Genomic DNA, 136784 nt, shown 5'->3' on the forward strand with positions numbered 1-136784 from the left:
TACAGAAAAAAAAAAAGACTACAGCTTCACTGAAAGGGTTTTCTTAGTTCTCTTTGTGCCTTTTGTTCCGTCTTGCTGCCAAAAAAAATATCCATGTTTGGGAACGGAGACAGGTTCCCAGGCTAAGAGACAATGAAACCTGGGGGTGTGAGGAAGGCAAGGATCTCTCTCTGGCAGGGTGTTTGCTGTAATGCCGCACTGCTGGTGTGTAAATAGCCAATACTTGTCTTCTACCCTATGTTTTATCATCACCTAAGGTGTTTCATTTTCCTTATCGAGACCACTGAGCCTTCGGGGTAGGAGTGCACAGAGGATGAGGGGAGAGGAGAGGCTAGCTGCAGACAGTCCCTCTGCTTGGGCTGTTTTGTCACGTTTTCCAAATAACTCTGGAGTTGAGACAGCCTATACCAGGAGTCCCTTTGCAGCAAAGAGTGAAAAGAGAAAACATAAGCTAGTGGGAGTGGAAATTTCCTCTCTCCCTCCTTTTTGGTCTTATAAAACTCAGTATGAGGGTGAATTTTTAAAAGTTTAAGCAGATGGAGATACTTGCAACAGAACTTTCTTGAGAACTGACCCAAAAGTGTGTCTTCCAGCATAAAGTACTTGGCTTCACCCTGGCCTTTCCTAGCAAAATGTGGTGACATATGTGTGCGCTATTACAGAAAAAAAATAAATACAAAATGTCCATGCACATGCTTCTCTCCCAAAGATAGGACGGGGAAAGAAACATGTGATGCATTAGTCACATTAGCTAATATGCTATAGAGCACATGACGGTTTGTGGTGAATACTGGTCTAGAAATGCTAGTTTAGCATGACTTTCAGTCTTTACTAACTTTTTTTTTCCTACCTTTCTGCTTTCTGTCTCTGGACAGAAGCATCTCTTGCAAGCAGCAGCTCATAGGGAAAGAGTAAGACAGAGAAGTCTTGGGTGAGCGTTGGGAGTGTGCTCAAACGTGGCTCTTCCCAGTGCAGCTGGCTGCTCTGGAATTAAACAGTCCATGTTGATTTTCTCACTCTCTTTGCTTCAAACAAAAGGAAAATCACCATTCCTTATGAAGATTAAATTGTGGCACCCAGTGTGCAGCGAATAGATAACCAACATAATCCAAGATAAGATAATGAAAGAGAGGATAATAAAATCCAGAGATCTACTAACTTGATATTAACTTCAGATTTTTCTTTTTGTCCAGAGGAAAAAGGACAATAGGTGGGTCTGTTACCATCCACATTGGGCTGGGGTAGATACAGAGGTGTGGTATCCTTAACTTTGGAGGGACAGAGCTGTGGATGTAGTTTTGATGGGTGCCTAACCAGCACTTCTCTTTGTGTTGCCAAATCATTCCACTTTCAAGAGGCTGGGACCTCCTGGGAGCCTAAGGGTGCTTTATGTTTTGGGGAAAGGGAGATAAACTCTGAAGTTTTTCAGCTGCTTAAAGAAAATCCTGAAGCAGAGGAACAAACTAAGCAGCCAAGTATCTTTTCTAGCTGGTCTCTGTGAGCAATTTCCACAATAAAAACTTGTATTTCTACTTGAAGGGATTCATACATCATCTTTTTCCAAAAAATCATTTTCCAATTTTATAAGCTTGTTGTACGGAATAACCCAAACGCATAAATATTACATACTGTGTACAAGGTCAACACATACTGTGTACCAGGTTAAATGCTGTTTTTCTTCCCTAAAATGTAAAAAACCCCCAGAAAACAAATGAAAAAGAGAGACTATTTTCCTCTCACAGCATCTGAAGTGGACAGCTCTCTCTTCAGAACCGGATCAAACTAGAACATTTTCAATGACTGCTTTTATGGCTTTTTTTCTTTTACAAATACATATCAAGTGTAGAAATCAGCTGCAATCTTATTAAGACTGCAGGGTTCACTCGAGCTCACTCCTCTGGAGTTAACACACTTAGCGCGTGAGCGACCACACCATGAAATAACACGGGAGCAGCAGAGAGTGATTGTGTTGGCAGCAAACAAATTGTGCTAACTCGAACTGTAGCCTTTCCCCAACTCAAGGTAAAAGCCAGGCAGCTCAAGGATAGATCCTTGTGAGCACAAAGAACAGGAATTCAAAAGGGATGGGGACATTCAAGCTTTAATTCAAGTTAACTTTTCAGTGGAAACTAGCTTTAGGGCATGAGTTCATGTCTGTCCACAGCCCAAACTGGTGAATGCAGCGAAAAGCAAACAGAAGTGAAAAACGAAAGTGTGCATTATTGTAATTTTTTCTCGTCTGGTGCATACATTAAGTGACTTTTTTTTTTCCCCTCTGGATGAATACTAGCTTGCATAAAATTTAAATAACTCGGCTGTCTACAGATGGGGGGGGAATGTGGGAAGAGGAACAGAAGGAAGGAAATGGAACTGAGAAGATTGAATTAACCTTTCAATGTCTTGAATTTCAAGAAGGGAAGAATTAAGTCTGTTAAGTCTGCAACCATGCAATTAAAATGTGAACAAGCCTTGCAAGCCACATTTGCCCCATATTCCTAGATCTCTACTTTAAGGACAGATCTTCCAAATTCAGGATTCCGATCCAAAAAGTATTCAAAGGCAGGAAAAAACCTTATGCTGTAAATGTTTATTTTAGTCACAGAACTCTGGTAGAAAAATGAGTAAAAATGTCTGACATTTCTGTAGAACATGTGCCTTTGATATTGAATTCAGAAAAATCCTTACATATATGTCTAGTAACGGCAGACAGTCTTTGAAAAGACGAATGGTTTTCTCTGTGCTGGAGTTTCGGTTTCCATCAAATAGATTCTTTCACCTGTTTCCTTGAGTGTTGTGAAGGTTCATTTGTTAATAGAGAGCAAAGCTTTAAAAATGGACTTTGATTCTTAGGTGCCCTTTTGGACACCGTGAGTCAGAAAAACCGGATGCTCGGTGGTTCAAGAGCCGCTATGGAGAGCTACGGATATCCAACACGGCCAAGTGTCTTGTGCTGGGCATCCTGAAACAAAATGTTTGTAAGAAAATTTTATAATGCTGGAAAAGACAAACAAAGTAAAGAGTCACTCTGGGGACATGTCTCTGTTTTTGGAATAAATATGCAGGAAAGGAAGGCGTTTTGCAGAGCAAGCAGCTGGAAAGTGTTACTGTTTGCTAATTCTTCTTTGGTGTTTAAAGGACTCACCTTTGTCAATATTTTTGCAGGATATCAATAGGATCCATTTAAGACAAAAATTGAGTGCTTCCAAGTCCGGGAGAGTATATCAAATAATTTGTTTGTAGATGGACAGTTAAAACCAAAAGCAAATACTTTGCTGACACACAGATAATTCTCACCCGAGGTAAAAACTGTTGGCATATAATAGACAGGTGTTACAGCAGACAGTGTCTTTGCTATGCATCATTTCCTTCTAGTAAGATAATCACCCAGCATGAAAGGAAAGAATTGCATGTCAGGCACCTTCAAATGGCTGGATGGCATAGTAAAATTGATTCAAGTTCAGGAGTATTCTAGCTCAACTTGTACTAAGCCTGGTACAACAGCGAGCACAGTTGGGATAGAGCTGTCTTTCTTTGATTTGCTTCAATTTCTGATGAGGGGTAATGCAGGGCTGTTGCTGGAAATAGACTTAATTGGAAGCTAAAGTGTTCAGAGAATATTTGTTTTAAAGTCATACTAAGTTAAGATTGACATCGGAGACCTGTGAAAGAAATATGGCTCCAGTTCTTCTGTGACATACTGGTAATAATGACTCGTGCTCATGAATAGCTCTTCCTGAAAACAAGGGAATTACGCTAGTAATCATTTCAGATCTACTGAGTTACTTTGTGAGCACCTAGCAGCAGAATCTCTGCAAAACTTTTAGGCTGAGCAACTTAACTGGACTTGTAAGGTAACACACTGAGCTACAGAAATGGCTCACCCTTTGTGGTGTGGCTCTGGGCCTGGGTTTACTGGTGAGACAGGGATGCCATGGCACTCTGGCTCTTTCGGTCCTAAGAGCCAGACGCTGACCAGATGCATTTGCCAGGCTCCTGGATCTGTGCGGCAGCTGGGGAATGGGTCCTCCTTCTTGTGAGCAGCCCCACGCTGCGGCCTTGTCACTGTGCAAGGCAGCGTGTTGTCGTGTATGTCCTGACATGTGGGTGACAGTCCTATGTTACGCGGCGGGACTCCAGCCATGCACCTGCACAACCCCTGCTCGTGCTGGGGCTGCTCTGCGTGTGCCTGCGGCTTCGGAGAGGGTAAATGGGTCTGCGTGAGCTGCATGCTGTCTTGTCTAGACTGCTGAAGCTGGGCTGGGTGCCTGAGCTGTGCAGCAGTCTGCCTACCGTGTAAATGGGAGAATTACAAAATGCTACCGTAAAATTTGAGCTGTGCCCTGAGATAGCGGAAAATCGATGGGGACAGCTACCACCTTACTCAGTTGTAGTTTTTAGCAGTGATCTGAGACACAAATGCCTTTTGATATCTGTATTTTGAGGGTGTAACCACACAGCTGCTCATTAAGTTGCTGCCTCCCTTCCCTCTGTACTTACTATTTCAGAAAAAGTGGCTGAAGCACCAGGACTCCCAGGTTCTCCTCAGCCTTTCAGAAATAGGCAGCAAGAACACAAAGTGAGCAGAAAAGACTAAAATGGCAGCCTGGGACTGCATATGTCTGCCCCCTGCAAGGAACGTTGGAAGCATTTGAAAGGAGGTAGGATAAGCTGGCACGAAATGGCGTACTCGGAGCCAGTTCAGAGGGAAGACACTGTCTTGGACTCAAAACCAGCGAGCAGGTGCTGTGCAGCGCCTGCCTACCTGCCTGCCTCTGTTGTCTGTCTCCTCTTGCCGCGTGTGTTTTCTGTGTCAGGTTTCTTGCAGTTTTATTCCTGTCAACTGGCCAACATATCTGCTGAAGAGCCAGCTGGAGTCCGCTCTCTCCCATGTTTCATCAACAAAATTGCCAGCTTGCTCTGATTCAGTATCTTTATTGTTGTTGATGAGGCTAAATGAATCAGAAAGAACACAGCTATGTATACAAAATACAAATTCGGAAGCCTCATCCTGATGCGAGGAAATTTTATTAGCTCTTCAAGTGGAGAAATCTGCTGTGGATGCATATTGACAGCAAATATAGACCTCCAGAGAGGTCGCTTCCTCTGACCCTACATGTTTTATTGTTTTTGTAGGGCTCTTCCTAATGATACCAAGTCTTCTAGTGGGAAAATATAATTTTAGATCTGATTAAAACCACGCTAATTTTTCTGTGGGATTGTGATTCTCCCTTCTTCAGATTCTAAATGTAAAACCTCTTAATGAGTCTTATAAATCTATCTCTAGATAAAATTTAGAATCCATGTTGGAAAACCTGAGACAAAACCCTCCCAGCTATTGGCAATACAGAAGTTTCGATTAATCCCATCCAACTTCTATAGGTTTTCTTTTTTTCCTTCCATATCTTGTCAGTTTTTCAGGGGAAGAAAAGCTTCTCCTGAGAAGATTTTTACTAACAAAACCCAGATTTCCTTAAATGCTTTATTAAACCCACCACCTATGGCTGCTGGCACTGTGTGACAGAAAAAGCCGTTGTAGTTCCAGCGTGGCACGCAGGAAGCGCAGACTGTCAGGCACGGCTTTTAACACTTCTGGTGTAAGCTCGCGTCTCCTCACGAACTGATGCTAACTTGCTCTAAAGGTGCTAAATTTGGTGTTTCAAAACGCATTAGCTCTTTGTCAAAGGGCACTTTGTTACTTCTGGCGTGCTTGCACTTGGGAAATGTTTGGGAGCAAGCGCTCTTGATGCTTTAATTCAGAAAACGTACAGGAAATATTTTAATACGGTTATGAGAAATGCAAAAGGAGCAGGAGTCTCTATGGTGGCACTGACAGTCGCGCTCTGGGCACCCCGAGCCTGCCCGGGCTGTGGCGGGCGGATGGCTGAGTCACTGTCGGGTTTAGAACAAGAGAAAAGTTAATTCCCGCGTCACAGCTCGCTGTTCCCGGGTGCGGAGTGGCAGCTGGTTGAGGCTCCCTGCAGCCGGGGCCATAACGGACGGCGGGCCTCGCCAGTCCCCCGGCCGCTAGCCCCCTTTCCCGGGCGGCTTTTCCCGCCCGGGGCCTGCGCGCCTCCGCCGCGGTTCCCCGCCGCCCGCCTGACGCAGCCGTCACCAACGGCGGGAACCGTCTCCCCTCCGCCCCGCCCCGCCCCCGGCGCCACCAACCAGTGACCCCTTCCCCGCCCCGCAGCACGTGACCCCGAAGGAGGGGAAGGGAGGGGGGCGCGCGCGCTGCACCTGTCAGTCAGCGCGTCACTTCCGCCAGTTGCCGCCGCTACCGTTGGGGACCCCCCCCCCCCCCCCACCCGCTCGCCGAGGCGCGCCCGAGCGACGGAGCGGCTGTGGGGACGGGACGGCGCCCGGGTCGGGCAGCACGGCGGCGAGGGCGGCGGCGGCGGCTGAAGGAGGAGGCCCGCGAGGAGAGCGGAGCGGCCAGGAGAGGCCCGCGCCGGCCCCCGGGGTAGGAAGAGGCGGAGGAACCTGCTGCTGGTGGTGCTGAGGACGGCGGGGAGGGCGAGTCACCCGGCAACGGTGAGGGGCTGCGGGGCGCATGCGCGGCGTGCGGGGCTGCGCGGGCCGGGGGAGGGGGTCGCCCTGTACGGCGGGGGGGGGGGGCGGGGGGGGGCCTGGCCGGGTCCCCCCACCCGCTTTGGAGGCGGATGGTGGGGCGGGAAGGGCGTCGCGTCAGGCTTCGGGAACCTTCTGGGACCGGGGCTGATAAAGGGCGAGGGAACTTCCTCATCTGGGCGGCGGAGGTGGCAGAGCCGGGCGTGCCGCAGCGCTGCGCGGTGCAGGAGTTGCTGGAGCCTCTCGGAGGGAGCTGTCAAGCGGTGCCTTCGTTTCCCAGGTTGCACTTGTGTCGGTAGGACCTTCCAGGCGGCCCCGGCGGCCGGCAGGGATTTCGCGGCTCTTCCAGCGGCGTTATCTGCCCAGCCTGTTCCCTCCTCCCGCGGTGGATCAGCCTTATCCCCCGCCCTGCGACGGGACTTGGCACGCTGACAGCCTGAGCCTAGCAGCTCCCTGCCAGCAAAGTTGGTTCCAGAAGTTAAAGGAGGGTAGTCACAGAACCTTCTGTGAGTACCAGGGCGGTGCTAGCATGGAGAACACTAGCTTACGGACTTCTCGCTCCAGCCTGTGACCAGATCTGTCTTCTGAGGAGTCTGTCAGTGTGGGCTTCCGTTGTCCTTGGAAGCTCCTTAGGGATTTAAACATTTGAGTGTAAGTGCTTCATGCTACCAAAAAGTTGCTTTAACGTGAGATGCTCGAGTGTTAGGGTACTTTTCCAGTTTTGAAAAAAAAAAAAAACCCAACCAAAAAAACCCTGCAATCAAACACTGTAGCTTGAACTTTTAATACACAACCCTCTTCTGAGTTCCTTAGTCTGGCTGCAGTTTTAAATTTTTACAAAATCTGTTGCTGCTCTCAGACTCAAGGGGAGAGGAAAAAAGGTAATGAAGAAAGTAAATACTGCCTAATTATTCTTGCCTGTTTCAAAAAAAGAAATGGTATCTATCAAAACCTACACAGTTGTTGGTTTTTTTCAGGTGCACATTCCTCAGTATTCTCAGAGATGGAATAGTTAGTATGTGACCTTAGAATATGTTGTTGAACTGGATTAGCATTTAGGTTTGAGGTTTTTCTGTCTTCTGTGCAGTTTAATCTGCCAGCATAAAAAAAAAATAAAAAGCTAGTTTGTTGTCCTGTATTTTAACAAATTCAGCTGTCTTGTTAGCCCATTTGTTTTCTGTCTTGTTTTTTTTTTTTACCACTCATTACTAGTAAATTGCTTTACATGTTCTTTATTGCATAGATTTGAAGGTATTTAGAATCTCTCTTTTATCTGCTTTCTCTGTATTTTGTATATTGTGTAGCACCGTAGGGGATCCTTTCCTTGTCTTGACGAGATTACAATAAGCAATGAAATATCTCAGTGTTTTGAAAGCATCAAACTGGAAATTTACAGCATTATTTTAGAAAAATCAATCAAGTAGAGTGTTTCATGGTTACATTCACGGAAGTTGACTAGGAGGAACTCCTGATAATTTCTCATGCTTGCAGATTTTGACATGGACAACATGTCAAAACATCTGAGTTTGGCAAATGATAGTTTTCTTCTTCTCACTCTTAGTTTGGGCTCTTGCTGTATGGACTGCTTCTAACATTGGAGGACCTTCTAACAGCTCATTAAAAGACTTAATTTAACACTTGTCATGTGTGGCTCATCATACGAGACCTTTGCAAGCAGTGTTGCTTTTCTTTCTAAGGTAGATAACAGCCTGTTTGCAAAAGCAGGTGAGGTGGAAGAAATATTCCATGCATTTGGAACAGACATTGGTTAAGTTTTGTGAAACCCCCTGCGTTTTGTGTGTGAAGGCTTTTTGTGGTGGTTTTTTTTTTTTTTTTTTTTCCTTTCCAAATACTCAGCGTTTTGGTGTCTTGTCAAATGTTTATAGCTCAGCAGTGATACCCTTTTCTAGGGCTTATTAGAAAGTGAGTAAGACCTGCCAAGTCTGAGGTGATGTTTTTAGTTTGGATTTTTCTTGTTGTTCTTTTGGTTTTTCCCTCCTCCCCTAAAAAGAAGCTGCGGCTCTAAGGAAGAGGAAGTGATGCAGGTAAGAGAATACCTGTCCTTAAGTTCTGTGCGTAACACCAGATTATTTTTTGCTGCCATGTTGGCACACAAAACAAAAATCTCATAGCCATTGGGGTGAGTGTGAATTGACATCTTGCAGGACAATTCGGTATTTGGATCTGTAATGATGAAAGACTGTAAACGTTTTAACTTTTTTTTCTTATATTGCAGACCCAGTTATATATTTATTAATCATTTTAGATGTGAGGACTGTTTCTTAGGAACTGAAAAAATAACCCTTTATCCAAAACATCTGAGGACGAGATACAGAATTGAAGGAATACTAAATCCTCTATGAAGGGCTATGAGAGAGGGAGATTTGTTACTTGCCATGCAGTTTTTAAGTGACAGATATATCAGTTATTCAGCAGAGAGGCTGTATGTCTCATTTCAAAATTGTATTTAGGCAGACAATACAAGAATTTTGCGTTGCTCTCTGGGAAGTTCATAAAATTGGGCAATTCATTTTTGAGTCTCTTGCTGACTATTATTTTCTGTAAGTTACAAATTTTACCAGCAAAAACTTTGTTTGAGAATAATGGCTAGCTGTCTCAAGGCTTTAGTAAATTCAGTTTCGAGTTTGTAGTTTTGTACTGGTTTCATAGCCAGCTGTTCAGATTTGTGAAAGTTCAGTCAATTTGGATGAACTCTGTATATTCTTACAGCCTAAAAGATTATTTTTTACTGCATCTTCTACTGGGTTATTTTTTTTGGTAGGGCTGATTTGCTTTGAAGTCTTAAAAAACATAGTTTAGAAGGTGACTATGGTGCTGAAGACCTGTTATGTTTGCAACATAAGGGTGGAGTCATTCAGTACAAGAAATGGGTGATGTTTTGCAGCTGGATCTAGGACCATATTCTGATTACAGTGAAATGAATAGCTCTGTTGTGATAGTAACAAGCAATTCTGCTCTTACGGTCTCTCACCTGTGAACATCTGAAATTTTATCCTCTATATTTGTCTTAAAAGAAGAAAAATATGACGAACTTGAGCTTGAAATAAAGATACTGTATCATGTTTGTGTTCAAACAGCTTGTAACAAAGACCGTGGTTGCAGAGGCTTTTTTATATTGAGAGGTTTAGATGGTTTACTTGCTTCGCTATCTGGACATTTGTGAGGACGTTTGGGTGGGGCAGCTGCTTGATCAGAGCAGGGTGTCTGGTGGGAACCCTGCATTGATTGTCCAGGTTCCAGTCTCGCTGGCTGCTCTCTGCATACGTCTCTTCTGCTCAGTGCTCCCTGCAGTGTGTTCAGGATTAAAATTTGTGCTCAGCTGTGTAGGATAATAATGCTTGGATGAAATTGAAAAGATGAGAGCTGGAATCTTATGAATGTGGTTCATTCTTCCTTTCTACTCTTTTTTTAAAGCGTGTATATTTGAAAGGGTTTTTTTACCTTTTTGCTGAGCTTCACATTTCATTAAATCTTTTGTGGTTTTGTCACTCTTTTAATATAATCTAGTTACCTAATTTTAGTCTGCGGTGTAATTTCTAACCTTGTGATTTGTGGTGATATCTTCAAATTTGGTCATGATCAAGTTGCAACAAGAATTGGTTGTGGAGGAGACCTCATTAGCAGTCCTTTCTATTTTTTTTTTTTTTTTTTTTTTTTTTTCTCCCCCCATGCCCCTTCCCCTGCAATTCAAAGAGTCATTGCCACAGAATTGAACTCTTCATTGAAATGTCTTACTCCTTCAGCGGGGATGCTAGACTGTTCTTTATTTTGGTGGCACGTGGTCATCGTTATGACAGAGGCAGTGTTTCTGTAGCGAATGGGCTATTTATTGTATTTTGTAATGTGTTGAGTTCCAGTGTGTATTTCTGCTTACCTATTTGGGAGGGGGAGAAACAAGCTGATGATAAATGTATGTAATAGGATAACTTATGTATAATAAATTAAGTGCATTATATATTTATAGTTTGCTTTTTTTTGGTGTCTCTGAGGTAGCTTGACTTCTGTTCCAAAGTCTATCTTAACAGCAGTGACAATTAGTAAACTGCTTTGGTTTTATAACGCGAACCTCTCAAGTTGCGTAGTTTTACTGATAATTTCTTCCTGTTACCCTACAGTACTTTCATAATGCCATTGCACTTAGGTTCTGTGTGATCTGATGTAGTGGCAATTTTAAGCGTGTAGTTGGTGGAGTACAGCTTTACTTTGGGGGGAGGCATGTAGGGTGAATATAATTAGCTGTTACACAAGATACAAAAGCCTTTTTATTTATTAACTACTGTTGTTAAGAATGTGATGGGATCTGTGCGAGCAGGAAGTTTCTTTATAATTCTGCACATGTGCATTGGCAGCAGCAGCTGAGAGCAAATCTGGCAGTGTTCAGCGGTGGGTGTGAAGCAGTGAGCAAATACTTTTTCTGGTATCGCTGATGGTTTTATTTAATTCCTCTTGCTACAATATAGTTGTAGAAGGATTGCTGCAATGCTGTTAAAAAAGCCTTTGGATTTTATCTAGTAAGTGAATATAAAATATTGTCTTTGCATATCAAAACACTTGAAAATCAGCTAACATTTTGATGATCTCTCAGCTTGCTCTTTTAAAATGTAAAATTTTTTTTGAATGTTGCTTAAATCAGTTACTGTATCTGAGGCTTTACTAATGTTACTGCAGTACAATTGCTAAATGCTTAATTTGCTTCTTAAAATTTGAAATTTTATATATATATTTTTTTTCCCTTGAATTTTGCATTTAGTCTGACTAAAGCCTGTCCACTTTTCTACCTCTTGTGACGAGGCAGATAGGATGTGCCTCTCATGAAGATTTGTTTGGTGATAGGCTTTTTCAGAGAAAGTATGATCAGGTTCTGTCAGCTGAAATTGTAGACTAAACTTTAATGATTGGAAAAGAAATCCTATGGTTTCTTGGCTTGTAAATTTTAAAAATAAAATCCCAAACCATATTGATTTTAGTAATATATTTTTCAGAGGAGCTTTCATGAGTTGTTTTGTTGCTTTCGTCCATAAAGGCTTAGTTTGACTTGTTCTAATTTATAAATTAGAAGGCATTTCCAGGAAACAAAAACTGCATTGCAATTGCATTCTACTGAATCTGATTTTTTTTTTTTTTTTTAAATTTGCTTTGTCAGTATAACCAGTATTTTGTCAGTTGAGTATTTTCTAAGGATATCTCAGAAGTGCCAGTGGCAGATGATGGAGAATTTCAGCTAGTTGAGTGAGGTCTGTGTGTGAGAGTATATACATGCAAGTGAGCTTACTAATTAAAGAGCTGATCTTCATGTTTCTGCTGACTGCTTTTGTGATTGTGTGCAAGACTGCAACAAGCTTGTTTCCTTTTGATTCTTATTTAACCAGAAAGCAAAAATGTCAGTGAAGAGTTAATAACTGTACTAAGGAACTGTAATGCGAAAAGGGAGAAGGGAGCAGGAAAGTCTGCAGTAAAGCGGCATCTGCTTGAAAAGACATTTATTCTAACATGGTTTCCTTCAACACTGCAAGCTAAATTCTAGTGTTATACTTATTTTAAAACATTATGCCTTGATGAGGATAAGAAATGTATTCTTAAGAGGATCAACTTGTTAAATTTAAAATAATAAATAATTGGCAAATGATTTGCCAATCCAGACTTTTGACTGAAATGCCTTTCAAGAGCTGATTTCACTGATAGTAAAAAAGCGGAAATCTTGCTTTAGGAATCTATTTTAAGCTAGTCTTACTGGTTTTAAAACTTCTTCCTTTAAATAATTTTTGTATTGACTACTTAAGTATATTAATGACTACTTAAACAGAGCTGTTAAATGGATTATTCTTTTTACATGGAGGATATTCTCTGTCTCTTCATATTTAAGCACTTGCCCTGCTCTGCGTGCTTTTGACTGTGCTTTTGAGACAAGTGTCACTTGCCTTTTCTGTCTTCTGAGTTTGTGGTAGTGTTCTATTTGTTTGCTTAAAGCTTACGGTGGGGTTTTGTTTTGTTTTTTTTTTTCAGGTTTTTTTTTTTTTTTTAAATTTTCCTCCAAGCTGTGTCCCCTGCCCAACCAGGCCATCATTTCAGTTTTGACTGGATTAATTGAAATGAGTGAAATACTCTATTTTTACTTGTTAGCTGAGCAAAAGTTGAAAATCAGATGAGCAAGGCTCTTGTACCCCAGTCATTTGAGTATACAAAAGGCATGAAAATGATTGGTCAGTGTCAGTTATTACAATCATGACATTACATTAAAAAAAATTGCTTTTATCTCGGTAAAACTTAAGAGCAAAGAGGAGAGTGCTGGTTGCCATTTGTTTAAAATTATAGATTACATAGTGTGTGGTACAGCAGTTGCCGTAGGGCTGTATGTCCTACAGTGAGCTGGTACACAGAAGTTTCCCGGGCAAGCCTCCTTGCTCATGCTCACACCTGGCAGCTGCCTCCGGCCGATGTCCTCACCTAAGGAGAGTTTCTGTGATTCCAAGTTGGAATCTGTGTCACAAGTTTAGGCCATCATTTTGAAATTCTTAAGATCTGTTGTAACTTTGAACATTTCAAACTCAGTTAAAAAGAGAAAATCTTTATTTGGATTTGAAAATGTTTACTATATGCATCCAGAGGGACATCACAGATTTTGTCTAGTTATAAGTAAGCCATATAAGTAGCATAGTACATTCTTTTTATTTCTCAAATAAAGAAATTAAAAACTAATTTTTGAGATACCTTAATGTTGTTGTGGAATTTTATTTGTAAATAAACCTCCTTGTATTGCGGGAAACAAGCATTGATCCTCTTTGTACCAGAGGATGTGTAGGTGTTCTGTTAGGAGCCTGTGTGCAGGTGTGTGGGCGGCTCACAGGATAACAGCACTGCAGACTGAAAAAGCCAAAATCTAAATGTGAGGTGTGTTTCCTGAGAAGTAGGGACAAGCAATTTTGTTGCCCTATAACACTTATTTTTCCTCTCTAAAAAAATCTTAAGTTTTACTTTTCATATGTTAAAAAACAATCACTGATGATATCTGTTAATACCACGAAATAATATATTAAAAATAGAGCAGAATGGCAGTCACTGTTAGCTTCATTTTTGGCTTCACAGATGATATGAATTATTTGCTGGATGAAACAAGCAAATAAGAGAATTACTTAAATAGTTGAGACTTGTGGCAAGAATTCTACACAAAGAATTAATGCTTTCATTCTTATGGCATGCTTTCAGTTTGTGGCCTTTTTTGTTATTTATTTTGTTTTTAATTCTTGTTTCATTCCTTTGTTTTAAAGAATTGTGATGGAGCCCTCAGGACTTTTAATTAAAAAATTACACCCATGTATTTGTAGCTCAGCCAGTGATGTAAAAGCTGAACTAATTTAAGTCTAAACTTCATATGTATTCCTCAAATATTAAGTTAGCCATGTATTCTGTGTTTTCTGTAGTGGCATTTCATATGTGGGTGTGAATACTTCTGTAGTTGCCAAGATAAGTGAATGCTATTATGATGGCAAAATGAAACTCATGGTGCTGTTTTTCTAGCAGACTCGATGAAGTACTTGCCTTATTTAAAACAAAACAAAACACACAAACCTAAAAAAACTGAGGGTTTTTTGTTTGTTTGTTGTTTTTTTTTTAAATAACAGATGAGAGCAATGAAGTACATAATACAGAAAGAAACTCGGTGATTTACCATCATTTAAGGTGCTTGGGCTCAAGAAGTTGCATAGGACACGGTGCGGTCTTTTTCAGCCTCTTGTAAAATTGTGGTCTAATATATGGTCACAATAAGGTGTATTTGTAATTTTCTGTAGTTAAGTTTTGTAGAACATTATTGTAGCTTAGAAGATCTTTGTAAATGTTTGTGGTAACAAGGGAGGGTACATTGAAAAAGATGCAACCATAATATTTATAATAAAGCATAAACTGGCTGGGTTTTGTGGGCTTTTTTAATTATTGTGTTTCTCTTGTTAGGACTTGTGAAGCATGTAGGTTGTGAAATTGGGAGCGGGAAGCACATGTGCGCAAGGGTCAGGATAATACAAACAAAAGCAGGAGTGCTTGACTGAATAGATCGGCTCCTGTTTTCTGAGGTGTTTGGCTATGGGTAAAAAAAAAAAAAAATTAAAAACCCTACAGTATTGCTTAGAATTTGTAAAAGACTCCAGAAATGATTCTGAAGGCTATGTATCTTGTCCTAGTTTTCATAGATGTCTGCGTTGCAGTGGTGTACATCCTGGGTCAAGGGAGAGCAAGTGCGAAAGCTGTTGATCTATGTAAAAAGTGGGGATATAATATTTAATTATTAACAGTGTCTGAACCTATCCTTCAGTTTTACAATGTTGAAAATAAGAGGAAATAAAACTTGCTGGAAGTCAATAACTTTTTAAAAGTTTCTTGCTTTTTCTAGACTTGGTAAATACCAGATACATTGTATCACAGCCTATGAGGATCACACCAAAGCCTGTGCTAAAAGGAAAAGACTCAAATGCTCTGAAAAGTGGTGCATATAATGATATATTGAAATTGTGTGCATCTGAGAGGGTGAAAATTAGGCTTTCACTAATTCTTCTACATGATTGTAAGCCGTATAAAACTTTGTTTAAAAGTATAAGCTTGGGTTGTAAATCCGGTTTTGCACTAACAAGGAGACAACCAGGCTATTTCAACTTCATTGTTACACTGCCGAGCTAGTTAAAATAGAAGTCTGTCTTTTTTCTTTTTTCTATGTCTCCTGAATGAAATTAATATTCAAATAGCTTGTTTGTCTTCAGCATCTGGTAAAAATGGCTGTGCTTTTATGTCAGCTAACTAAGCGCAGAGTTATCTTTGCTAAGAAAGCTGGACCTCAAGATTGCTCATTTGGTGCTGAATTATAAAGAGGTGGTTTCTTCTAATTTGCTGTTTTTATTAGGTGATGTTTGTTTTGAAGATTTGTTTGTTTGTTTTAGCAAGACAGCCTGAAGCATTGTGGCAGATCCATCAAAGGTTTTTTCTTTTCCCAGCTGCCATGAACACCACAGTTTGCTAACGTGAGTCTTTCTGGATAGATTGACTTTGGGAGAACTTGAGAAAATAGAGCGTGCATCTTCATATTTTAAAAATGGCATGATATATTGGGATTGATTTAAATCTACTTGCATGCAGAGATTATGTTGACTATCACTTAATACATCAAAATAATAAGAAAAATGTCTGGGTAGTGTCTTCATAAATTATAGGAGAGTCATAAATTATGACTGCTTCGCTGCTGAAACCTGACAGCATCTTTAGTAACCAAGAATACACAATAACAGATTTGAACGTGTTGTTTTTTTTTTTTTTTTTCTTTTAAACCGGAGTAAAGCCTGTTGGCTGGACCATAACCCTTCATTTTCTGTTGTCAGCTCATCTGGAGTCCTGACCTCGGACCAGGATCCGCTTGTGCGAGACACATAACAGATTTACAATCTGTGTGTAATGCAAGACAATAGATAGAGACAGATGACAAAGAACAGGAAAGAATATTGGTCAGTATTGCTTACACTGATAGGTAAAGCTTTAAACACTTGTAACCCTGCAATATTTTTTCCTCTAGACCTCAGTGCAAGAAAATTTTGAGGAGGAGGATGAAGCTGTCTTGTATAGAACTTATGGCCAGCTCCCTTAAAACATGAGTGTAGTTTGGGCAGGTCTGGAAGCAGGAAAAGGTTATTTATTCGAACTGTTGGAAGGACTCTGGATTCCTGGTGTCATAGGCTAATGAGTAGACTGACATTTGGGTACTGAAATGCCTAGCAGGTTGTAAGGACTTTGAAAGTGAAGATGAAGTTGATTTGTTCTGATGCGGAGTAGAAGAAAGAGCCAATGTGGGGGAACAAAGAGAGGGAAGGTACCTTTTTCAAGTCTGTCGGCTGAATTCTCATATCTGTCTCAAATTACAAAACACAAGGTTTCAGTATGTATACTTTAAAGCCTTTTTATTGTCTGGTTTTGGTGATTTGTGTTGTATTTGTTGGTGTACATGTACATTGCAAGCTAGATTTGCCCAGGTACAGTTTCTTGAGTTTAATTAGAATGGGTAATGGGTGAGGTCAAGGGACTGCGATGACCCTTTGACTGTATCTGGACATGAAATCAGCTTTGCTGTGTCATGAAGCTGCAGTTTAAATTTTTAGTACCACAGAAAACTAAAAAGGCTGTTGCTGTGGTTTGCAGCTCTTTTGAGAGCTGAAAAATAAAAAATGTCCTGATAGTTGGGATTCTAAAAGGTGGCAAAAATGTGAGTGGTTCTAGGGAATCTGATTTGGGGGACGTTGCTTCTGGTATCGAGATCTGATGATCGCTTGGACTTTGAACTGACAATTAGGACACATAATCAAAATTTCTAGAAAAGATGATCTATGCCACTGAAAACTGTCTGTGTATGTTGTTCCTTAGTTAGGATTTTGGTTTTGTTTGTGCCATTTAAAGGTAGTGTGTTAAACCAGTGCTTGAGAGCCTTCTAAAAATTTTATAGCCATTAAATGTTTTAGTATGGTAGGTACTATAAAACACTTCTGTCTAACCTACTTAGCTCCTTGTGATTCTTTGGAAGAAGAATGAATGAGTCTGAAAATTATTTCATAATTGTTAAGGCTTAGATGTCCCGTGCTAACTTGTGCTTTAAGTTTGATTAACTCTTAAATGAAAAAGGGGATTTGCTTTTATGTGTGCTATCCTGTGAGCCATACTAGTGTGGTCTTTATGCATTCTTGTTCAGAACAAGAAACTGATGATTTGACAAGGAGAATTCCTCAAACGTGGTGTTTAGACTTGTGACTGAGTTTAACACTGTTGAAAACTTTATGGTCTAATAATATTTTTCTTGTTTTCAGATTAACTGCTGAAGTACTGATAGAGTTCTGCTATTCTTCAATGAGGAACTACAGGCTGATCTTTTGCCATAATCTTAAACAACCATAAATGACAAAAGAATGCTTGGTCAGTGAGGGCAGCTGGCGCAGAAAACGTTTTTCAAACTCGGCTGTTTAAGTACTCTGAGGTAGGCTTCTAAAACTACTTTTACTTGCGCTATTAAAAAAAAAAGAAATATGGATTTCAGTATGTCTTATTAGAATTTATCAATCCATTAGTAAACAGAGAATTAAGTTTGGTTGCAGTGCTTTAGCTAACAGTGTGTACTTCATGTTCTATGTGCTATCCTCTATGAAAGTGATTGCTTGCATTTAAGCAAGTATGTTTTCTTTTGTATTTATTTATTTTGAAAAGACAGTTATTTCTTTGCTAGAATAAATATTTTGGTTTTGACAGGATAGGAGTTTTAACTGAGTGACTTACATTGCCTTTGGTAATACCTTTGTTATCTATCTAGATCCTGTATCAAGCAAAGACTTGCAAGTAAAGCTTGAGCTTCTGCATGATAGGAAGAATAGAATCACTGAGCATCTAGAAGCTAATTTTGGGGGTTTTGTGTTCAGTAAAATTTTTAATTCAATGCAGGTGTTGAAAGCTTTATTGTGTAGACCAGAAAATGTCAAATATATTAGAAGTTTATTCCAGTGGAGTTGTGTATCACAAAATGCTTAATCATTTCATGTATCTAAAACTCGGGTTTTGGTTTGGTGTGATTCACTAGTTTCATTTCCTCTGGAGAGGCTTTTGTGTTGGATTTTCAAAGCCTGACTGATGAATACTGTCAGAAAATGCATTGAAGAATTTAGCTCTCCCAAAGTACCTTAGAACTGTAGTAACAATGTTGTAACTAGAGCGTTCTGAATTTCCTTTGCTGCTGTGATTGTTCTTATCGGTCCTCTACTGAGGACTGAACAGAACACCTCAGTAATAGTCGTTTATCTGGTTAGCTGAATTTGGAGCCATTACAGAAATTTTCATTAAATCAGTGAACTGATTAGGAGAGACTGGAGAGTATTTGCATTAGATAATTAAAGTACATTGTGTTACAGATCAATACATTCAACGGTGTACACTGAAGTATGTCTTTTGGTTTTAATTCCTCTTATTTGACAGAAAAGACAGCTTTGATTTTTGGCTGCAAAAAGATATGAGGAAGAGCTCCTCCCCTTCCTTGAGTAACTGCAACTCTGTTCTTGCTAACAAAATATTTGGAATTCCACTTGATGAGCTGCAGCAAGAAGGGCAACCAGACAATGAGGTTCCATTCATAGTCCGCCATGTTGTGGACTATATTGAGGAACATGGTATGTATTATCTTGCTATACTTTAAATAATATAAAGAATGCGTTTGCTGGAAAAAAAGAGTGCTGGCAGTCTTGCAAAACTGTTGTCCAGAAAGTTTTTCATTCAGTGTGTGAATTGTGCATATCTGAATATCCGTATTTTCTGATATATTTGTCCATACTAGATCTAAAAGTTTATTTCTGCATGATTCAGGGGGTCTGGAACAAGAAGGACTTTTTCAAGTCAATGGGAATGCTGAGACAGTGGAGTGGCTTCGGCAACGATACGATAATGGAGAAGATGTGGACCTGGTTAAAGAAGCAGATGTACCCTCAGCTATTAGCCTTCTTAGATTTTTTCTTCAAGAACTTCCAGAGCCAGTTATACCAGGCAGTCTGCATATACATTTGATGCAACTTTCTCAAGGTAATAATTACTTCTGATTCAGTGTTTTTATTTTATTATTTTAAGAGTAAAGAACAGTGCTAAACTGAGATTTGTTGTCACACTAGGGCGTCTTTGGTTTTCTGTGTAATAATGTGTATCAGGAGACATTCAAATATACCTTTTCCTAGCAGAAAATCCTAATAAATAGGTCTTTTTTAGGAAACTCAGTCTGGCTTCAAAGGCACAGTTAATCCATTATCCAGGAGAATACTGAAGCAGCCACATATCATGCCAATTTGTTCTGAATATTCCATGTTCTTTTGTATGAATACTGGGACACTGGGCAAAGCCACTGGAATCAAAGGCGTTTGACAATTTCCCACCACTGATGCTTTAGAAGTGCTAGGGAATGCTTTTTTCTGTTTTTCTCTTATTTCCTCTGAATTTCACTTACTCTACCTGTGCTTTCATGGCATTTAAAGCTTTTGTATACTAGAGAAGAGATCTCAAGCCCTATGCTCATGTCATGTTTGCTTTCCCACTGTGGATTTTTTTCAGTTTAGAATTCATTTGTAGGAGGAAAAAAAAAAAAACAAACTGTCATCAGCATATTGTTGTTGCTAAGTGTGTTTTTTTCATACACTGCAAAACCTTGTACTTTCAAACTGACACCCATATGCTGGCACGGTACTTCCTTTACCAGTTCCCAACTTGTCTATCTGTATCTACTCTTCTGAGTCTTTTGGCCTCTGCTGTGTTGAGTGGTGTTGGAGTTGATTCATAACTTGGCTAGTAAAAAAGCTTGTCTTGCAGCACTGCGTTAGCAATGTCCTTAAGGGTATGTTGATGTTGGGGTTCTGCACCTTCTGACGTAACTGATGGCTTTGCTGGTTGTCACTCTTCAGGAGTGTTGCTCATTTTCCAGTGTCAGTTTGTGCTTCTTTCCAAGTGCTGGCCTTGTTTTGCTTTGTAAGATGCACCTTTTTTTTTTTTTTTTTTTTTTTAATTTAGTTTTCTGTTGTTGAGTTTATTCCTGGTAAGAACTTGATGAAACTTGTGATAGTCCTGTTTGTTCAGAGTGGGGATTGGTTTGTAGGATAAGTGAGTACACCATAGTTTTCGTATGTTGTTGTGCTATATTTACCAGTTGCTGAACTGGAGGATCGTCTGTAGTACTATGAAGCTGCTTTGTTTTCTTCTCTTAGTAGCCCATATGTTCTGAAACTTTGAATGCGGGGTGATTATCTGCATAGCTGGTGAGCAGAGGCTGAACACTGATGTGTGAGGCAGTAAACAGTCTTGTGCTGGAAACGATTTTTGGAAGCTCCTGACGGGAGAAGCTTGTTAAGGCTGAAGTTATGTATGTTTGTTTGTTTGTCCCGTGCAGTAACGAGAAACTGAAGTGGACAGGGAATTTCGTTAGGGACATGTCTGCTATTTGGTTTGCGGTTCATTGGACCTAAGTAGCTAGTAAACCATTGTTTGGATTTTCTTTTGCTGCTGAAAAAGATGATAAATAACAAAAGGATTGTTAAGACAGTAGTTAAGGACGTTGCTGGCTGCTCAGCTAATACTGCTATGCACCTTGATTTGTTGCCATGTTATCTATTAGGACTGGAAAGGGGATTGAGTATACTCACTTGGTGTGACAGTGTAATTCACATAGGGTGAAAATTGGGGTATTTCCTTCTTTGAATAGATGACTGTGGAAGGATTTACCTATGGATTGTTTTGGGACAACAGTTGTTCTTTAGCATGTAAGTCCCTGTTTAGTTACCTTTTGTTAAATATCCAGAGAAACTTCACTTAGACTTGCAGCTTATTGTCTTTACTATCTTTTTTTTTTAAAAGAGTAAAATAAAGTGGTTTCAGAAAGATTTAGTTATCTATACTAAGGATATCAAACCACATAAACCTTTAAATGTTGTTTCCTGATACTAAAATTAGAGTTTCAATTTCCTCTAGTCAGGTTTTGACTTTTGATATTTTGACTGTCTGGTAGACATATCAGTTAGTTTCCAGAATTACAGTATCGGCTGCATTTTAGGCAGAGGAATTACTTACAGAAATGCAAAAGTGGTAGTAATTTTGAATCTATATGTTACTTCTGGTATTTTCCCTCTTTAGCAGGCCTTCTATATTGTTAGGTTAAGCTTAGTTCTCAAAACAGCTTACTTATCCAACAAGGCACGGCCTATATACATCTTTGGAGGCTTGTTCTGTGCAGGCCTATGGTGGTTCTTAAAAAGCAAGTGGCTTTAGTAATTAAAATGTGAATTTGACCCCAGTGCACTGGGCCATGTGTCCCAGAAGTGTGTATCCATGGTTTACTGCCACAGGACTTTGGTTACAGGTAAGAACATTCTCACAAACTCTCCGGCTGTTGTTTAGAACTTAAATTTTAGAACAGATTGGTTAGACAAAACATCTATATGTGCAAGGTGAACTGACTGTCACTTCTCTCTCTTGCTGGCATTTTTTTTTTTTTTTTAAGATCTGCTTTGTGAAAGTATTTTAAGTTCTATTTTGCTGTTCTGTTTCCTAAACACGTTTCTAGAGTAAAAACTAACAATAATATATTCACTTTGTTGTGTTACTGTGTTGAGAGAACTATTTTTCTATGCTTATGTTCAAATACTGTAGATGTTGACTGTGAGCAAATGAAGTCCTGCACACTTACTGTTTGGTATTGCTGTGCATACACAGCCAGGAATTTACTCACTTCTTTGGTTTGATATTAAGGACTAGGATAGCTCAGCTCTCTCATCTACAGAGGCAGAGCGACTGCTTATCATTTTCAAACATCCTTTTCCCTTTCTAACTGATCTGAGAAGAGTTTTCAAACGTCTGAGAAAGAAGGGGAGGCCTCTTACTATAAATTTTTCTCCCGTTGTACTTTACTGACATTTCCTTTATATGGCATTTCTCTATTAGGTACAAGCAATTGTAAACTCTTTGAACCTTGTTGCCTATAAGGCTAATAATGTTTGAGGAGTTAAGTTATTACAAAAAGAAGCTGAGTGTAGAGAATGGGATGCTGGTGGAGGAATAAGTGACAAAGTGGTTAGCTGATCTGAAATGCGGAGAATTTAACTAGCTTTTAAGTTAGCTCGCTATCTCTGGAGCTGTTACTGTCTCCACAGCTCTTCTGCACACTGGGGTAAAATGCGAGGATATGGAGGAGCTAGCTCTATGTAATCAGAAACCTGAGGGAGCGTTAATTGGGGGAAACATGCTGAAAACTACTGATTGAACTTGCAGGGCAGTATACGGTAGAAATAATTGGTTTAGGTTATCAATTTCTACTTCAAAGAAGAAAATAAATTTATAGTTTAATTTATCATTAGGGAAAGTAATCTGATGGTGTTGTGCTATGGAATCAAGATTGGGGAGAGTTGTTTGTGTTGTTTCCCTGCCTCTTCACCACCCCTCCAAACCTGTGAAGTCATTGAAGAAAAGTGATGGACTAGGAAATGAGTTATCAGCCTCTCTTGGAAAGATCAGAGAGGAAGAGACTAATCCAGAGACTGAAATGAGGGATGAGATGCTCGGACTGATAGATTTTTATGAAATACTACCACTATAAATGCTTTTCAGATATGTGGGCTGGACACTTCAGGTTTTGGGGCTGGAGGGGGAGGGAGGAGGATGTGTCTTTTTTTCCATGGAGAAGTTTAGTATGAAACAAATGCAAGTCAAATTCTGACACTTTAGGCTAAGTAATTGTTGTCAGAGTTAAAAAGCTGATCAATATAAAATGTGAAAAAGCAGATGTTTTACCTCTGTGATTAAAGTATTTTTATTATATTTTTTTCAGATTATAATAATGAAGATGAGTTTGGAAGAAAGTTGAGGTTCCTCTTGCAGCAGCTTCCACCTGTTAATTACAGTTTGTTAAAGTTTCTCTGTAAATTTTTAGCTAATGTAGCATCTCATCATGAAGAAATTTGGTCGGCAAGTTCCTTAGCTGCAGTCTTTGGCCCGGATGTTTTTCAGTAAGTTAGTTATAAAAACACTACATGAACTTCTAAGTGAATTTGACAGTGTACATTTGTAGTCTAAAGTCTTTCTTAGTCCATGAGTAACAGTAGCAAGGGCACAATATGTTTTGTGCAGTATCTTTCTGTTCCCCACTACTCCCTCACCCCAGTTTTCTCTTACAGTTTTTGCTCCTGTATAAAGAACAGCTTGTCTATGAGCTATGGTGTAAGAAACCACTGATTTGATTCTTGCATTACTGTAATTATACAGAGGTGCAAAATTTTTAGAGTGTGTGTAAGATTACTATTCATAGCGAGAAAGCTGTTAAAGTACAAATGTATACTGGGATTTCCTCTCTAGAGGAAAATACTTTAATTTTAAATGTTTCTCCTGAAAATCTAATTGAATCAATAGTTGTTACTTCACCACTTTTAAATATAAACTAGTATAAATCTTTATAATGCAGTAGTGTGAAGGTCCGCGTAGAGTTCTGTGTGTTCAGATTGGGTTAGGGATAATGACGTGAAGTGTAGCCCTTAGCCATAAAAGTCATTCACAGGAGTTCTTTGGGAGAAGAGTTGGATTTAGATTTTTAAACTAAACCGGTGTTGAAATCTTTAGCATTTACACAGATGTGGAGGATCTGAAAGAACAGGAAATAGTTAGCAGAATAATGGCGGGACTTCTGGAGAACTACTATGAATTCTTTGAAAATGAAGAAGAAGATTTTTCATCTACTAATGATTTAAGCTCAATAACTGAGCAGGTAAGAATATTTCAAATTGCAAAATATTATCACTTAGGTAACTTATACACATTTATGTTTATGAAAGATATGTTGAAATATAATTTTCTTTAGTATGCCATCTGGTAGTTTCTTGCAAACTGACAAAACTTGGTATTTCCTTAAATGCATTTTCTTAACATAGACGCGTTTGTGAAATTGTTGCTTTGTAGTTAGTGTAGCTATGCTGTATAAAAAAATACGTAAGAACTAGATCAACAATTAGATCCTGCCAACATAGATGCTCTTATGCTATATAAACAGTATAGCTTTTTAATTACCTTTATAGGACAGGAGAACTGTTTTTTAAGCAGATGCAGAACTGTGCTGTTGTTGGTCTTGGTCAATAATATTTCTAGGTGTGTCTTACAGAAACATGCAGGGTCTCGCACTCCACTTGATGATGTTATCAGTAGTGGTTCCTTGTGCCAAGATTTTTAAGTGGTGTTTCTGATTCTGTGACTTCAAAATACCATCTTGATATTAGTGGAGAAAAGCACTGAAATTAGAAAAACAAAGTTGAGTAAAATAGAAATACTCTGAGTGCTAGCATTCAACTGTCAGGATTGCCAGATTCACCCGTCCATGTGACTGATGGTATCCATTATCGCTCTTACACTTTTCCTCACAACAGATTTAAGTTTGTGAGGTAATATACCGTGTCATACAGGGATAAATAGAGATCGAGAGTTGCTGAGGAAATGAAAATGTGGTATTGTCACACAACCTCCTTCTGCTGGCAAATATTTTTAATTCTAACAAGTTGTGCTATAGAAGTGATAATGTATGGAAGAAGTAATTTTTCTATCATCAAAGCTAGGTTCATGGATTATTAATAAAATCTTGGATCGGACCCTCCCTCAGAAATACGGAAAGCTATAAACTGAATTTTCTCATGTTCAGTTGGCTTAACAAATGGTGTATATCTTTAAAGATGGAAAAAGGATAAGTAACCAGCAGTTGCTAAGGAAGATAACAAGAAATACTGAATTTTTAAAGCCTAACTATCCCCTAACCCCTCCTCTAACAAGACAGGTAGGACAGGTACTAGGGCAGCTGCTTGCTGCTTCTTTAGTGCAGTAGACGCCTCACCCGTTGGTCTCGTCTGCCAGGCGTGGGCAGCAAGTTCTGGATCGAGCAGCTTCTGCTCTGCCAGCTCTTCTAGGAAAGTGCTGCAGCTTTGCAATGTTTGCTGTCTCTTTAGCTCTTTGCAGGAATACGTCTAGCGCTGAGGGCTGACACAGCCCTGCTGCATGCAGGAAGCTGTTAAATAAAGCTGGACTGTAACTTTTGCAACTCAAGGCTGAGAGCTGTCAGCTTAGGTTGGGATGGCTGCTATTTAACTACAACTGCAGTCAGTTGACCTGTACTCTCTGCTTTAAAATTACTGACTCTTCTGTGGGTCATGGTATGTTTTAGCAAAAAGGTTTTCCCAAGCATAACAGTCTTTGTGGTGTGTTCTCGGGTTTTTTTTCCCTAAGTTTGGCCTGGTCGGATGTCCCTTTAATTTCGTGATGTCTCCACCAGATGTCAACAGTGCACTTCTGTTGGGTCCTGCTCCCTCCCGGCCTGGTGCGGTGGGGGTACAGAAGGGCCGCTGTCCCCACTGGCAGCTGGGGGCGTGTGGGCTGGCTCGCCCTGGGTTCATGGCACATCCTCTTGCAATTAGAGAAGAAAGTCAGGGATAAATACATTTCTTGCCTTGAATGTAGTGGCATGTAGCACATTACTTATTTTTAAAAGGGGTGTAAACACCTCCTTTCTGACTTCCATTTAATCTTAAACTTCTAAAGTTTCAGTTTTTCTTAATTCAGTGGTTTTGTTTTATACATGTGACAGATATAAAGCGTATTTTCTTGGGTCTGCTGCTGCTACCTTATTTTTTTGGGTTTGCAACTTTGGGAGATCAGTAAGCAATCGCAGAGGGGCTTTGCGAATCAAGTGATCACTTTGCTGTGTTTACCTCTTTGTTTTAGACATAGTTGCTTTTTAAAAAATGGAGGTGGCTGTATTGAGTTGTCAGTGGACTATATTGTTTTACATTTTAAATGTGCTGTATTTTACTGCTTCAGTAAAAACATCTGTATTTGGAAACGAACAAAAACAGACAAGAGGCTTCACAAGAACTTCTCAATACTTCTGCTCTTATATTTGCCTTTATAAGTATTCATTCAGTACTTTAAATTTTGGATTTTTAGACTTCTATATTGTATTCCATAGAGGGGTTTGAAAATTTTTTTTCTTACATGAATAAGGCAACCTATGGAGTAGAGGAGAATTATCTGTCTGTGTTTTATAGTAGAGGAAGAAAGGTTCTGTGCCTCTTGACTTCAGTGTGGCTGGGATTTTGTTGGTTCTGCTTGTGTTCATTTACTGCATCAAAGGTGCTTCTCTTTTTTCAGTTTTTGTCCAGTGTTTCAAAAAGGGCTATGTAGCTTTTTAATGATGTGGAATATATGGTTTTACATAAAAGCTAGTCTACTGTGCCTGTTTTTCTAAAATTGAAAGATGTTCTCCTCTTATATGTACATTGGTTTTTATACCTCTCAAGCTCTTTTAATTCTCTGGTCCTCCTAAAAGAACTTTTCAAGCCATTAACTGCAATTAAATCGTTTTTAGATCAATGATCTCTTGGAAGAGGAGGAAGATGTAAAGCTTGAGCAGTCTGAAGAACTTCCAGAAGATGGCACAGAGAAACCTGTTGAAGGGCCAGCTGTGGTGCGTCTAGATATGACAGGGAGTCTCTCGGATTCCAGGAGCGTTACGGCATCAACGAGGTAACTTGTTTCTGCCTTGGAGTTTGAATTTAGAGTTTGGAGTATAGTCTTTCTGTCTGAGAGAGAGAAGCTGTCAGGCTTTTGAAATAAGTGGTGTTGTCTATAAACTGAAGCTTTAGAAGTAAGTGCAGTTCTTATAGCAGTAAAATATGGGATAGAATAACTGTTCCCAAATCCAGCAGAAGAATGCCTGTAGAACTCAGATTGGATTAGCTATGGTGATTTATGCAGAGAAAGGGAAAAAGGATGTATTGTAGTGAAACTGTAAAGTGGTATTTAAACAATCAATTTTGTAGCAGAAATGTAAAACGAATCTGAATATTGGTAGATGCGAACCCATTCTGTACTATCTTTCCAATGCTCCCTTCCGGTGGCAAATCCTAGGACTATTTCTTGTCGCGTGCTAGTGAGCAGAGATCTGTCCTTACATGACCCTACTTCTTTTCTGAACCCGTGAGAATTTTTGTTCAGATTTTTTTTTTAATGCCCAGTTTGGTCAGGTGTTAAATGAGGAAAGTACTTTCTTATTTCACTAGAGTACAGTGGAATATATTTTGTAAAACAATTGTAATGAAGACTCTGTAGATGTGATTACATCCTGGAAATAGGCTAGAGAGAGAAAACACCAGGGGCAAAGAGGAACTGTGTATGACCTAAAGGTTAGTGGAGTGCAAGTGGAATAATATTGGCCATTAATGATTTTTAGGTTGGAACTTGGAGATTGTGGGAAGGCCTTCAGTAAGAGCATTGTGGAGGAATTTTTGAGCATTTAACGATGGCGTTAATACAAAATAATGGGAGAAAGATAATTCTGTTTTGTAGTTTAAATAGTGTTTTAATTGTTAATTATCCTTGTCAGCAATAGAGCTGTTTAGTTTTAGTTTGAGTTAAATTTAAAAAAAAGTTGCCACAATTGAAATTTCTTCAAAAGTATTCCTTCCAATTAAAGTTGAAGAGCAATTTACCTGTTCACAGGTAGGTAGTTGCTTGTGGAATGTGTAAGCGCAGCAGCAGTGACAAACTCAACATGTTTGAGAGTTTAAATTTGATAGCCTGGAGAGAAAAACATTTTTACTCAAATGTTTAGGGTTAATTAAAAATTAATAGGCATTAATTATGGTTGGCATTTTACATAATTTGTGGGGAAGTATAAGGAGGAATCCTGTAGAAGAAAGAGTTTTGACTGTAAAACCAGAACAACTGCAGGAAACATTGAAAAAAAAAAAAAAAAAAGTACAGAGAATGAGAAAGCATGCTTTATTAAACTTCTAGCCACTATAAATACTGTAAATATTTGTACAGACTTAAAGGCTTTCTTAGTATATATTTAAGGGCCTTTTTTTGATTTAGTTTCTTAATGTAAAGAAAAAAATAAAAAAAAATTAGTGCAGGTTTATTGGGATGTTTGTCTTGCCATAGGGCCTGCAGCAGCTTATAGAGGAAAGAGGAGAAGTAGATCTTAAACATGATTCTTGCAGTTCCTTAACCTGGGGTTTTGTTGCTTCTTGTCAGATTTTGGGAACCAGATACCTGTATATTTTAGTCTCTTTGTGGAGAGAAGCAAAAGAACACTGAGGTTGTATGTTCTGCATATTACAGATGGGTTAGCTTGATTCATACAACAGGGCATATGACCTTCCTTCTAGCTGTTTGGACTATAACTTGCTTGTAATTTTGTTCACTACCGTTTTTCTTTACTTGTTCTGTTTGTTCTTTCTGAAACATATGACCTTCATGCACTGCATGGTGTTAATTTGACATTGAGTTAGAGAGAGATCTGGTGAGAATGTGGATAATCAGTAATGCAGTTTGATTTAGTGACTGCTTGAAAATGGTGTTGAAAATAAACCTATTGAGTGATCTTTAAGGCTGTTACCCGGTCAGGGAGTCTGTTGCACACAAGTTCACATTGTGCATGTAAAGGAAACATCGTATTCTCGGTTATCAGAAGCCCTTTCACCATGACTCTTTTGGCAGAAAAGAATTACTGACTCGGCATTGCAGCTGACTTTTAAGACATGCTGTTAAAATCATTGCTTTAGAGTCCTTCTCTGTCATTATTCCAAATTTTCATTACTGCACCTTGCCAAGCAGTATTTGCTTTACTTTTTGCAGTTCATCTCAAATATTGTCAGTTAAAAGCCTGATATAAGAACTCTTGATAGGCTGTTTGGGCTTTTCAAAATTATATGTGTAAAAATACAGCATTTGACAAGTAGTAAGTTCTGTAAACAGTTTGCTCCGTCTATATTAAATGCAGTGACACGGGTAAGCTCCTCGCTGCTGGTGTGATATTTTTGTTAGCCCTTTTTTGTTTTAATTAGCTCTGATCAGTGAGAGAGAGGCAGTAATATTAACAACAACAAAATGAGACAAAATGTATATATAGTAAAGCTAACCAAATAAAACAACAGCCTGAATTGCTAGAAAATATATTATTGTTTTGGTTTAGTGCTTTCTTTAACATTCAAATACTTGTCCCTACTTCCATCCTAGAAAATCTGTGAACAACATGTTAGGAGAGCTTTGAAGTGTTGATTGGGCAGCTTATTGTCAGGAGTGACCTCATGTTGCAGTCTATTTCTATTTAGACTGCAGGGTTTAGTGCAGCACTCCAGAAGTACTGTCTGACACGCAGCCACCGAATCCCAGCGAGCAGTATGCACAACCAGCAGCCAACGTCACGCTTTGCTGGTTTTCAAATGAAGCATTTTTACATGAAGTGCTCATTTGGGATAGCAAAAATAATCAGAATGGCATGTAAAGTTCTGCTGCACAGGTAAATGCATGAAAGGAAGATGTTGCTTTGATATGATTGCAAATAAGACTACTTTAAACTTTAAAATTATGTGAGATTAAATGGGTTTTGGAGATATTGCGAAATGAAATAATGTCACAACTGATTTTTTTAAAATGATAAATAAGAATCTCTGTAGAGTCAGTAAATTATGAAGAACTACTTTGAAATGTTTTTTCTCTAATGTATTTTTCTATCTCAGGGTATGTTTTTATCGGGACCTTTTATGGGTAGAGAGACAGCGCAAAAGGGATTCTTGGGAGTGGGGTAGCATTATGAAACGAAGATGTTTACCTTTCTGTGTCTTGCTGTGTCATGCTGCGTTCAGGCTCTGTGTAGCAGTGTAAATTACAGCTTTAAAAAAATATCCTTGAGCTGCGGTGCAGCAGTTCGGAAGTTGTATTTTCAGCTAAGAGCGATTGACACATTTCTTTCAAAAAGTGCTTAATTGCTAAAGTGATTACTTGAAGACATAAGATATTCTTTACGTAGTAAGAGGATTCTTCAGGCTTTGCAATACTGCTGATTTATGCATATCTTTTGCTAAGCACCTCTAATACATCTAAAGGTGTTTAACAAAAGTGGTGGTGAAGGATCCTGCACTGTGGGCTGAAGGTTATACAGTCAGATGGAAAATTTTGTTGTGAACCATGTCTGAAATCTTTTGGATTCTTTGGAAATGAGTTTGATTCTCCCCACTCTTGACACAGTTCCTCATTGTCTCAAGTGGTAGAATAAAAGAATTCCAGGTCATCATAGTTTCCTATAAATAGTATTTCTGCTTGTGCCCTTGATTAAATTTGTTTTGCTGTTTTTTACAACTGGAGTGTTGCAGTGTTCTGTGCTCCCGATTGTCTCCCCCTTGCCCCCCATTTGCCCTAGGAGTGACTGTTTTAGTAGTAAATTGCTTTCAATGTATACGGTTATGTGTTAGTACATTTAGAACATAAGCATACCTTTTATGATGCAGCTTTTTTAGGACTGACTGAAAATACTGAGATTGAATACTTAAAACTATGTTTTTCATGTTTTGATCTCCTACTGTCTTTTTTTTTTCTGAGATTCTTGCTCATGCTCCTCCTCTCTCTTATCTTGTTTATAAAGCTGAACTTATTCACAGCTTCATGTCTTCATTTTTTTAATTTCAAGTATTGTCAAAACAAAATGTGTTTATCAGAAAACTTTGTACAAGTAGTAGGACTATGCTGAATTTCTGTGCGCAGAAATATCAATGAAATCTAAATATCTTAAGTTGTGAACTTCTTCATACCATTTCTTTGTTTCAAAGAAAAAAAAAAAAATGCCAGTGTGTTCAGCCTCAGTTGTTTGATCCAGCAGCTTTGAAATTAGTGGCTATGAAATCTGGCTTCCACATTGGGCGTTTTAATTTTCCCAAAGCTATGTGGCAATGTCTGTTTTGAAACAGTAGTTTACAGCTGCCTGTTCTGTCAGAGCGTTTGGAATAGATCTACTTTGGTTTTTCACCTAGGCAAACAAACACACAAATCATGAAATAACTTGATTAAAGATCAAGTTTCCATTAAAAAAAAAAAAAAGGGTCTATAAGCACCTGCTTGTTCAGTTGTTACATGGTGGTGTTTAAATACACTGCACTTCGCTATTGGCCTAGTACAAGTTGTCTAAGGCAGAAGGACATAATCATTTTTAAATAAATACTTTAACCTCTTTCCTTATCAGCTAGTGTTTAATTGAAAGTCCTTTATGACTTGTGTTTCATCTACTTAGAAGAAGAAAAAAATAGAAAGTCTGCTTGAGGTGGTCTAATTATCTTACCTCTCTGGTGGTGGAACTAATAAACCTGATACGGTCTAACCAAGATGTTCCTCGCTGTGTTAAAACTGTTCTTGTGTAAGCAGAGAGACTGTCTGCACTTTGTAGTGCAAGCAAGGCTGGTATCAGCCAAAACTATCTCGCAGAGGTGGTACCTGTTCAGTTCTCCAGTGGAGTGGCAGGCTCCCTTGTATTTCAGGATTTACTTCATGCATTCATGAAGATAATATTTAACATCGACTTTGGCTGCTGACAGTGTTGTTGCATAGTAAAGAGTAGACTAAAGTTTTATTTCTCAGCTTTCTGAGCTTGGTTACAGATAATAGGAAGAAAAGGCATTTGTTTACTTCCCTCCCTACCTCCTAGTTGAAATGAACTTAGTATGTATTTTTCCCTGAACAAGGCATGTAAGTTGCAAATCATTGCTGTTTATAGTAGCTTTCTTCTTTTATTTAATTCTTAGGATGTTTATTGTCACTTTGTATAAAATTTAAGTAGTCTGTTTATAATGACAGAATTTTGATCATATTACCAGAAAATTGAAGAGGGGGTGCATACACATGAGTTAATGAACATGAATGTACTTGTGTTAGTTACGCTGATTTCCACCCTTCCCCTTTCCCCTAGGAGCCTGACATTCTAGGCTGAAGTGGCTTGTGCTAGGAGATTTCCAAATGTTTTGCAAGTGGCTAGCTTGTGTCTCAAAACCTCTGGAAAGTACCTGCCTTGCACTTGAAATGTAGCTGTCCTTGGAGAGCGCTGCAGATCTGTTGAACGTTGCAGAAAAAAATTATGCAACAGTCTGACAGGCAGGGAAGAACCTCAGTGAATTGCAGCTGTGGAGGAAAGCAGAGTAATTTGAAATTTGCTTTAGGCAGCAAGGTTAAAATCTGCATTCTTAAGCAAGGTGTCAGGAAATCTTTGGAGACTAAGTGATTAGTATTTCCCATGGGAAAGACTGTACATCTGAGAGCTTATAGCTTCATAATGTGCTGAGTATTGGCTCTTGAGAGACAGAAATCTGCATTGCTGCTGCTACAACTTTGTCTCATTATGACATTCTTTAAGATTTCTTCATCTAAATAATAAAGGGACTGCAAATCAGTGTTTGCTACATATTTATGCTACTCTTATTCGCTGCATTACATGCAGTCTTTAAGTGTATTCTAAGTTACTTCCTGTTGATTTAAATACTTTTATTTAGTGTGATAAGTTTTTGCATTACATTAACTTTTTTCTTCTTTATTGCAGTGCTCATATCTCTCCCATAAGTATCTTGCCAGCCTCTGCAGAGTAAGTATAATGAAAATATGAAATATTTGAGTTGTGCTGTTACTAGAACATGCATTGTTATGTGTTGATTACTCTTAAAATACTATTAATAGACTTCATAATACTTGATGTAAATTTTATGAAATAAAAGATAGTGGGTTCAGTAATTTCCACTGTCTTTTTGGAAAACTTAGTCTCTTTTTGCCTTAAAGATTCCTGTTGTGTGTAAAGTTTATTATTCTGCCTTTCTGCATATTTGATCAGTGCAGAAGGAGAGTTCTTAATACAAATTTTCTGTCTTTTTGTCTTTTTAGTGTTTTAGAAAGAACAATTAGAGCAGCTGTGGAACAGCACCTTTTTGACCTGCAGAGCAGCTTAGATAACGATCTTAAACACATACAGCAGCACAGACTGGGCTGTAACCATGAAGCAAAAAGTCCCGGTGGGGATGAGGAAGGATCTAACAACCAGTAAGATTTTAAAAAAAAATCTTTAATGAATTCCATAGGATTGTATATCTTAACTCTTCCAAAACAGACTACCCCAATCCCTCACCTCAACCCAAAGCAAAATTATGAGTTTTGCTACTAACTTCAGTTTGTCATATTGTCAAGCAAATCAGCTTCCATCAGTTGCCAGTAATCAACAGCTCTTGAAGCAAATACTTTAAACTGACCTTGTAGCCAAAAATGTTGTGAAGTATAACTGCTTCACTGCTGAATTCTCTGCAAGTAGCACAAGAACTTAAATTTACCCCAGTGCTTTCATTCTTACTCGCTGGAGTTACAACATAAATTTTACCATAGGAAAGCTGTTGTAGGTGCTGTTTCAGTTTCCTTAGGCCCATCCTTCCATGTCAGCGTAGCTATTTTATTGCGCTGGCTACCAGTGTCAATGAAGCAGCTAAAGATAGATAGGATGAGCACTGTGGGTTTATTTGCCTAGGGTTTTAGCCTCATTTGATCAACTTTTATTTTTATTATAAATCTTGCCATGTTATGAGTGTAGCAGTTGCCACAGCAGTGTTGAGAAGTTGGTACATTTGGCTTTATTAAAAATAGTCACAGTTAATACCCAAACTCCAAAACTGTGTAGTTAAGTAGGACTTCAGTACCTAAATTCCTGTGTTGCTCAGAGCCTGAAATATGCAAAGTATTCAGAGACTTGAATACTGTTTTCTAAATTGTTCAATCTTTGCTGTTTTTAGAAGTCTTATCTGTGACAAGAGTTCGGAGTAAAGTTAGCAGTTGATCGTAAAAGTAATAATCACTGCTGGTAATGGGAATGAAAACTGAGCTTTAGTGCTAGAGATCGAGTGTCTTTGAATTAATAAATTAAGTAAGTGGGTAATCGCCTGAAAGACCTGTTGTTGCTGAGTTCCTTCAGTTACAGCGTAAGTGCTTTAAAGGCTGGCTGACTTCACAGCAGCAGAAGCTAAAAGTACCATCACTGCAGCCTTGAAACCAATATATTCTTCTGGCACAGTGACTGTTTCAAATGCTTCTGATCATCGTTTCACTGTGGATTAACCGTAATAGAGGATACATGATAGTGTTCTCGAAAGAGGTCGTCTGGGTCCTTCAGAGCAGTGCTGCCAGAAGACTGTGCACTCTGCAAATACACAGTTAAATGAATAACTAAAAATTGCAGTGATCCAGTCCGTATTTCTTGCAACTAACTTAAAATAATTGCTGGAATTAAGAAATGAGAGTTAAAATGTTAAATTCCAAACCATCCTGTTGAGTATCTGTATATATAATAGAGGAGGAGTATTTTTAAAAGTAGTTTGGAGTTCTTTGTGAGCAAGGAGAAGGAAGGCAAGAAAGTCAAAGGCCTGTGACCGATTACAGAATCGTGTGCTAAAAGGAGTGCTGGCATATAAATAATACGTGGACATAAATACGCCATACGTTAGTTTTACTATTACAAGCCTTAAGTTGAATTGTAGGAAGATTAAATGTTAGAGAGAATGGGATTTTTCACTGGAGGGTAAAATAGTGCTACTTAGAAACTACCTGGCTTCACTATTGAGAGGAGTGTAGCCACAGCAACTTCTTTGGGTCACAGTGGCTTCCATATGTCATTGCTTCTGGCTGTTGGCGCTTTTATTCCTTAGGTCAGCACAGGTAATGGGGGATATATGCCTGGCCTTTAATACAAGAATCAGATACATATGTTTTAATATATGTCATGTGCTGTTGCAGAAAACCTCAGAAGTACATATAAACTACATAAATAATTAAATTTGCCTACAAGTAATTGAAATTGTAGATATTTGCGCAGATAGATAATTGTAGGTAAGTGCCCAGAGGGGTGGCGGATGCCCCATCCCTGGAAACATTCAAGGCCAGGTTGGACTCTGAGCAACCTGATCTGGTTGGAGATGTCCCTGCTCCTTGCAGGGGGGTTGGACTGGACAGCCTTGAAAGGTCCCTTCCAACCCAAACCATCCTGTGACTCTGTATTACCAGTATCTTTGGTCAGAATAATTTTGTTGAAAAATAAAAAAAAAACCTCTGATGCTGTTTAAGGGGAGGGGAAAAAAAAAAAGTTCAGTTTTTTGTTTTTTGTTTTTTTTTTCCTTTTAAAGGTGGAACAACATGTTGCTAAAGTCTTTCTGTTCTCACCTGTAGGAATGATGTTATTGAAGATAATGACACTGGTAGCAGCAAGAACACAGCAGACTGCTCTGGAGTATTGGTTTGCACTGATTTAGACAGTGAAGCTATGAAACATGATACTGTAACTGAGGAAGAAGAAAGCGTTCAGGTGAGAGGAAGAGCCTTCTGTATATGAAAATCATGGATTGCTGTGACTTTAGTAGTGCTTTGGAGACCCAAGTTTTCCTAATGGCTCTGATGTAGGCTTAAGTAGCACTGTTGCTCTGTGCAGTTAATTGTCTTCTCTGCTGTGCTTGTTGTAGACATGCACAAAGAAATTTTTGTGTACTTTGGTGCAACGTGTTTTGACCCTGACTAATGATTTTCTGTTGGTCTTTCACAGGTACCAGCCCTTCCTTCCGCTCAGGTAAGTCACTGTATCAGCAAGCATAGCACTGGTTAGAACAGCATCTGTGTTAGTAAAGGCTTCCTGAGGAGCGGAAGGTCTAGAGCTGTGACTGTAGCGTAGCTCACAGTTAGTGACACCTTTTACTGCGTCAAGACAGAGTGGAAGCAGCAGTCGCCTTGAGACTGCAACCTTTTGACTACGCTTGTGCTAGGAAGGTGTGGTTTTGTAATGAGCTAATTATAGCCTGTTCTCACAGTTTCTTCTGTGGTAGGTCTCCTGTTCTTTTCAACACACCTTAATCTCCTTTCTAGTTGAAAGAGGTTCTGTCGCTTCTCCTTGGACCTCTTGGCTCAGATATTTGACTTCTGCTAGCTCATTTCCCTCCATACTGATGTGTACACTTAGAATTCTTACACTTGAGGTGTTCAGCAAAAGAAAAAGAAAAGAAAGAAAATTAGACTTGTGACCTCCAGAAGAGGTTCAACACTTAATATTGTCATCCTGAAAAGTATCAGGATTGACCATTTGTATTCCAAAGCAGAAAAATCTTTCTAGAGTGCTGCATGAGCGCGTATTAGGATGTGATGCTAACATGCTTGTAAAAATAAAATACTTAGTTGTATTTTTAAAAAACTGTTTTGCTCAGAAAATACAATGTTAATGATAGTTGAAGTTGCTGCTGAAGTTCAGAAGGCAACTGAAAATGTAAACTAGAAACCACAGGATAATCAGGTGTCAGATTTAATTTTGACTTTGCTTTTATATATTATGCTTGAATTGAACAGCCTCGTGTCACCGAAAGAAGCAAGTATTGTATACGCTTTGAATAGAAGCCTGATATTGTAGCAACTGTAAATGTTGAAATTCTTTGCCTTGTACGATAAACATTCCTCAGCTTTCCTTTGAGCTGTAAATTATTAGATCTTCACATACAATCGAATGTGAAGGTTTGTAGTAAGTATGGCCTGAATTTGTAATGATGACCTGAACTGTACCAGCACTTTTTATTAGCAAGCAGAAATCAGTCTCTCGTTCAGGATATCTTTTATGTGATCAAGCAATGCTGTAAAATATGTGCTGACAAAAATGAAATCAAGTGTAACAGTAATATGCGAGAGAATATAGTTTCTGCCACTCTGAAATAGCACAAACGCAGCTGTCAAATAAGCACTTCTAATGAAAAACTCAAATCCATAGTTCCTTACTTATTTGGTAAAACTTTTGTTGTCATAAATCTAAATGATGAATTCTGCGGGTAGAGAGATTTACTATGCATGTGTGGAGAACATTCTACAGTGGTTTTTAGCTTCTTGCCTGTGAGTCCATAAATCTTTCTGAGGGTTTCCTGTAAGATAACTAGATAAGCTAAACTTGTTATTAGTAGACTTAAATTAACTAGAATAATTTAGTGGGTCTGTGAAGTTGGAAAGATAGAGATAGAAATAGATGCCTTAGCATAGTGAAACTGTGAATCTTGTCTGGAATCTGTCTTTTTATTAAAACAAAATGTTGCCATGGTGCTTTTCAGTGTTGTGATGGATTCTTCTAGCCTTCTGTTTGCTTTCCTGGATCCCAAATGACTCTCTTGAATCACCTAACATGCCAAATTTTTCAATTGTTCCTGCTAAACTAGCCTATTGTTTTAGAATCCCATTCTGTAAACTAAAATTTCACAGAATGTATTGATTTGTCCAAATTCTTTCCTGATGCATTAGTGCCAAATCTTGTTATTAAAAAAAATTACTAGATTATTATTAATAACCCATAGTGCAAAATGGACAAACTATGGTGTTGCAGTTAGATTAGATTTTATCCAATTCAGTTGAATACTTTTGTTTGCAAGAACTCTGTGGAAAGTACAGGATAGAGTTCCACATTTCTGCCATCAGTCTTTTTCTGACTGACTATTGTAAGTCGTCTTTTATTTGTTATATTTGTTTTATGTTTTCTGTATTTTGACAATTAAAGTCTTCAAAAGCAATAGAGAGGCAGTTTGATATTAACTCCTAACACTTCACTCCTCCTGACTTCCTAGGTAAAATATATGCTGTGCTTTAGAAATCAAAACTCAGAAAATACAAATATAGGTGGAGAAACAAAAATTGCAAATTGCCGGCTTTTCAGTGCATTTTATGTAGTTTCAATGGCTTCAAAGTATGTGCACTTAGGAGTTTCAAGTACGTTACCGTGCTAAGGTAACATGATGCTTGGGAGCTCATGGCTGTGTATAGATGTGCTTTTGTTGTCATACCTGGTGTAACTCTTGGCCTCTTTTGCTTTTTGATACGTTTCTATCCATTGATACCAGTGGTAAGGTGCATTCTGGAGTGAAGTTTTGTTTTTTTCAATGTTTGTACCTTCTTGTTAATACACCACTTCAATTGTTACTGGAGAGTTGTATCTTTAGGGGAGATGTTAAAGGGAAATATACTGATTCTTCCCTATGAAAGGAGTTTGAGAGGGCCCTGGAGGCTTATAGGAAGTGAAAGATGTGCACGTGAGCTCTCCTTTGGGTTTGAAATGGAAACAGAAGCAGCTGAAATAATGTAAACGGAATAGTGGAGTTTGGTTTGATAAGGGTGAATCTTAACTCTTAGCAGTGCAAAACTGGCAACTGTTGTCTATATTTGAACTCTCCAGGTAACTCTATCTTATATTCAGACATTTTAAAGATTGCTTGTGAGAACTTCTTGAAGTCTGAAACCAGATGTAATCTGTTATTTTAAAATGAGATATTTTATATTTCAGATTACTTTTATTCCCCCAAATAAGACACTTCTAGAATAAATCAACTTTGGGGCTTTGGTGTCAATGAGTAGTCAGTTTTCCTGTGCCAACTTTTAGTGAGCAAAATGGTGACAGGTATTCATCTGAACTTGTTTTGTGAGATGGTGTCATAGAGATGCCAGCATTTCTTCATCTCCTTCCAGTTCTGTTGCTGCTTTATTTAGTAACAGGGATTAGTAGCTCCTTTTAGAAAGTCTGTCAGACTTGTTTCATTTCATTTATGCTGAGCACAAGTCTACATCCAACTGAGTTATTTTTGAGACTAGGATATACTTACTGCCATGATTTTAGTCATACCAGACTTCATGCTATGACTGACACTTTGTAGTAGAATTGTTGGTGTTAATATTTAAAAGAAAAAATTAAAAAATCGTTTGTCTGAAGATGGAAAGTAATTGTCTGTCTTCTAAAAACACCTGATTGCTGGCCTTACTTTAGATGTAAAAATATTGCATGGTTAAAAAGTAAGATTACTACCCCCACACAAAAAGCTGTGTTTTCAGTTCTTGAGGGTTTTTTGTGGTCAGTGATGATTACAGAAATGTTTTCAGCTGAGAATGATTTGGGAGTGGCTTTCTAAACATACTTTTTGCCAACAGACTGCAGACTTATTATTGAAACCATGTGATAAGGATGCAGATGTTGATGGAGAAAATAATAGTGAAAGGTATGTATTTTTCTTTTGTCACTTTGCATGGCAGAATGTCTGACTTCAGTTTTGAAAAGTGTACCAAGCTGGTAATTTCTGACAACATGGTGTAACGTAAGGGAGATGAAACTAAACATCCAACTTTTCACATGTGATACAATAAGATGGAGTTGGCTTTTTATGATGATGATATAAACAGCATGGAATTTTATGTACTTTAAAAAAAAATATGTGCTAGCCTATATGGTATATATCATGGGTTTATTTTTTTGTGAACAATCCTGTGTTCTGGGCAAGAGAAATAGAAGAGGAAAGAGTTACTTTCTTTAAAACATTTTGGCATGTTTTATTGCTCTTAATGATTGAAGAATTAATGCTGGTAATAGTGACTAGCTTGAAGACTTTAATTTGCTGATTGAGTTCAGCACTGATTGAAGTTTCAGTTTGAGTTCAGTTGACTTTTAAAATATTTACTCCTAGTTTGAGAATAGACATCTGAGCTGTTTTTATCTCCGGGTTGGTTCAAGTCCAGTTGTTTACATGCTTCAGCTTGAAATCCTGTGTGAGGAACAGAGGAGGAGGGAGGGAAGCAATGCAACATTTAATCCCCAGAATTTTAATTATCATTTTAAAGAAATACATTGCATATCTGATAAAACTGGGCTAGAGTATGTAAGAATAAAATGTAAAGGGAATGTATAGTATTTGCTGGCCATTAAGAACTTGTATTTAGAACAGTAACTATATCTATGCCTTCTTTTTAGGCAAAATAGTGTATTGCTTGGTGACAATGATAGAATATCTTCAGAGGTGTTTCTGGTAAGATTATACTTTCACTTTTATATAAGATTGTAGTTTCACTTACAGTTTCACTTTCACACAGCATCTTATGAACTTACATGAAATACAGATACAAAGAAAAACAATAAATTTAGCTTTTAAAATCTTATGTTGGTTAGCCTGCTGCAAGTTTTGAAAAACCGCTTTTAGAGATATCACCTTGCTTCAAAGAAACTTTTGACAGCAGAGCAAGCTTATACTTATGCATCTTGTGAAAGGAATGTTTTGTAACACAAAAAATTGACTGCTACTAGGGGTGCAGGGGAGGCTTGTTTGTATTTCCTTGAGTTAGGAAAGAAGAGGTTTTTTTCAGAAAACTTCCAGAAGTGCTGGACGTGGCACTGATGAGGTACTGGATTTCCAGTTGCTAAATGAGAATGAAATTGTTCTGTTCTGTTACTTAAATCCAGGATTCAAGTAGCAAGACTTGTGATCTGAATGCAAATACTGATTCAGAGGTGTTGGGGGATGGCAACGTTAATGTTTCCGAGGAAGCTCTGGGTGTCCAAGTACCACGTCTAGATCTGAAGAATGTCTCTGATGGTGACAAATGGGAAGGTAATTTTCACCCTTTAGCTCACAATGTAGTTGGCTAGTAGTGATAAAGAGAATATTTGACAAGGCAGAAGCAGCAGACAACTTATGGTAAGATCGACCAAGTCGTGACGTAGGTCCCATCTTGTTTCAAAACTATCTGCAACTTAAGTGCCTTAAAAAAAACTAAAGAAGGAAAAAAAGCCAAGCCTAAGTTTCATACTAGAAGTTCGGTGGTTTGTTTGTTTTGGTTTGGTTGTGATTTTGTTTGGTTTGGTTTTTTGTTTTTTGTGGTTTTTTGTTTTTTTTTTTTTTTTTTTTTTAGTTTTTTGAAGCGGCTTATGGTTTCCAGGACCCCGAGTCTCTCATCCAAGTCCTTAAAAATGTATTCTCTAATTATGTCGTATAGTTAATAGTCACACTGTCTTGTTTGTTTGTTTTTTTTTTTTTTATGTAAGCTACTGAAGTTCTAATACTATCTGAATTTGATTTAAAATCACTAAGCTAATAAACCAGCAATTTATATTTAATTTATTCTGAAAAATCTGTTGATTGTTTTGTTTTAAACATCAGGAATGTCAGATGTTGGCTTCCATGTTATTGGACAACTTGAAACAGCTCTGAATTTTCAGCCCCTTTTCCCTCCACTGTTTGGATTTTAGGAAAGGCAAAATGTTCACAACACAGTTTTCTCTCAGGCAGGATTCCTTATGTTTGTGACCTTACTTTCATGGCCTTCCAGGTTTAGCAAGCCCCTAAGCTTGTGACTTTACTGAACTTAGTTTCTCAAATGTCTGTTAATAACTGTTTAGACTGTTGTTTTACTTGTGTAAAAACATAACCCCTTTGTAACCAGAGCAAAACACTCTTGTCATTATCTTCTTTTCAAAATATTTATCTTTTCACATGTTCCTTATCCTGTTTCCTCTGCCTAGGGTAGATATTTTTAATCATCACAACTGTCCAAGGGATACAGTTTGCTAAAATACTGTGAACTGTCACTTACAGTACCATGACTACAGTCCACCTGTTTCCAATTTTAAAAACTTGCAAATACAACTTGTTAGATACAGTACAAATTTACTACACAGGGGTGAGGTTTTAACTTCCAACAGGCTGTTCCAGTGACAGCCTTTCTTCGACATGTCTGTAAGTGTTGTGGTCAAATGTCTTACTAACAAAGAATGACCGCACTTAACTGCTCGTTGCTGTGTTATAAATATTAAAATTAATAAAGTATACCTGCAATGTATGTAGTTTAACAGTGGAGCGTGTCAGCACATAAAGCTGAAGTTCAAATGGTGATAACTTATTGTTAATTTGTCACCATTGTTGACTGTTTTCCAAATTAATTGGATGCATAAATCCATCCTTCCCTTTTAATCCTTTTACAAATGATGAGGTTTGCAATTTGTGCTTGGCTTGCTTATACTTGTAAAATATTTGCTGGTTGGCCTTTTTGAGCCCTACTGTACGTTCGGAGTATGTCATGTCATATAAAAGTCAATTTGCAGGCATTCAAAGACACTGAGTCCAGATTTTCATTCTTGTTGCCCAAGTTAATAACTTTAGATAAAGGTTCAAAAACAAAAACAAAAAAATCCTGCTTATGTTCTCAGTGTTTTATTTACATCAATTGCTTACTTGCACATTACATTTTGTGGCATCCTCTATTTGCGTTAATCTGGTTTGATATGTATTCTCAGAAGGCTTGTGGCTTCCATTTTCATTATTTCCTTAAATCTGCTCACAAAAGTTGCTTTGGTTTTAGTTACCCAAAGAGCTTTATGACCCTTAATTTGAAAAGAAAGTAGCATATCCATATATAAATTTATATCATAAGCTTGTTGGTAGTAAAATAATGATATTTTGCAGTAGTGTTATTTCATTGCGAAGTATTTTAACTTTGGCTGTTCTTCAGTCCTGTTCGGAATGGATCTCAGCCTTCCAAGGCACCGCAAGTCCTTGTGGCATTGCATTGAAGTAGATTGGCTTTGTAAAGAAATCTGTACTGCTCCAAATCTTGTTACAAGATTTGGGTTATTAAAGCCTGTGTCATAGGAAACTTAAAGACTTGTAACCAACAGAGTTCTCGAAAATGAACATCAATGCTTGCTTGCTTGCTTACGGCAAAAATGCAGATCAGTTAATCTGTATTTCTGAGTATTTTGTCTGCATTTGTCTTGCTTTCTGGAAATCACCACCATCTCTATTATTTACAAGCTGTGAGCAAAACATATTTAGAACTTGTCTGTAGTGAATGTGAGGATGCATGAGACTCTTATTAAACTACAATAAGTCTTTACTATTCCTGTGTCAGTTCTTTGTAAACCTTTTCAGTAAAATTTCAAATTCCCGAAGGACTGAGCATCCTTACCTGCCACTGAAATTGCTTGGGAGCTGAGAGTGCTCAGGGCCTGGCTCAAAAGATGGGATGTTTTTCCCTGGTACTGTATCTTCCTGCTTTACATGTGATGTATAGTTTGTTCTGACTGTGCTGTGTGTTCACTTTAGTATTTTTGCCATTCTTTTTCATTTTATTAGCGCCATGCCCTATCACTTTTCCCCTCATTGATTTCAAAACAATGCATCTGCAGAGAGAAGGGGAGGGTAAGTATGGTTCGCCATACATTCAGTTATCTGCCTTTTGATAGTTTATGGTTTGTTTTCTAACTAACCCTTCACCTGCTGTCCCTTAGATCTTGGGAATGTTCTGATCTGCAAGTTTTTTTGTTTACTTTTTTCTAAAAGATCCCCTTCTTATATCTTGTACTGTGTAATCAGGCAAGATTATAGCTTAAAAACAAAATGAAAAAATCCCAATAATACTTAGTAAATGTACAATGGAAAGCAGGTACAAGGGTTATTTTTTAAAGACTATTTTGTGGGTTTTATTGTTGTTCTGCACACTTTGAACCCAATTTTCAAATTTCTGATTTGAACTGGAAAATAGAGGCCACTCTCTGAAAGGAAAAGGGGGGTGGGATTTTAAATGAAAGTGCTCGGAAGGCCATGTCAGCTTTTTTTTTTTTTTTTAGATAGCAAGAAAACCATGTCTGAGTATTGTAAGGGATGTTAGGAGCTAGCTTTTTATAGAGATTTAAAAAATTTTATTGTTTTGGAATCCCCTGCCTAAAAGAAATCACCTTCCATGAATTAAGAAATCTCTTTTTCTCAGTGGTATCAAGATGGATTTTAAACTTAAAAACCCAACAACACTCCTTTTAAAAAGACTTAAGCAAATGGGTCTTGTACCTAAAGAGGTATTGTCAGGATTACCTTCTTCAAAACCAAGAGGACAATCTTTCAAAGTACATGTGTAAGGTATGAAAATTAACTTCCACAGTAAAAAATTGCAATGGACAATAAATATATTCTTCTAACTTTGGATTTCAGATAAGTAAATAAGACTCTTCTACGCTGTTGAACTGTTCAGAAATGCATACTCTCAAGATACACTTTGAAAAAGGGATCCTAGTGTGCATAATTCATTTCAGTACCTTTTTCCTTTAATTGTTATATGACAGAATTTGTAGCTTTCTGATGTATTTCAGTGTTTTTATTCACTTTGTGTGTGACACCATGTCCTTTATAGCATACAAGACTAAGCATTGCTTATATATTTTTGTTTCCTTTTGACTCTTGTTTATAATTCCGTTCACAGAAAACTACCATTTTGTGTCCCTTTTTTGTCTTCTAGATCCGTTTCCTGCTTTCAAATCTTGGCAGGAGGACAGCGAATCTGGAGAAGCTCAACTTTCCCCCCAAGCTGGAAGGATGACTAATCATCCATTGGAAGAGGACTGTCATCCGATATTGTCACATCGTAGTTTGGATTTTGGGCAAAGCCAACGTTTTTTACATGATCCAGAAACGTTAGATTCTTCATCCAAAGCACTTTCTTTTGTTAGGTATGTATTTTAATGCAATTTGGTGGATGGTGGGGCAGGAGATGTTACTGCCAGCTGTTTAAGGACCTCATGGGTTTTCACAATACGAATTAATTGAAGCCCAAGGTCAAATGCAGCACTATATGGCCATTTGGCTGTTCTGCCTGCCCCGGAACTGCCATAGTGAGTCAGACCAGAGGTTCCTCTGGGATGGTATCGTGTGTCTCGATGTGGCCACTGGCAGATGCTGAGGGAAGGAGTACAAAAATAGGGCAAGCTTGCAGAGATTTCCCTGGCATTCAGTCAGGGCTTCTGACAGCCTGCTGTAATGGCACTTCCTGGGCTGAAAATAGTATTTCTGTCCTTTGTTTACCAGTCTTTACTGGACTGCTGGTCTATGATTTTCTGCAAGTTTCAGCTTTTTTTTTTTTTTTTTCCCTTTTTCTCCCCACCCCCACCCCCAGTAGCATGAATATCTATTTTCATGGTGCATAATTTTGGATTTGTTTTGCATAGCGTGTTGTCCACTCCCAGTAAAGAGAGCCAGGTTATACAAACCATTGCAACTAAAGTGTGTGGTAATGGTCTGGGCAGATTCTTCGTTTGCACAGAAATCTTTGTTGTAATAGCTATTCCCCTCATTCTGAAATGCATAAAGATCTACGCTAGTAGATTATTAGATTAGTATTTCTAAGATCTCAAACTACATAGATGTCACTTAACTGTGTTGAGGGATCTTTCAGGTACCTTGTGTAATAAGTGTACTAGCAGATTCTAATGGTCAGTCTTGAAATAAAAGGATTTTCACAAGCAGCAAATGTCAAGGAGCTGAACACGTGCAAAAGACGATTCAAAATCAGAATCACATCTTCTAGAAATATATTAGTAAGGGCAACAGATTATATGATGTAGGTGTTTTTTAGGTAAGAATCTAACAGCTTGCCTAAGACAGTTCATAGAATCATAGAATAGTTTGGATTGGAAGGGACCTTTAAAGGTTGAGCTGTCTAATTGCCAAGTGTTGTTCAGTGGTAGCTTCTAGCCAGGCTTTATTCTGTGCCCAATATTTCAAGGAGCAGTGAGTACCTAGTAACTGAGCTAAGTAGCCTTGCCACCAGAAAGTTCTGAACTGTTTTAATGGCAGTGTAATTGACAGGACGTTAGTTTGTTACACTTGAATTTCAGATGCTGTTTTTCTGTTAAGGGTATTACTGAAATTAGAGAAGAAAAAATAACACATCACACTTTAAAAGCAGCAGGTCAAAGCATTTTGAGTCCATAAGTAAATAGCTCTGACTGAAAAGAATGGATTATGAACTGGAGAAAAAAAAATTGAAATTAGTAATCTGTACTCAAGTATACAAGTTGTTTGCCCTCATTTAATTATTTAAACGACATCTAAAAATGTTTTTAATACAGAACACGAAGAGCATCCTTTAGCTCAAAAGATGACAAAAGGGAAGACAAGACACCTTATCAGCTTGTCAAGAAATTACAGAAAAAAATAAAGCAATTTGAGGAACAATTTGAAAAAGAGAAAAACAGTAAGGTAAGTTATCGCTTCTGTTTGTACTCAGGATAAATGGCTGCATGGTAGAGCTAAGTTAGGTCTTGTAGTTCATCACTGAATCACTGTGGCCTCGCCAGTGAGAACAATTTTGTCATACAGTGCTGTCTGCAAAAGTGAACTGAGCAACAGCAGTACTAGAAAATGTGCTGTAATGCCAGAGCCCTCAGAAGGGCAGGCAGTGACATTTATGCAGTGAGACTGAGGGGATATCAGATGAGATACATAGAGAGACAGAAGCATCTTGCCACTCTCTGGTTCAACTTCGATGTCTTGTATCAAGTTTATTTTCACAAGTGTTATATGTTATGTTGGCACTGAGATCTGATCTGGTACGGAGAATGGCATCTGTGTTGCATTCGCTGTCATAAATATTACCAACTGTTGAAAGAAGTATTTATAAACAAGGTTTTAGTCTGTTTGTTTTCATAAAATGTAGTTTGTTTGTATTACTTTTCAGCCCTCCTATAGTGATATTGCAGCCAATCCAAAAGTTTTAAAATGGATGACTGAACTTACCAAATTGAGAAAGCAAATAAAAGGTAAGGGATGCTACAGTTTCTGGTTTTCTACAAACACAAATTATCCACATGACTAAAATGGCTAAGTCATTCAGTAGAATTCCACAGGGCAGTAAAAATGTTTCATTTCTAGATTCTGAACTATTCAAAAGTAAAAATAAAATTATTCTTGTGGCTTTGTTTTTAGTTCACTAGAATATAAACTTTGCCTATGCAAAGGGTTATGTTCCTTTATTTGCAGTGAAACGAACGGAGAGAGTTCCTTCTTTTAAACCTTTGGACTGAGCAATTTTTCTCATTTCAGATGCAAAGCAGAGGAGCTCAGATGCAGAATTCATACCTCAAACACGTCCACGAAGCAACACCCTTCCAAAAAGCTTTGGTTCCTCTCTTGACCAAGAGGATGAAGAAAATGGAGATGAGATGCAGGTTGTGCAGAAAGAGAAGAAGCCCACCAAGGAGGCTACTCTTGAACTCATTTTGAAAAGATTAAAGGAAAAACGAGTTGAGAGATGTTTGCCAGAAGATATAAAAGTAAGCATAAGGTTATGAATAGGCTGTTTCTAAGAGAATAACAGAGGGGAATAGAGCACTGTCAGACACTTCAGATATCACTTTATCGACAAAATGATGCCTCTGTCTAGCAGCCCTTTACCAAGCCCTCGTATTTCAGACTGTGGGGAAACAATCAGGATGAACCACATTTTTGTTGCTCACTGTTTATTAAAATATTTCCAAGTATGTGCTGGCAATGTTGGACATTAAATGGGTGAGGGTGGATGTATGGCATTAACTAAGTTTGGCTAAGGCATGTGTATAGCTGGTAATGTAGAAAAACTGTTAAAGTGACTTGTGTTTGATGAGATGTGACTTCCTGTTCTGACAGAAAATGACAAAGGACCATTTGGTAGAAGAGAAAACATCTCTCCAGAAGAGCCTCCTGTATTATGAAAGTCAACATGGACGGCCGGTAATACTTGATTTACTTCATCAAACTGTATTAATGTATGCTTAGACAACAGGAGCTCTCGTGCACTAGTAATACCAGCATTTAATGCTGGTGTGCGGGTTGTTTTGTGCTTCAAAGCACAAAGTTATGTATTTGTTTCCATATTGCCATCAGAGGCAGTTATTACATTAACTTGTTAAGAAAATGTATGTATTAATAGGCCCATTTTCCACAGATCAGTAAGTTATTGGAGTTTGTGAAGTGATTGGTGTTTTTTGATGCCTTACATGTCTGTGAAACAAAGAGAAATCATAAAAATAAATGAAGCTATTGAAGTTCCTCAGAGAAGACCTGAAATATTTTTCTGAGTTTCACAAAAACAGAAATGAAAAGACACTCCCCTCCTCCCTCTCACCCCCCGAGTCTGTGGCATGTATCTTGAATAATTGGAGATAAGGAAGTTAGTAAGTGACTAGCAATTTGTGCCTGTCTTGGTCAGTGATCAGCATCACTAGTCTAATCACAACATCCTTCCAGTTACTATTCTGTCAGCCTTCTGGACTTGGCACTAGAATCAGCACTGCTGTATAAATCTGACCAAGCCTTTCAGTCTGAAAGCTGAGGAAGAATAATGGTCTTGGAGATACTGGCACTGGTTCTACAGTGCCCTTAGGAGGAAATGCCAGTAACTGCTCAGGAGAGCCTTTTAGATTCATTCTGTTAAAGAGTACACAGTCACTGAGAGTTGAGAGTAAATCAGATACCAGATAAAATCTCTTTGCAGTTTTATCTTTTTCTTTTTCCACTATCATTTCTGTAGAATCATCATCATGGCTAGGCACACAATCTTCCCCGCCCCAGTTCTTGGTCCCTTTGTTTTTTCCCTCTTTGCCGTGGATCTTTAAAGACAGAGGATTTGCTTCTACTGAAGCTCCTCTAACTTTTAGGAAGTCTTTAAAACTTCTTCCTGAAAAATATAGGCAGTTAAACTGAGAAAAGAGAGGAGGAGAAGCACCCACTTACTCCCCTTTATGTGCATAAACTCCATTTACTACACACAATTTAAACTAGTTTTATGTTCCTAATTGGAATGTACGCGACCTGGCATGCGAAGCATACCGCTTTGTGTTTGCTTGTATATTATTGAGTGACTGGTATAATTAATTCTGTGGTTTCTCTGCCTTTAGGTTACTAGAGAAGAAAGACATATTGTGAAGCCACTTTATGACAGATACAGACTTGTAAAACAAATGTTAACTAGAGCAAGCATTACTCCTATTCTTGTGAGTAAAACAAATGCTGTTTCTATTTTGTTCAGTTTTTTGAACTGCTAGGGTGCCTGTAGAAGAGCTAGTAAAGCCGTTCCATAAAAAACATCTATCTTTTGGAAGATACAAGATGTTGTTGTCATCATACTTGAGGCATTTGATTTACTGCTGAGAGCAGAAGAGTTCAAAGCTGTCTGTGACCTTGATGGCCCTTAGGAAGTTAATGGTTCCCAGTGGAAGCAAATAAGCGATTCTAACTTGCCATGGCTGAAATGTTCCCAAGTCACTGTGGTAGATATGGATCCACAGTACATATCGTACTTTTAGTCCTCCCAAGAATAGTAACACCCGTTGGAGGGAAGCTTGTTTCTCTTCTTAGGTGCAAGTTACTGTCACAAGAGACATGAGCGATAGGATGGCCGTAAGAACCATTTCATTCCTTCACGCTTCCACAGTGTGAGGTGTGTTATCAATGTCTGCAGCATCCGTACATCATCTGCACTTTCTCATTATATTTTCACTTCATTTCCTTCTAACTCGCAGTGCTTTCTTTTATTTTCTTTCCTCTCTCTGGTCTTGTAAGAGACGAGGAAGAAAAGGTTTCATACTGTGCAAGGAGATCGATATGACCTTGTTTATAGTACCTGTAAAACAGTTGTGGAATGACAACCAGCTGGCTGGCTTTGTTCTTCCTGAGCTGTGCATGCTGAGCCAGACTTGCCACAGAACGGTTTTGATATTTGCTATTTGACACTTTTAAAAGGAAGAGACTGCATAGCTGATGTGAGATAATCTTTTTGTATACAGACAGTTCTCTACTAGATTTACGTAGCTGGGCAGTGGCTTACTCAGCAGGAGCTTAACCACCTGTCTGCATTGACTGTGACTGTCTTTAACTGTCCCCTTTGAGCTGAAGTACATTGAGGTAAAGGGACCAGTTCAAGATCATTCCTTCCTTGCCCATGTGGTTTTGGGTAGTTGCTTTTACAGGAAAATGGTATTTACGTTGCAGTCGTGTTTAAGGGCAACTTGAAGATTTTGATGTCAATATCCCTTTCTGAACTCCATAAACACTGATTGCTTTTAAATGCCTAAGCATTTCTCCATTACTAGTGAGTCATAGGTTATTGGTGGTGCCCTTAATTAGTCAAGTTTTATCCCAGGTCTCCCCTTAAAATCTGACTCTTCAGCTGAGATGTTGGATGGAGCTCTGAGCAACCTGGTCTAGTTGAAGATGACCCTGCCCATTGCAGGGAGGTTAGACTGGATGGACTAGAGTAATCTTAACATATGATAAACTAGATTAGACTACTCTCTAGTCTCTAGTCTAGACTAGACTCTAGACTACTCTCTAGTCTAGACCTAGACCCTGCCCAAACTATTGTATGATTCTGTGATTATTAGTAGCCTTATGACTAGATCATAGCTGCTGTTTTTTTGGGGCTGTAATGGGTAATAGCCAACCAATGATTTAAAATTCAGAAGAGATCTTGGTAACATAATTCCTAATCTGTGCTGTAGGCAAACCTTGTAAAATATTTTTCACAGGCCTCTGCTTTTGAAACCTGTAAGACAGTTGAGTGGCACTCTAATTACCAAGGATTGTTCAGTGGTAGCTTCTAGGTAGAACACATTCAGTGCCAGATATTTCAAAAATTGTTTTTTGGTTTATATGACACTTGATTCCCTGAGATCTTTCTTATGGCATCACGGTATACTAATCACAGCCTGTATGGAAATGTCCAAAGAAGCAGGAAGCTATTTACTTTTCACAAACTAAACTTTTTTGACAGGTCATGGTCTGCGTGGCTTTCATGTTCCACCTTCTTCCTGTTCAAAGAGTCCATCTGTTGAAATTGCTTGAGCTGTCCAGGCATAACGGATGAGCAGGGCATAATGCGCAACAGGCAGCTAGCAGCAATTCCTGTACAGAACAGTGACACCTGTTTAGGCTGAAGTTCAAAGGATCTTGACACCAAGGTGGCAGTAGATAAGTCTTACATAGCACTCCTAATTGCCAGTCTTCAGAGTAGTCTAGAAAAATAAGTTAGTAGCATTGGCAATGTTATTGGCAGTATTATTCCGTTCCAGTGTATGTCTGGTAAAAGACAAAAAATGGCTCTGGCCTTGTGTAACTTGATAATCTCCCTGTAGTTTGGTTTGGGAGGAACGAGAGTAAATAAGAAATTCAGAGATGTCATTTTGCTTTATGAATTTTCTACAAAACATGGAAAGAGTGAGCGCTTTTTATTTTGAGTCTGAAATAGAGTATTTTTATATAAATTATAAGCTATGACAGTTAATTCTATGGCAAGGATACTTTGGGCAGCTGAGCTTTTTGGGTTATGTGGTTATTTTGTTTGTGCTCTGTAAGTATGGTTGCAGTCTTTTATTCTTCTGAAAGAAGAAATACTTTTAGGTATTAGATGACTTGGGTAAAATTCTGACCACACACAGCGTTTAATGTCTAATTGCACATAATGAAACAAACTTAAATTTTTTCAGGGATCACCATCAACCAAGAGGCGGGGGCAGATGCTACAGCCCATTATTGAAGGTGAAACTGCCCATTTCTTTGAAGAAATAAAGGTGTGTACAGTGCATTTTTAAAAAATACTTTCCAGCACTTGCAATGGGGAACTGAAATATTTCATATTAGTTTTGAAATTCTGCTTTGACTTTCAGGAAGAAGAGGAGGAAAGTGATGGTTTGTCTACAGACCTGAATGATATCCTACAACCTGCTGCCCAAACACCGTCTGTTTTAAGCCCAGTTGAAAACTCTGAGTCTGATGTTGAAGACGGTCAAGAGAAACTGACCCGGGACCTTAGGCTGTCAAGCACCCGCGCTGCTTCCATGTATGTAAAATAAGGAGTGACTAGTTCTGTTCTAGAAGTTGCAATAATTGCACTTACAGTCACGATACCAAATATGTGATGTTGGGTGGGAGTGACACGTTCAGCACTTCCCAGAAGTGTTTGGCTTGAATTAATGTTCTTTGCTCTGACATGTCTAAGATCTTTTTGTACTCAGTCAATTGTTTAGCATCTTCTAAACCTTCTTCGGCTTTGCTTGAGCTGTGTAGACAGCAGGAAATTTATACCTTTTTATTAATGACTAGTTTGTTCTCAGTGTTTCACCATCAGACAGCATATTCCTTATCAGCAAGACAAATTTATTATTAGTTCAGCTAGCTCAGTTATTTTCAAGTATGGTTTGAAGAATTTAAATTTTATTGTATGGCCAACAGTATTTTTCTTTCACTTGAAATTTTTAGGCCTGAATTATTAGAGCAACTGTGGAAAGCCAGAGCTGAAAAAAAGAAGCTACGTAAGACATTACGAGAATTTGAAGAGGAGTTTTATCAGCAGAATGGAAGGTTTGTTTAGCACAAAACCAGATGCTGGACAGCAGCCTCATTTTGTAGCCAAGTGGTTTTTTTCATCATTCTATATGAATGTTGCCAAATTGAATCTGATTTGTTTTAATCTCTGCTGTGAATAATCTGAAGGAGATAACATTCTTGTATATTTTTAATAGTGGAGGAAGCCTGCTCCTCAGTTTTCTTTCCTCTATTACTGTCTATAAAGCAGAATAATGAAAATAGAAGTGTTTTTTAATTTAAAAGAAACCAACATTTAAAAATATTTATTTAAAAGGTATTTTTTATATAAAAAACAACCCCCTCATATTATCCCTCTGTTTTTAACATAGGGCAGGGAAATGTGCCTGTTTGTCCTTTGTTGCAGTAGGTCAGTCCTGACAGTGGATGTTTGCTTTACCAAAGGGATAGATAATTTTTATTCTTCTCTGTACTGTTTCGCTCTTATTTAGTTATCTAGGCTTCTTATTTGAATATATGTTGTTACAAATTTGATTGAACTGCTGCCCAGTGTGTGTAATAGGAGGTTTTTTGAGGTGTATCGCCTCGTGAACAAAACTAACACTCTTAAGAGGTCAGTCGCTTTCTTGACTGGCTCACTTAAGTGTACTTTCTACTGTATTGCTCCCGAACTGTAAACTCCTGGGCCATTGGTTACAAATATTCCACTAACATGGCTTCATCACACATGTACTGAATTTGGGACATGACTGCTTTTGACTTCAATTGCAAATAACAAGATTAATAATGAAGGGTTGATTAAAATATAATTCAAATTAATAGATTAATTTATTATAGTCCAGTCTTAAATAAATAAGAATAATTCTCTGCTGACAATTTCTGGGTCAGTGTACATACAGTGGAAATGTAGATCAACTTAAATTTATTTGTATTTTTCTGTAATACATGCACAGGATCTGAAATTAGTCTTTGTATCCTGTTAATAAAATCTCCAGAAGAACGTAAGAGAACGATTTATAAACAGGGCTGCAACAGTTGTGCTGAGTAAATGCTGCTGGGTTTTCTGTTCACTTTGCTAGCTGATGGCAATTTCAACTACAGTGAACTAAAAGATAACAATGCGTCTATTATTGGTGAACCAGCTGCCAAAAATGTTTTTATCTGCCCTAAGATAGCTGCACATTGCTGCCTTTGTGTTTGGCTTGCTGCAGTGTGGAGGATTTTCTTGAAACTTAGGTGTTCTTCTCTTTACAGGAATGTACAGAAAGAAGATCGAGTTCCAATGCTTGACGAGTACAGGGAATACAAGAAAATTAAAGCCAAACTTAGGCTGTTAGAAGTCCTTATCAGCAAACAAGATTCTTCAAAATCAATTTAAATTCTATTCCTCCAGCCCGTTGAATAAGATGATGTTTCCGTATACTACCACTGTACTTATTGGGTGCTTGTGTTCGTTTGTCATGCACTGTTGAAAGAATCCAGTTTGTGCACTTTATTGTGGTGCCACGGTAACGTTTGAAGGGTAAGTGGGTCCTATCTAGAGAGCAAGTAAGATTTCTAAGTTCGAGACTGCTTTATCCAACTTTAGCAAACACAGTTTCCATCAGAATTTTGTGTTACAGATGCGTCCATCTTGTTGCAAAACAATCATAGCTTTTTTTTTCTTTAGCATTCAAGAACTTTGAGACTTTTGTTATTACCAACTTTTTGCATTATTGAAGAAATTATTAATACCATAATGCTACAGTGAACTACTCTTCTTGCCTATTTTTTATTATGGGGGGAAAAAAAAGTCAGCAAATTAAACGTACAGCTCTTTTTCCTGGAACATGTAAAAAACAGACTGAAATTCCTTTCAAAGGACTGCTGTGGAACAACTTTAATTTTTGGTATTCTAAGTTGCACCTAGAACACAGTAATAATTAACATCTGTGGATTTTGCTCATTAGTGGTCATGTTTCCTCCTTGATAAAGATGACAGTGGACAAATCAGAAAGTGACCTTGCTCAGTGTCTTTTAAAACTTGGAAATCTGAAAAGTTATATCACATGCTGCCTACAGGACTTATGTTACTGTTGTTCATTTTATCATTTTATTGGTTATTGTTTATCAACTAGTGGTGACATAGTGTTTTGTCTGAATTGGATACTGCATCTCCACTTTCGGAAGATTTGAGGAACACGATGAACGTTTCTGTGTATGGGAAATCTGATGGCACTCAGACTTGCGTAGCTCTAACAGAAAAGAGCTGGCTTAGGACAGTTAAAATTGCATTGTACCCAAAATAAGTATGGTATCAAGGGCTAAAATCAGGGTGGTTAATGTGCACCACAGGGTGAACTGTTGGTTTTGAGTGAAAAATTACTGCTGTTTATCACCATTTTATTTTACAGTTGGAGAATTAAAATAAGTTACCTAACCCTTATGATGTAAGCAAAACAGTTTATGGGCCTTGCATGATTTAGCTTCAGAGTTGAAACTAAATAATGTTTTGAGTATCACATCTGCTGTGCTGAATGATGATTTAGCTACTAGCTTTACGCTCTGCAACAGCCATCAGCAGCTGGTTTTGATCTGGCAGAATCTAAGTGTTAATTTTAACTGGTGCTTTCTCAAATTTTTTTTTTTTTTTCCTTCAATGTATCAATTTGATTGTGGCCATGTTTTGCATGCACCTATTCTCACTGCATGTTTTTATGACTGGCTGATGTCAACATAGCTATTATTCACACTGCTTTATGAAAGACCAAAAATGAACTTTATCACAACGAAGAAATGGCTAGCATGTAACCTCATAGACCTGCTCTTCTGTCATGAAGCATATGAAATAGGTTGAAAGTAGAATATTTAGTGCTCAGATTTCATCTGTGTACTGTAGAATACTTCTTATTTTGTTTTACTCTGCTTACAGGCATGAAATTTTGGAATTCAGAAAAAAAAAAAAAAGCACTAAAACTAATGAGCACTGGTGGTATGCCTTTTTTAACAAAAAATAAACCTGCAAAATTATCTGGGACCTTAGAGAATTATGAGGTTAAACTAGTCTTGAGACCATTTATCAATTTTCTTCAGTTCCATTGTGCAATGTACACTTCAGTTACTTTTCTATCAGTCTGCAGACACGGGTGTATCCAAACATTGAAACTAATGTGTACTGTATAGTGTTGTACATGAATGTTTGTGTTTTATATACCACATGCAAAATGTCAATATGCACTATTTAAATGTTTTAAATAATATATTCCTCCTTTATAATGCTTAAATCTATATGATTCCAATATTTTTATAAGTGAGTGAGTGATCAGACTGGTTCCAATTCAGAATTAACAGCTGCTTTGTGTTTGTTATGCGGTGTTTGGCTGTTTATTCAGTATAGTAGGTAAGCATGGCAACAGTTATGCTGAGTGTGTTTTGTGCCATCCTTGTTGAGCAATAAATAAATGGTAGAACTAGGCATTTTGTGATATAACAGTTTTACTTTGGTAAAAGCAAAACCTATATATCTATATGGATATATAGATATGGAATATATATAACTAAACCAGATATAATTGCATTGCTATGTCTGGTGCTCATTGTATAGACTTTTATAATAAAAGTACCTTAACCTTTATTGTCATACATCTTTGTTTCTCATCGTGCTTTCTCCTCCACTGCCATCTCTTAAAAAGAAATACAGAGTCCTTTGCTATTCCAGTATGTGTTTGTAGTTTCGGAGTATTGCTGAGGCAGGTCCAAGTGCCGCAGCCTGCCAGCAGAGCCACCCGCAGTGGCGGTGGCTCAGGTGCTGAGACAGCCCTTGATGAAACTGCAGCAGTGTGAGCCGTGTTTTACCAGTTTAAACCGTGGCTCTCAGCAGAGACAGCAGGAGAGTGACTGCATCAGCTCCTCAGCTGACGACAGCTTGGCTTATTGTGCGAAGTGGGCTTCAGCTGCTGCTAGGGTGTCAGCCTGCTGTGCGATGACGCAGGAGCAAACTGTGAGTCTCGCCCATTCCTGCTCCAGCAGTGGCAACTTTGGGAGTAGATGGGGCAGAGACCTGATTCAGCGGTTACTGGGCTGATTAATTCACTGCCGATGAATACACCTTCAGCTGATGAGCAGTATTTGGTTGTGGCTCTATATCCATAATGATCTCTTAGCCTTAAAATCAGTACTGCAGCAGTTACTTACTGCTGGGCTTGTGGCCAGAAAACACTGTTATTGCACACACCTCTGTAAACACAAGAGGATGGTTTTCCTCTGGATGAGATGGATTTTTCTTCATTGTATACTGATGTAAGTTCCTATGAAAAGTGATTGAAGTCTTTAAAACTGACTTTTCTATTGTATTTTGTGTAAATCCACCTTTCTTCAGCCTAAAGCCTGGCAGGAGACAGAAGAGCTCCTGAAGACTGCTTGTGGATGTGTGGCAGTGCAGGTGAATGGGAACAAGACAAACAACAAGGAAGTTGAGGGAGCCAAGTGCGGGAGAGGAGACAGAAAGCAGCCTTCAGTACGTTCTGTAGGGTGGGACAGAATAACCTTCCCTCTGATGACATCTTTCCTCTGAAGATGGGGGAAAAAGCATGCATTGTTAGGACACTGGCTTGAAGAATGAACCAGGTTGTTACAGATCTGTTCAGATCAGGATCTGATCTACAGATCCTTTGTTTTTCCTTAGCATTATTTATTCAGCGAAACTTGCTCTGATCAGGATGCTAATGAGAAGGTGAAAGTCCCTCAAATAGTGATTTGTTGGGAACTGTTTAAAATCCATGTGCTGCAAAGCAATGAACTAAGATTTTAGTGAAGGAAAATAAACCTGTGTTTAAACAACACTAGCCAAAATGGAGAAGAAAGATGGGTGCAAAAACGTCAGTCGTACTGGGACAAGATCCTCCTTGCTGAGGACAACGCGGATGTATAGTATTCCAAGCTTTACCTCTTCCAACAGGTTTGCTTGAGCTGTTATGTAACTGCGGGGCAAGGAGCTTGCTGGCAGAAGTGAGGCAGGCTATAAAGAGGTTTCCTGTGCCCCGCAGGAGTAGAGCAAGGATGAGAAGTGCTTGAAAGCTCTTCCATGAAGTTCTGGGTGAGTAATTGTGGCTAAAGGTTTCGAGACTTCTTTTTATGGGAGGGGTTGCCAGGAGGAAGAAAGGTCGGAGATGCCAAAGCTGCAATAGATCTGCTTTCCTGCATGTCAGGCTATTGAGTAATCAAGATAAACAGATCATCGGTGACTTATGTGTTCTGGGATACTGCGACAAGAAATCCTGGGGGAAGGGAAGAGGTGGTTTTATTTTCAACTGGTCCCTTTTAGAAGAGAGAGGATGTCTCATCTTGGCCAGGAAAATTGGTGAACCCTGACAGGCAAACCAGTGCGTGGCTACGTTGCGCTACTGGGCTGAACTGATTTCTTTCCGGGTCCCTTCAAACGCTCTCCATCTCCTCTCCGTGACGCTGCTCCTCCACAGTGTGCCTAGATCCGGAGAGACCAGAGACCTTGATAGTGCTCTGCAGGACATAAGGCTCTATAATATTATAAATCCTTGTAGGGTTTATGTAAGTTTTGGGATACTTTGGAGGCTGGAGGTTGCTTGTCATGCAGGATCTGAGATGTACAGCTGTGGAACTTTCCCCAGGGCAGGGACTGCGTGGTGCAGGTGGAGTCCTGCAGCCTCGTGATGGCCTGTGTTCAGATGGCATTTGGATGTGTGTTTTATTTCTTCCTGTGGCTGAGTCCCAGCGAAGAACAAATAGGAGCAGTTAGTTTCTGGCCTGAACGTAACGCCTTCTCTCGAGGGCGCGATGGGTGTAAGTGCAGTTAGGAATGACAAAGATGCTCTTAGAATTCGGGCTGGTGCGAGGGCGGGGCAGAGCTCCCTCTAGCGGTCCCAGCTGTGAAGGGCTGAGCAGAATAAATCGCTGATTGATTAACTGGTTTCCTGAAAGAATAGTTTGTTGGTTTTTTTTGTTTTTTTTTTTTCTCTGAAGGCAACAGTAACCTGTTTTGGAAGCAAAGGGTGCCTGGAACAAAAAATGTTGAGAAATAAGGATTAACCTTGGCAGCAGGTGAGCTAGCACAAGGAAGCGGTCTGGGGAAGTGAGCGCTGATGTGCCACACGCGGGACTGTGCTGGCAATCGAGGGCTTGGCAGGCCCGGGGTGCTGCCACGGCTCGTGATCTGCTCTCCTGGTTGCAAGAGCAGCTACCTTGCCTCTGCGTCTCACGGCAGCCCCAGCACAGGGCAGAGAAAAATGTCATTCAGGCATTTGTAGAGATGCCTACCCAAAACTCTAGCAAGGTTGGGTAGTTCTTCTCAGAGTTGAAGCAGCACCTGAAACTCTCAGAAAAGACCCAGAAGCAACAATGGTATAAACCTTTATTAACATTCCTGCTTCTCTTATCCAAAAATAGAAAAAAATAAAGAGGGCAGGGGGCAGAGGGAGAGTTTGGATTTATTTAAACTGTGTGAAGAGTCAGGCCATCTCTGTTACCAGGTGAGCTCATGCGTCTTACTGTGCCATCTTGCCTGAAGCATCCTTCAGTTGTTGCATGCTTTGTATAATCCTCCTGAGTTTTGCTTTAGTGTTATTTAATTCCTTCTCCAACTCAGTTGTGTACCTGAAGAGCCTAGAACACACAAATACAGCCACATATCTTTGAGATGGCTCTTAAACTTGCATTGCATCCGAGTCCTGAAATACCACTTCAAAAGCACAAGGGCTTACAGTATCTGTCCCCCTCCCTGGGCAGCCACAAGGTGATGCTCTGGAAGAGTGACAATATTTTAAATTCTTGTCCCACCTCATTCTTGATTAATGTCCTTACGAGCTGCTCCACTAAATTCTTCTGTTTTCCTTCTCCCCTCCCTCAGGGCAGCTGTTCTCAGCCAGTAGAAGAGCACTTAAAATATCTTAAAATCACTACTTTCTGTTGATCTTCTGTCTCTCAGGTTGCCACTTGGTGAGGTTTTCAGCTCGGGCTGCAGCTGCCCGTGGATGGGAGTAAGACTGCAAAACACCCACCCACACTTACTGCTGAAATTCTGCAGTGGAGACGTAGCTCTGAGCTGTGACTGAGTCCACGCCCTCAGTAGATGGATGCTTCGGACTAAGTGTTTCTTTCTCTTTCTGCAGCTTCAGATGGCTCTATTCAACACCAGAGGGATTTAAAATAAACAAAATAATCACAAAGCCAGCCTGGCTCGCTGGGACACCTGTAACACAGTCAGTCGTGCAGGGAGGGGGCGTGCATGCAGGAAAGGATATGTGCAGCTTTGGGGAGAAAAATGTTCTCCACCTGAAAGCAGATTTTCCTTCTGGCCCTTCCAAAAAGACAGGGTATAAGAATAAACATTTCTTTTCAGAGTTGAGAGAGATTGTAAGCATTGTGTGTAGCAGCGTTTACAGATAGCCAAGGGGCTTTCCCCTCTCTTGTTGCGGAAGTGATTTTTTTTTTTAAAAAAATATGTTTTAGAAGTACTTGCACAGGCTTACCGCAGATACGGAACTGCCAAAGACTGCTGGAAACCTTCTTTTTGTAAGGCAAAAGGAAGGTACAGTAATCTTTCTTTTTGCTGTAGCTGCAGCCTATGACCCAATCCATTGCTGTAGAACTTGTTTGTTTTCTATACATCTGTTTCTGTTTAACGTTTGGGCAAATGCCCAGCTCACAATTTTGTATCACTGCTAAGACACGCTGACCTCACCCTACTGCCAGCTCTGCTGTTGTAGTGTATGACCTTGCCCGAATAAGCTTTCATTTGAAGTTTTTGGCATAATTAGTAATTTTTATTTATTCTTACGGTGGAGAAATAGCTTTATAACTAACAGTGGGGACAACTGTGACTCCTTTTGTATCATTAAACTTCTGAAGTATAATCATCAGTTTCTAAGAATATAGGAAAGAATAAAGCCTACCTCTTCATCATCACGATCTCCATCGGAAAGCTTAGAAATATCCTTCCTTTTAGTGGCTGAAAATTCCTTGCTTGTCATGCACACAAATGAGAAGAGACAGAAGTCTTGTGAGAACAGGTCTGTGCTCCGTGCCGCAGGTAACAGCAAATGCTGAGATCCTACCTTTCCAAGCTCTCGTCTGCTTGAGTTGTATCTGTCCCTGGTTTCTTCAGCTTGAGCTTGACAAGGGCCTTATTGCAACTCTGAACACAGACAGGGAAAGTTAGACATGCTACTTGGTTTGTGTTTAACCAGAGACATTTTTGCACAAGAGCTTAAATGCAAGGAACAAACTGTCAGCATAATGCCTTGGCAATTAAAGAGAAATCCCACCAGTCCATCACTTTCTTTGTTCCCTTAGCTCATCTCAGAAAACTTACCCTGCTGTATCTCAAATTTGTCATGAAATCCCTGAAGGTAATAGCCAACCAAATCGGCTAAGAGTTTCTGTTTTCACGCAGAGTCAATTTAATCTTACTGTAGTCCAGGATAAGTGGGAGAATGAGCTTGGCTGGGGGAATCTAAGCTGTGCTGTTGCTGACCGGAGCAGCTGTATCCTCACCAGGAACTTCCCTTTCCCCTCCCTTCATAAAGCTTGGATTTGCAAAGCGATGTAACCTGTGTCCACGTCACTGATAAAATCCTACAGGAAAACTTCAGGAAGATATGGCTGCCAGCCCTCCTCTGCAGAGGGGTCAGTGCAGGCCAACTTGGAGAAACACAGTCTGAACGCACAGGTATCTCATCCCACACTCCTCTAAATCTCGTTTATCTCACTGGCGATACTGTATTCCCCAGTTAAAGTCAGGTTTCTAGGTGAAGGTACTGGCTTGTCCCAGCAACACAACTGCGTGCAATCTCTTTGGCTTTGGTATACGCATTTGGCAGGCAAGCAGGAGGTCATAATTTCAAGTCGAACTGAAGTTAGGGGAAGATTTGTTCCCCTTCTGTACTAATTTCTGGCACATAAAAATGGTCTGAATTTTGTGGAGCTTTAAAGGTATGTATTTCTACTTGTCTTCCCATGCAGAGAATATCTTTAGTTTCTCAGTTTGGAAGAGCAGCAACAGTAAGCTCTGAAGAAAGCTGGTGATGGGATGTATCACAAACCAGGCTGGTCTTAAATATTGCTTTTAAATGGCTGAAGTAAAGGTAGGCTCCTTGCACCTGAACTCCTATGCTCCTCTTACCATTAGGAGCTCCTGTGGGTTTGATGGAAGGGTGTCTTGGTATCTGTCAAACATTTATTTAAAGTGAAAACTTAAATATTGGGCGTTCTTAAATGGTTATGGCCCAGCTGTTTAAGGCTCTTTGCTAGTGATGTAGCTGAGAATTCCTCCTCTTACCTGGAATCAAATGAAGTAGTTGCAGAAGTGTTTACTTACCCGTCTAAAGAGGTCTGTGATCTGCAGTTCTTGACTGGGCATCACTTTAAAATCTGCTTTGACTTCTGAATAGGTGTCATTTATAATAGCCAAAAACATGTTCTGCACAGGAGGGATACAGTTAGACATGTGTTTCTGGAAACTGCATTTGTATTACGCTGGGGCTGCTCCATACTAGTGCACACAACGAATGGATCTGAAGGGCTTTGCTGGGTGCAGATGTGCTCCTCATGCAGTTAAATTATCTGATGTTCTTAGGGTCTTAAGGAATATTTCTGGGAAACAAATTGCTTATTTCCCATCTACAGTATTGGGTAAAAGCCTCAGTTCCTTGGAGGTAATGGGTTTCCTGTCATATACTTGTAGATTTTTCAGATAGCGTTTCAATCTGAAGTAATTAATGAAAACATCAATCTAACTGATGAAGCAAACCCACACCTACGCAGTCCCATCAAAGTCTCTCTTTAACCTTCCTACCTGACAAGGCTGACATTATGCAGTTTTTAAGAGCACCAAATTAAGTTTTCAGGAATTAAAATCTCCAAAACTGGGTGGTGCTGTAGAGTGAAAGGTGCCACATGCTTGTTTTGGGGTACAAAAGCCCCATTTGTGGCTGTTTGGAGGAAAGGAGAGCTGCGAAATGTCTTCCCAGCTGGGAACTCCTGCGAAAGACTTCGGACTCTCTCTCTGCCCGGGTGTACTGAGGGGCAGCCAGGGCAAGCGCGGTTATCTTGGGTGGAAAACACCATCTCAGAGCACTACGCAACAGTTCTCTACTTCTTATACAAAAAGATAAGCATTTTTAAGATGCTACCTACCAGCAATATGAAGAACACAAAGAATACAAACGTGATGAAGTAAATAGGTCCAAGGATTCGGTCTGCTGCTTCTATGGTTTCGAAATTAAAATCTCCCAGTATAATACGAAACTGTGTAAAGCTGTGAGTAAAAAATACAACAGTGAGATTGACTGGCTTCTCTAGAGAGCATTATTTAAAAAAAAAAAAAAAGGCACTACATGCAGTTGAGACTGAACATTACCTCAGTCACGGCAATCCAAAGGCAAGCCAGGAGAATACTGCAATGGTAAACTGGGCATTCAGTATATATTTGAGAATTTGAAAGTACAAAGGAATTTTTAAATGGCTTGTATGAGAAAATACTTCCATTTTGGATCATTCACCTGGGTTTGGGGTTTTGGGGGCGTTTTGGGGTTTAGGGATTTTTTTTTTGTTTGGTTTGTTTTGTTTTTAAATTATTTCCCTTCTGTTCTAGCTTCACAATCCTTCATCTCCTGTTAGCACAGAAGGTAAGAGTATAGGTCTCTATGTCCCCCTATAGGGGATTTTATTCCTAGCTAAGACAAATTTTTATTTCTCTATATTGCAGCATCTTAGAACTGTCTCGCATCCGAGTGGATCCAAAATGAGCTATTTTTCTGGCGTAGAAATGCCTTAATTTTACATGGAAAGTTGCTTTCTAACAATCTGGTACACTAAAGATATCTCTCTGAAGTTGTAAGAAATGTAGCCATGGGCTAAAACACAATGTACGCTGCAGGTGACAGGTTAGGGCTGCTATGAGGTGCAAGGACCATCAAAACCAGTTCCAGCTGGCATTTGGAATTGATCTGATGTTGTTGCCACAGTGAGTGGCTGAAGAAAATCTGGCGGAGAAAGTAAAAGCCAGCAGATGGGATCTGAGGACTCTTGGCTATGCAGCTGGATGTCTTCTTAAAAAGAGCTGTAATTCAAGGCCAGGTTGGATGGGGCTTTGAGCGACCTGGTCTGGTGGAAGGCGTCCCTGCCCAGGGCAGGGGGGTTGGAACTAGATGATCTTTAAGGTCCCTTCCAACCCGAACCATTCTGTGATTCCTGTTTGCAAACATGCTCAGCTTGTGCTCTGAAGCCATTCTGCAGTTTTCATGCTGGGAACCATGTCACATACCCAGAGGCACATCTGCTGAGTAGTTTCAGATTCCTGCTTTTCAAAGAGGCAAAAAAACCCCAATCTGCTGCCAGCCCTGCCCGATTGCTAGGGGCTTGGTTACACGTGGCAAAGTTTTTCTGAGAGCTGTGGGGACTAAGAGCTCCATCAGGTGAACTACTCCTGAGCTTCCCCTCCTTACACTTCCCTGAGCTGTTTAATGTACATGTGGTCTCTTTTGAACATATGAAGGCTTTGGTAAGCAGATTGTAGGGCCAAAAAAATTGGTTTTACTCTGTGAAATAAGCTTAAGTGTTGGAGACCTGTACTCTTCAAGTTCTGCTTAGCAGAAACTGGTTTGCACCTGCAGCAACTGGGGGTTTTGTATCAAAAAGTTTAGAAAGTAGCATACATGCAGTTTTGGAAACTGGAAAACTCTTCAACTTGTGCTCCAAAGACCAGATAGCCTAACTGGGCATAGGCAAAGAAAATGATGAAGAACATGATGGCAAATCCAATAATGTCTTTGGCACAGCGCGATAAAGTGGAAGACAGCTGCGTCATGGTTTTGTTAAAGCTTACATATTTAAATACCTGCAAGAGAACAGAACATATTGTTACTGGGTGATCAAAATATATTGCAACTTCTTAACAGAATTTCTGGAATGTTACCTGTAATCATAATTTACGAGTTAAGTCTTACCTGGAAATAAGTTGCATGGTACGAATCTGTAAGGAGGACTAGGATTGGGTGTGTTTCTGGAGAAGATAAATATTCTGTGGGGCAAATATGTTTATGTGCTCAAGCTAATAGTGTGTAGACAGGTCTTTGCTGGGTACTGGTGTGTGTGATCAGTTCTAGCAGATATGGACCCCTGGTCAAGGAGATTGCAAGCCATACCACCCTGCTGCATCTGAGGATTCCCTGACGGGCTGAACTGGTAAGGAGCTCTCTTTTACTTTGGATCTGAAACAAGGCCTGAACAAAAGCTTTGTTCAATGACAGCCATTAATTATAAACACAGTTGTGCTGCTACTACATTAACAGTAATCAGTCTGAGGGGAAGATGATGCTGGGGTACAGAATGGATGTCACGAGGAAGACTGTCCACAGAACTGGTTAACAGCCAGTGCTCCCAAACAGCTTCTTCCAGCAGCCTGGGCCAGGAAGGTGGAGGAAGGCCAAAAGCCTGTTTGTTTTAAAAGGACATGACCGTTCATGACAGCTTATGTTCATCTCTCCTGGCAGATGTGAGCACCTCCCCAGCCTGTTTCCCAGACGCTTTGTGCTGGGAGTTTTACAAATACCTCAGGGGAGAGAGCACCTGTAAGCAGCCTGGGATCAGGCAAGGCTTTGAGAAGTTTCATCCAGTGTTCTCTGGGAACACTGAACCCACTCAAACTGAAGTCACTGGTGTCTGCTGGGTGCAGACCTCAGCCAGGGCCAGCAGGCTTAGTGGATTAGGGGCAATGGAATGCAAACACGCAGGGCTGATTTGGCCCCAGAGCACCTGCTGAAAAACAAAAGTAGCCCTTGATCTTAGAGAAGTTTATCCACAGATCAAGCAAATCTATTTGCAAGTAAGAATGAAATTAAAGGTGTCCTGGCACAAAGCTACTTCTGAATCAAATTTTTCCTTCCTCTGCAGTTAAAAAGTAGCTACTGTTTTCACAGCTTTTGGCTACAAAAGCTACGAATAGCTTCAACTACTGCAGCCATGCCATCTGTATAGGTCAGGCTGTGACCTGGATAATACTGGGTCTAGGAAAAGACTGAGTTCGAGGAGGTTGTTTGGCCACAATAATTTCCCAGCTGCTCCAATAGAGACAGCTGCCCACATGCAAATTCTTTTTTTTATGAACTTGGAATTTGTCTGGCCCATGTTTATGAGAAGGAGGTAATTTTAAACTCTTCTGGAATCCTATAAACAAAATCTTCCCTTTTAGCCCCACCTTGTAGCTCACCCATGAAAAGGTAATAAAAGTGAACATTCATGCTATGCTTAGAAACACTATGATTCTCAAATACAAAAAAAAAAAGAACAAGAGCCAATACCTTTATCCAAGCAAAGAAGATGTTGACAGCGATCATGTTGTTGTAAAGGACTTGCCAGAATGCAAGGAAATAGAAGTCTGGATATACCTCGTCATTAGCCAGCAGCTCTTCCATGAGCAGGGACACTTCTACAGTGCGGTAGATGTTAAAGGCAATGGCAAGGATTGATACCTGAAGGAAAGCAGAAGCTAGTGAAACTGAAGTCCAGCTACCTGCCCTCTCTTCAGACTGTCATTTTGCACAGGAAGGACTGTATTGATTTCAAGAAGAAAGATTTGAAGAACCTGAGCTTTTTAGATGTTTTATCATGAACTCTATATAAGAGTTTATTGGCCAAATAATTTGTCATTGTACTGCGATAATTCTGGGCTTGTGCTATGTAAGATGCTGCATACGCTCTAATTTTACTGCATTAGCTCTGTTACGTGCTAGTGCTTCCCTGCTCTGCAAAGATTAAGGTTAAAACAAACAAGGTGGATGATGAGTAGAAAGGACATGGAACCACAGTGAGTTGACAGCAAGGGCAGAAAAGAGTTCAAGCGTGCTGAACCACGGTGGGCCATCTTCAGTGTAGAACGGTGGGTGACCGACTCTAACCAGACACAGATTTGGGCTGTTCTGGCTTGTTGGCTGTCTGTTCGGTGCTAGCCTAGGCTGGCAAGCGCAGAGGTGAAAGTCAAGGGGTAGCTCACCACCAGCAGCAGCAAATCCAGCCAGTTCCAGGCACTTCTGAAGTATTTCTTTTTCAGTTTCACCATTTTTATAGCTTCCTGGATTACGAATGTAACAATAAAGAGGCAAAAGGCGACTTCACAAGCAGCCAGGAAGTAATCGTAATAGGTGACGTATCTGAGGAGCTTCACAGAGTAGATATGTGAGGAGGTGAGAGCACCCCCGGTTGCAGGAAACTCTACCACCAGCCTGAAAAAAAATTGAGACTGGTGTTAGTTACAATCTCTTTAAATCCTCTCAGCCCTTAATTTTCTAATATTAATTATTACAACATTAATAATAACTTACTGGAACTCCTACATCTGAAAGATGATCTTGTAAGGACTACACTAAGTCCCCCATGAAAAGATGGGTAGGGAAGGTTGAGAGGAAAAAGACAAGCTCTTGGGATATCAAAGCTATGGTGTTTGGTTAAAAATCCTTAAAGAAACTGCTGTCTCAGAAGAGCCAACCTCGCCCTACCCTGAGTCTTTTCCCTCCACTAGCTGACAGCAGGGCTAGTAGTCCAGTCTTTGACCTTGCAAAAGGCTATGAAATCTACTCCAACCGACAGCAGCAACTAGCTGTACTGACCAGGGACCAACTATTAAAAAAAAAAAAAATAATCAGAAATGAAGGCTTTGATTCTGCTCCCTGCACCAACTGAATTTTTCTGCATTTTTAATGAATTGCTTTCTTGCCAGCTGTGACCTGAGAAATGTGGCTTGAGGCGACCAGCCTTTCCTTGTGTCCTTACGGAAACAACATGCCTCAGTAAGTTGGATTTCACATGTGCAGTAAAGGTAAGAACTCACTTGATGACACAGAAGAGGTTTATGTTAGCATTGTATGTTGAGAAGTCGATAAAAACAACCCTGGTTCCTCTGGTGAGCCAGCTGTTCTGCCTGAGAAACACCAGCTTCTCCATGCTCTCCTGCTTCGACTTAGGTAAGGTGAAGATATACCCTCCGCTGCTGTAGAAGCCCATAGATCCCCAGTACCACGGGGATAACGAGGAGGCTGAGGTGTATCCCCATCTGTCAGAAATGGGAAAACAAAGCTGCTCAGCTTATGGAAACTGAACTGACGTAAGTTTTAACTTTTATTTTATATAATCTTTGTATCAACAAAGACCATTGCATCAACAACAGACTATTTAAGCCAGACCTTTCAAAACCTCTTTTCTTTACATGAAATATGCATGAAACATATGGCCTTATAATATTCCTGTTTCTCTTATTTGCTAAATACTCGGTACCTTCACAAAACAGCAATTGCTTATGAATCTGGATTTCACCCAACGTGGGCCAGACAGTTTATTAGCTTAAAACCTTTCTAGGTAAATGGAGTATCTCTGGTTTACGTAGTTCACTGTTACTGCAGCATGTTCACAAGTTCTTTCATTGCGTTAAATCAATGCTAAATGAAGTGTGTGAAGCAAGCCTTTTGGCCCTGTTTCAAGAGCATTTTAGCATGATTCTAATTTATAAACATCTGATTTAAATTCAGGCCTCATATAATTGAGCATTTCTCCAGAGATGGTAGTGGAGATAGGTCCACTAACGTGTGCTTTTGCTGAATTGGCCTCACTGTTTCCAGTTCTTCCTGTCTCTCTGCTATAAATTTCCCATGCCAATTCCCATCTATAACATTGGCACAAAAACAAATCCAAGGTTTATCTCAATGTAAACAAGAGAAAAACTCAGCTAATTGCATGCACAATTGTTACTAACTGACAAATAGTGGCATTAAGGATTTGGTTAGGTTTTCAAAAACATTTCTGTGCTGACACAGGATGACTTACTCAGGTTCGTTCCTCAGACCAAACTCAGACCTGTCTTCCACTTGGTAACGATACTCACTGTAGCAATCTTCTAAAAAAGTACGGAAATACGGATAGATGGAGCAAGTGTTGTTGCGTACTTTCAGCTGGCGAATCTGGGCTACTCCTAACAGCAAATTCTCATAGTAAATATGGCTGCTGTCGTTCTGGAGGGTTAATGTCATGTTGTCGTACCATTTGTCCCAGTAGAGTCCATCCAACAGGGGCCCTTCTGCAAACTGTATGTATAAATGAGCTTACAGATTCAAAAGATTTAAATACCACTATTGCCCCACTTCTTAGCATAGAAATCTCTACAGGATTCTTCTCACTTACAGCTACAGAGCTTAAGCTAGAACACAAGCAATCCCCACCTGTGTACTGCCCTACAAATACAATATATTTACATCTTTTTGCTAGGATTCAATCCTAATCCCTGTGCAATTCTCAGAAATATGTAATGGGATTATTCAGGGTAAGACTACAACATACATCTCTTTGGGGTTTCACTGAAAAATTCTGCTGAATTCTAAGCAAATATGTTTAAACACAAATGTTGTATGTTGTTTCAACAAAATCTGTTAGTTATCTTAATTTCTGAAGATCTGTTTTGGGATATCTTTCTGACTAAGCTTTTAGTCATCTGAATCTAAATGAAGAAGTATTCATTTTTGAAGGCGAGGGAAAAAATATTCCTCTTTTTCTGTGTGTTTCTTAGATGCAGATAAAAAGCATTGAACTTGAGGAGAACATTATGCCGAGTACAAAACAACATGCCCACATGGTCTGGCACCACCTGAGCATGTATTACAACCATTTCTAGTACATCAGCACATACGCTGTATAGCAAGGGCTCCCTATTTTATGGGCTAGCAATAACAGATGCCATGATAAGAGGGAGTACAATTCTTCCAAATTAATTGCTATAACCAGGTAGTTTCATTTTGAAGGAAGAGTACGGTGAGAAACTTTGCCTTCCGCTGTCAGCTGGGCAATGCTGGTAATTTTGGGAAGCCCTCCACCTAGTAGTAAAAACAGAGAGATGTGTTTTGCAACAGTCACTGAAACATGATGTAATGTCACAGGAAACCAGGTGGATGAAGATGGTACGTTCTCCTGGCTGCCCCAGTGGAAATAATAAATATTCTTTTTTTTTAACAGCTGAAAGTCAAAAGACTTGTAAACCTAAAATAATTCTGTTTTTATTGAAGTTCTTTTAAGATCAAGCCTAATATTGAGAATATGATGCAGCAATTAATTGGCCTATTGTTTTCCTTGACTGACTATTCAGAATTATCAGTAGTATTGTTTGTACTCAGAATTTATCCAAATGCATTTTAAGAAGTTATTTGCCTTTCTTTAGCTGAAAGCATATTATCTAGCACATGGCTTTTAGGAGAACCGTGAGACTGTATTGCTCCAAGTAACACTAGGAGCTTCTTCCCTTGTTTGCTCTCCAAGAAAACATCTTTGCAACGAAAGCCTTACCCTCCAGAAATCAGCTCTGCTCCCAATACTCCCAAAATCACTCCCGTTGTCCTTGGAGGAGGAGGGCTCCAGGAAGAGATGGGACATGACTTTGTTCAGGTAGTACATGTCTGTGCTCACCATGCCAAACACCACTAGAAAGAAGGGGCAAAGAGGGGATGCTCACAGCCTGAAATTAGAGGATGACAACGGCTTCTAACCCTGCTTCTCCGCTTCAGCCGTCATTAGGTCATAAAAAGGCAGTCAGGGCAACTCCGACTGACGTGACCCTCTTGGGTGGAAGAGAGGTGGAGAAAGGAGTAAATAGTGAAAGAGGTACAGCTTACACATCGGGTATTTGTGAACAGCCGCCTGGGTCGCTCGATGACTTACGTATGCACAGGTCTGTCAGGAAAACGATGTAGATGAGCAGCTCCTGCAGGGTGGTTTTCAGTTCCAGTTGCCTTCTGTAACTGACCCGGGGCTTCACGGCACCTGCTCGGGGGAAAGGGCCAGGCGGGGAGTCAGGGGACGGAGCCCTCGGTCCCCGGCCAGACCCGCTGCCCTCCCGCGGGGGAGCTGGGCCGAGGCCCGGGAGGCCCCGGGGCAGGGCCGGCTGAGGGTGGCCCGGGCGGGGCAGGCCCTGGGGGGAGCGGGGCCGCCTCACCCCTCTGCCCCACGGCGGGCCGCTGCCGCTCTGCCGGCGGCTCCATGGCGGCCGGGCCGGCTCCCGCCGCTCCCCCGTTTGAATCCCAACGGGCGGCGGGGGCCGGTTCCTCGCACCGGCTGCAGGGGTGCCGCGGCCCGGCGGGGGCTGCCCCTCCCGCCCTGGCAGGTTGCTATTGTTATCGGGGTTATTTTATATCTGTGAGCGGTGCTCGGTGTTCGCTGCCAGTGCCTCTGTCCCGGCCTGCCCCCTGCAAAGCCCTGGTGCCTGGCAGAGCCCGTGTTGGCAGCAGTTCCTTCCAGGGGGGAAATTAAATGATAAATTGCAGCATCTGGCTCCTTCCAGCTTGAGTTCAGGCAGTTAGAAAATTCCCTTCTTCTGTGAACAGCAGTAACAAACATATATAGAATCACAGGATGGTTTGGGTGGGAAGGGACCGTTCAAGCCCACCCAGTCCAACCCCCCTGCAAGGAGCGGGGACATCTCCAACCGATCAGGTTGCTCAGAGCCATCCGTTCAGCTTGGCCTTGTTTCTGTTCGTTTAAATGTATATTAATGCAAACACTGCCAGCTCAGCTGCTGCTGCGGCTCCCAGACCCGACCAGAACTTCTGATGCTCCTGTGCCAGGCCTGGTGCTCAGACCTGCAGAGAACACAGCGAGAGGAGTTACTGTGGTGTTTTCCATTGCTCGGGCAGCCCTGAGGAGACGCGTTGGTGGTAGAGCTGCAGGGTTTTGTTGGGAGTTTAATAGTGTTGTGCCATTCAGATTCGGGGGTTTTATTTAATGATACAGCAGAGTAGCGTAACGCCAAGACTCATTTCTTCCCTTCTGGAAGATGCCCGTGGGGTTTGCTGACTAGCAGCAGCACTCTGCACCCCCCGGGAGGAGTTCAGGCTAGTTCCACCCTCACACGCTGTCCTGTAGCAACTGCAGTTGAAAAAAATCCAGAAATTAGGTTGGCTGGAGTTTGGCAAAATCAAATCTCATGGTATTTATTGTTATTTTGAGCGAGGTGGCGGTGAATAGCAGCATGCAAACCATTGGGTGATCCAGATCAAGAGCCTGTTGAGAGCCAACAGTCAGGTAAGTCACAGTCACCCCTTGGTTAAAGGAGTAAGGAGGGAAAACATGGTTACAGCCTTAACGCTTCCTAGTGTATGTTGTACAGCACAGCTTTTGGGTCGAGTGTGGAAGGAGGAAAACCATTGAGGATGCCTCGCTGACATGTTTTAGTGTTAAGGGAATGGCAGCATCTAGTTTACGGTGAATAGTTTATAGCTGTCGGAAGACAAGCAATGGAGACAGCAGGCAGGGGAGGGGACCGGTGGCAGAATAAGTAGGGTAAGAATCCACCTTGGCCAGGCTGCAGCTGATGCCACACATCCGTAGCTGGTTTAAACAGATCAAGGAAGAGTCACAGCCAATGCTGGATATTTAAAATTTTATTTGCCTCTAATTTATTCTCATAAAAACACTCTGGTCTATTTGGTTTTAGTATTCAGAGGGTACAGACTTCTGGTATTATCAGGAGTGATATTAGAGAAGCAGTACAAACCAATCTACTTTAGCACATAACCAAGCACAGGTCGAACTAAACCCACCCACGCTTGTGAAAACTAATTGGCCTGCTTTCTTAGGCTTTATCGTTAAAATACAATACTCAGTAAATGGTTATATTCACCAACCCATATAAATAAAATCTAACATAGTAAAATGGGAACAGCTGAATGTGCAAGAGTCAAAGTAAAAATATGTAGATAGGTACTTTGCTAATTAGAGCAATCACCAGTTAACTGCATCTATGTTGTAATTGTCTCTTATAGGTGTGAGTTTTCCTCTTCATTTCCAGTTAAAGTTCATCACTTTCATACAGTCCAGACTGCTCAGCCAAACGCTGAAACTCTCCTTCTGGTGAGAAAGCTTGTTTCACATCCAGTCCTCTTCCATTAAGTGCCAAATACTTGCTAAAAGTTGGTCGAACCCGCAACTGCTTTGGGGCTGGAACTGGCTTCTTTGCGTGTGCTGGAAGAGAGAAAAAAGCCTCTTTTAGTGTCTTCCCAGACTGTGGAAAAGAGCCATGGCAGAGCAACCCAATTGCTTTTTATCTGCAAAATGAACCAGGAACCCCTTAGGAAGAATTTAACAGACAAGCCCATATCTCAGACACCAGATATTTATATTCACTCTGCTTCTATCAATCAAATTATAGTCTTGAAACAGCATGGATGGTAGATGCAGCCAATGCTCAAAGGACTCATTGCAGTGTCTTGGTACTAAGCAAAAGAGTTTTTCCTGGGATAGTTACTGTTTTGTCTAGTTCAGTATCTTTGAAAAGAAATCCTCCCAGCAGCCTACGCTTTGTTAGGTTAATCCTGAGGGTCTGTTCTGAAGACAAGTGGCAGTTTCAGTTGTGGTTGTGGCACTGTGATGTACTTACTTGCAACCTCCAGCCTGGCATGGCATGTGGCCACACCTGCTCCATTGACAGCAGATACGGTGTACCAACCAGCATCCTTCTTGTTGGCATTGTGAATCAGGAGGCAAATCCTTCCAGTATTGTCATGTAACAAGCTGAAAAATGAAGGTGTTTATGTATAAGTGCTTGGAGGGGGAAGGAGAGAAGACACTGAAATCAGTTTGCATGCTGAGGAGCTGAGAAAGCTCCAGAACAATTCTTGCAGGGCACTGCAAACTATTTAGACATAAACACTGCATTTGTGTTACAAACCACCAGTAAGTCACATCATGATACCATTCAGGTGGCATCAAGGCCTTTCTGTAGCCCCATGGCCTCGCAGCATGATGAATATGTGGCATGTTTCGATCCTAAAGCCATGCTTCTCCACAGGCCTTGTAACTGCTGCTAGAATTCAGAGTGGCATCTGGTCACAGAGTTTTTTCTTTCTGTGCCCTTAAAATAAGACTCTGAGCGTTGTGCCTGTCTGGCACACAGGCCTGTTCACCATGTGTCATAAACGAGGGGCAGACCTAGCTTTCCAGTTTGCTGCTTTTAGAAACCAGCCAATTCAAATTTGACTTAACAAATACTGGTTGTTGTCTTCTAACACACCAACGGCCAACTCATTAAGAGGATACCTTATTCGGTCTGTATTATATTGTACCATTTCGTTGTTTCTTTTCCAGTAAATCCGGGGTGTTGGGATAGCAGAGATCTGGCATTCCAGTCTGGCTGTATCTCCCTCAAAAACCTTTTTGCTTTGTGGCTTGAAGATGAAAATTGGAGGTGTGTGATGTTCTTTTGCTAAATTAAAGAGGAAAGAGAGGAAGGAGTTACTGTAAGTATTGAGTGCTAATATCAGGCTTAGTTTTTGAGATTTCACAGTGCTGAATTCAAAAGGGCACGAGTTCCTTACTGCAACTCCTTAGCCTACAGGCAGTCCCCATGAGGGAGGAGATTAGTAATGCCCAAATTCTAGACATCCCACTACATCTAAATATCCCACTAGAAGTGCTTTGGAAAAGATATGGCATCGCAGATGTATGTATTAAAATAGTCTTGGAAAGGTAAGGTGTTTGTTATAGTTTGAGCCTGAATATCTGGAGATCTACCTCTGCTTCTTAATTGTTTTATGTCCCAAATACACAGAGAAAGGCATTAGATTACTGAGATTTTCCGTGTGTGGCTAGGTAATTACCAGTGCTCTCAGTCTTACCAATTACTTCCACTTTTACTGCGAAAGACGCTTCTCCGGCACGGTTAACAGCCACACATTCATATGTCCCCGCATCAGATGATTTGACTGCTTCAAAAATAAATGAGTGGAATCCCTTTTCTGACACTATCATTTTATGGAACTGATCTTGATGAACCATCCTTCCATTCTGATACCACATCACATCTGGAGTTGGCAGCCCACTAACCTATGAAGGAGAGGAAAGCAGTGAAGAGTTAAACAGCTTTAAGATTATAAAAGCACTTCAATGCTATAGGGAGTTTGATGCTGATAGATGGTCAAATCATGATCCTGCTGCAAAATTTTACAATCTTGCCTAGTTTTGAATATTAATGTGGTGCTGCACAGGGAGGAGGGCTCCTGAAGTGCCATGGAGAGATAAGCGTTAGCTACAAGACAGTGGATGCTGTTCCTGCAAACCCTTGTTGTTCTCATCTTGTGAGGCAGTTTGGATTAGGCCAGAGATACTCATTGTGGGTTCATGGAGGAGGGGATCTCACCCTTTTAATCCCACAGCTAGGACTGTCAGCAGTGCCAACATCCATACTGTTTTGATAGCGTAAGTAAATAAACTGTGCTGCAGACAAGCTCCAGGTTGTCCATGACATTCAGAAGTTAAGCAGTGTGCAGCAAAATGGCTAAAGGTCTGGGAAGAGTTTGGTTAACAAAAGTGGATTGGAAGCGACTAGGAAAAAATGAACCAAACCACGACCAGCAAACAGCCTTTGCAGTACAGTTGCATGTGTGGAAGTCCTAGGTTCTTCCTTATGCTAGGGTTGGTACAAGGTCACCTCCCAAAATGCCTTCTTTCAGCAGGGCCTTAGTATTTGTTCTTCCCAGTGAGGTCTAGAAGGTGTTCTCTGGTGGTCCATATTTACCACTGTTTAGCTTTAACCATATCCTTATGCAGCTAATTCCATTTCCATTTTCCAAGGGAAAATGCTGAAACATTTAGCCATCTCCTATTTCTTGGTTTACATTGCCTAGAGAAATCCTACACCATCTGTCATTAGTGCTCTGGCTTGTTAAAGTGCAAAGACACTGCGGCTCGGAGACCTCCCTTCATGCCACACACCCCACAGAGCTGATGGAAATGAAAGTGAAAGGCTGGTATTACTTTGAAGTCGAGCCTGCAGAATCGCCCCTCCTCAATAATTACGTCTTCAGGCACTTGTGTAAAACGTGGCTGAAAAAACTTCTCCTGGATTGAGTCATGTCCACGTTCATCTCCTCTTGAGGACGGTCTGCTCCTAAAAAGTGGACAGAAACAGTAAATTGTGTAAAGGTTTCCATAGCACAAATGACGTTGAAGCACTGATTGCAACTGGAGTCCCTCAATGTGTTTAGGAATCCAGCACTACAGTTCAGGTTCGGTGTTCAGCTGTAAGGCGTGGGTTTTGATCAACTGCTTATCTTGCTCAGGTCGGTCACGTCAACACAGAAGCATCATATATGGAGCCTTCATCTTTGGCCTGATATCCAAAAGAATTTACAAGAGCAATGTAGGCTGTGTTTCATCATGCTATGTTTCATCGATTCCACTGTCAGACTTGGCTTTGAGTAGAGATCGATGTTCTGGAATACGAAGTATATTTGCCCTAGGTACATGTAGTCTTTACCCCTCTGGTGTTACCTTTTGAATTGGCTGGATTAAGATCACAGGCATTATCAACCAGCACAAATGGTAGCGTTTTCGTTGAAAGAAGTGAATGAATTTAGTAGTTACTACTTCAGAAAAAGTGATAAGTGTTGTAGTAAAACTAACATTGCCTAGAAACATTTGAAATAAGGTCTTGAAGAGCAGCACAGCCCAAGTTTATGCATTACCTTACATGTGTGGCAGGAACCTGCAGCCTGATATTTTCCGCGTTCTGGTGCTCGGAAAAAGAAAGAGGAGAGGTGAGTTAACTTGGAAAGTTTTATCCATAGACAGAACGAGAAGCCATTTTAAGTTTGTATACTGACTGCTGCTTAAAAGCAAATGGAATACTTCAGAAGTCATAGGGACAAGAGGTAAAGGAACTTGCATCAGGAGCTAATAAACTCTGTCCTCACCCCAGGCTTTGCCATGACAGTGACAGGCACTATTAATAGAATGGCACAACTCCTCATCACTCTGCACAGGTGATAGGTGCAGCAGTTTTGTTTGGCATACAAGGCTTTTGGCCAGCCAATAACCTTTGTTAGAGGGGAGTAGTACTACTAGCAGTATCTAAAATGAGTGCTGAGTACGGAGTGTCCTTCCCTATAGCAGGAATAGAAGTGGAATCGCTGGCAAGAACATGGTATTGTGCCCACTTAAGTATGGTACCAATAGCAATGGACACATGCTGAGCTGGAAAATATTTTTCTTTCTAGATCACAGCACCAACTAAGCTCTCTGACAACTCCACAATCACATGAGTAAATCTGCTAAAGTACCCAGGATTGATTCCTGCTAGGAACTTGGATGTTTGGAAAATGCAAGCAGAGTTTATTACCAGTGACTCATTTTAGCAATGGAGTCAGAGGAAACACTGCACGGACATTTCTGGGGTGTTTGCACTAAGCCATCACAATGCTTCGTTCTGTGCTCTGTACCCCAGTCCTGTGGAACACTTAAGTCTGGGTTTAAACTTCAAGTACAGAAGCAGTTTTCAGTTCAAGGGAAGCATTACCTATATGAGGGTTTTGCTGAATGAGTGCAATACTGAGTCTGGAGGCAGTTGCTTGTATCTGCTCATTTAGCCAAGTTCTGTACAGTTATTATCTTATGAAATGATGTTGTAGTGATGAAGTTGCTGATGGTAATTCTAATGTTCTGTTATATAGACTGACTCTGTAGTTAAGTTCCTGAGGAATCAGGAGGCTGAATGAATCAGTGACTACAATATTTATAAATAAGACTGAACAATGGGAATAAGATCTCCCAAACGTGAGCCAGTCTCTCCTTCCAATACTCCTTTTTATGCAGCATTTCACACACCCTGAAAAGTTGCCAGTCATCCTACTTTGACTGAATGTTTCCTTGTTTTCTGAAAAAGATGAGGCTTCCCTTGCTCTCTGACATCCGTAATGTTCCCTTCTTGCCTGCTGTTGTCAGGTGATTGTTGGGGAGAAATAACTCAGATTGTGTATTCCTCCCTTGCTGTGATCTTAAGTGTCTCTTGCATCGAAGAGTTTTGCTAACTGCCCTAGGAAGGTGTATGCCAGCCTGCTGCTCTCTGTGTGCATGCAGCAGGAAGGGTGGTTTTTTTGGCTGCACAGGTACTCAGTGCCATCACAGATATTTCCACTACCTTTGATCACAGAAGTGCCAAAGAGAGCTTTTAACTGGCCTGAATAACCCATGAGCGATGCAAGTCTCCAACTAAAATGCTTTTGAAAATGCCAGTGGTAATAGATTCTTGTCTATCAGCGTGTGGGCTGCTAAAGTGACTGCTTTGCCTTCTCTTAATGATTGCAGGCCCCTGGAAGGGCTAAAACCCAACCGATCCCACCCCAAGGCCCTGACCTCTTGTAGTCAATGTCACTTATTCCCAGCAGTGACAGGTGTAAATCATGCTGTCCTGGCCAAATCTGAACTGGGGCTGTTAGAGAGCAGATACCTGTATCCCTCGTTGTGCTGCTCCTCGCCTGTCACAGGCGGGGTGTGACATGCTGTGCAGCAGCTGTTGTAATTCCTCCCTGGAGAGGTCATTCCTACAGATCAGGCCCAGCTAGGGGATGGTCCTTAAATTCCCCCCTTCTGCCACCACCACCCCTGAAAAGAACCCCAAATCCCTACTATGCAGAGCTCTGCTAGGGAGAGCTGTCCCCTTCCCTCTCCTGTGCTGGTACCAAGAAAACCCCAACTCTCCGCTCTATTCAGGTACAAGCAGGTCACAGCACAGTCCCCAGGAAATCATTGTTTTAGAGACAGGACCCCATTTACCTGTGCATTCTGCATGTTGTCTTCACTTTGTGCTTCCAACACAGATGCAGCATTTACTGGTCCGAGCAGCCTGCGAGCCATTCTTTCTTCATAAGTTAATCTCTTAAAGCAGAGCGGAGAGGAATTCTCGTCAGAGGCCCATTTACTATTTCAGGTCAGCTTGTAAGAGCACATTAATATACTACAAATTCAGGGTGTTGTCAATGAAAGCAGCGGCTGAATAGAAACACCGCGTCTGCTCCAGAGGGTCTGCAGTCCGCGGTGCCTGCTGAAGTCAGCCTCAATATATACAGCACTCAAATGCATAAAAGATTAAACTGCCTGTTCATCAAAGCCTCTCTAATGCCATCTGTGGCCTTCCACTCCTCCTCTTTCTCCGCTGGGATTATTTATGGGTAACTGATGGCATTATCTCAGAAGCCAGTGTAAGTCCCAGGGTACCTTTCTGTTAGAACTGGGAAAACTTCCCAAGTCGCTCAGCTGTGGATTTACTTCAGGAGCTAGAGGCATGATGGGTGTTAGCGTCCCCTACTCCCAAAAAAGCAAGAGCCACACCAGAAGCAGACACAGCCAGAGAGGAGCACCGCTACCCCTGAAAGCACAAGGGAAGTTTATGCCAGCACAACAGCCATCTTATGAAATGCTGTGTCCTGTCTTGGGAGGAGGCAAGAACACGTTTCAGTCATGTAACACGAAGTTCCTGTGGATGCAGCACATGGGGATAAACATGAGCAGAGTTAAATTCAAGTTCTGTCAGTTGGGTTACGTTAGAAGAGCATGTTAGTCCACCAGAACACCACACACTTGCTTCCCATAAAGTTTACTTTGTGTTTGGATTTTGTGATGCAAGGACAAGCTCTGACTGAATTTCTACCGCATATGGGACATATATATGTGGCTACTCCTGGGTAGATAAGGGTTTGGGGAAGCTTGTGGGACTCTTCTTTAGAAAAGAGCAAGAGAGACCTTTTGCAAAACCTGTGAGAGCTTAATATCCCTGAGGTCATTATGGCTGTATCAAGTGTGGCTGAGATTGGCCAGTTGGTTCAGACATTGTTGGAGGACAAGGGGAGGAGGACACAGTGGTGATTGCATAAGTCTTATTTTTAGCCTGGCTTTCTATGGGAATAAAAGCTGGTGGCTTGCAGTGGCGAGCTTTCTTACAGCAGATAGGACATTCCTGTTAGGGAAAAATTAAGTCAGATTTAACCTAATATTTTTTTTTCCTTCAATATTTAAAATTGTATATATGACACAAACCTATTCCCACTGATGGTAATGGAAAAACTCCTTTCTACTTCAGGGGAAAGAAGATGGAAACTATAAGCACTGGGCTTTTACCAGTCTGCTTCCAGCCAGCAGGAAGGTTCCCACGTTAGAGACCTGCTTGCTCTAGCTTGCTGTAATGTGCTTCCCTACTGGTAAGCAATTTTTTCTCACAGATTTGGATTTCTTGGTAAAGGGGATTGCATTTTGTCCCTTTGCAGATTAAATAAGTAGGTACTGAGACTAAGAGACCTTCTAGGAGACGGAGTTTATATAAAAGCTCATGTAATTTCTTTGATTTGTTGTTGTTCATATAAAAAGAAATCAAAGAGGTTTACCACATGTGGAGATGGTCTCTAGAATGAGCTTTCAAATATTAGTACTCTTCCAAGTTTCCAATGATTTGGGGTGGATTATTAACCCCAACGTTGAAAGCCAGGGTGAAATTGTGTCTGGAGAACTAAGGGATTCTCCTTGGGTTTCTAGTTGTCTGTGGATGTGATGTTCAGCAGGATCCTCAGCAGAGAGATCAAGTTTGTGCCACAGCTCTAAACATGTACCTTTCTCCCAACCCTAGCCTTATTAATTTGATTGCACAGATTCAAAGACTGCTTGAATGATGTGAGCTGGCCAAGAAGGCAGGATAAGAGGGAAGGGCTATAGCAGCTCAAGGCCATCTTGCTGCATCAGATGGCTTTCAGAAGTCAACGCATCCCTTAGTGAAGTCACAGGAGATGCAGACATTCAATTGCTACAGTAGATGCCTACAAACAGGCTTACAGCAACCATCTCTCTTGCCACACGTTCAGGCCAGCTTTCATTGTGCACTGGCCATGTGCTGCTGCTCTGCTAGTAAGGGCCTTCTCAGGGCTCAGCTGAACCTGGCCCACCGGTATGGCTATTTACATTCTAATAGTGAAAATAACTGTGAAGAAGGTGTTAGGAAATGAAGAGGCTGGATGTAAATCTTTTAGAAGTGCACCTTTTACACCAGCCCTGAGCCATGGTTAAAAATGGAGTCACTGTTGCAAGAGGTGGTTTTTTTTTTTTTTTTTTTTTGTTTTTTTTTTGGGTTTTTTTGTTTTTTTCATTTCTAATGGAAAAATTCAGCTGCCTCACACAGAATATTCTAGTCATAAATGAACTCAAAGAACTCCTGCTGGGATCTGTTGAGGTTCTGAGTAAAGGTGTTTGGGCAGTGTTGCTCCTGCATTTCCATCTGCTTTCAGCTCAGTTTGGAGGCTCCAGCCTCTAGGGCACTAGAACTCTAGTCTCTGCATCCCTGCTTGTGCTACCGAGAGTCAGAGCAAACTGGTTCATAGTTCAGCAGGTTTCCCTTACCTGGTTGCCATTCTGGAGAAGGCTGTCTTTGCATCGGAGTTTCTTTTCCAAGTCCTGAATGAGGGCCTCTTTTGTTCCTCGAATTTCTTGGTCTGATGTCTTCTGCATAGAGTTGATGCTAGCTTGTTTGTTGTACATTGGTTGTGAGTAACTACTTGTGCAGGAAGAGAAGAGAGAGTTATTCCTGTAGCCCTGCTTGACTCTTTGCTACAGCTTCATAGAATACATACAAAAATGTGAACCTGCTACCTAGAGACTGTGGTTCAAATAAACCTGTAAAGCATTTGGGAGACAGAGAGGCTAGGTGACGTAACTGAGTATCAAAAACTTAAGGGGAAGCATCATGGTCTGGCCAAGTTGTTGAGTGTCCTCTCGCAACACTCAGCAGTTTGCTGTGGGTCGCTGTTCAGCATCCCTACATCCTGCAGTGGTCCCTGCCCTGGATCAGGTCTGTGCAGTAAGGCTAGCGGGGTTTTGAGCGAGCCGCTAACTCCACTGAGCAATGCGAGTCTGTCCAGGAGCAAATTCTCCCTCAAAAACTGCATTTCTTGTTGTTAAAATGGCCCTGGGTGCTGCGAATCCACAGCAAGGTCACAAATAGTTGATTAGGTATGAACAAATAGCTTATTAGTTGTCCTCCTCTTCTTGGCCCCAGAAAGTGACTTCATATAGCGTTTCTGTCCTAGCTTACTGTAAGCTAGGCTGGGTCTTCAGGAGCCTTTGCTCCCCACATAGCCTGATCCTGTAATCTCTAGTCAAGAGACTCAATCAGGTCTTGGGGTTAGACAGTTGTCTTGATTCTGAAAGGTGCTAGGAAAAGAGGAGCATCCCTCAGAACAGGCTGCAAAGGTCTACTAGAGGGCAGAGTGCTCTGTGCTGACTGGATCTAACCCGGTTCATAACATGCAGCAGGGTTTTGTATGCCGCAGTTGTGTTCAGCAGTTATTTCTATTCAAAATCCTTTTCCTCCTGTCGCTTGGGAATTTGTTCTGCTGATTAGAATAGGGTAGAAGAGTTAGAATTCTAGTACGTATTTCCAGCACTGCTTGGACTTAATAACTTGCCCAAGTTATAACTTAAAAACTTTAATAATTTGCCCAACAGATTAATATGTCTCATGTCCCCGATTGCCCATTTGTAGCATGATTAGGAAGGGAATTCCTCAGCTCACAGGATGCTGCATTTGAGAGCAGTTTATATGAAACGCATAGTGAGGCGCCAGAGCCCTTTGCTGTGAAAACAGCCAACCCCACCCCACACATGCAAACCCCAGCGGTTACTCCGGACGCGTTACCTAACCCACGCACGCTCCTGCAGCACATTTAAGAAACACTCCTAAGCGCCCCAGCGAGCCCGCTCTGTCTTACCGTTCTGCTTCCCACAGTGCTGTGATTCAAAAAAAAAACAACCCTAGAAACGTTCAGACTTCCTGAATACACCCTGACGCTTAAACCTGAATTTATATCCAAGCCAGCAGGACGCTGCTGCCCCGATCGCCTTTCTGATATCCTCAGCTGAGCGTTTGTTCCGTACTCTACACCGACTTTCCTCAGGACCTCCCGCTAATATTGGCAGGAATACAAGTTGGTGAGAAGGCAAGACCCAGCTCCCTTTGAGATCTCACTGACCTTGGGAGATATTTGGATTGCAGCCCAAAGGCAAGATGATATAATACATATTCAGGAAAGAATTTAGTCTTTGGTCTGACAGGGTAAAATTTTCAAGTGGCTGCCTTTCTGTTAGCACGTATGATTAATGAAAACTGTATTGTAGGTGAGCACAGAGTCCCATCGTGATGTGGAACCTGAAAATACTGCTGAGACTTACCAGGAATCTTGAAGTTGTTTATATGTGGGAAATACTGCTGCCTCCCCCCTGCCTCCCCGTTCATAAGCCATGTTTGTTGAGAGAAATTCTTTGGAGATGGGTGCGCATCTCCTGTTCTGAATACCCTTAAATCAGAAACTTCCATCAAATCAAACTAAACGGTTCAAACTGACTCCAGAAAACCTGCACGGCAGCCTGTGACACGACTACTGCGTAGTTTAATTCCTGGCGGATACCCGTCTCTCGCACACAGACAGCAAGGGCAAGCGCTCAGCCTCCTAACCCGATTTGTGCAGGGTCCTGCCTCGAACATCGGAAGTCAATGAGAACCGTCCCATTGACTTCGGCCGAGCTGGCGTTTCACCGGATGGTTGGATTTGGGATGGTCAGTGCGTGGGAGAGGCCAGGCCAGAGGAAAGCAAGGGGAGGTTAGAAGGCAGTATGTACTTACTGAGGTTCCATAGGAGAAGGAGTTTGGCTGTTATAGTCGGGCTGCGAGGGTAGCACTGAGCACAGGAATGCTGCGGGGGGTTGGTTAGGCATGGATATAAGCCGTTGCCCAGATGATGAGCTAGCAGGAGACTGCGCAGATGCAGGTGTGACAGGATATGTGGATTCCTTAGGGGCACTACAGGAAGGCGAGGAGAGCGTGATTGAAGAGCTCAGCGATGACGAGGAGGAGAATTTCTGCCCGCTTGGGTTACGAGGCTGTATTAGGATGGAGGACTGTTTGATTTGTCTGCTTGGCTCTGTAGAGGCCGTGGCTCCCGGAGGCTGTTGTTGCCCTTGGCACACATTCTTAGACTGGATAAAGTGTTTTGGACGTTCGTAGTTAAACATGGTTGGTTGGCACATAGAGGAAATGGATGGGAAATTAGGGACACTCATAGGAGAGGTTTCACGGCTGTCCTGAGTTTTTGTTGGTGATAACTGGCTTTGGATAGGTGGCTGGTAAAAGCTAGGTGGTAGGCCACAAAAGCTTTCTTGGCTGGGCTCCTGGATAGAACGGAACCCTTGCCTTGCAGAATAGAGGCTTTCTTGGTGTGGATTTTCCCTTAAGGAAGACAATACAGATAAAATAAATTGTACATCAACATTTGAATCGCAGAAATACTGTGTCATGAGCAGCCGTTAGCAATCCAAAGAATGGAGTTCAGGCAACTGACAATTAAAGTTTGAGCTTAAAATAAAGATATTTAGGATTGATTAGAGCTATTCCAGAACTGTATGAACGTTTTGGATTCCAATAACGAGTCATGCACTCTATCCAACTTGGGTGCAGTGCTCACCGTGGCTATTTTATCTGCAAGAGCCCAGTGAATTCTAAAAGAAATAGCAATTGGTTCATTGAGACGACCCACCACCTGCCTAGGTCTACAGATAACCGTAGATGCTACTGCTAAGCAAGGTAATTTGCCACAAACCATCTTAACTAAAGGTCTCTGGATCCTGCAGTTTTGTGCCCTGTCAAAACATTAGATTTGTTATTACTTGGAGAATTGGCTATTTGTGCCGAGAAATTGCTTACACCATAGGGAAGCATGAAACAGGTTCCACTTTGTTTTTAGCCTAAGCTGAAACCTTTGAAAGCAAGTATCCTGATTTCTTCTCTAATGGTTTTTGAATTTGGAGCTTTTTATATCCAATTGAGATTTGGGATTGGAATGCCAAGGACTGTTCTTCTCTGTTTGAAGTGATTTCCCAAGATTTGGTGTTAGGGCAAATAATTACCAGAATGACGTAGCTGCAGGATGGTGTAGGGCAAGCTGAGATGCTCAGAGGTCCAGCATTTATTTTGCAGGTCCTTGATATCCAAACCCAGGGTTTCCATCAATTCAAAAACCAGGAAATTTTCCTCAGAGTGAACTGAGCAAGTTTGTTAAAACTGACAAACAACTTCAGCTCCGGGATAAATAAGTAACCCCCCCCCAAATAAATGCAAAGCTACTAATAAAAAATGAGAATTTAAATCCACACAGTTACATGTGCTGGAAAAAATTGTAATCTTGCCCCACTGAGATCAGCTGTTTCGCTGCTATATATACACAGTATATTGTATTCCTCTGGTCGCAGAGCCCGAAAAAGGGCTCCACCAGGTCATAAATTCCCAGGGAGGAGATCAACTGAAGACATCGCTGTCATTTTAAAGATTCAAAGCTTTCATTTCCTAGAGGTAATTATCAATATTAGTTGTAAGTTAACTGTAAGTGAACAGAGGTTTTCTAGTAAAAATTCCCTAGCTTTCCCCTTGTCACGCCCTTGGAATTTAAATCTGGCTCAAATTTTTGGAGCACGTCCACACTATCTTCTCATTCACTAGTGGAGAAAACTCACTGAATTTTGTTTTTATACCCTTTTTATATCACAGATTCATTCATTTTACCTACGGGCTATGTACAGAAACCAGCATTTACACTGTTTTCTAGAATACTGCACTTTAACAAGACACGATGCACAAATTTACTTGTCGCAGTAATGGAGAAGTTACATTTTCCTCAAACCATTCCACCTTGATTTGTGCGAGAAAATTTAAAAAAAAAAATATCTAAAGAGACTTTTGACCTTGCAAGACGAAAACAATAAGTAATAATAGAGACACTTCGCTGTCTGAAAATAATAATATTGTTTTTCCCTTGTTGCCTCCCACGTTCCCCGTGGCACCACCGTGCCTTAAAGGAACATTTTCATCCCAGCACTTCCCAGCGCCCTGCCACCCCTCACGCCAGCTCCCCGCTAAAACGTGACGTGGAACAAAACCCCCCCACAGCACCTTACTTACAGCCTAGAAGTCGTCACCCGGGCTCTAACCAGTATTTTTGGGCAGGGACCGTCACTCCCTGACCCGGGCTGTCATCGTACCCCTCTGCGGAGCCTTAGGCGACCGGAGGCTTTAATGTGCTGCCCGGGGTGACACGGCGGGACCTGCCTGTCCCGCTGCCCGCTCCGCTGTCACAATAAGAGTCTCCGCCAGCCCCCGCCTCGCGTGGACGCCGCGTTTAAGGGCCGGGGCCCGGGGTTTTGGGCAGGTGCCCGCGCTCAGCAAAATCCCCCGCCCGGGCAGCCGGTACAACCGTCCTGCCGGGCCCCGACCCAGGGCGGGGGGAGCGGACCCCCGGGGCTCCCCCATTTTCCCCGAGCCGCTGCTGCGGGCGGGACCGGTCCCCGGCTCCCCCCCGCCGTGAGGTGGCTCCGGGCTGTCACTCGCCTCCCGGCTGCATCCCTGTGTTCTGCGGGAGAAGAACTGCACAAGTCCGCGGCTGTTGAACAGAAAAGCGGGGTTTTGCCCGTAGTAGCCGTCAGGAAGGACTGCTGCAGTATGCTCAAACATCTATAGAATCATGACATCAAACATCTATAGAATCATAGAAACTATTCTATGATTCTAAATGCCACTTTGTTATCTCAGTGAAATTCCGTTTGTTTTTTTTTTTTTTCTTAATTTACTAATTGTCTGTAGCTGGTTGCCTCCTTAGTGATAACACTCTGTGACTGCTCTCAAGGCTGTGTTCTTAAAGACAACAGATGCTTGCCAGCCAGCTGCAAACATGGTTTAGGTGAGTACTCCTCCGTGCCCGGTGCTGCCCGCACCTTCGCTGTGGTACCCAGCTTCATCCAGAGCAGTGGCATCGCTCTTGGGGAAAACTGATCGTCTGAAGAGTCCTAAACTGAGTAACACAAAGTATACTTGATGGTAAAATAGGATTTGATGGTATTTTGCTGTTCGTGTGTGTTATTACAGAGATTTACTTGGATTAATAGGACGAGGGGTAATGGTTTTAAAACAGAAGGAGGCAGATTCAGACTGGACATAAGGAAAATGATTTTTACACTGAGGGTGGTGGAGCACTGGCCCAGGTTGCCCAGAGAGGTGGTGGATGCCCCATCCCTGGAAACATTCCAGGCCAGGTTGGACGGGGCTCTGAGCAACCTGATCTGGTTGGAGATGTCCCTGCTCCTTGCAGGGGGGTTGGACTAGATGACCTTTGAAGGTCCCTTCCAACCCTAACCATTCTATGATTCCATAATTAAAAGGTGTTTTCACTAGAACAGTAACAGATCCTGCTGGCAGATTAGATGATTTCTGTCCCTTTAATCAAAGGTTCAATGCTTAATTATATCTTAAATTAACATTTTAGTGTTTTAAGTACCTTAATAATACTTTAGCAACTTTTCCCTAACGTGCACACAATTGTTTAAAGAACCCCAACCCCGCAAGTACCGCAGCTCGGCTGCCTGTGGTCCTTCGCTGGCCTCTTCCCTCCCTTCACTGTACCGTGAGTCTTTCAGCACAGCGCTCTTCAAGAGTTAATCCACATTTAGTGTTTGGATTTAAACAGCACCCCACCTTTTGTGAACTGAGTCTACATAGCAAGTGTTAAAATTGAGTGCTAATTTATTTAAATTCCTCGTGATGAAAGTGATGAAGGGAGGAAGTGTGTCCCTAATTGTTGGAAAGGTTATTTGCTTTTTAAGTAATAATAATAATAATAATAATAATAATAATAATATATAAAGTCTGGAGTTTGCACAGAGGGAGTTGAGTACTTAAAAAAAGGTCCTCTGCCATGATCGTTTGCCCGTAGGAAGCAGTGAGCACATTAAAGGTCAGACTGGGCTCAGACAGGCTCCCTGCCTTCCCATCGACTTCAACGAGGGTGGTGTGCATGTTTTGGAACTGAAGGGGGCTGCAAGGCATCGATTTAAGTAGGGCTTTATGCACTGAAAAGGCTGGATGCAACCAGGATGACTTGTGTGGAAGAGAAGGAACTAAAAAACGTGAGGTCCAGAAGGCAGGAAAAAAGCTGAAAGAGCTGGAAGCTGAACTGATAAAGGCAGAGGAATAAATCCCATAGTTACCCTAGAGTAACTTAGCGGTACTCTGAGAGAGGTGCGAGGTGTTAGAGCCCAGTTTTTCTGTACTGCTTCCGTTCACTTTCTATGAATGGTGACCCGTCGTGTCTGATCGGGTTCTCCTTGTTGCTTGGTCAAACAGCAACAAATGTCTAGAAAAATGTTAGGAATCTAGTGCTTATTTTTTAAGCAATCGTAAAAGCTACATAAAAGTATACCCGGTGGTAGACTGAGTGCCTGAAGCCACCTCTGTTGCTTGGATTAAGTTCCTTTAATAAAGTTAATAATCAGTATAGATGGTGTTCTGCTTCTTTCAGGCTGTTGAGACGGATGCTGTAAGCTGCAGATATAAAGGGCTCTGAAATGAGTAGCTGGTAGTGGCAGTCTTCTAGAATTGCATTTTCTAGCTTTTGCAGAGTGGCTGTTGCTAAGCAATAATTTGGAGAAGTATGAGTACAAGGACTTCATTCATTTTCTAGTTATTCCCAGTAATAGCTTTGTTCCGTCATCACTGTCTTTGTCAGTATTTCTTTTTGGCTTTGGTAATACAGTTGCAACCACATATGCTACATGAGAGAGTTGTATGGCTAAATCTGTCTAACAAGACAGTTATTGTACAGCTAGTCATTAGAGATGATTGCTTAATTTGAGATAACAGCAACATTTACAATGTTGAGTCCCATTCATAACGATGTTTCAAAACACATGGCAATAAAACTGTGGGCTTTAAATATATTTAAATGATCATACATGGTTATATCTAGAAATCTGAATAGTTTTCTCTCTGTATCCTGAGACATGTAAATGCTTTCCAAAATCTAGTTCAGCTTTGCTGTCAATCAAAAGCTCTCTGCAGCTCTATACACTAGTTAATGTTTTATATAACTCAATTTTTTAAAAGCTATTACATAGCTGATTTTGCTGGTCTGTTATATCCCTTCGTGCAGGACATCAGTTACTGCGTTTCAAACTAACCAGAACTATAAAAATAAAATGGCAACCACAGCTCATTGGTACTGCTGCAGGCAATAAACTTTACAAGTAGTCATCCTGAGCAGCAAGTATCATCTAAAAGAGCTTCCCCACAGGTTGCTTGTTAGAAATGCCAAAATACAGGCTTGCTGCTGCCTCTGAGAAATCTGGGGAGAGGTTGGAAAATGAGTCCTGTTCAAAAAGGACAGCTAGCAAATGTCTCCTACTGCCCCCGTGCCTTCCAATAGGGAGTTATGCCAGAGATTTTATAAAAGGCTTTCATTTTTTTGTCAGCAGACAATTAACAGTATGCCCTTGTCTGAAACAATCATCAGGTAAAGATTACAAGCAATGCAACGTTGGTCTGCATTGGATACTCCCAAGCAAACTCAGCCTTGTCTCGAGGTGTTTGGACCTGGGGTAGTTGAGCGTGAGTTGACTTGAGTATGGTGCTGCGTTCACATGCTTGGCTTGTGATGTTTGAAGGCAACAACAGCACGTGCACAGCTTCATCGCAGGCTGCAAGCCAGCCCTCTGCAGCTTTGCAGTGCTGCGTTCTCCTGAAGCCCATACAAGTTAGCTTCAGGCAGAGTTTTGGTTCTGCAGTGGGGTCTGCTCAGGGTCCCAGCTGGTTGCCTGGAGCAAGCCTGGATTTCATGGAAGGGCTTGAAGCTAAACTGAGAGCCTCCTCTTAGCCATCTGCAGGTTATTGAAGCAAACCCGTTTTTATTCAGTGATTTAGCAAAAAAAAAAAAATTCCTGTGCGCAGAGAAATCTATGTTGAAATATGATCTCTCCTGTAGTGAATTTGGAGGAGGGTGTTCAGGATTGTTAAAATAACCGGTTTAGTTAAAGTGGCTGAGTACATCCAAAAATAATCTATAACACAGAGAATACTTTCTGTCGCGGCCAGCCGTTCACACACGATGTAACCGTATCGCTGCGATGCAGCGCTGGCATTCAGCTGAGAGAGGAGGCTCACGTCTGCCTCGTAGCTCTCCCCTTCACAGACAGGACTGCGGAAACTCCTCTGTAGTACTGGGCTTGGACCTCTTAACTGTCACTGTTTGAGGTCTTCATTATGCTTATAAACACCTGAGAAACCCTACAAGAATCTAGGATAAGACTGCTGAGAAGTGCATTCTAACTTGTCTTGTTTCCCTGGAACAGTTAAACAGGATGACTAATAATGCAATAAAAACATAGCTACCTGAGAGCTGCGTTTGGGACAGAAATTGGATAAAGTCTTGTTATAAGACAGAACACCTCATTCTTGGGGGAAAACCTCCATCTCCTGAGAGAGGAGTGTCCCTACTGTGGTCTGGGACAATTTTCATTCTATCCAGTGGGTCACTGGTTCAGTAGTTCTCCTCCACAGAGTGCTTTGCAGGTACTATCTGCACCACCCTTACAGGATCTCGAGTTTTATTGCTGTCTTTCAGAGCAGGAAACAGAAACACGAGGTGATGCCACTTGGCCAAGGCTACAGAGGAAGGTGGTGGCCACAGAAGTGTACCTTGACATTTCCCAAGTACTGTGATCTTTGCCTCATGCTCTGCTATGGGGCCAAAGGTCTTCTGGAGGCTAATTATTTGGGGTGATGCTTTTTAAGTTACTTATAGGCACTTCTGAAAGTGCCGTTAGGCACTTACCTGAGCCTCTAGATAGTTATGCACTTTGTCAAATCGAGCCTGTGCTGTTCTGTAGCTGGGCTGGTGTTACACATTCCCATTGTTGTGTGGGCAAACAGCTCAGGTTACTGCATGTGCATGTTTCCCTGTTAGGGTATGGGGCATGGGAGCTTTGCGGTTGTATTGCTGGGGTCACTAGAAAGTTTATCACCTAAACACGGTGTAAAACTAACCCAGGGATGTGATTTTTCTCTTTGTCTTACCGCAGAGGTGAAGCCTGAGGTGAGTCCTCATAAGCTCCATTAAAATCTTCATCTTCGCTCTTGGAGTTCACCTGGCTGAAGTTTGTGGCTTCTGCTCGACTGCCCAGCCCTGGGGTCTCTGTGCCGTAGGACGGCAGGCCAGACGGATCTCGGTCCTTGGCTCCTGTTTGGCTGTTCCTCGGGAAGGTGGGTTTCTTCATGGTGACTTGCATAGCTGGCCTGTGAGCAGCACCCGCAAAACTTTCCAGCTCTTTTGCTCCTGGAAGTAGAATTGACCACAAGTCAGGTAGAAAGCAGTGGTGGTTCACCAGAAGAGCACACTGCAGTAACAGGGGAAGGGAAACTGGTGCAGAGGGGTGAGAGTTCAACCTGCCTGGGCTCTGGATAGACCAAAACCTGCACAGCTGTATTAGCCAAACACGACTTCTCACCAGGGCTGGTGAGCTCTGGTTTACATGCAAGGTGCAGTTCCGTTTGGAGATGGCTTTCAGCACAAGCCAGAAAAGGCATGTGTTCCAATAAACAAGAGACAGATACAGCCAGTGTTTTTGGGCTCAGCTAGGATCCCTGACGGGAGTGAGCTCAGGGATGAAACTCCTCTGTGAGAGAAAACATCTCCACCTTCTCATCCTTGAGCCGGGAGGAAGAGAGGCCAAAAGCAGAAATGCAGAACAACTTGCATCCAGCTTTGTAAAGTACCCAAGCAGATTGCATTTTCAGGACATTTCTCTTTTCTTGAGCCTGCAAAAATGTTTGGGTCTGGCTTCTACTTGGCAAATATCTGTGACTGCCTGATTTGCAGCAGCAAATTCTCTTGTGCTTAGTTGCTCAGCTCAGAAATCCGTGTGCTTACCTGGAGAAACCGTGAGGCGTGCACTGGATGCTGCAGATCCAAATTCATTTTCAGCAACACATTTAAATATTCCAGAGTCTTCTGGAAAAGCTTCTGTGATAACCAGGGTGCAGACTTCCTCTGAAATAACAAATTTAGGCATGCTGTTGAACCATTAAAGCCAACTGTTAACTTGTAGGAACTTGTCCTTGCAGAAGGACTGCTACTTGGTGATGGAGCTTGGTGGCAATAAAGTGCAAAAAAAGTGATGTAAAGGCCATAGGAAGTCAAGGGGTTTGGAAGGAGCAAAGATGAAGGAAGGTTTTTTCTTCCTGTGACTTTAAAGAAACAAGGCACAATTTTTTTTATTTTTTTTTTTTCCTAAATTCTCTCTTCTCTTGCACAAGTTTAAACCCCAGAAAAGATTATAGGTCAGAATGGTTAACAGGCTTTCCCTTAACATACAGGGCACTCTTCATTGACTGAATGTAAAAGGGACGATGCCTTTTTCATTATGTTGTGAAAAAAATCAGAGCCTGTTCAAGTCCTTACGTCAAAATGGAGAGACTGAAAGCTCTTAGCCTAACACTGAATGCTATCTTCTAGCTGCCCTTTGAACATTATTGTTTTGTCTTGGATGAAGTGGGAAAAACTAAGTGTGGAGTAATTAACTGATGAGATATGTAACAAAAAATGCGCAGTGTACTTACCAGGAACTGCTGATGAACAAGCCTCTGCTCAAAATAAGAGAGAGAAAAATTAAATAGTTATGATGCCAGGATGAAAGACAGACTGTCAGCCCTCACTCCCTTTCCCACCTCACCTGTCACCCCAGTTACAAAGGGACCATCTCCCTTTCCATCCATCAAGAGAAATACCATCTGGATAGTTTGGCTGGAACCTGATGGTACAAACACCTCTCCACTGAGGTGATACAGAAATAGCTCCACTGACTTTGGAGTTAGTTGCTGTGAATTTGGCCCGCTGGAGCTGTGACCTCATGCCTGGGAGTATTATAAATTGTTTAAAATATGCTTATATATTTCCCCCCCCCGAGTTCATCAGTAGTTATAATACACAGTGACAATGCCTCCATGCCTCAGTAGTGCTTTCATTAATAACTAACAGTACGGCAGTCTCCTCCCGTTGTACCTGATCTGGTCACATGTTGCCAGAGGAAGCGCAGGCTTGTAAACTTAGCTTTACCTCTATGAACGTGTACCTCCTCATTTTTATAGCAGTTCTTGTTCTTATCACTGTCCCAATAAAATTATTGTACAGCAGGCAGATGTAGTGATACCTACTTTTTCGTAGTATTCGGAAATCGGCAGAGTCTATTATCTGGTCGTATTCTCTGTACCAGTGAACCTGCAAGGTGGGTGTAGCGCGAATGCGACATTCAAACACCACTAATTGACCCTTTGTAGCTCTTATGTTTTGTAGACCCTGGAGGAGGAAAAAATGGTGTTAAATGGCTGACATAAGTATTTCCCCATTGAAGCAATTATTAAGCAATGATACACCCTTCAGTGAAGAAGATGATCTCATGCCCATCTTTTTATTTTACTTACAACAGTTGATTTAACTCTAAATGCATTTGCAGTGAGTGGAGGATTTTTCACCTGTAGACCAGTGCTCATTAAAAGGCTTTAGCTTGCTTATGCATTTAAATAAAGATAAAAATGCAGGAAAAAAGCATCTATTCCAGTGGGTACAACATAATAAGGGAGGTTACTATGAGAGGTTTCCACTTCAGCCTCCTTTGTAGGGAATAAACGAGATGAGTTCATGTAAGTGGTTCTGTCTTGATCATTTACCAATTAAGAGGTTACTTTGACAGCATCACTAATGAAGCATGCTGGCTTTTTTTGAATAGTAAATGAACCAATGGTCCAGCCTCGAAATACCTTCTGATGGAGCAAGAAAACTCAAAATCTAGTGCTAGTAGTTGCAGAACAAGGAGTCGTTCAGACAACTGGTGCTCTTTACCTTTGTAAACACAGGTGTGCTTCCGTAGGCAGACCCGGTCAGGCTCGCCGAGGGACTCTGCATCTATACAGCAAAGAAAAATGATTTTTGTAGCTTGAATTTCTCAAGTGCAGAAACCCAGCTGCGTTGCTGGCACTTTACTTTGGAACAGAAGAAGGTATCAGAGTGTTTTATCTATAGTTAATGCACCAGCCTAGTAAATACCCTGTGGAGAGTCTCCGTTCAAGTGCTCCAAGAGGAAATGCCTCTGTGGACTGCGAGCACCAAGTCAGTGGAAAGAGGAGCTGATATCTGGTAAATTTTGCTGTTCTTGGGGCTATAAGCCAATTAGTTGCCCACATCTTGTAGTCTCTATGTAAAGATCAGTGTTGCTTGACAGTAGTTGTCCCCTTCTACAGAGATCCCTACTTGGCTTACTTGATCCCAGGTCTAGCCCTTCTTGGCTTGTATGGTGTTCATTGGCTGAGGAACCAATGATCAGCAAAACACTGGTGACTTTCTGCTTTTTCCTAGTGTAGGGGGAAAAATACAGAGGGCAGGATGGAGACAGAGATTTTAGGGTGCTGACTGTACTTGACCAACGATGTTTGCACTTACTGTGACATTCCTCTGGCCCTCCCAGGATGCTGAGACTTGCAAGGAGGCTTAGCCTTCGGATTTACTCTACGAACCTGGAGAGACAAACGTAAATCAGTGTGCTTAGAACTATCCTCCTTTTCCTTACAACGGTTCTGTTTTGTGAACTGAGCATATGCTGGTTGGAGACTGAGTGGTACGTGCCAGAGAAAAAAGAAGCATCCTTAGTATTTGAGAGTAGGCTCAGGTCACCTCCGGAACATGGAGACATTTAACCAAGGTTATTGATATGGACCTCTGTAACAGACCTAAGTCACCTGTGAAACCTGGGTCTGTGGTGGAGTTAGCATTTGGATGGAACCCGGCTACCAGATCCTTCTTAAATAAAGGACTGAAGCATACTGGATTTACAGAAAAAAAAAAAAAAGTAGTTACTGCTAGCTTATTAGCTCCCAGTGGTAATAAAAGGTTTACAGGTTTCATCTTTGTTTCCCTTTTACTATGGCAAGAGAGATTTTTCTTGGTGGAGTACTGCAGGCTAATGACCCCGCTTCTCCTGGGCCCAGCTGCACCAGTAAAAATGCCAGTCTTGGTAAATAACTTGCAGCAGTGCTGTTGTCATACGCTCCGCTTCTGGAGCGAACAATAAAAATGTGGCTCTGGACTGAGCGACAGCAGCATGTGTGCGACATGGAGACAGCGCTCCTGCGTCTGCCTGCCTTGAGCTATAGCTGCGGGGAGGGCACTGAACCTGGTTTGTCAGCAAGGAGAGGGCATGGCAATAACGGAGCTGACTTCCTGCTGGCTGTGGGAGCAATGTATGTCCCCTGCTGATCTGCTTGGCGTGATGCAATGCTCCTGAGTTGCTGACTTGCTGAAAGGGGCCCTGGGGTTTGCATTCCCCAGCCGTTAACCTGGCCGTTCACCCTCTCCCACCCTTAGCATGAGCTGCCAAGTCCTGTGTTTGTGCCTGTGTGCATCTGCAGCCACGCGAATGGTGCCTTAAGGTATTGGCAGATGGTTGCAAAGTTGTATTTGTTGTTTAGTGATTAGTTGCTGAGGCCACTGTAGCTGTCCCCTTGTGAGCTCCTCGCCTCTTGTGGCAGTTTTGCTTTGTGCTTGCAGCCTGCTAAGCACCAGGAGTGAGTGGTTGAGGCTTGGCAGGTGACAAGCCTCTGCTTAAGGTTTTCATATTTTCTCTGCACCCCGACAGTGCTCTAGGTACTGAGAAATGTGTTTCCTCAAGGTCTGGATCCTATGCTTCTTGCTCCCCATGTTATTGTTTGGTACTCACAGCATTTGTAACACGATAAATAGAGTAACTTCAAATTTGGAGTCTTCTAGCTGACTCTCACCCTGTCTTGAGGTCACATCTGTAGAGACGCAGGTAAGTGCATGGTGTAGAGATATGGCAGGACCTCAACAGACTGGGATTTAGTTACCTGGAACAGGTCAGTGGGCTACAAAAGCACCCTTCTCATCAAAGAAAATCAGTATATGCATCTGAACTCTTTAGTTTTTGCATACCTGTTTGGTCCAAATAATTTATTTGAGATCTGCTCTTTTTCTCTTTGCTGCTTTCTGTCACTCTCCAAAACAGTCATAACTGGTTACAGTGAAGAATATTTTGCAATCTAGTTGGATTTGGCTGGTGTAGCCATGTGACAACTGCAGGCAGCCACACGAGACAACGGGTTGCTGTAAGGCAGTCGGATATCTGTGATGAGAACATGTCACTGTGTGTCTCATCCAGACCTGCACTATGTTACCCTTGGCCCCGATCCAGCAAAGCGGTTACACGTGTACTTGGACCACCCATGGCCTTCATATTTCTATCTGTTGCTCTTGAGTTATAAGTATCCCTCAAGCAGTTCAAGGATGGCTCCAGTCCAAGGCTGTGTCACACAGCCGTGAACAGAGCTGTGCTGTGATGCAAGGGCTGCTGGATAATCCCAAACCCTTGGATGTGGGAGGAGGGCCTGGGAATCCAATGTTATTGAGTTGCCCCGGGTTCCCGCTGCAAACCAATCCTGGCTGTACTCCACCACAGATCCCTGTGATGTCTGTTAGGTAATTGTCAGTGTAGTCAGTTTTCAGGGCCTGTAAAATTGGCTGATTTGTTTTTTCTGGTTTTCCTCCAAAGAAAAAGGGCAGTGAAAAATCAGACGTGCAGATTGTGAAAGGAGTTCCTGGACTGACGTATCTGCTTTAAAGATTGTTCCACAGGACTGAAACAGCATTAACAAAACTGCACTGGAGCATCTATATGTCCCTTTTTTTTTCTGTACAATAAAAACTTAATTCTCCTGTAGAGATGTCATCACTCTTGGTTGTTCCACTCTATCTCCAGGTCCATGACCAATCTGGAATTGGACAAGACGTGCACAGAAACAGAAGGCACAGACATGCTCCGTAGCAAGAGCCAGTGAAGTGGTCAGAGGTGGGATTGTGGCAGGCTGTGGTTTAAGATCAAAGCACAGTGGAAAAGCACTCCTGGAAGCTTGCTCAGAAAGGTTGGACACGCATTATGTGGAGTGAGAAGCAAGGTCTTGGAGAGAGGTTGGTCTACTGAACTTTAGCACTAAACAGGAATAGCACTAGCTTGTGAATTTGCGCTCAAGACGGTTACTCAGTTGCGTGGCATTGGTTCCTCAATGCAATGATTACTGCTAAGACCTTCTGCCATGGCAGAGGCTACAGCCAGGGATGACGGCTGTCAAAGGTGCAAGTGAAACTGGCCTGATGCCATGTAACACGCCAAGCAGTCAGCGTTCACACAGTAAATACAGGCAGCTGTACATGCGATGCTGCAGCTGCCAGTGCTCGAGGCAGGCTGGGCTAATCTTTTGCCAAAGCAGATCCTGATAGTTCAGTCGAGAGGAGACGCTATCCTTGGGCAGTCTGGGCTTGGCTGCTGCAGGTGTCTACTGTTTAAAGGAGAAGCCATCCCTCAAATCCACACTGCTTGCAGCACTCTGGTTTGCAGACAAACTCATCCTTCACGTGCATGGTTTATGTTTGATGCTCTCCTCTCGTCTTGTGTTCTGTAGTCCTTCCATTTCACAGTTTGCTTTTTGTGTGTTGTATGCTTCCACTGTTAATATTTGATTTGGTTAAAGAAGAGTTCGTGGGAATAGATGAAAGACTTATAAGCTTCATAATCAGAACTGCTTTTTTTCTCAATTGCCTTGTTTTGTTTGGGACTTAATGATATTGGGGCTTAGGATATTTAGTAAACCAGGACACTTTCAGGTGTGCTGAGCGTGGCGGCAGGTTTTCTTTCTGATGTGTCTCATTTTCTTTAAGTTATGAGTGATGCTCCAGGCTTCCTTAACTATCTGTTTTCAGACTCCTGAGATCCTGTTCCCGAGTCCTGCCGAGCTCCGCGCGCAACGTGCCCCTCTCTCCGTGTTTGCCTTGCTAAGCACAGAGGCTTTCCACAGCAGGTCAGCGGAAATGTCGGCACTGTACCGCCCTTGAAAGAATACGCAGCCAAGCTTTTACCTCGGTGAGTCATGCTAGCAGTTCTAGTGTCTCGTGTAAATGTCAGCCTTTACTTAGTGTAACTCTAGATCTTTGTGAAGAGGACGGAATTAGACTCGGCCAAATGAAGAGTCCAAGGACCTTTGCAACCCAACACCAGTGTGATTACAAGGTACATACAGATCATGCTGTTGACACAGACCGTAATGACGACATTCTAGCATTACCTGAATAGCTGACATGGCTGCAGAATTATGCTGCGTGCAACGCTAGGACAAATTTAACACAGGGTTAGGAAAGTATTAAAGCTGCACGGAGCCCTTTTGCCAGGTGTTTAGACCATGGCAAACCCATTAAATCTGTTTTAGGAACAAAATAAGCATCTGTTCGATCTGAAATACACCGCATCATGAAAAGTTCATGTAGGGGGAGGAGAACATGTTAAAATTTGCACTTAGAAGTGAGGCAGACCTAGACTGCATCATCGCATTAATGTACCAGCATGTCTTTTACTTAGAAAAGAGGCTCAAATAGATATACAGGATAACAACCTCCAGTCAATTTGAAAGCGATGCATTTTACAAGCCATCTGCACGTACCTGATGGTGTTACTCATTTTCACAGAGGTGTTCCACCTTTGGGAGTATATGCTAGACACTTGGATATCTTGTGGCACTACCCTGTGTGGCTTAACAGTGCTGTGAACATAGGACTGCGAAGAATGAGGCTTTCCCAAAGGCAGTGGGATGGAGAAAGCTCTGCCTGGAGCTGTATTTCTTCTGTGCCATATGGCCAAATGGGAAATTATCACCACTTCTGTAGTGAGCTTTCTAGTTGTGAGTTACTTGATGACGTGAATATGTGATTTGAAAGTGGATTCTCTCTTGCTCCTGGGGGGGTGAATAACAAGACTGCTGTAGGAAGTGAGAAGTGTGATTTTATTTATTTCTTTTCCCGCGCACCAAGGATCCTGAGATGACTGGTTAGACTGCAGGGAAATTTGTGATAGTTTTGAATTGTGGATTTCTTAAAATGACTGGTTTTTGGATGGGGAGAAGGGCAGGTTTGCGTTGGCTAAGATATTCTGAAAATAAGCAAATAGCTGGAAGTGGTTATTGTAGTCATTGCTAAGGTACTCACAGAAATGGCAGAATCCCGATTGGATTTGACGCTTGCTGAGAGTCTTTCTAAATTGTTGAAATGCAGCTGAACACTGAGTACATTTCAAAACCCAATTTTTTTTTGTGGCATATTTTCAGAACATGTAGCACTGAAGTGCGCTGTTTCAAAGCCTTGTTTTCCGCACATTAGGTTTTTAATGCCTCCCACCAAGCAAGCAGGATATTAGCTTTGCATCTGAAAACCTGTGTATGGCACTCCTGCGGGTGTTTCCATACCTGCTGTCCAGGAAGGTGCGCTGGCTTTCAAGGACAGGCTCCCTCTGGGATTAGCAAAGACTTTCAAGCACGGCTGCTGAAATGCATGTGCTGTGCTCCGTGCTTGAAGGTCTTTGCTGAATTTCTCCATTGTACGGAGAAGATTGTCGCAAGGAGAAGAACATCAGCAATCTGAATGTAGTGGCGTTTGGGCAACAGTAGCCTTAATATAGGAAAAAGCACAGTAGAGAGCTTTAATTTAGGAATTAGTTAAGGCATGTCCCTGATGAGATGGTGAGCATTTGCAAACACAACCTCTGTATGGCTCACGTGGCCCTGAAGTCTGTGGGGTGTTGGTTTCCATGTTGGTGCAGGGGTGCACATACTCAGGGTGTTATTGCTCATGGCATGCGTCCCCCTCCAAGTGCAGTATGAAGAGATGGGGCCTCAACATCTCTCCCTTCAAATCACCTCTTGATTGCTTTGAAGGTCCCCTGGTCCAGCCCTTGGACAAGAGCCTGGCATGGCTCTGGGGCTGCCTAGCGGGGTGGGCTCTGAGCAGCCCTGTGGGACCTGCTGCGAGAGCTGGGCTGCTCCTCCAGCCACTGGGAACGGCTTGCTAACTAGGGCTGAGAGCAAATTAATTTTATCCCTCATATTACATGCCTCTTCTGAGTACAGCTGTTTCTCAGGGATGGAAAATCCTGGCTTTCCCTCCCCTTATTTGGATAACAGCTGAACTGCCGACAGATATTGGACACTTGAGTCAAACTGGAGTTCCTAGAACCAAGTGACTAAATCCCTTTTTAAACACCGACATTAAAAGACGCCTAGAGCTTATTTTAAGAGATGCTAAGCTTCCACTTGAAATCATGAGGCTCCATAAATGTTAAAGTAAGTAGATTCATGTCAAAGAGAAGTCCTGGTTATTTGCTTCCTTTCTTCCCTGTAAAAGAAACTCCAGCCCTGCCCCACCTCTGCATGCCTGAGCATTACAGGAATGTGGAAGGATTTTTAGCCCAGACCGCCTGACACATGAAGACTACAGATCCTGGGGAGTGTTCAGTGCACGGAGACTCTGGTGCCCACGGCTGTAACTCGCAGGGTGCGTGCAGATGTGAGTAAAGGTGATAATATTTGCGGAGTCACTGGGCATCCTGACGCGCCTGCCTGCTCTCCGCTGCCTGTGCTGTGCGCACCTTTGGCATTCACCTTGCACAGGCACATCCCTGTGGCTGAGTTTGGTGGAGGTTCCACGTAGTGTTGGTCGTTTGTTCCAGGGTGGTGGCATGCTGGCGCAGGTTGCCCAGAGAGGTGGTGGATGCCCCATCCCTGGAAACATTCCAGGCCGGGTTGGACGGGGCTCTGAGCAACCTGATCTGGTTGGAGATGTCCCTGCTCCTTGCAGGGGGGTTGGACTGGATGGGCTTTGAAGGTCTCTTCCAGCCCGAACCATCCTGTGATTCTATTCTGTGAGGTTGGAGGTACTTTATGTGGAAATGGAAAGAATGGTATTTCAAGAACCTGGAAACTGCTATTTCTGCAGTTAGGATGGTAAATAGTAATAAAGCTAGACAAAGGTATTTCCTGAAAGCTCTGGGGAAACACCCGCAGGCTCGCTGTCTCATGGATTGCTGCTTTCTAAGAGCCCTGTATTGTCAGTGCTCGGAAGGAGAGCTGATGCACTGGGGCAGCGCTGATCCTCTCTGGTCTGGTACGAATCCATGAGCCACCTGACCCACCAGTTCCCCTCCTTGTAGCCGCAGAGTGCCAGGAGCCAGCGGCTCCTCCTGCCTGCACAAGCCCGGCTGTGCGTGAGTTGGGGATGAATCAAATTCCAGCTCTCCCTTTCACTGCTGACTGCTGGAGGATGCTTTCCCCATTCCCCCAGGGATACCTGCAGTGAATAATGAAGCACAGCCTCAGCCTTAATACATAAGACAACCCACAGTCTTTTTTTTTTTTGTAGTAGAATATATCACAGTACGCTGTTCAGCCAGCAAGTTAACCTCTCCACCCTAGAATACAACGATGACTCTCCTGTGAGTCGCAAGGAGGACTGAGTTAATGGGGCCAAAGAAGAGACAGCTCAATACTTCACGTGGGGCACACCTTCCAAGGAGGTGGATGTGTCACTCCAGCAGACTTAGATCAGAACTGTGTGGTCAGTGCATGTAACTGTGCATGACTCATGGCTCTGCTATCCAGGGCTCCGGCGGTGACTTGCTGTTCTTGCTGTCCGTGGCTGTACGGTTACGTTTGCGCTTTCTGCAGAACGCAGCATGTTCTGAGCTCTGCTGTCCCCAAACCAGACCTGTTACATGTTACCTCCTTCTTTGTGAAGAAGGAATTGTTCTGTGTGAATTGTGACTGCTATAGCATTCGGCATAGCACAGTATGTCAGTGCTATCCCAGTAATTCCCAAATGGAAAAAGAGCCTTTTCTGTGGCAGAGCCTCTCGCTTTTACTCAGCTGATGTAAAGGGTTTTGAATAGGAACACAGTATATCCTCGGGTGGGAACACATATAGACTGACAGCAGTAGCTATGTTGTACTCAGAAGCAAATAGGAATCTGGGATAGTTTTTCCAGAGCCTTCATAATAACCTTCTCCAGTGCTACACAAAGCAGCCTGTGCCTGCTGTAGCTTCTGTCCTCTCCTGTCACGCTGTGTGTCTCGGGTGGTTATCCCACAGCGTATCCTGATCCGTGGTCTGATGCTTCTGCTGTATAGCCCTGATGCCATCGAAGCCCTGATGCCCTGATCCAGAAATGCACCAAAGCTCCTGGGCCCGCCTGCCCTCTTGTCCCCCTGCACATGAGGCTCCTGAGCTGCCCCTGCTCTTGCTGTGCAATGGAGAAGGCTGCAGTGAACGTGGAGGTGAGCGGCTGAGTTTCACGCACCTTGTCTGCTCTCTGGTGCCATGAGAGCTGCTTCCAGCCTGTGCCCCAGGCGGGGGAGCCTGTGCACAGGAATAGCAGCACATAATCCTCCAGGTTACCTATCGCTGCGCTTTATCGCCTCACATCTGTGCCCACAGTGAATTCTGGCCTAAAAATCTTGTCCTGGTTCAGCTCCACCAGCACCGCTCACACTGGGCACACGTTAACATGGAGCTGCTCCTGGGGACTCCATGGCTGCCAGCTCTGCCACTGAGCCACCGAGGATGGGCAGTGCCAGCGCTTCCACAAGCAGAGCGAAGTCAGTGGGTGAGATTTAAACTTGTACAATTAAACAAGAACCCCAGGATCCCCCTGGAGACTGCGTGCTTGAGGGGACTGTTATTTAAAGCTCTCTCATCTCTGGTTTCACAGACATGCCAGGGGATGTTTTTAGCCCACTCGCCTCCTGAGAGAGGAGTGTCTGAGCTGCTGGGGAGAGCCGTCCCCACGTCCCCGCGTTGGTGGTATGAGGGTCTGACAAGAGGCACCCTCCCCGAGGCAACGTGCCAGTGCTGTGCAGGTCCCCCAGGAGCTGAGGGGTTTGCGGTGGGCACGTGAACCGCAGGGCTGGCCGCTGGTCATCTGAGATGGGTGAAACCAGCTCCCTCCGCACCGCTGCGTGCAGTACCGTGCAGTGGGCAGGCCTGGGAACTGGGAGGTGAGCATCCGGAGGACGGGGTCTTTGGCCGCCTCCTGCTCACACTGGGGCAGGGCTCTTCCCTGTGCTGCCACCTGAGCAGCTGAGTTATCTCAGTGACTTATTTTAAAATGATGCTACGGTTGGATATTAGCGCTGAGCGGTGCAAGGGTAGCAGGGGGATGCAGCTGGCACTGATGCTGACATAAGGAGGGCATTTTCAATCATTTTGGTCTTGTATGGCTCTTGCAGAGGCTGGAGAGCTACTGTGCAGTGGGGCAGAGCTGGGGTCTCGAATGCTTGCTCTCAGTCCTATGTCTAGGCCAGGCCCTGTCTCTAATCTCTTAACCAGAGAAGCTGGGGCAGCTGTTGGCATCCAAAAGAGAGTCTGAGTCTATACCAGCAGCTCTGGTTCCAGCAGCAGGGCTCATGGTAGTTATCCAAAACTGCTGGGACCCAGAGTGCATCATATAACCAAGTCTGGAAGACCTGCAGTGATCAGAGTGCTGTCATCCCGTTGCACGTGCTGCAGCGTCACCACGAAGGTAAAAACAGGGACCTGCCTCTTCTGCTGTAAAACATGGTGCAAAACCATGCCAGCCTCAGAGCTTTAACACAGAGCGTAAATCGTGTGAGCAAAGTGCAAATAATCAGAATATCACTAAACACTGTCGTTTGGAGGCGTGTTTGTAGAACTATGTTTGTAGACTATGATGCAGTTAAACGTGCCAATTCCCAAAACTGTCGTTATTCAGGTTGCCTGAATTAAGCCATCACTGTACAGTTAAGGGCAACTTTTTCTAGGGAAATAATTTTACGAAACCCAAGCCTTTTCATAGAAAATTGAGCTGGCAAAAAGTGTTGCATAAAATTGAATAACTTGCACGGATATTTTCTGAGTGACAAATAAATGTGCACCTGGTCTGATGGTTATTTTCTCCCTCTAGGAAGCATCAAGGCTGGACTGTTTAAGCTCACACAAACACCTCTTATGACAGTGACATGTGCCATGCCCTGGGTCCAAGGAGGAGGAAAGGTTAGTTTAAATGGATAGCAATGGAATTTGGGCTTCCGCAAAGTACTGTGTGCCTGGTTTATGCCGAGCAGCAAACTCTTCGTTGTTGGGAGCCCACGCGCGGGCTGAGGGTGGGCTGTACGGCCGAAACCCCTCCAGGAAATATAATCGGTCTAATTTTAACTATGTGGACAGCATTTGATATGGAAGCAGCTGGTGTCATACAAACCTGCCGGCGTGTCAAGCAACCCGAGTGCATTGCTGAAGCAAATATGTCCATTTCCACCCAAAGGCAAGCTGGAAAGCCAGGCCTGGTTTTAGCTTGCACTTGACTTAATATAAATCAGAGCTGTAGCTTTGTAACTGTAGATGTGCAGTGCCCAAACTCTTAGAATTTAATGCCATTTCATTAGAAAAGTGAGACAGGACTTATTTTTCTCACTCCGTATTGCATTTCATGCTAGTACATACCTGTTTCTGTTTACAAGTGGTAGAAAGGTTTTCTGGTCATGCTTGCTCCGTTCCCCTCTTGTGAAAAGGTTTTCTACAGTAAAATGTTTTTCTAATGAAAGCCAGCAGTAGTCTGAGTCTAAGCTACTGGTGGTCTCTGGATCTACTAGACATCATGCTAATTGCTCAAGAATATATCTGGGCAGTGATCTCAGTGGGTGCTCAGATTGCTGTCTTTTTGGCAGCTGAAACAAACTTCCTAGGTAGAAAAGCCCTAAAAATACAGCAGGGCTTGAATTTTCTGTCTACTAGAGAGTGACAGAGATAGCGTGTCTGCTAAACTCCAGCTCAGATGTCTTGTAAGAAAGCTACAACGCTTAATGACTGGAAAGTCAGGAAAATAAAAATGCTTCATCTACTTCCAGCTGCTCTGGAAACGCTTCACCCGCCAGCGTTCAGTGCCGAAGGCAGCAGCGTCCGGATGGCTGTGAACTCCAGCCAGTGCTGCAACCGGAGCCTGCAGCAGCCCTGGCAGTCGGAGAGGGGTTGTCCCCTGACAGCCGTAGCCTTTGGAAATTAGGAAATGATAATATGAAGGCATATGTGCAGTGCAAGGCACAGGAGAGCCAGGGCTTTGTCTCTGCCTGCCCTCCTTGCCAGGAAAAGTTTGCTTCTGTTTAGAGAGCTGATCAGTAAATGGATTTAAAATGTTACAGGTTAAATAAGCAACAGAAGTAGAGGTGAATTATAATTCTTGTTAATAGTATTTGTGGTAAATGAACAAAGTTATCTCAGGCAGTGAAGATGTGCCACTGAATTTTCTTGCTACCTTTTGCAACGACAGCTAGGAATTTCTCTAGGAGACAACACAGTCTTACGGACAAAGCTCTTGGATACCCAAAACCTACTAATTAATGCAACTGAAAAGGAAAATATGAAAAGGAAGAGTTCTCGGTGCTATGAGTAGACTCTCACTGAGAAGATACCTGGTATTTTCTGGCCACTTTCTTCCCTGTAGCATCTCTACCCCTTCTCTTTTCTTTTTAACCTGCCTGTGGGCCATGTTTAGGAGGTGGCTGTGGAGCCCCTTGATGCTCTGCTGCACAGCTAAGCCCACACCCCAGCTGAGTCTCTTGTGGACTGTTTGGCTCTTCTCTGAGCCCAAGACACTGAACGAAGTACTGGTGCACAATTACCTCATTAATGAAGTGAGGTGTTCGAGGGGGCAGAGCTCATCCTGGCTTTACCCGTTGTACATGTGCTGTGGGGCCAGGATGCCTTCTGGTTGGCAGTGGAGTCCTCTCTTGCTTTGGAAACCACAGTCTTCCTGGGTGCAAGGGTAAGAGATACTCGTGCAGGCGGGAGGACTGAGCCAGGCATGCTGTGGGGTTGGAGCTCCTGGTTTGCCAGGATGCTCAGATGACCACCCTTGATGAGCTTAAAGGTAAGAGCACAGCTCTGTGTGCCAGAAAGTGGAACGCTGCTATCTGAAATTGAAAATCATATCCCTGCCTCTCTTCCCCACCCCTGAAAAGCCCTCATGTAATCTGAGAACATAAGCAGTTTGCTAGAAATTAGTGTTACTCACCTCTCTAAGCCATCAGTTTGGTTTTGGGGCTCTTGCTGCCAGCAGCTTGAGTGAGGGCTGAGTCTTGAAGTGGAAAGTCTGCTCTCCACCAGCTCCCCTCCGAGGACTGAAGGCTGTCTGGGGTGGTGGGTTACATTTCTAATGTTCAGATCCCTCTTTGTGAGTGATGGCATGGCGGGAATGTCAGCTGTATGGGAATAAACTGCAGCAATTTATTCTTCCCAGCCTGTTTGAAAGCCAACAGAGCAGCACCATTAGCTGGAACAAAACAAGTCCACTGTTGTGAGATACAATGGTGGCCAGATCTGTATTTGCTTATAATTTATCATGCTAGTAGTCCTGAGTGCTGGAAAGATGCCAGCTCAGGTCGATTGTGACTCCCTACATTGAAAGAGGGCCAAGAAAGAGAAGTGTAGCAAAACTTCATTAGAAGCAGAACTCTCTTATACAGGTCTGGAATGTAAGGAATTTCCTATTCACTTGGCATATAAAGAAAACCTGAGCTACTCCCCCCTCCAAATGCTGAGGAATGCAGGGGGATAGGTTGGGTTTGACGAAGCGGTTCCACATTAGCATCCTCCAGACTTGGTGGAAGAGCTGTGTAAAGCTCGTGGGAGCTGCAGTAAAATCCCGATGATGGCAGAAGGACAGTGCCATTACGTGCTTAAATGTCCAGCAAGGTGCATCATTCAGTGAGGTACCACGTAGGGGAGGAGCTGGAGCGAGGGCATTTCTGAAGGGCAGAGTTGTGCCTGTGCCCAGTGTGAGCGCAGCGAGTTTAAGTGGAAATTCCTGTGCTCCAGCACACCAACTAATGGCTTGTGCGAGGCAATTGCTTTGTGTAGATGCGTAAAGGGTAGGGTGAGACATCCCCAGGCAAAGCCGCCTGTCACGCTGGAAACATCTATAACCAAATTGGATCTTGTTTTCTACCATAGCAGTGCACTTCCACAGCTGAAGGCCGAAGGGGTGTCAGACCGTTCAGTCTTGGCGTTGTCAGCCTTCATCGGTTTTGTGACCGTAAAAATAACCCTGGTTATTTTTGTGCTTGTGAAGCCCTGCCCAGAAGTCTAAGGTACGCTGAATTAGTTATACCTTTTGTGGGGTCCTGAAGGTCTTCCCCAGATTCCCAGTGTGAAACAATGACTTGCAGTTGGGTTTCCTGCAAGCACAAGCTCCTAAATATTTCCAGTTACCTGCCTGTTTCATTCATGTTGAGCCCCAGGAGCTGTGTGAAAGCCTCTCTCCTGGCACTGTGATTAATGGCTGTATCATTTTTTTTGCATCACTGCAAATTGCATCAAGGCCATCTGGGTCTGAGGATGGGTGGATCCTGCCCTCCGGCATGCACTGTGGTGTAGGGATGCTGTGGGAGCTGCACCTGCTTCCTTTGGCTGTCTTTTCCCTCTCCAGTTCTCATCCATGCTTGAAGACCTCTGAGGAAGGGGTCTTGAACTCCAGGAGCGCTCCTCTCCCCCTCCTGTGGACCAGCAGCTCTGCTGCAAGTCAATGGGATTTACTTGGATCCTCTAGCTAGACAATCTAGCCCAAGGAATTTAAACTATTATTCACCTCTTGATGGCGTAATTATCAGATGAACTTTTGACGCTGGCTTGAATGCAGGGGTGATGGGAAGAGACTGGCTATTCCAGCCATCTTAAACCCTTCCCAAAATGGAAAAGCAGCTGGTGTGAAGGCCACAAATGCTGGGGCCCGTCTTCCTGAAGGGCTTTGTCAGGGGACTCTGAAGTGAAATTTTAATGTATACAACAGCAAAACCTGAGACAGATGAGTAGTGATTTTTAAATGTATTTTTATTTTGCCAAAAGGGATTTCAGAATGGAAGAATGTAGGTAACAAATGGTCTTGGTGTGGACCTGCCCTGTGGAGAAACTAGGTATCTTCACTGGCTAGTTGGTGCGATAGTAAGAATTGAATTAATTCTTACAGTTGGATTCAGAGTTCAGGCAGAAACTTCTTTGCGAGGAAGTCCAGCACATCTTCTCCCTCTTGCTGGAAGAAGCTGAGCGTAAGCTGGTGTTCATGTCACAGGGGAGCTTGGGATAGGGAGGGAGCTTGGCAGCGCTCTGAATTTTGGGAGAAAGGAGTTCTGGCAGGAGTAGCCTGGCAGGCCCCAGCTGGTCTTTCCCAAAGAGTGATTTATCTCTGGTAGTCAGAGGCTGGTTGAAGATAGCTGCTGGAAGAGAGGACACTGAGCAGGTTGGTGTTTAAGGACAATCTTCTGCATCTGCCTATGGTCTGTGTTGGAAGGTAGTGGTGCCCATTGCTGGTAACAGGCAGGGCTCTTCCTCTAAGAGATCCTCAGTGAAGTGCCATGAACATGATTGCAAGTTAAAAGTAATCATCTGTGAACACAGGAGAGACCTGGGGAGGTTTGAGCACCCAGCGGTGTCGTTGCCAGAAGGTGTCACAGCTGGCTCTGGTCCTGGAGGGGCTGTCAATGTGCATGCTGGGACGGTCCCCAAGCTCCTCCTCCTGTCTTCTCACCACTGAGATCTGCAAGTGGGTGGTAAACTGGTGGCTGTTACACTGAGTCAAACCTGCCGGAAACAGGACTTACCAGTAGACTCAGCCAAGTATGGCTGAATAAACTTAACCAAGCTCTCTGAGACCAGCAATTGCTGGCATGCCTCCATCTTTGATAATACACTGCTCCAACCCCAACTTTGGATTAGTATGGTTCCTCTGGCTTCAGAGGAGCAATGCAGGCTTACATGAGTGCTGTGTTTGGACAACAGGACACATTTCACCTTTCTCCTGCCATTCCTAGTTGTTCCACTGAAGATCTGATGTTCTCCCTGAGCCAGACTGATCAGTAGTTTTAGCCTAGGTGCTTATGGGTATCTTGGTGTAAATTCAGTTTATCTCTGATGATGTTAGGCAAATACTTTGCTAAACTGTCCTGGCACGTGTTTGTAGACTTCAAGAAGCTTGAGCAAGTGTGGTGGAAAAGGATTGCAGATGAGTGTGAGTAATTTGGAACTGTGTTATTGCGTAACAAAAAATGGCATTGCTGGCAGATGGCCTCAATCATCTGTCGGTATTAACTTCTGAAAGCAACTTCACAGAGGTGCCTGCTTGCTCTCCACATGCTGAATCCCAGGAGCAGGGTTTTCACGGGGAGACTGGCCAGCCTCAAATTGAGGTTCACTCAGTGTTGCAATAGAGATGTTACTGTGTGATGCCTGGAGGCATCCGCTCGTTGGATGATCTTACCGCTATGCTTTCTGGCAGCATTCCCTTGGGTTTAACTTCAGCTATTTGGACATCTCTAATATATTTTCCACTGTAACTTAAACCTGTGCCGGTCTGGGCTATACAGACTTATCTATAGGCAATTTGAGGAGTGGTGAACATTGCCAGGTGTTTGCCAGGCCCGGGTGGGATATTGACCCTGATGTCTATCGAGACAGCGTACTGATGTGCCCCCAGGTTGGGTCCTAACAAACCTCTGCAGGCTGCATCATGATACAGCTCCACAAAATGTGTCAAAATTTTATGTGAGGTTCCCTCATGGGTGTGGGTCTAGGTTTTATCCAGCTGGAGCTGAGATATTTCCAGAAAGGGATGTTTTATCCCAGTCTTTCCCTACGCAACCTGCTTGCTAGAGCAGAAAAGATTGCGTTCATCATGATCTCTCATTCCATTTCCCATCACGACAGTGGTTCTTACAATTAGCTTTTCCCTTTGGTGCTTAGGAGACAGAGTCAATTTATTGAGGCAGAGAAAATGGGTAAAAGTAGAGGCTTTTCCCTTTGGTGTGCCTTGGCCAGAGCTGCTCAGAACAAATGCAGCATGCAGATCGTCGGCGCTTTGCTTGCGCCGCCCGGGCTTTCTGTTTTTAGCTCTGGCAGAAGCTCCCTCTGCATGTTCAGCGTGCCATCCCAACAGCTGCAGCTCTCTTGATGGCCACACAAGCACCTCTGGCCCTTAAGCTTGCAGGTTCCAATGCCCACGAGCAAGGACATTTGAAAATTATGTTGCCTGTGCTCTGCCAGAAATATTCTACTCGCCTTCTCTGTATGGCACGGCACGTTTTATCAGCATTTAGTGACTTGTAAGGGTAGGAAGAGAAGCACAGTGTCTGGTGTGAAACCTTTTTGCTTAAATGTTCAAGACAGAACACGATTGTCAGTATAAATAACTCTTGGAAGGACGGTGGGAATGATTCTTGTACAAAGAAGTTGAATTGCGACCCAGAAAAATAACATCATCTGTTGTCAGACTCAAACCATTATCTTGGGAGCTGCTGTCTTGTGTCAGGTCTGGACACAAGTGAGCATCTTGAAAAGGCAGCTGGGTGAGTGCTTGTGCTTCCAGTCCCTCAGGTCACTGGCTTCAATGGTCTCATCTCTGGCAGGGAGGGAGCAGGTCCCCTGCCCCAGGCTGGGCAGAAATGTCCCAGCGCTCAGCCTTGCTGCTGGCCGAACACGTTGTCACAGGGCAGTGGTGACCTGCTGCTCTGGGCATTTGTCATCTCCTGCCCCGCTGAGAGGGTCCTGAAAGTGGGGATGGCCTGGCTGGAGGGTACGAGGAGGAGGGTGGCTGAGGAAGGCTCCAGGGGAGGTGGTGTGGGAAGGTGGCTCTCAACAGCATGGAGGGTGGGGGGTTGTCAGCCTCTGGCAATGCCTTTGGATGAGGTGGAGGAGCTGGGTGAGAGCAGGCTGGGTTTCTGTCTGGTTTTTAAATATATGGAGCTGGTTCTATGTGTCCTAAATAGCAGATAAGTTTTTAGGAGAAAAGGTCAGTGCCATTCTCCGCAGGACTGCTGGATTTACGAGCTGCAGGAGCCACGTGCCTGGCTGTGGAGCTAACAGTAATGAACTAAGCTAAAGCTATAAGTAATTTCACCCTAAAAGTAAGTGTCTGTCTCTGGTTTTATCGTGCTTTTTGCTTCTCAAAGGGCGTTGTGTCTAATTTCATGCAGCATTAGGGACTGTGTCAGCAAGGATTTGCTTTGTGATATTTCCCATGTAAATAGATCTTATCTAAAACCCCATTTATCCCTAAACTGCCGCAGGAGACCCCCAGGCATCTGAAGGATTTTCCTGTATGCCAGATATTAATTTATCAAGTAATTTCCTGCTGTTTTGCTGTTGTTTGATTTGCCTGGGCTTGCCTGCAAACAGCAGATGGCACCAGCACTCTGTGCCGGCTCAGGCAGACCCGCAATCCCTTCAGCAGGGCAGCTTACACCTTCCCTTCCAGCTGGGCAGGTGAATTATTACTGAGCATTTAAGCTGTAAAATCAAAGCTGTAGCAGAGGTATGGGGGGTTTGTTTGTAGTTTTGATTTGTTTGTTGTTTTTTTTTCTTTTAATTTTTTTTTTTTATTTAAAAGTCTCTAGCATCTACCTGCAGCCCACAAATCTGTACTTACACGTGTCCTGGCTGTGGCTGCCCTCCCATCGCAATGCGTGTGCAGAGCCCAAAGGTTTTGCCTTTAGTCCCAAATAGCCTGGCTAAAATCCCTAGAGCTTGGGTTGGGTAATCATTTCCCTTGAATCGCTTACGGAGGAAGGGTTACAGAAAAACCAGTGCCACCGCTTGTTTAAGACCCTGCTTCGATGGCTAAGGAAAACAAATCCTTTCAGGGATGGTGCATGCCTTTCCCATGAAGATTATTGCCAGTGGCTCTGCAATCTGGGGATCTCGACGGGGACACCAAGAGTTGCCCTCCAACGCCCGGTGTCCCTGCCGAGAGCGCTGGTCTGCCCCGTGCTAAGAAATCCTCAGTTCTTCGCCAAGGAAGCGGCAGTGCTGGCATTTCTCCATTGCAGAGCCTGGACATGAAATTAAACATTCAGGAGGTACAACAAGGGAAGGGAATTGAAGACAGTCAGGAGATGGAAGGATGGAACGTAGAAGGAAAGGACAGAAAAAATGACATTCTTTGATTGAGGTGGTGTTGAGTTGCTCCTCTCCACTTGTCTCTTGGTTACAGGAGAGCGCAAAAGCTCTGAGCTTAGCTCTTGTTTGCTCTTTAACCACCATATCTGTATTTACATGTGCTTTACCTTGGGCGAGCTTATGGAACTATTAGTAAAAGCTTTTAAGTTGTCAGGTCAAATCTGCCCAAGCTAGCAGTGAGCAAAGTTTCTGGGGCACGTGGCCAGGCTTCGTAGCCGACCGTTGCCTCTCTCTGGGTGTCTTTGTCAAAGAAATGGCCACCGTCAGAGTTCCTGCTCGGTGTCTTTCCGTGCATCTCTCTTTCTGACCTCGTGTTTGTAACCTTCCCCATGGCTTTGCCCTGAGCTCCATAAGTACCTGAGGCGCAGATGCTGTGGGCTGCTGCCCCGCGAGGCGGCAGGGCTTGCTCCTCCCGTGGGCTGCGGGGACCGTCGTGCGTCCGAGAGGGGCAGCTCGGCTCTGAGCGCCTGGGGAAGGAGCGTTTGCAGCAGCGCGCGGGAAAGGAGATTGATCTTCTGAGGGTTTTGTGTACCCAAGTCCATTAGAGTCTCCTGGGAAATATCTACTCAGATTCACGCTGGCATACTTTAGAAATCTTTTAAAATTAAGTACCAAAAAAATCAATGTGTTGCAAGACTTGTAGCACGTAATTCTGAACCCAGTAGGAGATTTGTGCTAATTTTGAAAATAATATTTCTATTTTAAATATGACTTTGAATGTGTTTTGAACTTGTATATCTGGCGGAAGGGGAACAATTAAATCAAAGGAAAGATTACATCGTGTTACTGTAATTGTGATGGATTGAATCATTTGCTGAAGGAAAATATCTACAAAGCACATGTAAGCGCAGAAGCAAAAATGAAACTTGATCTCAGCTGTTCCATTCCCTACGATAAATATATATTTGTGTAATGCGTTCCTTCTCATTCCTTGATAACACTGTGGGCCCACAGCGCATGAATTAACTCCACTGAGAGCTGCAGTGAGGTTATCTCTGAGCCTGTGTAAGCAGGAGGAGTCAACCTTTCCTCTCGGGTCCTGTACGTATTCATTTATACTTTTATGACTTTAAAGCTGCATAAGGGAGAGGAGAAACATCCCTGGCTGGGGGCATTGCACCAATGTCTGCTGTAATTCAGGGCCCTGAAAACTATCACATGGCTGTTGTCAGCGCTTGCTTTCACCGTCAGTGCCACGGGCCAGAAAGGGGAGGTTGGGGTGCACGGGATTTTGTGACAGCCCCGAATTCGGCACTGGATTTTTCTCCAAGAGAGCAATTCTTAGGAAGCCCCTTTAGGTGGCTTTCCAGCTGCTCTGCACTGTTAACTGCAGGTCAGGTAACGGTGTCCTGCATGCTGCTGTAGATGACAGCCTTTCACTAGAGGATGACTTATGCTGTCTGCGGGAACGCTGTGCCGCTCCCGTCGTCGGGATGAGCGAGTGCCCTGCGGTGCTCTGTAGTGCAAGTGGGAGGGCTGTCACTCCTGTGACAACTGTGCCCTTTGCTCAGTCTTCTGCCTTCCTGGGGCATCAATGCTGCATCTTGGAAGCTGTCAGAGGTTGAAGGAATAGAATCTAAAACCTGCCATAAACTCTGTGTTGAGCAAGACTAAGGTTGCTTTGGTGAGAATGAAATAAAAGCATCAGCTCCCCTTCTCCTCCCCCTCCAGCTGCTGGGAACGGAGGTATTCACAGCCTACAGGTATTTCCTTGATTGTGGAAAATGTCTTTTTCCAATATGAGTTGGGGACATTTTAACTCTTCCAGGGCCCTGTGAAAGTCCTTGCTGCAGGCTGGGCAGGGTCCTGCTGGCCCACTGTCCAGCTGGGACTTTCCCATCCATCTCTGGACTCTGAAGTCACATCTAGCAGCGTGTCAGGACGGATCTTTCAGCAGAGAGGTGCCAGCGAGGTGCCGTGTGGCAGGGAGGGTGAGCTGGGCTGTGCTGTGTGATGGAGAATCCACGGAGCAAGCAGGATGCAGCCTCCCGGGGGTGAGAGCCAAACCAGTCTTTCCCTGTCTGCAATTCCCACTTGGCAATATGATGCATGGCTTGAGAGTCTCTCACTCCCCGGCGTGGCTGCTTTGCATGCTGCTGTGTTTAGCTTCACACTTGCATTTCTCACTTATTCTGACAAATCCTAACTTGCTGCTGTCCAAGGGGTTTTGGACCGGTGTTTGGGAATGTCATGGAAACTCAAGTTTGGGAGAAAGAAAATCCTCTGTTGTTTTCTCTTTGGGTTGTAGGCAGCAAAGCTCGTCCAGCCTATTGTCATGGGTATGGCTGGTGAAAAGGAGCTCAAGGGAGAAAGAAAATTCATCTCCTGTCACCAATGTATGTGGGGCCAGGGCAATGGAGATGTGTTAATTGTTCGTAGGACCAAACAAATTCTCCCCATCTGGTCTCTTGCTCAGAAAGCTATTAAGTCGCTGGTGAAACTTGTGTGACTTTTGCCTTCATAAAATTAGGCAATGAGTGGTAGACAAGTGATTATTTTATTAAAGCTGCCCTTTTTGGAGGTTTAAACTAAATCTAGTTAGTGATCCATAGAGCAGGTTCTCTTACTGTAATGTCGGTGGCTTGGCTTTACCTGGAGGTGTATGGGGTGAGTGCTGAGCAGCCGGTGCTCCCATTCCAGCAGCACAGTTCCCAATACCTCGAGGGACTGGCAGGTACGGAGAGAAGCACAACAAACTTATAGACTGTTTGATGCCACCATGCTTATTGTTAGCTCCCTTCTGGGTGTATCATCTGTCTCTAAGCTATTCCAGTTCCTATTTCAGCCCATGAGTTCCTGGCAGCTGTTCTGCTCTGTCTTTAGAGCTTCTAACTCGAGCACGGGAGTGACGGTGCTGCTTGCGATGGTGAACGGCTCGTGCGAAGCTGAATGGCATTTTGTCCAGCAAGTGATATCCTGTCGTGAAAGAATCATATGTGCAAAGGTACAGGAGCAGCTTTTGCTTCTAATTAAAGCTGCATATGGAACCCATGGAGCTCTTGGGGCTATGGAAGACAACCTCCAATACAGATTTTAAAATCTGTGTGCTGTGATAATAAAGCCTTTAGGATTTGAGGCCGGTATTGGCTGTTAGCTGTCCCTCTCTGATCCCTTCTTGGTTAATGAAAATAGCTGTTGGATAAAAACGCAAAGATTTTGAGTTGTGAAAATGTGTGTTTGCACCGCTAATCACTTGAAAAATCAATCTCCAGAACTTCATTTGTTAGGAGCAGCTAATCAGCTGCTCTCTATGCTTTTTCCCTTTTAATAAAACCCCTGAGTCGAACAACAGAAGGGCTATAATTAAGGAGCGCTTTTTTTCCCTTTCCCTGTGACATTCTGGCAAATGTTAGCCAGCGGGTTGCCTGGCATAAACAGGACAGAAATGCCTTTGCAGGGTTTGTGTAAGCTCAGGCTTCACCTGCGCAGAAGGGAGACAGGGGCTTTGCTCCTCTCCGCACGGAGACAACCACGGAGCTTGGCCGCGACTGGGTTGAGCAGTGGCCCCCCTCCCTTGCTCAGCTGTCCCGGCGGGGATGCTTTTTCTTTGCCAGGCAGCAAACCGTGCGTTGGAGGGGACAATGGCAGCTGCAGCGGACCCTGTTTCCCGGGGCATCTTTCTCAGTGGCCCCAAGTTGGGTGATGATGAAGATGACACAAAGGTCTTTTGACTTAGCAAAAGGTAACTCAAAGGTTAATACTCCATGCTCCTGCGTTTTATCCTGGAGAGTCTTGGCTTGAATGGGAAAGAATAATTCTGAAGGCTAGGGAAATGGATGCATTAAATAATAAAGACTGATACTTCCCTGTTCAACGGTATATAATACAAGTTGACTAGCAAGGCCACAGGTAAAAAGGGTGCTCAGTGAACAAAGTTGAGGGCTTTGTTTCTTTCCAACTGATGCCTTCTGCTTTCTAATTGGCCACGTATCAGCCATCCGGCATTGAGGTTTTTAGTATGAAAAATTAATTAGATGCAATCTAAGTGTAATACTGCCTTGATTTTCTCCAATGCAAAAAAAAAAAATAGTTTGTACCCATAAAATGCAAGCAGTAAGTATGCCAGTAAAGTAACCACTCCTCTTAGGGTTTGTGTTTATTTTGTTCTTTTTCAAAAAAGTGAGCAATTCTCCTAGCTAAAGGTTTGTCTTCTGCAGGTAGTTGCTGTGCTATCTCACTTGCCCAACCCAGCCTGTACTTCAGGTGAGACCAATACAACCTGCTGCCTTGGCCAAACAGTAATGGCTAATAATGGCAGATTGTGCTACGATAGTTTTACGATGTGGACAAATAATTATTAGGGACTGAAGCAATTCCATCAAGCCCTGTGACTTGTGACTGAGTTGGAACTTTAACCCTAGTCTCCAGAGATAAGAAGACAAAATGTCAATACAATAAAAAAGTAAGACGGGGAAATAATTTTGGTTATTTTTCTTCCTTCTTTTCAAAACTAAGCAAAGAAAAAAATCTGATTGTTTAATAAATTCAGGCTCTGCATATTTGCATGGAGGCCACCAGGAGAAAGAGATGTGGAAACTGCAGATTTCCTAGCAGAATGGCGAGCATGATGGTGGAATGCGGCAGACAGCTCAGGCAGTTCATGCGCGAAGCTCAGCAGGTTTGGATTCCCATAGGGTTTTGTCTAAATGCAGCTGTATAAATTCATTGATAACAGAGGGCCTGGACACTTTTACTGTACTTTATAGCAGTGTCAGTGTAGGGTGGGCTAAACTGGCAAACTGAGAGGTCTGGATTGCTTGGGAAGAAGAGTTGGCACAGTGACTGTGCAGGAAGCGTTGCAGGTGCTCCCAGTAATGTGCAGAAAGGGATTGCTGGTCCTCCCAGACTGCCTGAATGAGCAGATGCTGCTGCTTTGTGAGAATCAAAGCAGAGTCTTTTATTTGTAATATCCAACAACTTCACGTTTTGGAAGTATTTGAAGAGCAAAATACTTGCCTGGCCAAAGTTGTCTATTGCTTTGGAAGTACACTGGTTTCCCTAGGAAGGTTCAAGACTGAGTTTTTAACAAGGGTGTTGCTGTGCCTGTCTCTTCCGGCAGTTTTGGGAGTCATGTATTTTTTTTTTTACTTTTTTTTTTCTCCAGAGGATCTGAAGATGTTTGACTAGACATGGAAATACACTGTGTAGCGAAGCATGACAAACTGCTTTAGTCTGGCCGTACGCTCTACATCAGATCAGTTGGCCATCTGGCTTGGGAAACTGGCATCATCTCAATTATCAATGTGTGTGTGTCCCTTTGGGAACTGCCGTTAGCTGCACAGCGCTCTGAACCTTCCCCTTCTGATGCAGAACATCCCAGCTTCATTCACGTGTCCTTCACAGCAGCTTTCTGAGAAGTCCTGACACAAGACAGACACCAATCAATGGCATGTTTTTAAATGTTAGTGAGATGGAATTTCAGGGAGCCTTCATGTTAATGTAGTTTGGCACTTATGTGGAGTAAGCAGCAGACGAGGAAAAGCAGCGTTGAACTGGGCTCCGAGAGAACGGTACGAACCCAGGCCCTGCATCTGTTTAACTGTCTGAATGCCCTGCGGGAGGATGCGGTTGTGGTTGGTCCATCAGCTGCAATACTGCTCTTCCTGGGACCACTTCCTTTTGTATGTTTGACAAATCCTTATTTCTGGAGTGTCTCAGGTGTGCTGTGGAAATCATAATACTGCCAAAATCTTCGGGAAGGAGAAGGATGAGCCTGGTATGTGGTAGCCCAGTGCTCAGGGATTATGCTGGTAAAAAGCTCATGGCTTGCTTAATGGTGCCCAAGGAGCTGGAAAGGTGTTGCATTGTGTAGGTGTTCTTGCTAAATACTGTGAGAAACATCATTGCTCTTTCCCAATAAACAAAGGAGAGAAGGAGGGAGAGGGGAACTGAAAATCCAGGCAGAGCAAGCTGAGCACTGGAGAGCTCTCTGTCCTGGTGTAGCTAGAAATGGGTGACAAGCTTTGACACAAGAGGAATCCATTTCCTCCATATATTTTGGGAACTCCTGAGTAAATCCTTCCTCTGTCTGTAGCAGTCCTGGATAATGACACATTTCCTGCCTTTGATCCTACACGCCAAGTGGCTCATCCGTGGTGTACTCGGGGCGCTGAAGTGAGTGCTACGCAAGCCAGATTTCTGTCTTTGCTACAGCTGTGGGGATTTAAGATGGTTAGTCACTGTGGAAAGGAGAAATCCTTTGAAAGTCTTTCAAGGCTTCTTGACTATGACTGCTAAACCTTCATTTTTGCAGGAGAGTGGCTGTTGAGATGTTAAACCTAGTTAGTAGATTAATCTAAATGCTGAAGGGTAGAGTAAAAAGGTTGGGTTTTGTATCAGCCCTAATCACTTGCTTTGAAAGGCATTTGGTCTGCCAGAAAAATCTTTAGAGGTCTACTAACTAGAAATCCAGCAGTTTATGTAGAAATTAATGCTTTTAAGTAAACTGTTATTTTATTTTTAGTGTTACCTAAAGCTGACACTGGGATGTGGGCAACTGGATGTGAAAGAGTCATCAGTACCTGGTTTTCCACCAGACTTTGACTGGAAGCTGTGCCCAGAGGGCTGGGCATGGGGTGGTGGGCGCAGGACCGGCTGGTCCTCAGGAGGTCTGTTTGTGCTGCAGCTTGCACCGATGGTGGACATTGGGTAGATGGTGTAATGAGGCTTTCAAGAAGTGAAAGACTCACTTCATTGCCTAGAGCATAGGTTTGCTTTCTTTCCAGCTGGATAAGTCATGTCAGAGCCAAAGCACAGACAAATCCAGGCACATGGGTCTGCAGGAAGAGCAGGAGGCACGATGCTGGTTGGACTACCAGCAAAAAAGGTCTGTGGTGTGGTCAGCAGACGTCTTGGCAGGATCCAAGTCTTGTTTTTAAATCTGTCCGTTCCAATTCCAGAGTTTGAAGCTAGAAATAGCACAGCATAGCAGGAGCACCATATGGTGAGCATGCTCCTCTCCAAGGCAGGGTGGAAGTGGGGCCGGGCTGCATGCTCTGTTCAGATGATCGCGTTGCGATGCTGAGCGTTCAGTTTGCCAGCGCACTGAGGCTTCAGCTTTTAGAGTAAACACGGGGCTAATCTGATTGTGCTAAAGGCGGCGTGCGAGTAACGCCTGCCTTGGGGACCAATTTGGTTGCTCTAAAGGTAAAACAAATAAAGTCAGTATAAGAGGCTGAAGATCCAATTTCACAAGGAAATTTCACATATATTTAATATAAAATGTAGATGGCAGTAATTTGCAGGATCTCTGGATTCTGGTCCTCTAAGGCAGCTCTGCTGGTCTCTTTTTCTATATCTGTGCCGTATAGTGAAACAGTTACTTCCAAACCCGTCATGATTCCACAGATGAAGGGGGCAGGAAACTAATTTCTACTTATTTCAGCCCTGGTTGGGTCTGTTGGGTGAGAAAAAGAAAAAAATAGTTCTTTTTTTTGCCTTGCACATCTGCTCAGATGTGCCAGGCTCCTGCCTGCTTCATGGGTGGCTCTGCATCATGTCTGCTCTCCATCGCCTCCCCGACAGCAACCTTTGCTCTGGCAGCCGGAGTGGTCTCCACTGGGGGATTTTCTTGCACAGAAAAATCAGCTCCCAGTTTGCCAGCGACATGAATTGGGATGGAGAAAAAAAAATCCTCCAGGGTAGGGAGATACTGAACCAGAGCCAGCACCAAACTTCCCGTTGAGATCAATAGCGGTGAAGTGATGTGCCATGCCGGAAACGCGGGCACCGTTGCCTGCGCGCACCCTCACGGCTCCTCCGTGGCCAGCTCTCCCAGGAGCAGTTTTCTGCTGAAGTTTTAATTGGGTAAATTTATGATTATACTTCAGAAAAAGCATTGTATCTTACCAAGCATGGGTGGTTAGATTAGACCATCTCAAGGGGTCCCTTCCCATCCTCAACGATTCTGTCATTCTGTATGTTTCCAAAGCCTTCTTCATTATTAAACTAGCAGTTGATTTTTTTGTTGTTGAGCTTTTCCAAGAATACCAGAAGCAGCTATTATTTTTTAGCACCAGATGTGCTGTAACTTGTGATTATATTAATTTGCCTGCTCATAGTTTTTCTTTGTTCATAATTTGTTTTTGTTCATAACTGGCTGTTGCTGTTCTCCAATGCTTTTTGTGCAGCTGTTGCAAATCCCCTCCGTGCACAACCACACTGGAAGTATTTTAACATTAACCCCACGCTGCCTTTTAACACAGCTTGAGTACTCCTGTGTTCTTAGTATACTGTATGTTTTCCTTTTGGAAAGAGGCAAGGATGCAAAGCTGTGTAAACAAACGCTAATCAACTCTGTAGATTGATTAGTCAGCAAAATAAATGACACTAACCAAAAAAAAAAGTTACTTTTCCCTTGAAATGCTTGATTTGTCCTGCATGCCAATGGATAAGGACTGGAGGTTTAACAGGATGCTCAGGCTTATGTGATTGTTGGGGTTTTCTCTCATAATGCCCTCAGCATCTCTGTGGCTGGTCTGTTTGCGTGATGGGGATGGGAAAGAAAGAAACTTTTTGTTATCATCCATCAAAGGCTTCTTTTTTTTTTTTTTTTATAATTTAGTGTCAGAGCTTGGATCTCCTGGAACATCAAGCAGTAATTATCTCCCTGTATTTGATGACCTTTCAGTCAACTCAGATTTTGCTTTTGGATTCAATACAAATTCTGTGGCCAATTTTTTAAAGGAATAGCAACTGTATCTTTAATTAGAAGCCAGCAATCTTGCATTCCCAGTCAAAGGACTTTGGTTACTTCAGCTGACGATTAGATGCAGGATGTCCATGGTTTCATATGCACATGTAAACATAGGCAAAAATTTTAGCTGGCTTTTTTTCAATAAAGAGCACTTCAAAATGTGGTTATACCCTCATATGCCTTGGGTTTTGTCTTTCCTGCCTGACAAGTGTGAGGTCTGACACTGGTCGGCAGGAGCTTCTGCACTGCTCAAGGGCTGTGGATGCCCCCAGAGAACATGCTCTTGGATCACGTTTATGGTCGCTAACTTGGACGGTGGCATTCAAAACCACTGGAATGGCCTGGGAGTTTGTGGAGATGCAGGCTGGGCAGCGATCACTGCAGAAATGTGTGTGTGGGAAATGCATGCCTGGTCCAGAGCTGTCTCCGACACTGTGATCCTGGCTTCATGAAAGTAAGCACTGACAAAGTCTCCAACGTGAAAGTGGAGCTGACAAGGGGGTATAAGCAATTCTTTTAGAGGGACCCCAAACTCAAATTTTGAGCTTCTTCTGACTCTAGCATCCATTCTGAGTCAGAAGAACAAATCCATGTAGCCCCATCATCTACACAAATTATCAAGTTTTCCTCACTGGGTATGAGGGTGAAATGAATTCTGCACAGAGAATAACTCCACGCAGGTGCCACTTCCATCACATTATGTAAATAGCCTGTGACTAACAGAAAAGCCTGAGAAATGAAATAAAAGGCATCAGTCAGTGCGTTTGCCTGGAAACCAAGCTATATGCCAAAGGAACCTTGTTTAAAAATGAGTGATAGCAGACAAGATAATTCTAAGGTTGTCATTGTGGAACATTTTTAAGCGTCTTATTAGCATAGAATTGAAAGGGCAATGTTGGTTTATGTTTGTGGCGTCTATGAGGTTCCTCTAGGTACATCTGCAGTCCATCTGACCCTTGGCTGTGAGGTTACTCAGAGCTTTGCTATGGATCTGCTCTCCTCTCAGAGTACTACTCAAAACAATGAAGAAGAAAACCAAATATTTATATGATGAGGCAAACTTCATATGTACCTAACAGCGTGGTTTATCACCCATCTACTGTGATGGGCCTGGGGAAAGCGAGGAGTTGAGATAAAAGAAAGGAAAAGGTGAGTCTGTGAATGTGAAGAATGATTTTTCTCCTGAAAGCCAAATCCTATTTTTTTTCCCTTTATATGACATCCAGAACTGCAAGTAAGGACGTGGCTGTGTTGTGTTGGTCACTCTGTGCAGCGGTGAAACAGCCCCTGCCCCCCGGGGTCTGTGCGTGGGGAACAGGAGGAGGAAGCTGGGAAGGGAGGAGCAGGGCTTAGCGGACTGGCCGCAGTTAGACCGCGATAGGTCTAGGACCACGGCATTTGTGAGTCCAAGGATTATATTTTGGGTTAAAAGACCTCTCTGTCAGTGGTGGTGTTTTGTTGTCGTCTTTTTACTTTGTTTTTACCCTGCCCCATAGTCCATTTCGATTTGGAGAAAGTGTCAGAAATGTTTTTAAATGCCATGGATGCCCCCATGAATGCAAAGGTTTTGATGCATTTAGAACAGTAATGGAGTGATAGTGTGCAACTTGTGTGTGGAGGGTTGTTTTGTTTTGATTTTTTTTTTTTTTTTTTTTTTTTTTTTTTTTTTAAATTTCAGCAGATCCCAAATGCTGAGGCAAAACGTCTGTGTCATCTCTCGAAACTCTGGTATCTTTCCTGGGCAACGGACAGCGTGTGCTCTCGCTAGTCTGAAGCCGTGCATCTCCTGATGGGGTGGCGCAGAACCGAGCACATACTGCTGCACGTGTCACCTTTCAGCGGGGCGGTCGTCTGCACTTCTGTCTTCTAGCCAGCCACCGTTCTCCCAAAGATGTCTAGGAGTGGAATCATCCGTGAGACATTTATTCTCTCAAATTTGGGTAAGATTGGCCAAATGGCTCAAATTTTATCAGGGTCGAAAGGACAGAAGTGTCATGGTATAAACTTGGTTTCTGTAGGAAAGTAGGCAAAACTTAAGATGTGCCTCGAGTGGCATGGAGCAGAGCTTGCTAAACAAGAACCATGGCATAACATATTGTAATTGTCTTATATGGCCACACTTCTGTAAGTATGTATTTACTTGCCCTGCCGTAATTTCTATTTCTTTCAATAATCTAGATAAGATTCAAACACTTCTTAGATGCAAAATTTATCTCCCTGAAAGTAAGCTGTAGTGTTTTTCACAATTTTGCCTGTTGCGGTGCGGTTTAGAGCGATGTGCATTTACAGTTGTGTCAGGGTGGAATGTTCGTGCTGTGCAATTGGTGCAGCTGTGATGTGACTTTAAAAAATACAATGCAAGAAATAGAACCTGGGTACCATTTGCCGCTTGTGGTAGTTTAGAGTTGGGTAAAATAAAAGCATCTCGTCTTCAAGGCTGGAATCTGTCCCAGTAATATGTTATTGTTAAATCCCAGGAGTTTTTAATCATATGTGATAAATATTGAGAATGCAGGCAAATGTAGTATGAACATTTTGGCTTAAGCAAGAAAGATCAAAAGTATCTGTCTCCTACTTAGATACTGATGAATTAGAACATGGTAGTGGATGCTGCTTCGGAAACAAACATGTACCAACTGGGCTGCAACCCGGCACTCAAAGAGCCCTTTCAGTATTTGTGCTACAGGTAAAATTTCCTGAGCTGCTGAAGGGAAACTTCCACTCTGACTAAGTGCACAGATTATTCAATGTATCTGCACACTGTCTAAGCAAACACTATTCCAAACATATTGATTGTATTTGAGTACAAATCATAAAGTACCGTAGTAAAAAGTTGCTCTGCCCTTGAGGCATAAAATTCACTTGAAACCCCCCTGTTCTGCGATTCTGTCCTTCTCCCCCAAAAAGTATGTCAGCACCATGAGCCCTCAGAAGGTTCTCCAGCTGTTTTTAAGTCCTTCTCTCTTCTGGAAACAGCAAATATCTAATTTTTCATTGATTTCTCTTTATCTAATAAGTGAACATGTCAAATGCTGAACCAGTTTCCAGAACGGTTTATGAGATTATAGGCAGTAAAATTTACCAGCTGGGCAACGCAGCAGTTTTATACAGGGTAATGTTTATTTGTCAGTAGACAGGAGGAATGGAAGTATTTAAATAACACACACCAACGGCACTGCTTTTGTCCACATACGTAATTACAGTCAGTAATCAATTGAGATCTCTGTTTGACAGAATAATTCTCGAAGTATCTAACTCTAGTTATTCGTGCTTACAGTTAAACCAATCAACCGTTAAAATACAAATACAAGGAGGGATATATTCATTTACAATTATATTTATAAATATATTGGTCCGGTCTATGTGACTGAGCCACTTGAACAAAGCTGTAATGCACTTTTTTTTTAAAAAAACAACCCTGCATGAAGGTTTTGTACATTTGGGTGGCATTCTGGAGTTCAGGTTCCCCCTCTAGCTTTCCATAATCAATTCCATGTTTCTGCTCCTCTGAGGAAGCTCACTGTCCTCCATCTGGTTGCATCAAACCACAACAGTCTGGTGAGTAAGACAGTTATAATTTTGTCTACTTGCTGTATCAATAAAATAAGGGAAAATAAAGTTATCAGCAGTACCTAACACAGGGCAACATTTGTCAGTTTGATATTATGACTTGAGCAGTCTTTAAATATTGCACAGTTACACACATCACCATCACACACCACGCTGGAGTCCGTAATGCTTATGTGTTAAAAATAAGTAACTTCTCTTTGTGGGTTCCTATTCCTATCAAAGTTAATTCACTCATATAGACTTCTCTGGAAATTAGGTATTAGACTGCATATAAAGCCAGTGGATGTCGTGAAAGAACCATGAAGGGCGACGTCTTCCAGGCAGTGATGATGCCCTGTTCGGTTAGCAGTGATTTTTGAAAGTGCGGCATTAAGAAAAGAGATACTTGATAACTCAATGCTCAGAGCAGAAACGGAGCGTCAGCACTTGAGTCAAATGAAAGTGTGAGGAAGAAATGACAAGAAGAAATCAGGGCACAAGTGTTGTTATTCACGTTCGATTCTGAAGCAGTCTCACTGCTCGGAGAGCTTTCACCTGGTAATGAAGAGCCCTCTTATGCCAAGATTCAGACTGGAAAAACTGATTGCTTGTCTCTGATCAGGATGGCAGTAGTAGACAATTGGTGTTACAAAAAGCAATAGCAACTTCCCCCCCCCCGCCAGCAGTTTTATGCCACAGAAATGTATTTCCCAAGCACTTGTAGGGAGAGACAGTAAAGGGAAACCATTCATCAGCATCCCTGGCCTTCTCCTAAAGTCACAAGAGTTTTGCTGACCCACTGACCACATAATTTAGACTAATGTTTGTTTTGTGGCTGTATTTAAATCACTTGAAGCCCGATACTAAAAACATCTCTGCTGTAAAACTAAGCACACTTGGGCATGGCTATGGGATGGGAATGCTGGTGTGGGAGACTTAGGCCAAACTCACACATGAGTATCTCAGCTGGGCCTGATTCAAACACTAAATACCGAGATGTTTGCCATGACGAGAACTCGGAGTAATCTGAAGGACTGTGTCTAATATTAATAAATTAGAGTATATTGTGAATGTCATGTGCTTGTAAATTGCTTTAAGCGTGGGCCCTGAAGCTGTAAACAGTGTGCTTAAATATGAGGAAGAAGGGATCAAGATTTGTTTTTCAAACTCGGAGGAATGCAGCCGCTAACCCAGCCCCTAGCAGGTATGCCACCGTAATTTGTTAGAATGCTCTGTTCAGTGAATGATCATCTGACATTAGATGGCTTTCTGTAAGGGTACTGTGATCTCCACAAAAATCCTGGATCAGATTTGCTCTCAATTAAGCAAGTGAAATTGAGATAATTGATCAATTTGTTAGCCTGGAGTCTCACTGATGGAACAGAGGACCAACTCCCCCACCTCCTCTTCACCGAAGCGTATACCAGCCTCTCCGGTTATCCGCGGTGTGTCAGCAGTGCCACTGACAGTCAGTTACGGCTTTCTACGTGGTAAAACGCCTGCTGCACTGGACAAGCAGACAGCGTGTATCAGCGATAAAGGGAGCCCAGTGACTTAGGGTTGGAGTTAATGGAAATAATTAGAATCATAGGATCTTTAAGGTTGGAAAAGACCTCCAAGATCATCAAGTCCAATTAAAACTAAGATGCTCTCAACAGGCTGACCAGTAGCCTTTACTAGGTATTTAGCTGTCTCCTGTTTTCCCTTCTGCGATGCACAAGGCAGGTGTTTAATTTGTGGTTATTTATGCACTCTACGTACATTGTGTTTCTAATTAGAAAAAAAGAAAAACTAAATTATGCCAAAGCTACTCAATACCTGTCACTGAAATACGTGATTACCATGTCCCTAATTCTGCCATCCTTGCTCTTGTGAGGATCTTCTCCCAGAGCTCCTCCGCTGAGTGGAGTAATGCAGAGTTTGCAGTAATACTGTAGCAACAGAACAAGAGAACCAACCTGATGGAATCCTTTAAGAACTGTGTGACTGCAGAAAATGACGGTTCCTCTCCAAGAGAATTTTGTAGCCTACAGGTAAGTTTCATCATGGCTGACTCACCAAGGAGCTGATTGTAATCTGAATGTTAATTATTTTTGCTTAAGTGAGGCATCGGTATATTGCTAAAGTTAGAGAATAAATTACAAGGAATTTTATGTTCAAGTGTTAAAACACAGCTTGTTTTGGGAACTAAAGAAAGGAGGGAGGGGCTCTGGCAATACAGGTAATTAACTCTATTTAACTTGAACAAGTTAAAGCATGGTGAGTTGTAGGACTAAAATGTTCCAGGCATTGTATTTAAATTGCCAATTTTAACTAATTATTGATGTTGGCACTGTAGCATGGATGAAGAATATGTTGGGTTATCTTTTATGGCCAAACTGGAAAGTGTTTTTTAAAATGTTTCCGTTTGAAGGAAGCTGCGTTCAGTAGTACACCTTTAGGTTTCTATGCACAGTGTTATAGAATAAACTCTTTTCAAACATAGTCCAACAGAAACAATCACATCTGTCTTGTGTGTAGCCTTTTGCTAGTGCAGAAATGTGGGGAAAGATATTTCTGAAATGAAAATGCAGACCTAATTTTCTGCTCAAAGAGAAACCTATAGTCTGGATGAGCAGCTAAAACAAAATTTACTCTAAATTTTGGTTGGTTGATAATGGAGATTCTAAAAGGTCTGTTTTAAGGATCAGAGGTGATGGTAACAGAGAGAGCAATGATCTGTACTGGTGGTTTGGAGTAGAATACAATGCTTTTAGGAGAAATGCTAAATATGTATTTCATCTTGAAGAGCAGCAATCTGAGTGGAATTTGCAGTACATCAAATGGGATCTGTATTGGTGCTTATTAAAAAAAAAACAACAAAAAACTCCAACTTTAGCCTTTTCCCTTGCTAAAATTCAGTTTCTAGGCTGAACTGGTACCAAACCAAGGCGAACTGCATGCTGGGGCTGAAAGGAAGATGGCGGAGGGGCCTTTCTTACAGTGTGAACTGCATATCAACTGTTGTGCAGATTAACCAGAGATGGGAATGATGTGGGGGTTGGAAAAGTAAAAGGCCAGAAGACAGTCTGTGAAAAGGGTGATGAAGTTAGGACTGGCGTTTATTCATAGTATTCATGGTTTACTTGGGCGAAGCCAGGTGTTTAGGAAGGACAACGGCATCAGTGGCTGAAACAGAACTGGTTTGTTTGGACGAAGGTGGTGTGCCAGTGACTTGGAAATCATGGATTAAAAAAATAAGAGGTTAATACTGTTAATAATTAATTATTGTTGATCTTTAGGACTCTTGGAAGTGATTTATTAGCACTAACACCATCATAAAGTACCCGTTGAGAGTATGCCTGTGTGAGCATAATCCTTTTTTACTGAACTAAATGGTAAAAACTTCCTCTAAACTCAGCGGGAATATCAGGACCTACAGAAAGAGGTCATCTGCAAAAAAAATCCAAGATTTTGGAAAATACTTTTGGATTATTTTAGATATCCACAGGGGGATTATTTAATTTCAGAGATCCCTTAGAAGCCTCAGTTTGCAGATTGGAAAGGGCAATATTTTCATATTCCTCTTGTGATGCTGAGCATCTGCACCGGTGAACTATTACTATCAAATCCTTCTGAAAATTCTTGTTAAGAAATCCATAAAAGACGGGATTGATACATGTTGAGATCATGGCCACAAGGTGGCATATTGTAAATGCTAGGTTATGATTACAGCTCATCAGTGCCTCATAGTTCCAGTCAAAAACAACGTTGAATATATTGAGAGGCAACCAGCAAGCTGCGAAAGTCACAACAATGGATATCAACATCAGATTAATCCTTTTGTTTTCACTCAGTCTGCTCTCATTCTCTCTCATCCCGTCTATTTTACCATGTCTCCTTCGAAGACATACAAATATCCTGAGATAGCAGATAAAAATAAACCCCAGCGGGAAGCAGTACTGGAAAACCAACAGGCTAGTGGTAAAAATCAGTCGTTCTGTGACGGATGGCCATGCTTCGATACAAGCAACCTTGTTCTTGTAGAAGTCACTATGGAAAGACAGATGCTTGAAGGGTTCATCTGTTAGCTGGTGAAATACTAAAAAAGGAATGGATATTATGAGGGAAAGCCCCCAGATGAAAAGAATTCCCCAGTAAGCATGTGAAATATTAGGCTTCCAGCCACGCGGGTTCACAATTAACTGGTATCTCTCGATAGCAATGAGTACAAGTGAGAAAATGGAGACTGTGACAGATACGCTTTGAATGAAAGAACTTATTTTACACACAGCTTCCCCAAATATCCAGTAGTCCATTAAGGTATACGCGACTGTGACAGGGATACACATGATACAGATCAAGACATCTGACAAAGAGAGGTTGGCAATCAAAATGTTGGTAACATTTTGAGCTTCTTTCCGTCTCTTTATTATAATAATCAGGCAAATATTTCCAAAAAGCCCCACTATTGTAACTAATGTGTAGGCTGTAATAAGCAATAATTCTGCAAGGAAGGAAGGTTGGCAGGTATCAAAGTTCCAAAACTGAGAATAGCTAAAGTTTGAGATAGTCTGGTTAGACAGAATCTCACCAGGGTGCTCAATGTCTTTATCCATCGTGAAGCATCTGACAACCTACGGACAGAACCTGGTATTATTTAGAAGATACTTTGTGTGGAGCCTTCCAAGGCAATGATTACTATGAGTCTACCTTTGTAGTCGGTGTCCTTGAAGTTTTGAGCAAATCTAATATAATTAATTTTAGCACTGAGAAATCCTGAAAGGAAAAGCCAGTGGTTGAGTATTATTAGGAGTTTTCTGTATCTGTATAGGTGGAGGTTGATGCTACTTTTCTGAGGTTCTGCACTGACAGTGCTACAGATCTGATTATGAAGTGCAAGAAATAGCAGTGACAGTTCTGTTTAAACGTGCACGAACATTTTCATACAAATTCTCCTTTACCAGCTGTGGGTAAACTTTGCTTTTCAGAATAAAATATTTTGAGATCTGTCCCAGCCAAAAATTTAGCCAGGTTTAAAGAACTGCAATTACGATAATCGGTTGTTTTTTCATTATCAGAAAAATAAAGAATTGGGTCCTGCCATCACATTGCTAGCTTAGACATAACAGTCATGTTTTCTCTAGAACTACAAAGCAACGTGAGCTAGTACACCAAATCCCTCTGGCTGAATCAAAATGATGTGTGCTTGAGCTTAAGTGATATTCAACCCCTCTATGAATGACATCTTTAAGAGATTTTCCTGTTCTGCTTATGTATTACAGATAGCATGTCCTTCTTCCTCACTCTAATCTGAGAAAAATGTAAACCAAGCAAAGATCACATATTAGTTATACATGCAATTATTTCCTTATTGGCGGTTGCCAGAGGTTGTCTCATTTCCCTACACACCATCCACTGTTGTACAAGTTTGACAAACGATACGCCTAAAATTTTCTGTGGTTAAATGCAACATGTACTCAAGAGACACAGAGTTGATTCTTCTTTCAGATCTAACTTAAACAGATGTCAAGCAAAAATCTGATATTACTACAATTCTGTTGTTATAAAACTAATATTAATGGGAAGAATTAGGTTCAGCAGAATGTCTTGATGGGTTTGAATTTATCACCAAGTTAAAAAGTTAATCTTAAATCGAAGGCTCACCAGCTTTCTGGACAAAAAGATGTTGTTTCTAACCTGGGAAAGGAAAAAGAATGATGTAAAGAGTTACTGTTAAAACTGAAAGATGGATAAGTATCTTCTACACATATACTTTTCAAAACCCAACTCTAACTCACCTTAGTTCCTTTTTCAAGTAGGAATTATTGGAGAACTAGCTGGAAGGAGGCCATTCTTCACCCCAGCAATAAATACCATAGTGTTGAGAGCCTGTGGAGAAAGGAGGGTGAAGAAGCAGTAGGAAATTAAAGCGTACGCCCAAAAAGTAGAAGATATAGGTGGATGGTTTATTATTACTAGAAATAATCTGTTTATGTGTAGAAGATTTGTCAGCCTTTTTATAGAAATTATTGCCATTATTTAATCACTAAAGAATAAAAAATGTTCAGTTGCTTGCATGAGATTAAACACCAAATCCAGGGTTAAACTGGGGACTATGATTCTGTAACTGTTTGCCCCAAGTCACTCAAGGAATATTCCAGCTAGCGTTATATCCTGGACTGCTTCATCCTGATACTTCTGCCTGACATAAGTTTGAGTGCTTCAAATTAAGATTCTAAAAAAACCCAAACCCTAAAACAACACAACCACCTGTGAAGCATCTATTACTACTCTCATTCTGGTTAAAATGTACTTTTCAACTGGTGTGGTCATGTTGGAGTGAGAAGTGCCAGTAGATTTTTGTGACTATATGTGGCCCTGATGTTCCAAATACGACTTAATTTGTGGTCAGGGGCTAACATTAAGCCCTGAAGTCTCCCCGAATAACCCACCTGGCTTGGTTACAGCTATATCGGGGGAATGGCACAGAAATCTGTACAATCATGCTGCAAAAGCTGTTGAAGTCTAGTGGCTCAGACAGATTTTGTCGTCCCTCACAGGCATCCCTGTTCCAGTAGGAGAGGAACAAGCGCTATGTACCATACTGTGCATGCACCAGCTTGCAAAAACTTCTCTTAAGGAGTCCAGGAGACATGAAAGGAATTCTAAAGGTAGGACAGTCACATCCTGCAGAAACCAATGATGTGCCTGGGCATCAGCACCTTCAGGCTCGTATTTCCCGGAATGCACTGTAAACAACTTTTCCCTGCAGCAGCACTAATTGCCTGGCTGGATTTATCACATGGAAGGATGCAAGTCCTGGAAGGACAAGAGGCCAGCCAATGGTAAATGTTGTCCTGATGAGCTTCACTGCCACTATAGATGTGTCAGGGTCTGAAGTCTGGCTGCTTTATCCCAAGGGAATCTTCCTCTTTGCACTGCCTGTGGTATTCACCTGACTCACACAGATCTGAGCCCTGTCCTTTGAGAAAAGATCAGGTGTTAGCAGGGGATCTGGCTTGGAAGCAAGATACCTTCAAAGACAAGCTTTGCTCTTCCCTGCTTTTTATGTCAGCAGGAGAAGCTGTGGGGACTCAAAGGACACGAGGCTGAGCCAGGTTTGTAATATTTTATGCACTATTTGCTGTGCTCGCTTATTTATCCATGGTTGCACAGCACGGTTTGATAGCGAGTGCTGAATGTCCTCTCCCAGGGTGGTAGGGGTTCTTTGGCACTTTCTACTGTTAAGGAAAAGTCCCTGTACTGACCTTCTGATCAGTTCACTCACTACATCAGCTTTAGGCATACTGATCTACATTGTCCTTTTTAAAGGAAAAAAGATTAATTTCTTTTCACTGTTTGTTTTGTACTGTGAGTTAAAAAGCGTAGTCTTTAGCACACGTCATTCTGCAAGGCAATTTAAACATTTCCTTGGCAATAAAACAATTACATCTGTCTCGTTTAAACATCTGAAATATTCATAGCATCTGAAAAATGTTACACTGGTACTCACTGCAGCCTGTTGAACTGTATTGTAACACATATTGGGTTTTTTTTTTTAAGCTAATAAATATAAACAGAATCAGCATCCTTGAGCCACAACTATAGCTGGTATCAGAATTGGATTGAAGTGTTTAATAAGAGAACTAATTGCTTCAATCCCTCATCCATGCATTTCAAGAAAAATTCTGTGCCGTAGTGAGAGTTTAACCCTATAAGAAATAATCCGCTTAGCCCAGTTGTTTCGTTCCTCTAGATGCAGACGCGTTACTGGAATGTGCATAAGCTAAAGAAAGTTAAAAGCATAGTCTAAAATAAAACGAGTTTTAAGAAGGCTTTCTTTCCCAAGTATTTTCTTACCTGTGTTAAAGATGCACAGTCCTACCCCTTCGACATGACCAGTAAATGTTTCAGTTGCAAACATCACCTGTTTGTTAAGTTCCACAGTATTGCATAGAATTGCATAAAATGTGGAGGAAACTTTCCGTTCAATTTTAAATATAGGACGTAGAGAATACGATAATCCTTTAAAAGACACATTTTAGTAACTTTTGCCACAGTTTTATGGATTTTTTGACTTCTTACCTGATTAAAAATTCAAGTCATATCCACACTGCCTTTAACAATTTTTCTTTTCCTTTTTTGAGTTAATTACAAAGCCAGCAAACACATCTCCTCTGTGTACAAAAGGATCCAAAGCAAAGCCATCTGCTGCTAAAGCGATACTTAAACTCTCCGTTCTTCGCTTTCTGAAACAAACCCCAGTTCCACAATTTCCAACTGTGAGTGAAGCCACCAGTCTGTAGCAAGGCTGCTGAGGAGTAAAACGAGCTCTGGAATCCAAGAAGAGGCGAACAGCAATGAGCAGGGAGGAGAAAGGACCAGTAGTCATGGGGATGGTTTTTCTTCCACTGTGCAGCTTCACTCCGCCCTGTCAAACACCTTATCTTGCAATTTCGTTTTCAATTATCTTATCTGTTCTGTAGTGCAAATGTTTTCGCTGTGTTGGATTTCATACGTAAACATCTGCAGATGGCTTATTGCTTTTTTAACTGAGGGAGATACGAAGACACAGTAAGCTTGCTGAGAAAGAGCATGCACATTCTATTAAGTGTATCATTTGCTCTATTGCAATTAAGATCATCGTATTTTCCTTATAAATTGCTATTTTAGCTTATACTCCAGAGATACAAAAATATTTCTGAAAAGCAAAGCATGGCACGTTACATCAGCACCTATTGAAAAGGGGCTTTATTATTATTATTATTATTATTATTGTTTTTCCAGTAAAAGCCCATACCTTTTATAGTTACTTGTTTACAAAAATTAGCATTCAGCATTTCCCTATTAAATATTTAGAGTGGACTTTTATGGGACAGAAAAGGAATTGTTTTTTTCTTAGTACATGCTATTTGGTACATTGCTGTTTAAACTCTTGAATTCGTACCTGGGTCCGCTTAACCCCCAGTATCCCAAGCTCTTAAGCTGGACCATTCTGCAGCCCTCCAGTCCCAGAAAAAGCTGTGGCAATAGAAAATGGTCCAGAGTTAGAATGTGTTTGTGTGGGGACAGACTCAGGAAAAGCAGGTGAGAATTCCCCGTTAAATTAGAGAAGTACAAACGTGCAGAAAAAGCATTTGAGTGAGGACTGGAGTCTGTCCTACTGCATCTGTTTTTTTTTTTTTTTTTTTGGAGAGTGGGTTTGAAAAGCAGTAGGATCCTTGGGATGAGCAAGACTGGCGCTGTACCTAGACTCTAGTGCAGGTTAGAACTAATTATCTGAAAATATTGTTAGTTCTTATGATATTGTATCTGTAGAAAATAGGGGTGGAGGGAGCCTCTGAGATCAGCCTGTTGGACTTCCTGCTTCTAGTGTATGTGTATCTAATAATGGTGTGTTTGTCTAGCCTGTTTTTTAAACATCCATGGTAATCCTAGATTAGATATTCAAGTGCCTAATTTACCATTAGGAAGATTTCCTTAACACCTTCCCCTAAAATTTCCCTCGCTGTAGTTTAACCCATTGTTTTCTATTCTAGGTGTGGTCTGCGAATTCTGAAATTTTAACCAAAATGCTAGAATCGAGCAATGTGAATATACTTTTCTAAAACATTTCTAGCACTTGCTGGTTTTTATAGTGTCAAAAATACTATAGAAACAAGGCTTTTCCAACGTACTTCAGAGTTTCTGCTTCTGGTTGTAGTGAATCAAGACCTAAAAATGAATATGCATCAGAACAAGCCATAAAAATGCATTACCTGTTTGTAAAGGAAATAAGGCAATAAAATTAAAAGATGTTCTGATTCTATTTATAAATTTCAAACAAAGGCCAGGTTACTTATTTACATAGACCTCTGTTTCTAATACAACACTGTATGCAGTCCTCCATCTGTGGAAAGACTGAAGTGTTTCACATGTGATCCCCTTGCTTTTACAGTTCTATCAATCTGCTGCCTTCCATGGATTTAATTTTGTTGTAACCTGTTGTCAATTAGATCACATCCAACGTCAGAGGTTTGAAGGTGTAGCTGCTCTTGGTCTGTTTATGCCTGATGCCAAAGGTACGGACACTAAGTGGAACGTATAGCTGTGTACGGAGGGTTCAAGGTATGTCGTTTTCAGCCAAATGCTGTAGTGTCTGCAAAAAAAAAGGTTCATGGATAGCAGAATTGTATTTACTTTATATAAAGGATCATGTTATTTCTAAACTGCTCAATATTAAATGATGGGAAATAGCTGTTATCAGTAGACATTGATAACTAACTGGAAGGCAGGACTGCAAGTGCAGTGAGAAGCAAACTTTATATGTGACCTGATAATAAAATGTTTAAAATGTATTGCAGATAAGGCTGCAATTGGCTTGCCAATCTCAAGTGTAAATTTACTAACTCTGCTTTTGTGGGATTTCAGCAGTTCAAAGATGAATCTATTGTAGGAAATGGCACGAGATTTGACATGATTTTTAAATAATTTTATTAGGGATTTCTGTCTCAGTTTGCAAAACAAACAAATGAACAAGAAACCTCAAAAGAATGTGTGCTGATTCTCCCTACACTGACCAGTCACTGTACTGATTGCCACCTCATCATAATCATTCCAATAAAAGCCTGATCCTAAAAGCTTTCCAGGTATGACATTCATATTGAAATCAGCTGGAACATCTTTTCCAAGCATCTTCCATACAGCAGCTAGAGGCATGACCTCAGCTTGTGTAAATGTTCCCAAGCTACTTTTAAACCAGGTAGCAATTAACCAGTACAAGCACAGCGCTTGGGGCACCAGCACCTGGACCAGCCAGCTCGTAGCTAAACAGGGTCTATGTCGATGAAGTGCAGTCCCATCTTGATTTCAGTGAAGGCACGCTATTACTCTGGCTCCCTGGCTCCGGCATACAGACCACTGGCAGCGTGGAAAACCAGGGTAAGAGATTAGGTGCTACAATGAGCAGCTTTTCAAACTTTAAGTTTGTAGTAATGGTGAAAATTTCTCTAGCATACAAGTCCTTTGAGCTCACCTTTTGCTTTGGCATTTACATGATTCCTTGCCCAGCAGGAATCTTTGCTGATGGCTGACCACTCTAAGCTTCCCCCATGTAGCTGCGCAGCAGTCCTTGTTCCTAGCTGGTGCAGCCTCCTTCTTCGGAAAGCAAGATTTAATTTGTCCAAACTAGCAATATCTGAACATTAACTAAGTATGCACTGTAAATTTTTCTCCAGAGGTCATGTAAATAAAGAAGCATGGATGCATATGTGTAAGTTGGAGAAATGCTCCATGAGTCAGCATTTTTTTCCTAATTGGGGAAAAAAAAAAATCACAAAAATCACTCCGGTTCACTACCTAGAGTTTAGGTTTCACTCCATTGTACTGCACAGCTCTAGAGAATAGCTTTGCAATAGCCTTAATGCTTCATTCTGGTCCATACCTCTCAATTAGGTCATGCCTAGAATGAAAAGTCAACTGTTTAAACATCTGTTTTAACTTCCAATGAGTTACTTATCATAGCATATTCATTTTAAAAATTATATCATGCCATGAACTTTTGGCTAATTTCTGGACCTTCTTCAGTTGGCATACAACTGAGGTGGAGATTGATATGCTCTCTGGCTGGAAGGGTGGCATCTTTATTTTTTTGGGTCATCCAAGTTACTTTACTTGGTAAAGATGTAAGATTGTGGGTAATTGCAATAGGAGTGTGGCTGCATTACTTCATATTTTATAATAGTTTCCACTTTCCAAACCCTGATTCAATCCTTTATAGCTTTCTAGAACTTCTCCAGCTGATGTTTTCCAAGAGTGATCTCTGCCAAGGAGTAAATAATTTCAGTAGCTCACAGATTTTGTGGGAATATGATCATTTGTATCTTTGGGGGTTTTTTTTTGCATTCTACAGTCTTTTTGTAACACCAATGTGAGCACCAAACCCTGCTGTTCTCATGCCGTGACATTTTTCACTCTCCTAATTGTTAATTAAGAAATACTTAAATAATCAGAAGGTTTTTCCTGTTAATCTGTCTGTTTAAATTTTCCTGCATGTTTCAAGCTGCAATAACAATTTTGATCTTCTGAATTAAAAATACGAATTCTAGATTGCTATTTTGTGTCTAGAAAGCCTCACTTTTTTACGCCTTCTCATTTTAAAATTTCTCGAGTAGCACGGATGCCTTACCGCTGATTTCAGGCAGGTACACATTGAACTTCCCAGTGTAACTCCTGCTGTTTTCAAGCAAAGCTGAATGCCAGTTGTGCAAAAGCATCACAAAAAACACCCTACAGAGGTTCTGTGGAAGAAATAGATGCGGCCTCGAAAGAGATAAGGGGAAAAAAAAGGAAGTAGATTTTCATTTTAACTGGAAAATACATAAAGAAAGATTTGCAGATGAAAAAGTACAGAGCATGACTGAGATTGCTGCTGGCTCCAGGTGTTCCTTTGGCAAAACTTATGATCCTGGTCTGTCTTGGACTAAGAGAAAGTGAAAGATCTACCCTTTCACATCTGTTGCAGCATTGCTAGATTCTTTGATCCTTGAAAAGAGCCTGAACTTTTCAGGCTGTATTTTGTTGTCTTACTTTCGTCCCATCACTCCAAATTATGACCAGATCTTACATAAACTTTTAGGAAAGAAAAGAAAGGAAATAATTAATTATGACAGAAGAGTGAAAAGATGGAAGAGGAAAAGAGAAATTGAGCTTCAGAGGGAAGAGGAGGGAGGGCAGGATTTAAGGAAAAATGGTAATCTAAGTCCAAAGAAAAGGATGCAAGTTACATTATCTGATGACTTTCTGCTTCACCCTTCACAAAGGTGTGTTTCTCTCTTTCAGCACACTCCTCTTACAAAGGGCTCAGGGATGATTTTGTTCAGTAAGAAGAACTTTTGATACTACTTACTGAAGAAACAGTTCCTGTGGGTTGTTCTGGAGTTACCTTTTTATCTGTAGAATATCTTATTTTGCATTGAGCAAATAAAAGAGAAGGGTAGTGTTTTATTCCCCATCTGAATTTGCACAGGGTAGAAATTTTTATACTGAAGAGTGTCACGTTCAGACTTTAGGTAGGCAAAAGACTATCCAGTTTCCTCTCAGTGCACTTGAATCAATCTTTTTCAATGAAAACCCTCTCTCAGTTGGTGCTAATTCATGATAGTCTCAAAAGTAAGATTGCAGATTTGATGTTTATGCAGATTAAAGGACAAAGAGCAGATCAGGGTGAAAGAGAAATCTTTTGCCAAAAGAGCAAGAGCTCTCTCAAGATCAGTTGTATCTCTTTTTGAGAAGTTCTTCATACTCGTAACTAAACCAAGGGGCCAGGATGGGGAAGATTGTGGTGTCTTGCTATGAACTGCAAAATTACTGTCTGCCCAGGGTGTTGACACGGGTAGGAGTGAGGCTTCTAAATGTCTAATGATATGTCTTTGAAATAATTAGATTAAAAATCCTTGCCTGAATGCCTGTGGATCTCCAAGTGATCTGAGAAGTTATGGTTGAATCCCCTCTATTTCCAACTGTTTTCATCAATGCACATTTAGAAAATCAGGTTAAATTTGTCTACAACCAGGATGATGTTATCTTCAAGGAGCATAACGTCAATGCAGAACTAATTCAGCAAACAGACTGCATGAAGGAATCCTGTAGGTTTCAAAACGCTTTCTGTCTGCTGAAAGGTAAAACCAGACCTAAATCTAGAGGACTGCCCTATACTAACAAAACATACTTCAATTCATAAAACCTCCAGCTGATACGCTTAAATCAAGTAAAAATGAATCAATACCTGTTGACTATGCAAGTCAACCACACTGATATAAACTAGATTAAAGAGGTTGAAACAAATTACAAGGATATGACTTTGTGTTTGTGTGAGGCTTTAGATGACAAAAATATTTGTAACTTCTAAGTGCTACTTTTGACTTCTTAATATCCTTCTATTGCCCCTGGTGCTCTTTTCCAAAACTTCAGTATTCTTTTTCTATTTTAGAAGTTTGGACCCATTAAACAGCATGACAGAAGTATGTTTCTTTAGAGACAAAAATTGCTATAAAAGCTTCCTTGATGATTTATTTTTTATCAGCTTTTAGTAAGAATCCATGGTATCACAGGAAGCCTAGTGCTGGGAAGGGACTG

The 136784-nt window shown here is 41.9% G+C and overlaps 4 protein-coding genes and 1 long non-coding RNA gene across 16 annotated transcripts; 2 read left to right on the forward strand and 3 right to left on the reverse strand.

The window, feature by feature from the left end:
- Nucleotides 1–6304: 6304 nt before the first annotated feature.
- On the forward strand, nucleotides 6305–55500 carry FAM13B (family with sequence similarity 13 member B). 4 transcript variants are annotated; one of them, XM_086758527.1, is made up of 24 exons: nucleotides 6305–6531; nucleotides 17418–17584; nucleotides 18571–18761; nucleotides 18955–19167; nucleotides 22946–23123; nucleotides 23731–23875; nucleotides 26513–26670; nucleotides 32510–32551; nucleotides 32845–33000; nucleotides 35164–35299; nucleotides 35534–35557; nucleotides 38926–38993; nucleotides 39740–39794; nucleotides 40226–40373; nucleotides 44050–44260; nucleotides 45659–45788; nucleotides 46267–46348; nucleotides 46632–46861; nucleotides 47214–47297; nucleotides 48464–48559; nucleotides 51050–51133; nucleotides 51230–51402; nucleotides 51822–51923; nucleotides 53142–55500. In XM_086758527.1, exons 3-24 carry the CDS (start codon nucleotides 18605–18607, stop codon nucleotides 53263–53265), a joined length of 2796 nt encoding a protein of 931 aa, XP_086614653.1. In that variant the 5' UTR covers nucleotides 6305–6531; nucleotides 17418–17584; nucleotides 18571–18604; the 3' UTR covers nucleotides 53266–55500. The 4 variants fall into 4 exon arrangements, with proteins under 4 accessions (XP_086614653.1, XP_086614656.1, XP_086614654.1 ...); XM_086758528.1 differs by lacking the exon at nucleotides 6305–6531 and adding an exon at nucleotides 6676–7218; XM_086758529.1 differs by lacking the exon at nucleotides 6305–6531 and adding an exon at nucleotides 13457–13476.
- Nucleotides 55501–58234: 2734 nt separating this feature from the next.
- PKD2L2 (polycystin 2 like 2, transient receptor potential cation channel) lies at nucleotides 58235–69910 on the reverse strand. The gene is made up of 14 exons (XM_086759246.1): nucleotides 69865–69910; nucleotides 69591–69776; nucleotides 69219–69352; nucleotides 67713–67969; nucleotides 66724–66945; nucleotides 65890–66118; nucleotides 65198–65368; nucleotides 63554–63735; nucleotides 62034–62154; nucleotides 61216–61317; nucleotides 59954–60033; nucleotides 59792–59861; nucleotides 58908–59020; nucleotides 58235–58502 (listed from the first exon to the last, which is right to left on the reverse strand). Exons 1-14 carry the CDS (start codon nucleotides 69908–69910, stop codon nucleotides 58385–58387), a joined length of 2031 nt encoding a protein of 676 aa, XP_086615372.1. The 3' UTR covers nucleotides 58235–58384.
- A 1383-nt stretch (nucleotides 69911–71293) lies between these two features.
- MYOT (myotilin) lies at nucleotides 71294–92509 on the reverse strand. 9 transcript variants are annotated; one of them, XM_086759073.1, is made up of 14 exons: nucleotides 92447–92509; nucleotides 91762–91903; nucleotides 91168–91191; nucleotides 90479–90598; nucleotides 89626–89884; nucleotides 82360–82962; nucleotides 80082–80232; nucleotides 77475–77576; nucleotides 75389–75438; nucleotides 74679–74811; nucleotides 73541–73748; nucleotides 72963–73128; nucleotides 72304–72437; nucleotides 71294–71888 (listed from the first exon to the last, which is right to left on the reverse strand). In XM_086759073.1, exons 1-14 carry the CDS (start codon nucleotides 92507–92509, stop codon nucleotides 71716–71718), a joined length of 2328 nt encoding a protein of 775 aa, XP_086615199.1. In that variant the 3' UTR covers nucleotides 71294–71715. The 9 variants fall into 9 exon arrangements, with proteins under 9 accessions (XP_086615199.1, XP_086615198.1, XP_086615191.1 ...); XM_086759072.1 differs by having other exon boundaries at nucleotides 80082–80235; XM_086759065.1 differs by lacking the exon at nucleotides 82360–82962 and having other exon boundaries at nucleotides 75389–75432.
- Nucleotides 92510–101270: 8761 nt separating this feature from the next.
- On the forward strand, nucleotides 101271–120475 carry LOC147599001 (uncharacterized). Its single transcript, XR_015260132.1, has 5 exons — nucleotides 101271–101481; nucleotides 102408–102496; nucleotides 117169–117386; nucleotides 119007–119592; nucleotides 120365–120475. It is a non-coding gene; the product is annotated as an uncharacterized LOC147599001 (long non-coding RNA).
- Nucleotides 120476–126163: 5688 nt separating this feature from the next.
- LOC104483800 (neuropeptide Y receptor type 6) lies at nucleotides 126164–127285 on the reverse strand. Its single transcript, XM_010125694.2, has one exon. It carries the CDS (start codon nucleotides 127283–127285, stop codon nucleotides 126164–126166), a length of 1122 nt encoding a protein of 373 aa, XP_010123996.2.
- Nucleotides 127286–136784: the final 9499 nt, after the last annotated feature.

This window comes from Chlamydotis macqueenii, chromosome 14 (genome assembly GCF_036417535.1).
Source record: "Chlamydotis macqueenii isolate bChlMac1 chromosome 14, bChlMac1.mat, whole genome shotgun sequence".
NCBI lineage: Eukaryota > Metazoa > Chordata > Aves > Otidiformes > Otididae > Chlamydotis > Chlamydotis macqueenii.

Excerpts from the sequence above, each read along its gene's own strand:
- MYOT (XM_086759072.1), bottom strand. The coding sequence starts at position 92,509 with ATGCAGAGTCCCTCGGCGAGCCTGACCGGGTCTGCCTACGGAAGCACA. Across the intron at positions 91,904-92,446 it reads GCACACCTGTGTTTACAAAG|GGTCTACAAAACATAAGAGC; the intron begins GTAAAGAGCACC and ends TTCCTCCTCCAG. Across the intron at positions 90,599-91,167 it reads TTGTTCATCAGCAGTTCCTG|AGGAAGTCTGCACCCTGGTT; the intron begins GTAAGTACACTG and ends TTGTTATTTCAG.
- LOC104483800 (XM_010125694.2), bottom strand. The coding sequence starts at position 127,285 with ATGGATAAAGACATTGAGCACCCTGGTGAGATTCTGTCTAACCAGACT.
- PKD2L2 (XM_086759246.1), bottom strand. The coding sequence starts at position 69,910 with ATGGAGCCGCCGGCAGAGCGGCAGCGGCCCGCCGTGGGGCAGAGGG. Across the intron at positions 66,119-66,723 it reads AACCTCTTCTGTGTCATCAA|GCTGGTGGTAGAGTTTCCTG; the intron begins GTGAGTTCTTAC and ends ATTTTTTTTCAG. Across the intron at positions 65,369-65,889 it reads TGGATTTGCTGCTGCTGGTG|GTATCAATCCTTGCCATTGC; the intron begins GTGAGCTACCCC and ends GCTTTCCTTCAG.
- FAM13B (XM_086758527.1), top strand. The coding sequence starts at position 18,605 with ATGAGGAAGAGCTCCTCCCCTTCCTTGAGTAACTGCAACTCTGTTCTT. Across the intron at positions 23,876-26,512 it reads TAAGCTCAATAACTGAGCAG|ATCAATGATCTCTTGGAAGA; the intron begins GTAAGAATATTT and ends AATCGTTTTTAG. Across the intron at positions 32,552-32,844 it reads ATCTTGCCAGCCTCTGCAGA|TGTTTTAGAAAGAACAATTA; the intron begins GTAAGTATAATG and ends TTGTCTTTTTAG.